The 128,127-nt window shown below is 34.0% G+C and overlaps 1 protein-coding gene and 1 long non-coding RNA gene across 11 annotated transcripts; one reads left to right on the top strand and one right to left on the bottom strand.

Annotated features, from left to right (window-relative positions):
* Positions 1–9,133: 9,133 nt before the first annotated feature.
* Positions 9,134–42,696, bottom strand: LOC145285816 (uncharacterized). Its single transcript, XR_013869076.1, has 2 exons — positions 42,386–42,696; positions 9,134–9,449 (listed from the first exon to the last, which is right to left on the bottom strand). It is a non-coding gene; the product is annotated as an uncharacterized LOC145285816 (long non-coding RNA).
* On the top strand, positions 41,595–120,905 carry LOC145285814 (RNA pseudouridylate synthase domain-containing protein 1-like). 10 transcript variants are annotated; one of them, XM_080134226.1, is made up of 6 exons: positions 41,657–41,977; positions 68,733–68,760; positions 89,038–89,232; positions 94,836–94,959; positions 101,045–101,249; positions 120,437–120,905. In XM_080134226.1, the coding sequence occupies exons 2-6, from the start codon at positions 68,744–68,746 to the stop codon at positions 120,820–120,822; spliced, it is 927 nt and encodes a 308-aa protein (XP_079990352.1). In that variant the 5' UTR covers positions 41,657–41,977; positions 68,733–68,743; the 3' UTR covers positions 120,823–120,905. The 10 variants fall into 10 exon arrangements, with proteins under 10 accessions (XP_079990357.1, XP_079990352.1, XP_079990353.1 ...); XM_080134227.1 differs by lacking the exon at positions 41,657–41,977 and adding an exon at positions 42,034–42,142; XM_080134225.1 differs by lacking the exon at positions 41,657–41,977 and adding an exon at positions 42,785–42,909.
* The last annotated feature ends 7,222 nt before the right edge of the window (positions 120,906–128,127 follow it).

Below are 128,127 nucleotides of genomic sequence, written 5' to 3'. Positions count from 1 at the left end.
TCTGTGGTATTGTGTTCTACAGACAAGCAGCTCTCGGGAAAAAAACTCTGCTCACTGGATTTTTGCTTAGATTTAGGCACAAATAGAAAGTAAAATAAATACATTTCTTTCATTGTAAATTTTTTTTTTATATGATTCTTTTGACAATGAACAGTGTAGATTCCAAATTGGTGAACCTTAAATGAATGTCAAAATTGTTTCATAACGAGGAATTTTTAAATTTTAGCAGATTTTTTTAGTTTTGCTAACATTTTGGATTCAAAATCATATTCAGGTTGAGTGTAGCTATTTTAGGTAAGTCAGAACATAAGTTGTCAGATTCATTATTGGGATTTAACAACTTTAAGTCAGAATACATATTTTCCAAAGTTGCGACTATAGATTTTTAAAGTCTGTTATATCACAGTTTTAAAAGCATGGAAGATCAATCACTTACAATTACTTTGAACCGTGACTGGTGAATTAATAAATAGGAGTATCAAGGGTATTTGAACTTCACAAGCAGTCCTCGTGCTCCACATGCTATCCTAGTTGGGGAGAGAAAATATACTCTTGCTTGCCGCAAAGTTTCCACAGATACAGACACAGAAGCAATCAAGAGTATGCCAGATACCAGTGCAGATTCCGATTGGATTTGAGATACTTTCTGGAGTGGTAAAATGATCCAATCATTCTCCAAGCAATTAATTATGTTCGAACTGTGACTAGCTGTCAATAGAGTCAGCGTTATCAATAGATCACCAGTCTTGATCAGCTTTTGTGCAAGATGCAGTGAGTTCATTAGAAGGAGCTGGCTTAACCGATCTAGGGTAAATGTCACGTCAAGAATTACTGTGAACTGTAAAGATGCCTAATATTAGGATTAGGTTCGATAAGCTCCACAAAAAAAAATTGAATTTTTTTTTTCTGTCAAACAAATCAACATAAAAACCACATTTTACTAACAGTAGTCAGAAACTTCCATAAGTTGAATGCCTTGTGAATGCAAAGAATCTCTCATTACTTGGAGTTGATACTAGAGACCATGTTGCATGCAGAATGTTAGGAAGTATGAATTCCAAGTTTATTTGGACAATCCATGCATCCTTTTGTGTAATATGCACAGCATCTCCTATCACATCATATCTTTTCTCTTTAGTCTTCCTTGTAAGGAATTGTTTTACTCGATGTGATACCTTTCTGAGTTCCATATGCATAAAAGATGCATCTGAAAATCTAAATAAAAATTTGCAGCACTCCTTTTGATGTAATTCGATATACCTCTTAATTTCAAGGTGTTCTCTATACTGCCAAAAACTCGACTCATTGCCCTACACAATTTGGTATTTTTTTAACGTAGCTACCCCTTTCATTAATAACTTTATGTCTTGGAACTCTATCTAAATGTATATGATTTTCTGGATCATTCCAGATTGATGAAAGATTGTAAAACTAACAATTAATACAATTAGCAGTGAACAAGCTAATACCAAGCCATCAATCAGGATAAGATCACAAAGGAATCATTAAAGAAAATTATGGAAAAACACCTGACATGCAGAAGTATGAAAAGGATTTTAATTGCTAAAATGTGGCAAACATAATTGAAAGCATAACATGTGACAGCAATTTTGGTTCTTCTTCATTACTGTAGCGAAATTCGAAAAATGAAACATTGAATACTATCTACTTAATTGTCATGTTGCAGTAATGAACATATCCAAAAAGTATGAAAAACGATAAGGTAGAAAATTAATTATTAATGAAAATATCTTTTGAAAACAATTAAAAAAATTGAGTTTTGCAAAAAAAAAAAAAAAAAAAAAAAAAACCGGAGAGTTCTAATTGTAACAAAACGGAGGTAAATATTTTCTGAAAACTGAAAATCTTTGGCAAATTTAACAAAACTTAATTTTCGCTAATTGTCTTTGAAAACTGTTGGCAGTAATAATTAATTTTGTACCTTATCGTTTTTCGTAATTTTTGGATATGATCATTATTGCGACATGACAATTCAGTAGATACAATTGGTTTTACTTGAAATTCAATATTTCGGTTTTCGAATTTCGCTACAGTAATGAAGAACCAAGTTTTATATCAAGGGAGATAACTTATCTCAACTGAAAAATATATATTAATGTTAACTAATTTCAGTTTTTTAATTTCGCTACTATAATTAAGAAGAACCGCAATTTTTGCTTAAATTACTCTGGGAGCTGGTTTTATACGAAAACTCATTTGTGATGTGATTTTTAGGCATGGCTTGTGTGTTTTTTTTTACCATACCGTTGGTTGATTAATATTATATAATTAAGATACATATCAATCCTATAAGACCCCCTCCTTCCTAAGATTAAAAAAATTGAAAATATTTTTTAATTAGCGAAGTAACAATGAGAAATACAATCAATCATGGCATACATTTCACCATACTGAAATGTCAATTTTCAGGGTTTAATATTTTCTAATGTTTGCATCTGTGAGTGGAGATACTACTCATAAGCGTCTGTGCATCTGTTCAGCTTGCCAGATGACGAAATCAGAGAAAGAGAAAGAAGAAAAACTTTTTTTTTTTTTAAGGGTTCTTTATATACATTAATTTGCATGTGAGGGGAATAGCAGTTATAAAAAAGGACAAATTGGGTCGAGTTTTTGATAGTTGAGAGAGAGTGCATAAATGTTGAAAGTTGTTGTGAATTATGGATCAAGTTAAGAGGAGTTGGTACAGATTGTGGCGTTGGTGAGAAGGAATTCTGTAGAAACAAACATTTTTTTGTATTTTCAACATCATAAAACTTTTTTTCTTTTTTTTTTTTGGTAAAAGATTAACTTTTGATTAAAAATTGTAATTAATTGCTAGGAGAATGATTGGATCATTTTACTATTTTTTCAGTCCTGATGCATTCCTCTGCCTATGATCAAATGATGTGGTGAGGCGCTCTTTTTTTTTCGCCCTGATAGCTATAGCAAAAGATACGTCTTGCTGTTCAACTCCCTACATAGTATCCCTGCAACTTATGTCTTCAATAATAGTTCCCTACATCAAAGTGGCACTGTGCTTTGTTTAGGGTGAAAATGGAATTTAAAAATATTTTTAAAAAACTAGTGCAGAATGATTCCTTTTCTTCTCTGCAGCCTCTTTTTCACAAAAAAGATGTTGCTAGTCTCTCTCTACTCTTTTTGTGTTTCTTTGAATATTATTTGAGTAACATTGTTTTTATCACACAAAACTTTGGAGTTTTTGATGAAAAATAACATCAAAAACAACAAAATAAAATAAAAAAAGCTAAATTTAAAGGATTTTATGCAAACAATTTGAAAATATGTCAGATAATTAAAAGAACTGTAAATAAGATGAAAGTAAAAACGAAAATAAGTTTGTTTTTATTTTGTTGTACTCTATTTTTTTTTCTTCTTACTTGGGAGTCATCACTAATCAAAGCCTAAAGGCCACTCGAGGATAAGGGTTAATGAATGTAAGGTGGTAGTGTAGTAATCGTTAATGGTGTAAATTGAGTAGAATTTGATTTTTTATGGAGATAGCTCAACAAGAATTTGTTTACATTGGAATTGAAGGCGACCATGTTATATTCAACCGAGAATCAGGACAGCGGAACGTTTCACAGGCAGGCAGTTCTGGGAAAGAAGCTTTGTTCATGGAACTGCATTTAGATTTAGTCACAAATAGAGAGTGGGAGAAATCGTTTATAGTGGTTGTAGCTAATTGAGCATTATTTTGTGAAAGTTTGGCAAGGGGAACAATAGATTGGAGTTCAGTCGAGCACTTGACAAGAAAATAACGACAGAGCAGAGGCAGGTTCACAACATCTCTTTTTTACTTTTCTTTTCTCCTTTTTATAAATCTTACTTGTTTTCAGTTTAAGTTTGTTTACTGGAAATGGCTCAGATGAACTTAAAGTTCTTGTGCCTCTCTCCAAACCTAACAGGCAGCAAAATCCCACCCTTACACTGTAGAGATTCCTAGATACTGGAAAACCTACTCAAATAATTTCTTCCCTCAAACTGCTAGACTTTGGAATTCCCTCCCGGGTCCCTGCTTTCCTGACTATGTCACCCCCTTCTGCCGGTCGGTTGAGACGATCGTCGACCTCAGAACTCTTCCACTCCAATTACGGCAGCCTGAAAACGACCCGACTCTGGCGGTTTGCAGCTCATTATTTTCGTCCTTCCAGTGACCACTGCCGGTGATAATTCTTAGCCGTTTTAATGTTGCTGGTATTGGGTAGTGACAGAATTATCAGTTGATCGTCTAAATTTTATACTCCGGACCTGTCGTTGTGTACTCGCTTACCGGCGAACATCGCCGATAAGAGAGCCGTGGATTTTAGTGTGGTGAAAAAGGAAATAAAAACGATTCCACACACGAATAAACAATTAATCTGGGTTTATTCACAATAATAATGGTCTAATAATATTTCAGAGTTTGAAGGAAGTTGGCTGTAGCTATTTTAAAACGGTAGCTTGTGACTCGAGTTCAGATAAGTTTTTCGGCCATTGGAGATACGTGTTTTAAGTCAAAATCCCTCTCTGCCCGACTTTAACACTATCTGAATTCGCCAAAATCGAATTCTCTCTTTTTCTCTCTTCTCCCTCTTTTCTCTTTCTCTTCTCTTTTTGTTTGAGGAATATATACATATCCATCAATGCCCTTTAAACATCACGAGTTTGTATTTGTTTACAACAAGAAAACTTGCCTGTCATCAGCTTTCAAACCTTGTTTTCTAAAATAAACAACCGCCTGTCATTTCATCTCGAATTCTGTGTTTCAAAATAAACAGCCAGCTCACTCCAAACTCTGACCGTTACAACAATAAGTATCTCTTGACATACTTTTTCCTTTGTCTGTTCTAACCACAGAGTCATTTGATCGTCCTATTTTTTTCGTTCTTTTGGCTCTTTCTCTACAACGACATATCAACCCCATAACTTGGTTACAACTATACTGACATGCAGAAATTCAAGTCTTTGATCTCAAATAGTAGCCCTTATGTCAAAGAGGCATTGTGCCTTGTTTGGGGTGAAAATAACAATAAAAAGTAAATAAAATATTTGCCAGGTAGTTTTTGAAATTCTTTTTCATGAGTTCAGTTGCCCCTTTAATTACTAAAATGATGGAGATCTCCCTAAGATTCCAATTTCTTTTCATGTCGTACATAAGACGTTGGTGCTTCATTATTTTATTCCTTATCAACTCTGTTTAATCCCAGCATCATTGGGGACACTAACTTCTAAGGTTACTTCTTTCTCTTCTTGTCCCATAGTACTATGTCAGCTAGTTTTAAAATGGGGTACATTCACTTTTTTTTTTTTTAAATCTATGCTACTATAATACACAACGGGCCGAAATTACAGTGTAGTATCTGTTCTTCAGATGCTGCACTTCAATTTCTTGTTCTCTGTCAGTGGAGGAGAAGTCCTTCACGCCTGAGACAATTTTTAATTTTTGTTCCTTTTCTCCACGTTAAAAAACGACCCTAGTGTCTAATTCTGTCCTGTGGGGAAGTATTGTAAATAGGTACTATAATTGATAACTTTAAACATGACCAAATAAACTACCAAACAAATTTCATCAGATTAAAATATGCTACGTTTGTGGGATTCACAAAATAGTAAAATGTAAAACAATCATAAAACAGTATTTTAAAGTCTTCAGTTTTATTTATCTTACATTTAAAAGTTTAAGTAATTAATAAATTAATCAAAGTATTTTTTTGATTGAGTGAAGAAAACCGATTTTTTAAATTGTTAAATTAAAAATATATTTTATTTAATTTTAAAAGATTACATAATTCTGGGGGTCATTAACAAAATTCGTTTTTAGAGTAAAAAGGAATATAAAAAACAGGAAGAAACAATCAATACACAGAAGGTGCAAATAATGAAATAAACCCATGAATATAATAATTCAATGCAGTTTTTATTAATATTCAAAAATGTGCTTGTACTGCTTTGGTTTTCCAAAGTTAAGTTAATAAAGTCAACCATAAACAATGAAAAAAAAATTTTTTTAAATTAGTAAAATCAAATTGAGCCATAAAAGGCAAAGCCACTAAATCACGGCATGAGTTTTTTTTTCAAGAAAAAAATGGCAAGTGCTCATCTGAGCTCCAATCTATGGTCCCCCCCCTCATCAAAATTTCATGCGAAACACTCATTTAGCTGAAAACACTATCAATTTCTCACACTCGTTATCTGTACCTAAATCTAAATGTAGATTCCATGAACAAAGCTTCTTTTTTAGAATTGCACACCCATGGAACTTTTTTCTGTTTGACTGCTTTCCAGCTGACTACAATATGGTTGTCTTCAAGTCCAACATAAACAAGTTCTTGATGAGCCGTTCCCCTTAAGTAATCCAATTTACCAAATTTACACTTCTAACGATTACTATATTGTCCCATTGACTATTTTACATTCTTTAACCCTTATCCTCGGGTGGTCTCTAGGCCTTGATAAGTAGTATCTCCTTTGTAAAAAAAAAAAAAAAAAAAAGAGTTTATTGCGAGAAAAAAAAAATTGGAAGTTTACTGCGAGAACCCAAAAATTCTGTGTAGACATTAAAAAAATTTTTTTTTTGTTTTTGTCAAATATTATTATATGAGGAATCATTTCAAACAAAAATCTATTGAGAAATACACATTTTGTATTGAGAAATACACATTTTGTATTGAGAAATACACACTTTAATATGTAAACATGAAATAAAGTTATCCAATATTACCCAAATGGACGACCATTTTGGATAACTTCTGATTCTTTAAGTCACTGTGAGAGGCATGTGAAGCGTCCTCCCAGTGCACCATGATCAGTCTCCAATTAGAGCAGGCAATCAATCGATTTGATTGAAAATTGAGATTTCACATATTTCAATGACAAAAACATGGGCGTGTGAAACATTCGCTGATCATCATTCAATCCCGGGTAACGTTAGGTCTCCCTGCTAGTAAGTAATAAGTAAAAAATTAAAACATAACACTGATTTGAGGGTTTATATTATTTCTTATAACTTAGAAGATTATGTTACAGAATCACAACAAACAACCTAAGACCAACACGTGGAAATTTAAATGTAATGTGAACAAACATCTCATTCACAACTCCCCATTTAAAATACCCTATAAATATGGCCCCTAATTTATTGTCTCAATAGCAATGTGCCTTGTTTGAAGATGAATAAAAAATTTTAAAAATCAGGTTTTATATGCTTGCATTTATAAATTAACTAGCGGGAGTACCTAGTGTTGCCTGGGTGTGTCGAAGAAAGAAGGCCGAAAAAAAAAAAAAAAAAAAAAAAAAAAATCAAAACAGTAGGTAATTTGGGTGGAGAGAGGTGTTTAAAAAAAAAAAAAAAATTGTACTGGGCTCATACTCGTAATGCGAAGGAGGGAAAAAAAAAATATCAATCAAAAAGAAAAGATGACTTGCAAAAAAATAGCAACACAAAAACTGATCCCTCCTTGTATAAAACTACCAGTATAGAGTGAAGGAATTAATGTTTTTAGCCAATTTGTCGATGTCAAGCTTTAAAATGATATCGATCTCGTGAAGATCAGTCGTGTGTGTCAAAAGTTTTAGGCACACACACACACACATTTTGCCCTTTATATATATATATATATATACTAGCGGGGGAGGGGGTACCCGGCGTTGCCCGGGTGTTTGGAGGTGTGTGTGGTTTTGGGTAAATCAAAACTCGGGGGGGGGGGGTCAAATAAAAAAAAAAAAAGTTTTGGTAGATGAGTATGAGGATCGATCCCGAATCATTGAGGCAAAGTTGGAAATTAAAGTGTGAAAAAAAAAAAAAAACGAGCGACGTTAACCACTGGGCTACCGCGACATATAACAGAAACATGTTTGAATTTATTTATTTAAGTATTAAAAACAGAATTGACACGTGGCCGCAATAAAAGTTAACTCTGTTGCTTCTATTTGACCTCATTAGCGGACTTAACTTTTGTTAGGTTTGTTTACCCAACTTCGACTGGTTTTTTTCCAAGATGTTGGGGAGGAGGAAACCAGCTCCCCATTGTCCAGATTGAATAGCAACTGTCTGATATAAGGAGTTTGGTCCATATTGATCAAAGCTGATTGCTTCTGGACGTTTACCACGCGATGCCGAGAACACACCGTTGGAATTTAGTTTCAGTTTTTTTATACTAAAAAGCAGGAAAAACAGACGACAGAGCGAAATAGCGCGAATCTCATAAAAGTCGACGTAAATAAATCTAGAGATAACCCGCGTTCCCAAATCCTAGATATTATTATCTAGGGGGTATATAAATACTTCTAAGCGATCGTAACCCTCCCCCTCCCCGGGACCGTGTGCGAAAAAAGCCTTTGGGAGACATACATGAAATGGTCACACACATTTTGCCTTTTATATACAAGTTAGAAAAGCATTTCATCCAAGGCATGAAAATTGTTAAACAAAATGTTTTTACTATAGGCTTTAAAAATAAAGGTACAAGATTCAATTTGAAATTTATTTATCTTCAAGGTGCACTTTTATAAATTTTACAAAGTAAGGTATTAAATTAAATTTCAGTTTGTATTTCTCCTCACACCACAACTCATTTTTGCAACCCCTCTTTGTATTATTACAGGTCTGAATATTTTGTTTCAGTTTGTATTTCTCCTCACACCACAACTCTTTTTTGCAACTCCCTCTTTGTCATACATGTCTGAATAATGAGAAAATCTGAATGTTTTTAACAAAAACTTTAAAATAACTCTTTTAGATTAATTTTTTTTTTAAACTTCTTTCAGAATAGAAAATCTTTACAATTTAATAAGGAACATATTTCATATAGGTTTCATTAACAAATATTCAGTAGATAATGAGAAAAATAGATGAAAATTTCAAAAGGACTGTATAACTGGTTACGCTCAATAGTAGTCCTCATCAGCGAAAGTCTTTGTTATTGTTATTCTATTATTATTTAAAACATTTTGTGTCCTGCTCTTTCGCGCGAGGACTTATATATATATATATAAGAAAGAAAGTTTTTAATAGGTGAGGAGAGAAAACTTAATGAAAACCATAAGTTTGCAAAAACATCCTAATCTGATCCTCCCATCATTTATCTATGGTGTAACTTGTTCTGAAACATCTCAAAAAGGAAAACAAAAAAAATTTGTTATATTTTCTGTAGATTTTATTTTCATTATTTGCATTTAATTTACATTAACAAAAACATTTTTCTTGTGCAAAAGAGGCAAACATTGTCGATAACATTTTTTTTTCTGTGAATTTGTTTTACATAAAATAGATTTTTACGTTGCATTTTTTCATTTTCAGTCCAGTGTAATAGCGGTCAATTGTGCTGAAAAAATTTGAGCCCCAGCCAGTTTAGGAAGAGACAAGCAACGACAACTGTCAGCGAGGCGGGGAATAAAAGAAGGTAGTAGGAAAGGGAATCCACTGCAAAGTCGGTACTTTCTGGATGAATCTATAAAGAGAAAAAAACATTGATAATTAACACGTTACCATGGGATTGTTTCACTGTGGGCTACAAGATGGTCATCTTCAAATCCAATGTCAACAAATACTTGTTATAAACCGTTCTCATAAGTCATCAAATTCTGTTCATTCCATTCATCATTTTCAATCTTTTCATATTATTCTTCATCATTCAACTGATAATCTACCCTAAAACTAAAAGATGTAATTTCAAAATAATTTCTACATACAATTAAAAAGAAACAAGTAAAAATGACTAAGTTCAACATTTGCTCCACCCCCACCCCAACCCCATTTAGCCCCAAAAGTCCCCAGGGGACGTCAAATCCTGGTGAAAATGAACAAATGGTGCAGTTTTAGGCCTTAACACATGTAAATTTGAATTCTGCACCATACAAAAAAAGAAATGACTAAGTCTATCATTTGCTCCCCTCCCCCCATTTAGCCCCAAAAGTCCCCAAAGCCTTAACATATTTAAATTTGAGTTCAGCATCATGCAAAACTGCTAAATAGACATACGCAGAAAATTTTGGACATATATGGTAAAATAGTTCCAAAAATGGAGTGTTTTTATTAGCCCTAAAAGAGCCCCTGGGGCACACGCAAGAGTTATCGCAAAGTATATACAAACAAAATTATATAGAAATCAGTTAGTTACAACTTTTCAGAAAGTTTTATAAAAATCCAAGACATCAATTTTTTTTAAAAAGCAAAGCGTTAATTTTAGCTATTTTAACCTGAAAGGCACCCAAGGCGGACCACCAGAGTTTTCCCGGAAAATCTGTTCTGTTACTTTTTTACTCGAATCATGTTTGATGTTTGTGCAAAAATGTTTTTAAATTCCAAGGCGTAGTTATTGAGAAAAGTGCGGACAAACAACCAGACGAGGGTGAATTTACAGGTCCACCATCCTTTTGTTGGAGGGCCAATAATCTATTTTAATATTATCTGCAATAATTCTAAAATATACATTTTTTATTACATTTTTTGATATATGTAAGAAAAAAAAGGGGGGGGACAAATCCTTTGATGTTTGTTTCCCCACAATCATTTTTATTGTTTTATATCCCAGTTATCAAGTCACTGATGGTAGAGATTCATTGATGACCTTTGTTCAGTCTTGAAAGATAAGGGATATCTCCTATACGTGTTGATACATGTGTAACTGTGAAGCAAGGGTTGCACAATCCTCAACCACACTTCTCCTGGGTCAGCACCGTTTGATTCCAGTGGTAAGAAATTCATGACAACTGGAAACAATGCTGAGATAAGCAGAGAGCACATATCTGCTGTTATGAAATCATCACCCATTTAGTACTGACCAGGATCAACATCACGTAACTTTGTCGATCGAAAGGGAACCTGTGTGTGTGTGTGTGCGCGCACGTATAAGCTTCATGGCTTACTTTTTTTTTTTTTTTTTTTTTTTTTTACAAAGGCATCACCACATTATCAAGGCCCAGAGGCCACTCAAGGATAAGGGTTAAAGAGTGTACAGTAGAAGTTGGTCAATATAGTAATCATTAGTAATGAAAATTTGGTAAATTTAATAACTTATATGGAACGGCTCATCAAGAACTTATTTACTTTAGACTTGAACAAAACCATATTGTAGTCAGCCGGAAAGCAGGAAAACGGAAGACAATTCCACAGGCGTGCAGTTCTAAGAAAGAAGCTTTGTTCATGGAATCTACGTTTAGGTTTAGGCACAGATAAAGAGTGGGGGAAATTATTGATAGTGTTTACAGCTAGACGAGTGTTTCTTGTGAAAGTTTGGCGAGGGGGGACCATAGATTGAAGCTCAGTTGAACACTTTCCATGAAAATAACGATACATCAGAGACAAACTCGCAACATCTCTTCTGTGAGATAGAGGTTGCAAGGAGGAGAAAAGGACATCTCCTACGAGGCTACGAAGTCTATTTTGAACTCTATCAAGGCAGGACAAGTTCTTTCTAGCAGCTCCTGCCCAGATGTGGCAACAGTATTCCATCCTTGGACGTACCTGGCTCTTATATAGATAGAGAATAGCATCAGCAGTGAGATATCTACTGGATCGATAGAAAGATCCCACCATTTTTCCAGCGGCCTTGGCAACAGATTTGATATACGTGTTCCATTTAAGATCAGGAGTAATGGTCAAGCCCAGAAGCTTGTCAAAACTTGAGGCCTCCTGAAGACGAGAGCCATTCATTTCAATTGATGACAAATGTGGATTAGAATGTTGATGATGTAAAGAGAGAAGCTTGGTTTTAGATGCATTAAAAGTAACCAGCCACTCCTTTCCCCATTGTACTACGTGCTCAAGATCAGAGGAAAGAGAATTGGAGAGAACTTGCTCGTTTACTGTCTTAGATGTGGTACCATAAATGGTAGTGTCGTCAGCATAAATGTCTACAAATGATGTAAGGATATGATTTGGAAGATCATTAATGTAGATCAGGAAAAGAGTTGGGCCCAGGATGGATCCCTGAGGGACACCGGCATTAATATTGTGAGCTTCTGATTTTTGCCCCTCAACTACTACTCTTATGAATCTATCAGAAAGAAATGATTTAATAATTGAGAAGACTTTTCCAGCTATACCATAGCTAGCGATCTTATGAAGTAAACCTTTATGCCATACCCTATCAAAGGCTTTAGATATGTCAAGAGCAATTGCCCTAGAAAGATTGCCACCGTCGAGAGATTTGCTAATCCTATGCGATATAACTGTAAGGACATCTGCTGTAGATCTAGCAGAACGGAAACCATATTGAGTGTCACTAAGAAGGTTACACAGTCAAATCATTTCAAAATGTAGGAGATTTTCATTTCAGACATCTACTGCTTTTTAAAATTAAAATTTATTAATTCAAACTTTCACAAGAAATATGGTTTGGTTTATTAAAACAACATAATTAGTAAACAAAACAATAACAATCATACAGATGACAATGATTTTTTAAAGTGAATTTTTTTTTTTTTTTTTTGTATTAGAAATTTTGACCAGAATTCCTGGTCAAAATCAGGAATATATTTAATTAATATTTCACTTGTACATTAAAAAGTAAACATGCAAACATTTAATTAAAAAAAAAAAAAAAAAAAAAACATTTTATTTAAACATAAATTCGAATACTTTGGTTCTCTGAGAAACTATTAATATTTTGTTGTGAAATGTTGTACGCAGTTTGAAATCAACCGCAATTTGTGTCTCAATCGAAATATGCACCAGTGAAGAAAAACATTTCGGTGTCATTTGTGGATCTTAAAACTGACCAAATCTTATCTATAGTTGAGAAACTTCTTTCATTTGCAACAGACGTGGTTTGGATGGTTAAAAAAAATGTTGAACAAATTCTAAGGTGTCTGGAATTAAAGATAAGAAATCTAGTTTCTGTAATAATCTCAAAATCACATAACTTCGTATTATTTAGATTATTTGGACTACTGTTCTCATTTTCAATATTATGGGGTGGAACAATAAATTTGTTGTCCTAAAGAAAAAAAAACTACAGCTTTATTTTTAAACTTTTACTGAAAAAAGTCAATTCAGATAACTTAGTTATGTAGTAGAGCTAACATCTATTCAATGTAGCCATCTTCAGCCTCAATCACCACCTTGATAGGAGTCCGGAGCTGGGAGCATACCTTTTCCACAAGTGCCGGCGGGAGCTTGGCGAATACTCGGCAGATGGCAGCGATGAGGCTGGCTTTGGGGTTGTTGGAGGTCATGTTGGCGATGTTCTTGACATATGACCAAACAAAGTAGTTCAGCGGATTCCAGTAGAGGGAGTAGAGGTCCAGTTAGAGAAGGGTACAAAGTTGTAGCACTCTTTCAGAAGCTAAACCTGGGTTTCTTTGGACTTGTGGGCTGGTGCCAAATCCTGCTGAAACATCCAGGGTTTGCCAGCAGATACCTGATTGCACCAGGAGATCACCACACTCTTCAGCACATCTAGGTACACTTTGGTGCTGACTTTCAAGCAGACTTCGAAGATGTGAGGTGGCATGATGTGGCCCTCACTTAAAACCACACCAAAGACCATAATTGTGGTCAATCTTTGTTTTCATCACCCTGGGCACGTCCCTGTTATTCATGGCAATGAAGCAATGCATTTTGAGGGTGCTGGCAATGATCCTGTTGTCATAACTTTGATCAGTAGAAAGCACGAGTTGTACAGCGGCGCATCTCTGATCTCGCTCGTTGAACATTGTGTCACTTTCAAACATGATAGGCTCCCATCGCTCTTGAGATTTGTACACAACTGGCAAATTAGTAGATGGTCTGTAAAAAAAAAAAAAAAACGGTTTTTCATCAAATGGAAATGGAATCCTGTCGTTTCTAGGGCAACAATTTTATCGTTCCACTCAGTATAAAAAAAGAGACAAGAAATGTCTTATTCATTTCTTATCAAGCTACTCCATTATTTTCAGCTGCAGGCTCAATGATTCCGAATCTCAACATTTTCTTTAACGCACGAGAAACTTGTGATTGGCTTACATCCTTCATTTGGACTGGTGATGCTAAATGAAGAAATCTTGTGGATCTGAATGGTTCAACATGGGTTCAAGAATGTAAACAAAGAACTGATGAGAATGAATGTAACTTTAATTTAAGACCCCTATAATGTTAAATACAGTAGAACCCTAGGATACGGTATTAAAAATTAGTAACAAAATACAATACAGTATATAATACACATGTATATAATCAAATAACATTATAAATAACATCGTAAGGCAGGGCAAATACTGTAACCAGGGGTTGGAAAAACATCATAATCCACATCGTAACCTAAAAAAACACACACACACACACACACACACACTAGAGCCACTGTATCCCGGAGTTCTATTGCAGTTCAATCATTGTTGGCATTAATTTAAAAAAAAAAAAAAAAAAAAAAAGATGCTTGATATGTTAGAAACTATAATTTACTTGAAAACCTTTTTTTTTTGCTTTTGTTGATTAGCTATGGCAACAATACTCCATGCAAGGTGAATGATGGCTTTTTAGGGGTACAAGATGCTTTCAGGTGTGAGTAATCTTCCAACACATTAGAGGGAACAGACCTTCTTTGCAACAGCCTTGGCAATGTCTTCGTTCCTGTTAATGTTGTCTGTTAATGTTAAGCTGAGGAGTTTGAAGAAACAACTCAAGTATGGTGTTATTAGTCATGGCTATCAGTGGTTGAGAAAGCTTCTTGTAATTGTTAAAAGAAAGCAGCTTAATCTTAGTAGCATTAAATGTTACCATCCATTTACAGCCCCATTCCACTACAAACTGGAGGTCATTTGCTAAGGATTCTGCCATTGCCTTAGATATGTATACATTGGTTTTTCTTTCATGCCTATTATATTATGTTATGATATTATGTATCATTGGCAAATATACCCATCTCGAGCACAATATTATCAGGGAGGTCATTTATGAAGATCAGAAATAACAGAGGTCCAAGTATTGATCTCTGAAGCACTCACATGCTGTCTGACTGTACGTCTATCAAGGACAACTCAAAATTGTCCTCTTGTCCAAAAAGAGGATCTAATATATTCAGTATTCGTCCAGTAATACCATATGATTTAACTTTCATTAGAAGCCCTTCATGCCAGACTTTGTCAAAGGTTTTGGATATATCAAGAGCTATAGCCCCGGCTTCCGCCACCTAATCCAGTGCATGGTGTATGCGCTCATAGATGACCGTTAAAATATCTGCAATAGCACGGTGTTAGCTAAATCTATAATGCCGGTCAGAGAAAAGATTAGCTTTATGAAGCGGTGGACTAGTGCTTAATTCATTAATAACTCAAAGATTTTAACGAACAGAGGGAGGAGACTGATAGGGTGATAATTGAGCGGGTTAGTCATTTCACCAAAATTCTTGTACACTGGTACCACAGAGGCTATCTTTCAGATATTTTGGAAGTAAGATTCAGCAAAGCATTTGTTGTAGAGGTTGGAAAGTACGGGGTTTAGCTCATCTAAGCATTTTTTAATTAGTATAGTTGAGATGAGACCAGGTCCACGCCTTGGAGTTGTCCAAGTTTATTTTTATATATCGTTGATATGAGAAGGGGTGATTTTCAGATCTTCAGGAGTAGTGGTAGTTCGCATAGGGAAATTTGGGAGGGAGTTTGTTGGCTCTAAGGTGGAGTTAGTCGTGAATTGTGGGCGAGTAGTTCCGCCTTCTCAGTTGCTGTGCATGCAGCCTTCTGGTTGTTGGTTAGTGGAGGAATTACTGATTGCCTTTTATTCACTACACTATTATAGATTTTCCAATTATCACAAGTTCCTATCTTCTGCAACTCTACACATTTCCTGGTTCGGCATGTCTTTTTTTTTTTTTTTTTGGCTGTGGCTATTTCACTTTTACAATGATTTCTAGCATCTATAAATTTTTGCATATTTGCATTTGACTTATGTACAAACCGGCAAAATGCATGCTGCCTTTGTGTAATGGCCGTTGTACAATTTGAAGCTGAACATTGGGGAGAGTGGAGCTTGCTATAATACATCCGTATGGGAACATATGCTTCAATGCCTGTTTTGCATTATTCGATTGTCTTATTGGCATGCTGTTCAGCAGGAAAAGCAAATATATTATTCCATGGTGTATCTCTGATATGTTTTCTGATGGCTTCAAAGTCAGCCTTTTTACAATAGCTTGTCATTTTGAGGAATGTCTCCTTACCTTGGGGTTTGGATTCAAGGATGAGGTTTACTGATATGAGATGGTTTCTGTTTTCTTGAATATTGTGATCAGGAACAGGTCTAAAAGTTTTACTTTTAGACCTGTTCACAAACTGAGTTTTTTTGTAATGAAATGAATTAATGTTATTTATTTTGCTAAAATATGATTTGTCGAATAAAAATATGAGGTGCCTTCAACAAGTTTCCAGACTTATTTGTGCAGGCATTTAAAATTGTTGTAGACTTTTGAAAATTCAGTATTTTATTGCTATACATCTTATGGGATGACTTATGAAGTTTTATGATTTCAGGCTCAAATGAACAGCTACTGCAAGAATTGGAATACGCCCTGCTAAAGCTTAATTATGACAGCTGGGTAATTTCAAAAATCCAATCTGAACATAAGGACACTTTAAAAGAACGATATGCAATAAAATACTGTCTTAAATTTGGAAAAAAATGCCAGTTCTTGAGTGTCATAAGAGATTGAAGAAAGGCAGGAAGTCTTTGAGGGATGATGAGAGGTGTGGGAGGAGTAAGGAAGTCAGAACACCCAGAGTTGATTGGCTAAATAAAGAATTTCATGGATAAGGACCGTCATGTGTCTATAGAGACAATAAATGCAGTTTGATGTCAGTGTGGCAACTGTACATAAAATTATTTGCGAGGAACTGAAGATGCGGAAGATTTGCGCAAATGCAACTCCATCCTTGTCACAGACTACTTGACCAAGATGGGCATCAAGACAGTTCCTCACCCTCCCTATAGTCCAGACCTTGCTCCCTGTGACTTTTGGTTATTCACTAAGTTCAAGGAAAACTTGTCATTATGAGACAATTGAGAAGATGAAAGAGGCTGTGAAGAGTTATTGACACGCTCACACATGAGGATTTCCATGGGGCCTTCCAAAAGTTGTTGGAACGGTACAACAAGCACATTGCAGCCAGAGGAGATTACTTCGAAGGGGACTAGAGTTTCATATACGTACTATCAATAAAAGTGCCCATACAAAAAATGTCTGGAAACTTATTGAAGGCATCTCATAAGTTGTTCGGGATAAATGAAGAAAAAGAATGCCAAGATCTAGTATAAATAATTTACCTGACTAAAATAGAAATTAACATTTGCTTATATTCAGACAAGTTTTATTTCCTATATAATAAAATGACTGCAGAAATTCCCCTCTAGACCAAAGTATCGTAGGTTTGCAACAACAGATGCCACATACAAATTCAATATGTCTAGGCTATTAGCCAATATCTCATGTAACTTTTGAACACCATTTCAGACACATTAGGTTGTTATAATAAAATGCAACACTGCATCCTAGGAGCAACATCATCACAATCGCAACATCTACAGAGGAAGGAGTTCCTATTTTTCCCTGTAAGTATTAAGTCTTCCCACCACCATCACTCAACACTGGAGGGAAATCTACACTTTCTGCAGATATTCACCAATTATAACTGGCTCATAGACACAGACATAACATAATTGTTTCGATTTCCGATTCATAAATAATAATGGCTCCCTTGGCATATTCCACCCATTCTCATTGGCTGAGATCTGACAATTCTAATATTCTGGAATGAAAATATTTCTTACATAAACACTTCAAAAAGTTTAAAATATGGCATCTCTACAGAAGACAATAGTGTTAAAAAAAATTTTTTTTTAAATACACACATATTAACCATTCATAAACAGATAATTAAAAAAATATATGCATAATATCTTTTTCGTCTTTGCTTACACGTTTTGAACACTAAAAAAAAATGTAAACACAGCAATGGTTTGGAAATGTAAACTTGCACAAAATATCTACATGGCACTATTTCACTCCCCCGCAAAAAAAAAAAATAAATAAAAATAGCCCTGAAAAACATTTACGGGTAGCAATATTTATTTTTCGATTTTGGAGCAATTATTGACCCTTACATTTGGTTTTTCTTTGCATGTGGATGATTTGATTTACTTTTATATTTTTAATTTATTCCCTAGGCTTCAGTTTTAATGCAAATTTGATTGACTACAGAAACACTCATTTCTTATATACTTGTTTTTACCAATTTTACTTTCTGTGGAGAATTTTATTTAATTTTCTTTTTCGGGACTGATTATCAAGACTGCACACACGTTAACTGTTTTTTGTTGGTCAATTTTTACATTAGGTCCACAATTTTCTTTAAAATGAGGACTTCTATAGGTTTTCGACTATGCTGATTAAGAAAATCTCATTTTAATTTTTCCGGAAAAAATTATTTTTCAAGATATAAAGACCTAGATTATGCACTGTAATTAACTGGCCACCAGGTTTGTACTCACATGCGATAAACAAATCTACTTCCCTCTTCCTGACACTGCCACCCCTAATTTCTTTCTTTGTATAGCATTTTCTGATAACGAATATCATGGTTAAATTTGGGGCAAATATTTCCCCCCCCCCAAAATCAGGTGTCTCCTCCAAAAGCCGTTCTTAACATGGGGAGGTTGGAGGGGAGGGGCGTTTATTCCAAAAGTCATTCTTAACATGATATTACTCAAAGAAGTGAAAAAAAGCCGTAATCATTTTGTTTTACACATTAAAAAAAAAACGACAAAACTGGAATTTAATTTGATACTATTAGTGGAAGATTTAAAAAGAAAAACAAATGGGAACAGCTAGGATTGCTACCACTGATTTTGATCACTCTAAACAGTTAATATTCAGTGAGAATCCCTAACTTCAAAAACCTGTTTTTACTTTCTATTATTATTCTAATGGACCATTTTTCGGAATTTTATTAATTCATACTGATTTATGCATTCCCTTAATTGCTTTTTTTAGAATCAAACAGTACCTGCAGGCTATCATCCCAAACCAGCACTAATCACCAGTGGAAGCCAGATTATTTCATTTCGGCCACAGCCACCAGTGTCTGCAATTGTCCAGGGATGGTAGTGTCCACCAACAACAACCGTAGTTTAATTTTTTACGAAGAAAGTGTCATGCTTCCACTGGGTAACGCCGATTAACAGGTCCTGCTAGTTGTAAATAACCGTTTAAATGAAAGAGAGTGGGCAATATAGGTTAATATGATTATTTGGATCATTCAGCCTTGACTTTTCTCATCTTGATGTTATTCTCACAACGTTTCGGCCAATGTAACTGTCGCCATTCTCCAGGCACATCTCATCGAACTTGGGGAAACTATACGGAAATTCAGATTGAACGTTTTAGTTAAAAATTCCGTAAGTATGTGCAATTTAATGGTAAAAACTTATAAGTTCCTAATGACTTCTCATTATGTTTGAAAGAGTAGATCTCTAAACAAAAAAACGCATTTTTACATATGAAAACAAAAAGTTATAATCAAAAATGTTTTCACAGTGGCTCCGAAAACTCAGAAATTCATCTAAAAGTAGTACTTATATCTATAAGTTCAACAAGATGTATTTGAAGAAGGTCGGAGATTACATCGACTGAAAGATTAAAATAACATCCAAAATAAAAACGGTGCTTGTTTAGATAGAGTCGACAGATTAATTTTTTTTTTAATGTGGTCTTAAGCAAAAACAGTACTTACTTGTCATGTAAAAAATAGTAATATATCCAAAAATTATGAAAATTAATCAAGTAGAAAATTATTTATAGTTAAAAGTAATTTTTTTGGGAAAATGGAGATAGGATCCATAGATGTGAACACCTTAAAGATTGTGAATACAAGGGACATACTTATCTCCCTTTTTGCCACTTTAATGGCTGACGTTTTGTTTTACCTTTTTTTACTAAAAATAATAGCAGTTGTTGTACTTGAATTTTCATAATTTTTTAAAATATCAGACACGAACGAGACTCACCCTCCTGATACATATTAGTGCCTAATCAATAATAATCCACTGAAAAAATTGCAAAAACCGGAAGCCATTCTTATTAACATGGGGAGGTTGGGGGTGTTTATTTTGGAAACCGTTTGTAGCAGATGGATTTGCAACAAACACAAGCAGGAGCAAATTCTTGCAGCTGGAGATTTGGAATCTAGTTTCTTCATGGCTTATCCAATCAGAAGTCAGCTCTCAGTCACATGGCCAAGCATATAAAATGTGAAACCAGCAACAGACTCTCTCTTTCGTCCCACATCTAAAGACAGACAACAACTTCACATGGAAAGGATCGGTCGCCCCCAACTTCCCTCTTGAGACTCAACCGAACTCACCCGGCCTTTGGGCCTGGTGTTTGATTATGAAAAACGAGCCAACATGGCTACCCCTAAATGCAGACTTACATATGGTACGTACACATTCTCTTTTTTTACCACGGGACTCTTTAATCCTTTGCCCTTATTCATACATGGATGCACGTTCCTACTACGACTTCAACATGTATCCAATGAACTCTTTTCTCTTTCAACAAACCTGTCTAATATTTAATCTATGTTTCCATACAGGAACACTTTCAATGACTAACCTGTTTTTTTTTTTATACAACTCGTTTCTCTCCTATATTCTTACTAACAAAGATAATCAATAAAGTTGCTTTTAAATGTTAAAATGAGAATTCTTTTCAGATCTTTATTTTTAACTGAATGTTCCTGGAGGGGGGGGGGTCTCATTTAGGTCTGACGAATATATTACTATTTTTGACATGACAAGTAAGTACAGCTGCTTTTGCTTAAAACCACATATTTATTTAAAAAAAAAAAAAAATCGATCTGTTGACTAACTTAACAAGCACTTAAACAAAATTTAAATGCAATATTCGTTTTCAGCACCCCCCATAAACAAGTTTTTTTACTCCCATAGAAAGATGGCCACAAAGTGGGTACTCATTTTACGTTAAAAATTATAGAAAAGTGATCCCCCACTTTTTGAAACTATAATTTCTTCTAATTAATCCAGATAACACGTACAAAAGCATCAATCTAATATGTTTAGAAAGAATGGTGGAAGGATGCAGAGAAATAAAGATAAATTAAACCAATGAAAAGATGGCGTGATGACGTATATTTGTGGATTTCTGGGTCAGCTAATACACGAATGCCGTATTCTGCAAAATGCAAAGAAAGCGATATAATACGAATAAAGAATATTCACAAAAACGTAAGTGCTTGTCAAGATTAGTCTAAACCAACGCATTTAATGCAAATAATGCAAAATGATCCAGTAGAAAATGTGCTAAATGTATTTTTTAATAAAAATTATTCACGATTGTGACATTTTGTGTTTAAAAACAACAGACCGTTACTTCAGTGTTAATAAATTTGTTGTTTCGTTAAGACCTACGTCTCTTTGTTCTCTTGATGTTATCACTAATACGTTACTAATATTATTCTTCAACGACATACACCTATATCAGCATAATATAAAAGTACTGACTTAATTGTCATGTCAAAAATAGTAATATAGGTACTTCTGGGACATTGAATTCCATGGTAGCAAGCATATTTATTTAATAGCCGCTCCCCTACAAATAGGGTTGCCAGGTTGGCTTTTTGAGTATTTAACAGATTACCCGACAAACGACTATACGAAAAAAATAAATATATACAACAACTGAATGGCACCATAGCCAATAAAAGTTAATTTTACACCTACCGACTCATTTGTTTTGCTTTTCAAGTAGTTAGTTTTTATTACTTTTTATTAAATCTCGAAAATTCAGTTTTTCCATGCAGATTTGAAGAAAAAAAAAAATGGCGGCATCTTTTTTGGAAAGCAAGCCTCGTTTTGAATTCAAGGTTTACAGGTGTTTTGAACTTTTTGGGTATTTTTTTTTTTACAAGACTACTCAGCATTGTGTAAACACCCCAACCTCCCCATCTTAAGAACAGCCTTAAGAATAAACATCCCCAACCTCCCCATGTAAAGAACGGCTTTCAGAATAAACACCTCCAACCATGAAAGCTGTTCTCAACATGGGGAGGTTGGGATGTTTATAGTACACTGGGTACTCTCGTAAAAAAAAAAAAAAAAATACCAAAAAAATTCAAACCGAAGCTTGCTTTACAAAAAAAAAGATACCGCCATTTTTTTTTTACGGAAAAACTGAATTTTTGAGATTAAATGAAGAGCAATAAAAACTACTTAAAAACACGAACAAATGAGCCAGGTAGATATAAAATTAATTTTTATTGGCTATGATGCCATTTTTTGTTGTATATTTATTTGTTTTGCATAGTTGCTTGTTGGTTAATCTGCTAAATTACCGGCTTTTTTAAGGCCAAATTTACCCAATTTGGCCTTTTTTTTTTTTTTTTTTAAGTTTGGCCTTCGAATTTTCTGTTTAGCTTTTTTTCAAATTTGGCTTCAAATTTGACTTTTTTCTGACCATTTTATATATTTATTTAATAGTAATTATTAAAGAAAAAGTTATAATTAAGTAATTTAAAAAGTAGTTTGGATGTCAAAACTTGTAGATTTTTTTTAATTTTGGCTTTTTTTTTCTGCATGAGAAAAACAGCCCCGTAATCAACATCTGCTAATGTTTGTCATATAAGGAAAAAAATCTTTTTCTAAAGACTTAAAGGGCCACACAGAGAGAAACTCACACCTAAATGTTTAAATTTGATTTTACACTTACTTACTAAACGTTTATATTGAATCTCTCAGAGTTCACAGTTGAGTATGAAACCGTTCTGAAGACATTATTTTTAGTGCTGGTACCTTAGCTATGTCCAGTAAGGTCACTGAGTATATCTCCTTTGAAATAATTAATGTTTGTATTTTTCATTTGGAATTCTTTAAATCTAGCGCTATGAAATTAACTGAATCAATTTATGAAAATATGAAAACTTATAACTGTTAAACTATCTCTGAAATAGCTATTTAAAGTTGTATTTAAAAAGAAATATTTAAAAATAAATATTTAAAAATAATCATATACTTCCCCCCCCCCCGAGTAAGTCCCAAAAGTTTCATTAAAAATCAATAATTATAGTGATGTGTGAAAAAGAAGAAAAAACAGGAATGCCTTTGATAAATGTTTTATCAACTTAAAATTAATGCACATGCTTTGACTTCTAATTGTTGCATAAATGCGTCGATAGTTTGTGCCGGTTGTTGTTTGTTCGTAAGTAACTGGTCTCTATTGTATACAACATTTGCTAGCTTAATGTGGCCAGTGTTGAGAGCTTTTATCACGCTGTTATAAGCCATAACATCACTTATTATTTTATAGATTGACGCTGAAATAGAGTTGATTAAGGCAAAGAAGTTTTGGGAGTTATTTTCAATTTTGCTATTTGTGGTACTACAGTTTTCGAAGGATAGTTTCCAGTGTTTGTACACTTTCTGAATTCGGAGTAGTGGGTTCCACGTCAAATATGTCAGTGTAGTAGTCTATCCATTTTATTGTTTCTCTTTTATTTTAAGGTGATAAATTTGTAGTGATGTGTAAAGAATGAAGTACGAGAAAACAGGAACGCCTTTGGTAAACGTTTTATCAACTTAAAATTAATACACATCCTCTCACTATAACCGAGTTAATACGGTGTAAGAGCTACTTTCGGCCAAGGGGGATAACGACAGTATTTATCATAGCTAAGGAACCAAAGGTAATTTAAATTATAACAATAATTATAGATTTTCTAACTATCTTGGATTAATAGACACATTTGTCTTAATAATGATGCATAGATTGTTCTTGGAAACAAAGTCTAATTTTACAGTTATGACTAAAATTAAATTTATCAATATTTTAGAAATATTTTAAGTTGATACCCCAACCCACCCACCCCCTGAGTAAATTTGGTATTGTGGCAGCTGAAATAATTCTTCTCTAAGAATATGGCAGACAAATAGAAACTTATATACAAATTGTAACAATAAAAATGGTATGGAAAAATTGGCACTAGTAAAAATGGTAAAATTGGTTAAATATGAAAAAAATAGCAGGAGTGAAAGATATAGGTAAAAATCTCATGAGTTTATGAAAATCTTGGATGCAATGCATAAAGAGAAAACATTAAGAACTTTGGTAAAATAAAAATAATTCATATCTACATTTAAAAGTAGATTTGGAGTTTCAGCTAATAACCAACTACCTTTCAATCATGCTGCCATCTTAGAAATCTATTGATTATACTAGCATACTTACTCATTTTAAGTGTTTTCTTCAGATTTCATGTGTAATACTAAATAGATGCTAACTCAAAAGGGTTACTAATGTCATAATCTTTAAAAAAACAAAAAAAACAAAAAAAAACATATCGCCCATAAACATTTTTTATCATAATCTGTCTCCATTGTGAATCAATGCTTATGTTAAAGTGTAGTAACTGTTCTGATACTATATTTTATCTAGTCTGTCCTTGGTCAGTGAAAGAAAAATTCTTCTAAACTGGGACATTTTTTTTTTTTTTTTTTTTGCTATGGGAGATAAATTCTGTGCTTTTTACTTTTTAAGGTGATTTCATCTGATTTTACAATTTTTCCAGTCAGACTTAGTGATAGAAAAAAAGTTAACTACTCTAAAAAGTTATGATGGCCTGAAAATGGAGGATCATTTTATGTTTAATTTATATCTAAAACGAATTACTTAATTTAAATTATAAAATACTAACATGGGTACCCGGCGTTGCCCGGGTCGACATAAAGTTCCATTTTGAACACACTTACTATACTAAGGATATTAATCATTTTCATCGTGGGTAACGTCGAAAACCCCACCCACACACACACACAAATACACAACAATTTCAAAAATAAAAGAACAGATAAAAACATGTAAATGTAATTGCCACAAAAAAAAGAAGTGATACAATCTCCACCAGGTGAGATTCTAAGAATAGTAAAAATCATTTATGGGCGTCCGAAATGGACCCTTAAAAATATGCGAAGGGAATGTGGTATTATATCTGAGCACACTTATACATTTCATTTATCCTATCTCCTCCCTATTTGCCGTCAATGGGCGTTCAACAGTCGACTGAAGTAAGGATATTTCCTTAAGAATCTTATCTCGAAAAAGTTCTTCCACTGGCAATGAACAGCTGGAAAAAAGAAATGTAATAAAATAAAGATAAGTTTTCTTGGAAACAGAACTAAATTTTTTCCTGTACTTTCATCTAACAATTTACACTTTTCATAAAAATATTTTTACGCATTTTCTCCCCCCTCCCCCCACTAAAAAAAAAAAAAGAAAATTTGTACTTACACCTAAGAATTTACGTTGAGAAAAAGTAAAAATTTTATCTTTGCCTGTAGAAAAAAAAAAAAAAACTTATTGTTGACAAATATTTTGCAAAAAAAAAAAAATATATATATATATATAAAATAAAATAAATAAAAATATTTTCAGTCCTTTTTATTTACATTTGTATTTTTTCCGGTTTGTTTGTTTTTAAAGCGTCTGTTACAACAATTGGCTTAAACCAATGATTGCCGGTCTAGCCCGATCCATGCTGGACGGGAATCCGGGTCAAATTATGCAAGAGTATCGAATATTTAAACGGTTTTCAGATACGTGTTTAGCACACCGAAATCTACAAAAAAAATATATTGTCTTATACGAACGTGAGACGGGCCTTAATGTATAATTTTACCAAACAATTTTTGTTTTTTTAAATAGGAAGCAGACGTGTGTAGAATTTTTTTTTTTTTTTTTAAGAATTTGTTATTGCTTGCAGTTCTACGGTAATTGTTTAATGAAAAAAGTCAGTTTAAAAAAAATACAAAAATGTAAAAAAATATTAAATACAAGAGAAGTTCAAAATTAAAAATAATATTTCTTGTGTGCGTGTGTACGAGTTGCCATAGCAACATGGCGGTTTCATGCATGCCCGTATATGTGCGTGTGGGTGTGTTGCTAGAGAAACCAGACGTAAGATTTGTATGTAATGGCAATTTTCGTATATACAATGTCATTTTGGGGTAGTTTCGTAAAATTTTTATTTTTGTAAATGTTCACTTAGAAAAAAATTACCCCCCCTTCAAGATTAACAATAAATTATTGTCTTTCATTTGATGCTGAAATTAAGACGATTTGAATCATCGTTTATGAGGAGTTTTGATTATTAGATCAGCCAATCAAAACTGTTTCTAGTGTCCCCACATTTTTGCTTTTATAGATGGATAGATAGATTTCTTTTCGGGATGTTCACACGTAATCATTTGAAAAAAGTAGAATGACATTTTTAGGAGGGGTAGCTGAGGGTCCTCATCTACTTTAAAATATAGATATTTCATTTTAATTTGACAAACTTCTTAATGTTATCCTGGTGCTTGTTCATAAAAATACAATTTTCTAAGTCCATACTTCTAAAAAAAGTCAAATTTAGTCAAATGTGACTTGATAAAAAGGTTGTATGAGCTATTGCTACCCTCTTTCTTTTCCCACACTTAAGCTTACTCTCCCCCCCCCCCTTTTTTTTAAGTAGACCATCCTAGGGACACACAAATACATAGTTTTCAATCTTTCAATCAGATCAGATCATAGAATGGTGTATCCACTTCATGATTTCACATTGTGAAATCATGAATACTTAACCAATGAAAATGGCTTATCTATTATTCTCTTGAATTCAATGGATTCCAATATGAACAACTGCAAGCTGACCAAATATGACAGAGTTCAGTATTGACTCACTGAAGTTGCCACTACTTAAAGTCGACAACCACAAGGAACAAAAGTTGCCAACATCAACCCCAAAAGAAACAAATTACTACTATCAGCAACAAAGGTTAGTGCCCCCCCCCACACACACACACCAAGTCTAGCTTTTGAATTGGACAAATATTAATTTTTTTCTTAGTTATCCCTTCAAAATACTCAAGTGGAAAATTAGTTATGAAATTGGGTGTAAATATAATAAAGCCTGGGAAAAATCATATCTATGGCTCAAAAGTGCCGATGATTGTCAGCAAACATACTGTGTGTTATGCAAAGTGACAGTTTTACCTAAACAAAGCAATATTTCAGCACACGAAAAAACAAAAAAGAATCAAGATAAAACACCAAACAGGATTATTTCTCAAAGTTTTCTTGATAATTTTATATGTGCAAAATTAAAGGATCAAGAAAAGGAAGCAGAAATAAAACTTAGTTTAAGTATAGCTTGCCATTCTTCAATTCGTTCAATTGACCATATTGGTGAGATTGAACAAATATGGTGAAAAAGTGTTCTAGAGAATATAAACATGCATAGAACTAAGTGCACTGCAATAATTAAAAACGTGATTTCAGCTGCACTAAAAGGGCTAAAAAATGATTTTATAGATAAAAAATGCTTTACTTGTGAATGAATCTACTGATATAGCGACTCAGAAACATCTATGCATTCTTGTTAGATTTTACTGTAATAAGAATGAAAAAATCCAAACAGCTTTTCTGTCTATTGTAGAATCGAAATGTAAGAGTATCTTGTGTAGGAGACGGTGAGACTCGTCGTGGGCGACGAAGCGTTTCACTGAAGAACCACGGCAACACACAGCAAACCAACAAACAATGACAGCCACGGCGCGAAGGCAACTAACAAAGCTCAGCTGACTGCACGAATAGAAACGGAACCCAACGGTCACTGTACTGATCGCCACGAACGTCAGAACCCGACTGCCTCGCACCTCCAATGGACCGATTTTTATTACTCAAGATGGCCTAGCTAATTTGCATCCCCGCGAGATCTCGCACGATCCTGCGAGATTCCGTCTCTAATAAAAGCAGGCAGGCGCCATCTTGAAACTCTTTCTTCCGCTGCCCCGACCACAGGATCAGCCACCACCCCACACGCCAGGCACACACGGACCCTCTTGCGCCGAGGGCTACGGTTAGTCTCACACTCCCCCCTGGTCTCCAGATCACATACGTGACACGGCGGACGTGGCCGTTTGATTCGAGCACTCCTGCGGAGGGGTATTGCCGGGACTTCCTCATCGGAGCTCTCAGAAGTGGCATCGGAAGCATCAGCATCAGCATTAGAGCTCGCAGTTGAGTCATCAGGTCCATGGGGCACAGGTTGGATCCATCGCTCATCGTCGGATGACTCGCTCCTTCCACTGCTCGCAGTTGAGTCACCAGGTTCGTGGGGCACGGGTTGGATCCATCGCTCATCGTCGGATGACTCGCTACTTCCACTGCTTGCCGATTGGTCAGCGCTTAGAGCGGGCCGGACATCCCTTACGTGGCGCGGAGTATCATCGACTAGTATGGCCTGTTCACTGATGACGCCGGTAACCCGCCCCCTCCAAAAGCTGCTGGTGCACCGGCCGCCGGGTGGCTTCACCCAGACGGTGTCTCCCACTTGGTACGTCCCCTGGGGTTCTCGTTGGTCGGGTAGACACACTTCAACGTCCTTGACGCGCACGTGGTAGTGATGAATCGCATCAGCGGGCGCACTGCCGCCAGTCACGGTGTCCTTAGGCGTTGTGTTGTATCTGTAAACCGCCTCCGCGATCGTACACTTCTTCCTGGCCGCGATCCTCTTCACGGTTCGGTGGCATCGCTCCGCTATGCCGTTGCCGCTCGGCACATACGCGCATCGGTGTCGAAGGCGGATCCCCCAGTTGTCCATAAAATGCCTAAATTCCCTGCTGCAGAACGCCGTGTCGTTATCCGTGAGGATCTCCTCAGGCGGCCCCCTTTCGTAGAATATGGATTCCAATTCGTGGATGACACTGGTGGAATCCTGCCTTGCCAATTGGCGCCAAATCGCGAACCTCGTTGGCCCGCAGTCTATCAGCGTGAGGAAGTGTTGGCTGCCGTAGTGGGTTATATCCATACCCAACTGACTCCAAGTCGCGTCCACTCCCAGCTGTCCTTTCCGCCATCTGGCTGGGGCGGGGTCGATGGACTGGCACGTTTGGCACTCCCTGACCACTGCTCTTACTGCGCTTTTTGGTATTGATGGTCTAGCCAACTTCACAAAGTAGTAGGTCCGTTGCACTCCGGGGTGTCCACTGTCGTGATGTATCTTCCTGATTTCGTCCTCCTCGACGGAGGCAGCACACAGAGGCAATGGCTTAGCTTCTTTCTTCATAGCCTCATACCATCTCCGTGGTACCCGAGTGAGCCTGTCGGCGAGGTTGTAGTCCGAGGTGACGAGCACTACGTCTACGGACAGGTTGTACTCCGTCACCAGTTTTTTCACAGTCTCGAGCCTCCGTCTTATCAGCATTTCGCTGGCTGCCTTGGTGCGTGCCCTGGCCTTGCTCGTGAGTGTGTCCGACACCCAGTGGTGCACGCAAAGTGAGTCAGTGTGCACACGCAGTTTCTTCACTTCCCATTGAAGTGCCAGGTTTATGCCCTTTATTACAGCGTCGAGTTCTGCCAGGTTGATATGGGCAGCATCATTCGCCGGTCGCAGCCAGCAGGCATCCTCAACTACGGCCCCATCTTTCTCCAAAACTACACCGATCGCTAGAGAACTTGCGTCCACCCACACGCTCAGTTCGTCTCCCTGCACGCACCAGTCCCCTGTGGCGGGGTCATTCTTTTTCACACTAGCGACGGTCTCCTTTAACATTCGAACCAATAGTTCGTCGGTTATCTCATCGTCCCAGCCTTTGCTGACCGCATTTGCCCTCCTTTTTATGACGCCTGTCGCTGCACGAACCCATCCGCATACTGGAAGGTGCCCCACAAGTTTCCCACACAGGGAGAACACGGCACGTCTTGTGTAAACGTCGGGAACTGCGGTTCCACGCCTCCACTTCAGGATCCCTCGCTCCTCTTGAACGCTCAAGCCCAATACGCGGGCACCATCCTCAAGCCGCTCAGAGTCCTTGCAGTTTAGACCAAACTCGGCAAGTTTGGATCTTACGCGCGAAGAGGACACGATATCTTCGTTCACGTATATATCGTCAATATACGCCGATGTTCCCTTTCTGATCCATTCTTCTTGTGACAACACGGCATTGACGATAGCCTTCATTATCTGGGGTGCTACGTTTAGCCCAAATCCGAGTCGCGTAAGACAGTATCTCTTCCCGGAAAACATCACTGTCTGGAAAGGCCACATCGCCTCGCCGATCCGGACCTGCAAGTATGCTTTTCTCAAGTCCAGTAGGGACACATTGGACCCCTGCCGGCGCCACTCTCGCAGCTTGCTGGCACAGACGTCGGCGTCCGCTGTGAACGCATCAACGTGCGCATTCAACTCACGGTAGTCCATTACCGGCCTCACCTTTGACTTGTTAGGTTGGGCAACTGCCATCAGTGGTATCAGGCCCTTGGGGGGTCCAAGTTTGTCGTAGGGGTATGGAATCAGCCAACCGTTCTTAATCCATTCACGGAGCTCGCTTTCGTATGCAGGCCTTATCTGGTCGGGCATACGGTACTCTGCCACTTTGTTTTGTAGTTTGGCCGGTTCCTTGTCTTCTGACCACCTCCAAGTGGCGGTCCACGCCTTCTTTTGGTCGTCGAATTCCGCACTGAAGTCCGGCTGGTCGACTCTTAGTGCTGCGCACACCGGGGGCCTATCCTGAAACTCTACAACGCCAGCGCGCGTTATGCGCACGCCGCCCAGGGCTTTGATGGCATCGTAGCCTAGCAACAGGTCGAAACTCAGCGGCTTTTCGCGTGTCACCAGCGCTTCGACGTTGGCCGAGTTCCCAGTTCTTGTGCGAATGTGTACCACACCCACGCCGCAACACATTCGTATTTTTCCAGTGATGGTAGTTATCCTGACGTTCTTCTTTTTCCACGCCCGACAGAAGTCCGCACACACTATGGTGCGGGAGCAACCGGAATCAAGGAGGGCTGAACATAACGTGTCATTAACTCGGACCTGAATGACAGGGAGCGCCTTGTTTATTTTCTGTTCGGGGAAGAGGTCGGCACTGGCACCTTGTCCCCGTCTCCGTTTCCCGCACAGTCTCGGGCCATGTGCCCAGTCTTGTTACAGCGGTAGCAGCGAACAGCCGTCGACCACCTTCTACAATTTCTTGCCATGTGGCCCCGCCCGTTGCATCTGTAGCAGATGACATCACCTTGCGGGCTGGGTCCCTGAGACGGTCCTTCGCCACTTGGTGGGGCCTGTGCAACGGCGACTACCGGTTCCTGCACCGTCGAGTCATCCTTCATTATTGTCCTGGCTCTGTCCACTAGGTCACTCAGCGGTAGTGAGGACATGGTAGAGGTTGCTCGCAGGAGCTGCTTTGCTCCAGCGGGGAGTCCTGACAGGAATTTGTAGGCTAGGGCCCTCTCGGGAAGACCGCCGAACAACACCGTCAGCTTCTTAAGTTCGGCGAGATACACGTCCACAGTTTCGCCCAAGCGTATAGACCTCGTCTCAAACTGCTCCCATGCAGTGGCGGGGTCAGTGGCGAACGCCCTGTACAACGCCGCCTTGATACTCGAGTAGTCACACTTCTCCTCAGCGCTGAGTTGCTGATATACAGCGAAGGCCCCGCCGGTCAGCCGCAGAGGAATCACGCGCTCGACATTTTTCACGCCGGACAACTGACAATGTAACTCGACCTTCTCGACCCAGCTGAGTACCTGGTCGGATCCGTCGAATTCCGGTATCAACTTTAGATCGAACCTATCCGCCATTGAAGAAAAGAAAACCAAGTTCGGAGTGGGGAGGCCGAAATAGCTTGTAAGAGTATCTTGTGTAGGAGACGGTGAGACTCGTCGTGGGCGACGAAGCGTTTCACTGAAGAACCACGGCAACACACAGCAAACCAACAAACAATGACAGCCACGGCGCGAAGGCAACTAACAAAGCTCAGCTGACTGCACGAATAGAAACGGAACCCAACGGTCACTGTACTGATCGCCACGAACGTCAGAACCCGACTGCCTCGCACCTCCAATGGACCGATTTTTATTACTCAAGATGGCCTAGCTAATTTGCATCCCCGCGAGATCTCGCACGATCCTGCGAGATTCCGTCTCTAATAAAAGCAGGCAGGCGCCATCTTGAAACTCTTTCTTCCGCTGCCCCGACCACAGGATCAGCCACCACCCCACACGCCAGGCACACACGGACCCTCTTGCGCCGAGGGCTACGGTTAGTCTCACACGAAACTATTGCACATATTTTGTTTGACAAAATAGTTAAAGAAATAATTGATTTTGGCCAAACTCTTAAAGTCTGTATAGAATTTGCTAGTGATGCCACAGCTTCTATAGTTAGCAGTAAAAATTCAGTGTCACGAATTAAGACTGAATCACCAGGTTGTATTCAGATGAAATGCATCTGTCATTTTTTGAGGCTTTGCATTGAACATGCATTCTCAAAGTTGCCTGCTAATGTTGGTTTTCTTTTAAGTGTTATTATGGTTCAGTAATAGTGCCCTTAGACAAGAATTCAAAAATTTATTTCAGATAATGAACCCTGCAGATGAAAACAACCAAGGGAAAAATGTTCCTCTTTCATTTCAAAATTTATCTAAAACAAGATGGCTAGTAAGAGGAAAAAAATGTTACATAATATTTTGATGAACTGGGAGGGATTATTAGGTTATTTTAGCACTTGTGAAGCAAAATTAAATATTAGTGCAAAATACAAAAGTCGTATGCTAAAAGAAATGCTGTCAGACAGGATTGATAATTTTTATTTTTGATTTGCACCTCCTGTTGTTCAGGAATTTGAAATGATAAATTCAACATTTCAACAAGAAAACAGAGTCACACAAACTGTCAAAACAATTGATAATGCATCACCAGTTTGTACAAAAGGCTTTCCAACAAAGATGGAGCATGTAAAACATTAGAAAATGTTGACTTTGGTGCAAGTTTCAGTCAGGAAATCCAAAGGTTCACATTAACTGCTGGTGCACAATTGGACAAAAACTACAAAATAAAAAGTGAAATTGAGGTGTTAAGCTATGTTGCAAGAAGCCTTTCATAAAATAGAAAAAAAAAAAGAAGACTTCCCAAAGCTGCCAACCTGTTTAAAGGGCTTTCATTTCTAAACCCTGATACAGTTATTAGTCAAAGATTAAGAGCAAAGTTTGAAGATTTGCCATTTCCACGTATCATGGAAAATAACTGTAATTGAGGCACAACACAGAAAAGTTTGTTTAATAGAATGGCGTGAAGAACCTTGTTTTGCAGAGAATAGCATTCCTCCAGATTCTCTTAAATTCTAGCAAGGCCAAACATGGTAATTTTAAGGAACTTGCAGCATATGCTTTACATCCCTAATAACTCTCGCAAATAATGCAACTGTTGAAATAATGTTTTCTTTAGTTACTGCTATCAGAACAAAGCCTCATAACAGAATTCAAAGTAAATTACTGGATGCTATTGTAAGAGTTCGTTCTTACCGTTTATATAACGGTATTTGTTGCAAAGACTTTATATGTACTACTAAAATGATAAAGCTACACAACAGTGACAATTTTTTATAGTAAAGAAGAAAGCAATACAAATGATGAAATTAAGTATTTAGAAGACGTTCTCCACCATTTGCCATGAACTTTCAGCTTATTACCTTTTATTTTTTCGCCATGTGATAGACATTTTCAGGGAGAATTATGTTTCTCTTTGCTACTATCGACCAACTTTAAATACTGTCTTTTGCACCGTTATAAATAATATATGTTCATATGTGTCTTTCATACAATGTCATTTTCCTCCATTTGAAAATGTTCCATTAATTTCTGTACATACATTCAATTCTACAGACTTGCAGCTCTATATCTTTCATGTGTATACAGAAAAAAAAAAAAAAAATCAGAACTTTCTGAACAAGTTATATTTCTGTTATCTTTCTACCATATTTTTTTACCTCTGTTCTGACATATTATTCTGGTGGACTATCAAATGTACATAGCTGTGTTTCAATTTGATATTTTTTTTATTTTATTTTCATATTTTGCATATCTTCTAAAATAAACTGAATGAGATGAGTTAAAAATATACTTGGAGGGGGAGGGAGTAGCGCATATTTTTCAGTTTCAATTTCTAGGTAATATCGTTGCCAAGAAAACATTACAAAACTAATACAAAAAAAAAAAAAAACTGCAGACATAAGGGTTATAAACTTCAATATAGTCAATTTTTCTTTAATTTTCAATTTGGCTTTACTTTGGAGGGTGGGGGACTTTTTGTACCTAAAAAATGTGGTTTCGCCTTTGGATTTGTTTTTGTTTGGCCTTTTTTGCTGAAAAATTTGGCTTCAAACATTTATTATAGTCTGGCAACCCTGCCTAAAGTTTGCCTTTTTTCTTTCTTGGCCTTCGGGCAAAGATCAAAGGGTCCTACTAACCACTGTTTGTATTTTTTCTTCCCCCACCCTCGACACAAATGAATTATTGTATTACCTTTATCATTATCTTTTTTGTTTTTACACACTAATAAAAAATGTTTTAAACAATTGGGTTCTAAGTACGACGTTCCCCAGTATGAAAGGGTGGATGCGGTATTATGGTGGAAGAAGATACTAGCTAAGAGAAACTTTTGTTTAGTTCTGCGTGACAAGGATGACCAACGACCCCAACTTTCCCCACTTTTGCGTTGGCCTTGTGCATAAGTTTTTTTGTTCATGTAAATTTTGGGTTTGTATTACTATAAAGATTAAAAAAAGTGGTTAAAAATATATAACAAATAAATGTTACCAAAGGCAAGATACCGATCTGGAAAAGTTTTTAGTGGTGTTACTCGCTTTAAAATGTGTAATCAGTTCGAAAATCATACAATGTTTATTGATATATTTTAAAAAGACAAATGGCGGCATGCTCGCTGTTGAGCACGGTAAGTTTGGGAAAATGAGTTCAAACAAACAAATTATACAAAATACTGTTAGAAACCCACTGAATATATGTCCGCCTATGTCACGGTAACATATTGAATGAGTTTCTAACAGCATTTTGTATAATGTTTTTGCTTAAAATCATTTTCCCAAACTTACCGTGTTCAACAGCGAGCATGCCTCCATTTGCATTTTTAAAATGCATCGGTAAACACTGTTTTTCGAGCCAAATAAACATGTTACATTAAATAAAGACACTAAAAAATTATTCAGTTAAGTAGAAAAGTAACTTATCTTGCCTTTGATGACATTTATTTGTTATATATTTGTTTTTTTAACAACTTTTTCGAATCTATGTGACTATCACAGTAACACAAACCCTAAATTTTTGCCTGAATAAAGGATTTAACAAGAAAATTTTGATGACGTGCCCAAGCGTATTATAAACACCCCCATAACCTCATGTTAAGCACGGCTTTCGGAATAAACACTCTCCCAACCTCCCCATGTTAAGAATGGTTTTCGAGATTTGAGGTGTTTATTCCGAAAGTCGGTCTTAACATGAGGAGGTTGGGATGTTTATAATCTGCTGGGACACGTCGTAAAAATTTACCTTTAATATCTCAAAGTGTATCACCTGTTCTGATGCTGCACTTCATTTTTTGGTCTCAGTTAATAGAGGAGAAATCCTTCATGACCGATACATTTACTAACCAGAGTGCCCCTTTTTGGGGAGCTGGTTCCCCTCCTTAAAAACCGACCTTGTGTCTAACTCTGTCCTCGTGGGGAGGCAAGTAAAAAAAAAAAAAAAAAAAAATTTAAATTGGTAAGTGATGCGCATGCCCGGCAGATTTAAATTGGTAAAAGATCACGGAAGGAATTGGTTCCTTTTCTTTTTTTTTTTTTTTCATATTTTCCGAAATGCTTACAGAACTCTACTCATGGAGCAAGGATTTTGAATCCGCATATCAGTTTCTTCAGGGACGAAAAATACTATTCAACGATGCAGTGCTGTGTGTGTCAGGAAGAAATAACACGGTAAATTTTCAGATTAAGTCCACCTCCACAATTTTCTTTTAAATGATGACTTGAGTAGGTTTTTCGACTATGCTGAATACGAAAATCGCATTAAAATTTTGCAGAAATAATTAGTTATCGAGATATAAAAAGTATTATGCATTGTATTCTTTGGTGGCCATCTTTTTTATGTGCGTACCATAAACAAATCTACTCATCTATGACTGACATTGCATGCGCGTAAAAAAGATGGCTGCCAAAGCATACAATGCATAATACAACTTTTTTTTTATATATTTCTGCAAAATTTCTATGCGATTTTCGTATTCAGCATAGTCGAAAACCTTTAAAAGGTGTCATTTAAAAGAAAATTGTGGAGGTGGACCTAATCTAAAAAATACCAATAACACTTATGAAATGCCGAGGAACGAAAAGTTTCCGCTTCAAAAAGCACAGAAACCAAACTGCAAGTCTAACGAAAGGGTCTTATTTGGAGAAGTCGCAATTGACTTTATCAGATTTCATCCGAGCAGGTATATGCATGGTCCAGACAAATGCCTGTTGTTATAGCTTCTGACACGTGTAATTTAAACGAGAGTACCATTATTCAATGGTATCAATACCTAAGAGATATATGGGAACACGATGAGAATCGGCAGCCAACCGGATGTTAACGCATTCACCATGAGAGACAAAATGAAAAATCGTCGTTTGCACATGGCTCCACGCATCGCTTCTGCTTGGGAAGAAAAAAAATAAGATAGCCACAATATAATTATCAACCAATGGCAGAGCTCCGCGCCTAAAATAAACACCTCAAATATCACAGTCGCTGAGAGCCAGTTTGCCACTATAAAAACGAGGTATTTGAGGGAACCGAGAGAAGGGAGCAGGAGATTTTCGCCCAGCTGCGTCAGTGATCGCACGGACATTCTCCCACCCGACCTAAAGAGATGAAGAAGAAAAAGAAATAAGGCACTAGTGAACTGAAGCCGTCTACACTCTCATGTTATGGGCCAAACACCTTCAATTCTAAATGATGCCTAATTACACAAACCAAAGAAGAGAGAGGAGGAGAAAGATGACGAAGACGCCGGGCTGCTAGAGCTGATGAAAGAAGACCCTCGCTTTCCAGTTACAAGTCAGGGCACGCATCACCGACAGCAGAATACTGGCCTACCCTGCCCCTCTCCATCGTCTAAAAGATAAGTTACATTTTACGAACATTCATTTCTTGTCAATTCATACATACCTACAAACGTTTTACGAACATTCATTCCTTGTCAATTCATACATACCTACAAACGTTTTACGAACATTCATTTCTTGTCAATTCATACATACCTACAAACGTTTTACGAACATTCATCGCCTTTGTTAAATCACATTCCATCCTACGAACACTTTGCCTCTCCTAATACAAATTGTTGGTAGTAAATAAAATAGGTTCTCAACCTTCTACACACTTCCAATGTTATTCATTTCAGGTATTCTTGGTTGTGGCCTCTATGGCATCCTTTCCCACCCTAAATCCCTTTTTTATAAATACCCAGGCCATAGATATTGCAAGTCGCCATTTTTTTTTTTTTAATTACTTTTTCACCCCAAACAAGGCACATTGCCACTTTGGTGTAGGGGGCTACTATCAGGGGCAGCAACTACTGGGGCGCTATGTTGGGATTTGGGCAGCAAGATGTCGGTTCACGTTGTACTTGAACTTCTGCATGTCAGTACAGTTGGGGAAGCAGGAACTTGGAATGGAATTCCAGAGTCTAATGGTTCTGGGGAAGAAACTACTGGAGTAGTAGAAAAATATTTTGCATTTAGGGATCTCTACTGTGTGGGGGTGGGATTTAGCTGCCTGTCGGGTTTGTCAAGAGTGTCTACGTTGTGGGGGCACAAGTGTCTGCAATTCGTCAGAGCATTCACCATTAAAATACTTGTAGAACAGGCAGAGGGATGCAACGTTTCGTCGATGGGACAGAGGCTGAAGCTTAGATGCCAGTTCAGGGCCTATCAGATTGGCGACTCTTTTTTGAACCTTGTCTAGGAGCGAGAGACTAGTAGTAGACGCACCAACCCAGATGTGACAACAATACTTCATACATGGGCGAATGGTGGCCTTGTAGAGGTACAGGATGCTTTCAGGTGTCAGTAGTTTTCTAGCACGGTAGAGAGAGCCTACCTTTTTCGCAGCAGCCCTGGCAATGTTTTCAATATAATTGTTCCAACTCATGTTTCCTGTGAACGTTAGGCCAAGCAGTTTGAAAGATGTACTCTCGGACAGGGAGTCACTGGCCATTGCTATTGGTGGCAGAGAAGGTTTCTTGTAATTATTGAAGGAAACCAGTTTAGTCTTGGCAGCATTGAATGTGACCATCCATTTTTGTCCCCATTCCACTACAGTTGGACCCATACCAAATTGGTGGACCAGGACATATTGTTGAAATAGATGAGTCGTTAGACTTCCACAAAAACGATTGGTTTTCGGCGGCTGGGATAGAAATAAGATTGGTTTCTTAGTTTTTGTGAATGACCATTCATCCGAAATTTTAATTTATTTTATAATTTAAAATTTTGGTAAATGTTTACTTTAACTAGAACAGAACACCGACCAATGGGAAGCCATCAGGGAGCTCATCAGAGATGCCCCATGGCAAAATATCTTTACTCTTCCAGCGGAACAGTGTGCAAATGAGACAACTGAATGGTTCAAAACTGCTATTGAAGCACATGTTCCCGCACGGAAATACTATAGCAAGCCCCACTCTCCCCAATGGTTTACTTCTGCTTGTGCAACTGCCATTTGTCAAAGGCAGCATGCGTTCCGCAGATTCAACCGACATAAGTCCAGCTCAAATAAACAGAAGTTTATAGAAGCTAGAAATAATTGTAAGACAGTGATAGACACAGCTAAGACAGATTACTCTGAAACCACCAGAAAGCGCATCGAAGCACAGAAATTAGGAACCCGGGATTTTTGGAAAATCTACAACAGCGTAGTTAATAATGGACAGTCAATTATTCCCCCACTAACAAACAATCATGAGGTTGCTTGCACGGCTACTGACAAGGCTAATCTGCTTGCCAGTCGATTTGCCTCAAACTCCACACTGAACTCGGTACACCACTCACTCCCTGATTTTCCTCTGCGAACAGACGCCACACTTGACGATTTGAAAATCACCCCTTCTCAGGTACATGCTATTATAAAAAACCTAGACACCTCAAAAGCATGTGGACCAGATCTCATCCCGGCTGTGCTATTAAAAAAATGCTCTGCCAAGGTTGCTCCAGTTCTGTCCAAACTTTACAATAAATGCCTTAACGAATCTTGTTTTCCCGACTGCTGGAAAACCGCCTCTGTTGTACCAGTCTTCAAGAATTCTGGTGAAAAAACTGACCCACTAAATTATCGCCCCATTAGCCTCCTCCCGCTTTTCGCCAAAATATTTGAGACCTTAGTTAATCAAGCCCTAGTCCAGCACCTAACAGCTGCTAAACTCCTGACTGACAAACAATATGGATTCAGGCAAGCCCGTTCAACAGCAGATATCTTAACTGTAGTTTCTGAACGTATATACCGTTCATTGGATAAAACAGGGGAGGGTAGAGCGGTAGCCCTTGATATATCTAAGGCTTTTGACAGGGTATGGCACGATGGTCTTCTAAGGAAAATTAGATCATATGGAATCACTGGAAGAATTCATAATGTAATTAAATCCTTCTTAAGTAATAGAAAAATCAAAGTTGTCCTTGACGGACATACATCCAAACAATATGACATAAATGCGGGAGTACCTCAGGGGTCTATCCTTGGACCTCTATTATTCCTGATATTCATAAACGACCTCCCTGATAATATTGTTTCGGAGATGGGTATATTTGCCGATGACACCGCTCTCTTTAACAGATATGAGGGGAAAACAAATGAACACATATCCAAGGCAATGGCAGAAACACTAGAGGACGACCTCCAATCCGTAGTGGAATGGGGACAAAAATGGTTGGTCACATTCAATGCTGCTAAGACTAAGCTTGTTTCCTTCAATAACTACAAGAAACCTTCTCTACCACCAATAGCAATGGCCAAGAACACATTGCCTGAAAGTACTTCTTTTAAACTCCTCGGCCTAACGTTTATAGGGAATATGAACTGGAATAGATACATTGAGAGCATTGCCAAGGCTGCTGCAAGGAAGGTTGGCTCCCTCTACCGTGCTAGAAAACTACTTACGCCTGCCAGTATCCTATACATCTATAAGGCAACCATTCGCCCATGTATGGAGTACTGTTGTCACATCTGGGCTGGCGCATCTACTGCTTGTCTCTCGCTCCTGGACAGGGTTCAAAAAAGAGTCGCCAACCTGATAGGTCCTGAACTGTCATCTAGGCTTCAACCTCTGTCCCATCGACGAGATGTTGCATCCCTCTGCCTGTTCTACAAATACTTTAATGGTGAATGCTCTGACGAACTGCAAACACTTGTACCTCCCCGACGTAACTACCCCCGACAAACCCGACAAGCTACTAAGTCTCATCCTTTTACAGTAGAGATCCCTAGGTGCAAGAAAGCCTTTTACTCCAATAGTTTCTTCCCCAGAACTGCGGGTCTTTGGAACTCCCTTCCGGGATTCTGCTTTCCCAACTGCAATGATATGCAGAAGTTTAAGTGTAATGTTAACAAACATCTTTCTACTCTTCTCCCCTCATAATGACCCCGCTAATTAATTCCCTAATAGTAGCCCCCTGCTTCAAAGTGGCACTGTGCCTTGTTTGGGGTGATAATTGAATAAAAAAAAATAAAAAATAAAATTTGGCTTTTTACATAGGTTTTCGGGGTCGCTGACAACGAATCTGATATTCAAACCCATTACAAATTTACCGTTTGCATGGTATTAACCCCTGAATCCTCGCACTATTTTGTGCCAACTCATCGCCATCGTTTATGCTATTCTTACATGATGTATTCGCGCATAGTCGCGCGTAGTAAGGTAGGGCGATGATGGAGGGGCAGGGGGTGTATGTCGGCGCGTTACTTACGGAAAAACGGTAAATTAAACTTCAGAAGCATCTGTTAAATATTGTACACGTTTTATAATTTAACCCCTCCCCCCCAAAAACAATAAAAAAACGAAAAATAAAAATGCTTTTGTAGACCGCTCGTGAAAACTTAATTTTTTAGATCAATTAAAAAAGCATGAAAAACTACGTAATACAGAAAAGTGAACCACATTTTGTTTTTGAAAACTTGTTATTTTAAATGTCTGCTAAAAAATTCTTCCGCGATGTGACAAGTCACCTTACTACGCGCGTCCATGCGCGAACGCATCATGTAATAGTATAAACGATGGCGGTGAGTGTTGGCACAAAATAGTGCGAGGGTTCAAGGGTTAATATCATGCAAACGGTAAATTTGCGACGGGTTTGAATATCAGATTCATTGTCAGCGACCCCGAAAACCTATTATAAAACCAAATTTTATTGGTCGGTGTTTTGTTGTAGTTAAAGTTTACCAAAATTTTTGAAGGGTGCAAAAAATGTGTAATAATAAATAATTTAATGTAATTAAATAAACCGATGTAAGTTTGTAAAAGTGGGGGCAAAAATTACAAAAAAAAACGTTTTATTTTTGCACCATTCAACAATTTGTTGTTCATCTGCGCATAAAAGTGAGAAATTATCAATTTATAATTTTAAAATTTTGAATAGGTACGAAAAAAAAAAAGTGATTTAATAAACATAAATAGCCTTTGTAGGGGAGCGACTATTAAATAAGTATACTTGCCGCCATGGAACTCAACGCCCCGGGAATACCATAATATATTCAAAAATTACGAAAATTCATCCAGTAGAAAATTATTTGGTATTTGTGCACTTTTACCACCGCACTATTTTTAAATAGTTTTTGGATAATTATGGTATTTTTTTACGACCTACCGTACGGCCCAGCGTAGTATAAACACCCCCAACCAACCACCCCTAGTAAGAACGGCTGTCGGAATAAACACACCTCAACCTCCCCATCTTAAGAACGGCTTTCTATGTTGTGGGGGTGTTTATTCCGAAAGCTGTTCTTAACTTGGGGAGGTTGAGGTGTTTATAATACGCTGGGGCATGTAAAAATTTACCGTAATTATTACTGAAAATTGGAGGGAAATGGCATTTTCTCTACATCTGAACACAACACCTTAGAGATTGCGAATACAGGGTACGTACTTATCTCCCTTTTCGTCACCTTAATGGCGTCGTTTTGTTTTAGATAGCGATAAAAGTTTGTTTTTTTTCTAAAAATACACTAGCAGTTGTTCTAATGTTCTACTCTATGAATTTTCGTAATTTTTGGATATATTACTATTTTCGACATGACGAATAAGTAAGTAATGTTGTTTTGGCTTAAAACCACATGAATAAAGTCGATCTGTCGACTATCTTAACCAGCACACAAAAAAAAACTAAATATTCCCAGATATTCGCAAAAAATATGTAAATTTAATTTTTATGAAATAAAAAAATAAATTAAAAAAAAAAAAAAAAAATGGACGTGGCCTATAAGGGAATTTCATAATTTGGACATAGTTGTCGCAGTGACTAATATTTGGATGAATCTTTTCCTTACCATGTTCCCTAATGGTGAATTCTTTTCTCTACCCACAACTTCCACGACATTCAATGATTCACGTCGACATAATTGTTTCTTGTTTAATTCTCAGTCGGAAAAGTTGTGTGCTTTTATACATCAGCCCCCATGGCTTCCGATATTGACTCGGTAAAATCCGGCAACGAATTACGAAAATAACCGAAAAGCAAAATTAAACTCAAATATGCATTAGATTTTATTTCATTTATTTATTTATAAATCTTAACAACAATCTATAAAAAGAAAATGGAGATGATATTTTATTTAAAATAAAAAATAATAAAATATTCATGAAAATGTTGCCTTTAATTTACGAACCGAATAGAGGAATAAAATAATTATAAATATCAGTTATTTAAATAATAGGGACTAATTAAACATTTTCAATGAACGAAATTGAATGTCTGAATTTGTTTCGCCGGAAATAACCAACCATCTTTGGTTTCTTTTGAATAAAGAGCGAACAAACCACGAACGGAAAAGCCGGCAAATTTAGCAGACATGTTAGTTTTGTTTTATTATTTTTCGTTTTTCTCTTTTACATAAGTTTGATTTTTATTTAACTTCGCTTTTTAATTAATAATTTTCAAGCTAAAATGTCTTCTTACGAAAGAAGATACAAAAAATTATCCACTTGTTTGTACTTTGAAATTAAAAAGAATCCATGCACATTTGTAACTATATATATATATTACTGTATGGATCATGGTACAGAAAAGTTAACAACCCCCCTCCTCCCTGTTACCAATGGATAGGAGCCTTGTTAACGATTCTAAATGACTCGTGGCCCGTTGGGTCAGTATTTGTTATATATTATAAATTCTGAACATGATATTGTTTCCTAGTCATGTTACTTAAAAGCCAGAATGCACTGTGGTGTCATAATAGACGCTCCCCTTTTAATTATTTACATCATTCCACTTCTCTTACTATTTTCTTGTCATTAACCCTTCCTTTATGCTGTCTGCCCTTCTATAATTTAAAACATTTATGGGTAGTGTGTACACGGTGACAGGCAACATAACAGCTTCAGTTTTACTGCTAAACAGATTAATCAATTGTGATATAGTTAACCAAAGCGATTTGTTCATTCTTTTAAAGATTAAAACAAACAAACAAAATAGCTTCCTAAGCCCACGTGGTTATTTGTTTTTATATATCGTCCATTTTTCTTCTTGTTATATATATATATATATATATATATATATATATATATATATATATATATATGTATATATATAACTAAACATGTTTACGTTCTATAAAAGACGAATAAATATAACTAACCAAAATGTGACATTTCATTCTTTTGAAGTGTTTATTTTAAATTTATTTAGAATTTAAATTTCGACTTGTTACATTTCGAAATGCGTCAAGACAATTCTGCGGTTAGCTCCCTTATTACATCTATGTTACTTAGCTGATTTCGCTAAAAAAAATGAAAATAAATTGATTTTAGTTTTATTATTTATTGCAAACAAGTGAAAACTTTGGTGTTTTCTTTAAATATGTTGCAAGGGTACTTGTTTAGTTTAATTAAGACATTAAAAAAAAATGAAAATTGAGAAAAAATATATATATTATACGTACCTGTTATGGAATTAAGTTTTCATTAAAAAATTTTCACTTAATTTCATCTAGTAGATTTTTTAATTATACTGAGGAAAATCAAATTTTAATGAGATCGATCGTTTCGCGACTATCTTGCCTATTTCACGGCCGTGGAGGGGTGGCCTTTAAACGAAAAAGGGATTAACAAAGCTTAAAAAAGAACAAACTGTAAAATAAGTGAAAAAAATTAAAATATTTATCTAGGTATTTTTTCTGCTCATGTTTCAAAATAATCTCGTCAAACTTTAAGCTGTGATGGAGTTATCTCCCTTGACGCCCCCACCTCGTCAGCGAAATGGGCATGGTTGGGATACAATTGATCTCATTAAAATTTAATTTTCCTCTGTAAAAAAAAACAAAAAAAAAAAACAACTATTTGATCAAATTAAGTGAAATTTTTTAAAAGAACTTTGTTCCAGAACGGAGACTACAATATAATTTTTTTTTTCAATATTTTAATTTTTTAAATATCTTGATTAAACTAAACAAGTACCGTTTGCAAGTATAAATATATTTTTCGGTACTAGTGCAGAGAGTGATCCGGACGTAAATAATAACGTTATTATTTAAAAAAAAAAAAAAAAAAAAGCTAATCTTAATATGGGGAGGGAAGGGTGTTTTGTACATATTCTATATTTCAACCTTACAATTGAATAAAAAAATATACCATAAAACTTTAATTAAACTTGGAAATATGATTTAAAAAATAACACGGATCACTCTCTGCACTAGCACCTATTTTTCTTAAGTTCTCTTACTGATAAAATTCAACTGAAATAAATGTGATATTTTCTTGGAAAATTATGTTCAATTTCAACCCATCACCCTGTTACTTTGAAAACTTTCAATTAAATACAGTTTAGAACCAGCTATTTAGTAATGGTGTAATGCAAGTCCTGTACGGCACAATCACGTTGACACACCGGTTCTCATCAGATCACCGAAGTTAAGCAACGTTGAGCCTGGCCATTTGGGAAGGCTATGGAGCTGTATATGCTTTCTGCTTATCTCAACATTGTTTCCAGTCGTCCTGAACCTCCACTTGCCACTGGTATTCAACAATGTCGACTCAGGAGAGGTGTGGTTGGAGATGGCGCAAGTCTTGCCACAGAAATATTTTCACGCATAGGCACCCTTTACAGTGGGTATCCATAGTCTTTCAAGACTGAAGGAAGCCTATAATGCGAGTCCTACAGACAAGCTTAGATCTAATGAGCTCAGAGGACGATTGAATTATAAATAATAAAGGTAAATGTGTGCAGAACAAGAGATTCAGTAATTTTGAATGAATGAAAGAGTTTTGGGATTAGCGGATATACAACAGTTGAGGTATCAAGGTCAGCTGGTAGAGGAAGGCCAAGGAAAAGATGAGAAGAAATGATAAGGATAGATTTGACAGAAAGAGGGATAAATAAAGACTTGGGCAGAGATAAAACAGTTTGGAGGTTAATTTGATGCTTCTTAAGATACGGTCGACAAATCGATTTTTTTTTACATATGTCGTTTTAAGCAAAAACAATATTACGTACTCAATTGTCATGTCGAAAATAGTAATATATCCAAAAATTACGAAAAATCGAATAGAAAGTTATTTATAGTTAAAGTAATTTTTATGGAAAATTATGTAAAATCGCATTTTTCTGAAACGTTATGAAGTAGATGGTAGGAGGCTAAAAACTGGACATAACTCCGAAACGAATATTTTAGATTACTTGTGTCATGGCTGCTATATTTGTTATCTATAGCAATAGACTTTTCTTTTTCTTTTTTTTAACTAAAAACACAATAGCAGTTGTTGCACTCAATGAATTTTTGTAATTTTTGGATATATTACTATTTTCGATATGACACTTAAGTACGTAATATTGTTTTTGAATATCTTACAAGGAGGAAACATAGATTGGATCTCAGTCGAGCAGCTTCTGTGAAAATAATGATTAGAGAAACATTATCAATGTTGCTTCTATAAGAAAAAAATGTTGTAGACAACAGAAGTGATCATCTCTCACGAGATTGCCAAGTCGATTTTGTACTCTTATCATATCGTATTGGGCGGGTTGCTTGGATCAAATTGACTTCTTCCTCCACAGAGCCCTATCTTCAATGGTCTTAGGAAGATCTTCAAGTTATAAGCCAATGTCTTCTGTCAATAATTTTGTGTACGTCTTGACAGGTTTTCCTACTTTAGCGGTTCCGTGTTTAGGGTCCCACAGGACCACTCCACTAACAACTTCATCTTTTCTCCTGTAGCAATATCCGGCATATAGTGTTCTACTTTCACTTATTACTGAAGAGATCCTGGGTAACTGATCATACAGACGGCAAATGGTTGGGTGTGTTTTCCAATTGAAGTTTAAAACTGCCCAAAGCATTCTAGTGTACTTCTCAAAGAAAGGAGATCTCAGTCAGACAAAGAATTATAGAGACATCTCACTGACACCAATAACCGCAAAAGTATACGAGATGCTCATCAATAGAATACAATTACAACCTGAAATGAAAGACATGCTTAGAAGAAATCAAAATGGGTTCAGAAAAAAATCACTGAACAATCAGTCAAATTTGTACTTTATCAAGACAAAAACGATGTCCTAAGTAGAATCTCCTCAGATGTGTCAGTAGCACTATTAGAATACGTATGTGAATCGTATATTGAGAGAGGATTGCGTCAGCAGTCAAGTATTCTCTGGGGCGATAGAATGATGCAAGCATTTTTCCAGCAGCTTTTGTTGGATTCTTCCATTTTAGACCTGAAGTGAAAGTCAGTCCTAAAAGTTTATTAAAGTAAGAAGTTTCTGTTGTTAGATGAGGGAGAGAGAGCGCCAGAGAAAAAAAATATATATGTTTTGGATGTTGGACCGTGTTTACACCGTCCAACATCCAAAACATATGTAACCAAACAGAAAAAACAGTAATAAAAAAATAAAACACATATTTGCTCTGCAATAGTATTGAGCACTCTCTTCAAGTTTTTACTAATTACCAGTTTTACCAAATATATATATTAGTGTTGTGCCAATGAATCGGAATCGGGAATCGGTTAAATCGGTAATTTTCGGGGAATCGGCATCGGAATCGGAAAAATCGGTAATTTTCGGGGAATCGGAATCGGAAAAATTTGTGTATAATTTCCGATTCCAAAATCGATTCTTTGAATATTTTTCAAAAGTTAATTTTCAATTGCTTGTACCGATTATAAATATTTATTTCTTTTAAACTATTAGTAAAACTAAACTCTATAGATCTACGTACTCGTTATAGAATGAAGTTCTCATAACAAAATCACGTAATTTCATTAAATAGTTTTTGTTTTACGCTCCCTTTACTAATTATCGCAGTTTTTTTAGGAAGATTCCGAATTTCCCAAATCGTTTTTACGGCATAAAATAAAAACTATTTGATGAAATTACGTGATTTTTTTTATGAGAACTTCATTCCATAACGAGTACGTAGAATATATATATTTTTTTATTTTTCGTTTTTTAACATAGTGTAAACTGCACAAGCACCCTTTTTTAATACGTGAAGACAGTTTAGAGCTTCATCCTAGATCTAAAAATAATTTGGTTTTTAGTGGGTTTACAAATATCATCCAAAAGTAGAATTTCAATGAGGGGGGACTTTTAAATGTAAATATAATTTCTTTTTCAATCTGAAAAATTTCTAAATGTTTTCTCTTTATCTATTTTATCCAGACTTTGATAAATTCATTGTGAGATATTCATGTATATTTTTAACTTTTCCGGAAACCCCGAGAAAAATGCGACAGTGTCAGACAATGTGGCTCCAGGAAAATAAAATAAAACTCTATTCATTTGAAATCTTTTCATATTAAACTCCTTGAGAAATTTGGCAAGTGGGTGTGAAAAAGTATTGTTGTTGAAACCAATGGCATTGAAGGTGTTAATTACCCCATAATACTTTCAACTCAACTTTTGAGTGAGATTGGCAGGCTTCAGCGAGGCCTCCGTGATATATATATATATATATATATATATATATATATATATATATATATATATATATATATATATATATACACACACGGACGCCTCGGCTTCAGACGGCATTGGCGCCGTCGTAGCAATCCTTAAGTATAAACATAAACAATACCGGCAGAATCAAAGAAAATCACACTGGAAGCATATTTCAAATTAAATCAAAGGCCAAGCCTTTTCACAATTTTGCCCATTCCTTGTTGGTCCCCCCCCCCCCGATTTGATTTATCAATCGGAGAGGGACTATAGTTTTCAGTGGCGTTCGTCCGGATGATTCCCGGATAACCGTCCATTACTTTTTTCTGAAATTTTGCCACAAGTTGTACTCCAATACGTAGATGTGCACAACATCGAGTTTTTTTTTAAGAAAACTCTCGTTGCTCCCCCAGGGGCTGAAAAGGGGTCAAAAATGCCCAAAATGGCAAAAATGACACTTTTGGCCCCATAACTTTTTTCCAGTCCATTAGATTTTACTGAAACTTGTCCAAAATGTGAAGGCAATTGTTGCAAATGTAAATTCAGTATCGCTGACCCTGGCAAAACTCTGGTTTGCGCCCCCCCCCCGGAACTTTTAGGGCTAAAAACCACCCCTTTTTTAGGTTTTTTTTTTATAGTTGTCTAAACACTCATGATTATAAAATATATATATATATATATATAAAATGATTAGGAATTTAAAATAGACGGTCAGTTTCACAAATAAATATAACGTAACATGAGCTGTAGTGTGTTACCAATTTTAAATTATGTGCGCTTATTGGGGATAGGGTGTCTACTTTTTAAGCGATTACACATGGTTTTACAACGTTGCAAACCGAACTTAATTTAGTGGGAAACACTTTAGTTAATATCCATAAAGAATTAGGATGGCCAGAAATGATGATCATTTTACGTTAAATTTATATTCGAAACTGATCTTACACTCTAAATTCTAAATGATCGCTTTTCTTTCCGCCAATTAAAAAAATGTTCTAACATGTAATCTATAAAAGTAATATTTCATTTTGGAATAGGGATTTAGCTGCGAGAGAAAGCACAGAAAGCTCACGCAATCTCACGTTAAAAATGGTTTTCATAATAGTAATATTATTATTTAGAAATTCGTTCGTAACAATGAGATGTGGCTTTGCTAAGTGGCGTTGTTAAATATATTGTTCTTACATCGTTTTCTTATTTTGCCTACCAATCTTCGAATATTTTCCACTATTCATGTAAGTAGCATGTTATACAGTAAATACGAACTGGTACAATATAGCTTTGTTTTAAAATCAAAATAAATGTTTTGTTGTGTTACAATTTTTAATCAATTACAAGGCAAACATTTGAGATAAAATATACGCGGACATTAACCAGGGGTTTATGTAATAATTTGAAAATTTACGAAAAAACAAACAAAAAAAATCTCTAATTAAATATGTATAAATTTTACAAGAATCGGAATCGGATCGGAATCGGAAATTTTGAACGGAATCGGGAAAAATTTTGGCATCGTCCCATCACTAATATATATATATATATATATATATATATATATATATATATATATATATATATTTTTGTTTTCACAAGTGACGGCACAGTCTTTCTTTAAATTCGTCCACGCAATTCCGAACACCACTGCCGAATTGACATGCTACACCACGAACAAACACACACGTTCCCAAGCAGGACCAAATAATCTTGCCGAATCGACAAACCACGATACGAAAATGCAATAAGGCGAGACACGTTATCAAAGCAATATATTTTTAAAAAATATGTGAATCACTTATCAGCTTGTTCTTTTCATAGCTGTTGGGTGAAACTAAATCGTCACTTTGGGGTAAGATGGGTGTTGTTCATTAGCAGATTTGATTTGTAATCAAAAGGTCCCGGATTCGCTTTTCACCGCAGGAGGTGGGCCCGGCTCATACACTTGTGCACTTTCGGCACAGTTTTCTCAACTTAAAAGACATTCATTTTAACTGGGGTAAAATAAGAATCTGAGCATTTGTGGTGAAAGAAGACTAGCTCGGTTTAAGAGTTGTTAAAAAGTAACAAACCACTTTTCACAGTGTAGATTCCTGAAAGCACTTCATCTGAGGTGGGTTGAACCAGCTTCCCTTGGAGAAGAAAGTGTCTAGGGAATATCAAATTCACAAGCGGTCCTCAGTTGCATGCATATATCGATTAAGGGAGATGACGACATTAAGTTTTTGCAGTTCTTGCAGGGGTGTGCTGATGTCCTCCTACATACAGCACCTGGTATTCTAGATGGTTACCTGTCTGGTACTGACCAGGCTCAGTTATGATCTAACGGGAACCAGTGTGTTAACATGATTATGTCATGTATGTGCATGTGAAGTGGGCATATTGAGAAGTATGTGAGGAGTATTCCAAAAGTAATGCCTCCTATTTTTTATTCTGCCTGAATGGATCAAAGGAGATTGCAAATTGCATTGTTATGATGATTGAACTTATGCATTCATGACCTGAAAGTTTCATCTCTCTGTTGTAGATATTGACAGTGTGAAACTCTTAAAAAAGCAACTCCTATCATGGATCTGCATCAGAAGCAGAGATGTGTCACTAAATTCCTGACAAAAGTGCATTGAGAATGGTGCAGACTATGTAGAAAAATAAATTCTGAAGCACAAAATGTTGTCCATTTTAATAGCATTACAAGTTGATTTTTTTTTCTTTGTAGATAATTGTTATTTTATCAACTTGCATGAAAAGGGCTATGTAAAAGATGCTTAAAACCGTTTGAATTATGTAAATACCATCAGTAGTTCAAAACTTATGAGAATTTTAAGTGCCAAAATTTATGCTTTTCTGTGGACATTTTTCTTTAGAAAAAGTGGGCTAAATTACAGACCTCAACATTTCAAGAAATTTGGTAATTTCGCCACCATTTATTTATTTTTCAAGCTATTCTCATGAAACTTGGTACTCTTATGTAAAATTGTGTGCTCTTTCTGATTATGCAGTCAAATCTGATGTATCTCTCTACCTTAAGCCATGAATTATAAATTCAGATGTACAAATTTAAATTTTTTTTAAACTGGTGCATGGTATCATACAGTGGGTGTCTATTCATGAACAAAGCTAAGTATTATAGTGGTATTTAAATATAGTTTTATTGAGAATAGGCATTTTCCTGCCTCCTCACCAAAGGAGAGTTTAATATTGGGTGTAGCCATTGAATGCCTGAAGAGCATTCATGGTCGGTATTTACTACTCCCCTCAAAGAAAAAAAAATTGAGTAGATATGAATTAATCTCAGAAATAAATCAAAGAAGATTTTTCATATAGATTTTGGATTTTTGTAAAAGATGGAAATTCCCATAGTTGACCAGAACTTATGCATTTTGGGACCAGTCCAATTTTCAATTTTGTAAATCCTCTCTATCTGGCCCAAAATATACTCCTATTTTCTGAGATGCAACCATAAATTGAACTCTACATGAATCCTCGATGTAACTTTCACAGTACCAGGATACCAGGAATCCTGATAAGCAACATCTATATATTCACCAGTTGATGGTAATTTTTGTCATTTCTATTCTGTTGTTTTACTAAAAATTCAACGATGTAAACAAAGAAATAAAATGGTAATTTTTACCTTGTTTCCACCTTAATATTTAAAATGATTACTTTTATAGGTTTTAGGGTATGCTGAAAACGAATAACGAATTTAAATTTTCTGCAAATAAGTAGTTTTCTGGATATCAAGCAATGTCATTTCTTATGTTATCACTAGTGGCTATCTTGGTACGCGTGAGTGCAACCCCAAGAAATAAGAGAATACAAACAAAATTTATTAATGCGCTGACCAGCGTCAGCGCATAGTGAGCCGTTTTCTCCATTAAGCGGATTTGAATTTCTATAAAAGGTAACATTTTAAAGAAATTTCCACACAATAATTATCAAATATTTACATATTATACATGAAAATAATTCTGAAACTATTATCTATATGAAAATGGATGATATATGCCAATTTATCTCATCAATTTTGAAATATTCTTCATCAAATTTGCTCGGTTGTAACTTTGCTTCCTGTGGTCGTAAAAATATAAATCAAAGTCCAGTAGAAATTAACTTCTATCCTCATATAGCCTGTAAAATTTCAGCCATATCCAATCAAATTTGACCCCGCGCATATGTATCCAAACGTAACGTGTGAAATGTAAACATTGAAAAAACAGTTTCCCTTTTTGTTGTCATTTGTTACCGTTTTTTTTTCATTTTTAACTTGGAGCATAAAAACATTGAACGCATAAAAGCAAAATAAATTAACATCATTGGAATGCTTATTCTATTCTCTTTCCATTAATGTTATTCTTTTAAAAATTGACCCACAAATAAAAAAGATATGACTTGTTGAAGCACATTAGGTATGTAATATTGCCGATGTCCACAAAAATACAGCATATGCTTGTAATTCTAATTTTAATGGTACTACCCCCCAGCTTTGTAGCTTTTAAACTTTTTGAGTTTAAAAAAAAAGTGAATAATAGAGCTTTAGGTATAAGAGTACAAAGATTTAAATAATGTTTAAAATCGGTTTCAAAAATAAAAAGTTCCAACAAATTGTAACGATTTTTATAAATGTTTTGATAAAAGTTTTATTAAAACTTTTATTAAATCGGTTGGCAAAAGAAATGAGAAAACATGTTCTCAAGAAGCTAGGTAAAATAAAGTTGTACAATTCCCTTTTTATCAGAAAAGCAGATTTAAAATACATTTACGACAAACTCAATGCAGACATAAATTTGCTGGAATTTAACAGAAGGCATAAAATAAAAGCCACCCGCATATTTAAGGAGAATCCGAAATCATATGGTACAAAACTATTCGGTTAATAAAATCGTCATATATTTTCCAAATTGTTGCATTGTTTGGAGAGTTAAAAAAAAAAGCATTGGTATATAAAGGTTAAATAATTTGCATATTCCTTTGAAAAACGGCCATTAATTAATTAAAGTTTTGGATTTTTTAGATGAGGGCTGGTTGTTTATATCACTTGTATTGATCGGACTATTGTTCTCATCCACAGCCATAAAACAGACTTACTTCAAAAATACAAAAATATCTATGGAGCCAGTAACTTTCCTCCTTTCTTTTCCAAACAACAACCAACATGTCTGAAGACGGTTGAACCAAACTGACCGAAACCGTGCACAATTAACATACAAGATGAGAACACTAGTCTGATCAATACAACTAATATTAATTATTTATTCATTTTTTATGATTTCTTATTAGCTTATTGGTTTTATTTCACTATTATGTTGAATTCTATTTATGCATAGTTTCTACATTCTGCATAATTACATAGAATTTAAGATGAAAACGTTGGACAGCATGATTGTTCACTGATACTTTTATACAATTTTTGGATGGCTTGTTTCTTATGAAACAATTATGAAACATAAAAATATCAGTGAACGATCATGCTGTCAGATATATGCATGACCTTATGCCAGACAAGGCTGATATTAATGTCAGCGTTTTAGACGAAATCAAATGTAATGCGTGCGAGTTGAAGAACAAACAGATGATTCTAAGGATGTTCAGCCTATTAGGATAGACCTGAATCACACGAGTATTTTTTCTTATTTTTTTCAGCCTGTGACATTAACTCACTTCTCTCCCTATCTAACTTGGCCTTTTGGGCAAGATCAAAGTGTAGTATCTGTCCGACAGATACTGCAAGCTATGACTAGCTATGACTAGCTATGACTAGCAAAGACCAGATGTGGGGGCAGCCCCACATGCCTGACCATTAACCAGCTCCCATTTCCCACCTCTCGGGAGCTGGTCCCCTTTTCCCCTTCCCCCTCCCTTCACTCCTCACATTAAAAATCGGCCTTGTGCCTAATTTGCTCGGTGGGGGAGCAAATAAATACCATCTGTTCTTCAGATGCTGCACTTCAATTTCTTGTTCTCTGTCAGTGGAGGAGAAATCCTTCACGACTGAGACAATTTTTATTTTTGTTCCTTTTCTCTACGTTAAAAAACGACCCTGGTGTCTAACTCTGTCCCATGGGGAAGCATTGTAAATAGGAACTCACTTCTCTCCCTTTTTTTACCTACCAAACCAAACACTAGCGATTGAAGATACAAAGAGTTTGCAGAATAAAAACCTACAAAATAACTGGATACAATATAAATACTATTTCCAAAATAACTGGGTTCGGCATTAAATAACCTGAAAAAGGTTGATATGCCATAAAATAACCAAACCAAACTCTACAAATAAATATTTAAAAATATAAAGAACTTGAAGCATAAAAACTGTTTCTAAAATAACTGGATTCAACATTAAATAACCCGAAAAGCGTTGATAGGCCGTAAACCAACCAAAGTAAACCCTTTATACCTAGCCTTAACTTGAAGACAGTTGCTGGCAAAGCCAATAATTATACAATTAATAAATAAATATAATTAAACTAGCACACCATATGCTTAAATATGATATTTTCATTATTAATGCCGATTTCATATTGATTATTGTAAAGCCAATTCTCTATTAATTAGGTACTTGTACAGTTTAGTCAAGACATTAAAAAATGAAAATATCAAAAAGAGGTTATATTGCACACATCTGTTATGGAACAAAGTTCTCCGAAAAAAAATTTCACTTAATTTCATCAAGTAGTTTGTTTTTTTTACAGCGAAAAAACAATTTATGATACCGAGCAAAAGGTTTGATTTTTAGGAAGAAAAGCTAGAAATAAAGATGGGGAGGGAGCATCGACGCTTTACATAGAGTTATCTCCCCGTGGCGTGTTCAGCAAATTTCATAATGGGCGACTTCGACGCGCTCTCATAAGAACGTGTTTTTCCGCTGTAAAAAAAAACTACTCGATCAAATTAAATGAAATTTTTTTCGGAGATCTTCAGTCCAAAACGGATACGTACAATATAACCTTTTTTCGATATTTTCATTTTTGAATGTCTTAACTAAACTGTACAAGTACCATTATTATATTGTACCCAATATATAGTAGTGATTCCCCCCCCAAAAAAAACAGTGACTTGGATGCCATCAATTAGAATCGAAACGAAAGCATTTAGATCTCCAATGCTACCATATGACCTAACAACACATGGATGTCAAAACTTTATAAAAACTAATGTGCTTTAATGTATTAATGTATATTTGCGCATGTGTAGGGGATGCACATTAAGTCAACTTATGCCTGCCAAATTCCAATTTTTCAATTTTGACTTCTTAGCAGCTATTTTTCTCAGCTAAAAACCAAATCGAATTTGTTCTACAATCCGAATCCTCTATATATCAAGTTTCAGGTATGTAGACCAAAAATTCACAAAGTAGTTTGGTAGAGACCGTTCCACACACATCCATAAGGTCACTTATATATATATATATATATATATATATATATATATATATATATATATATATATATATATATGTTGTTTTTTTTTACATGGAAGTCACCACTTATCTAGGCCCGGAGGCCACTCGAGGATAAGCATTATTGTGTGGACAGTAATCAATGGGACAATATCATAGTAATCGTTAGTAATGGAGATCTGATAAAGTGTTTTACTTAAGGGAGCGGTTCATCAGGAACTTGTTTATGTTGGACTTGAAGACACCCAAATTGTAACCAGGTGGGAAAGAGGCAAACGGAATACTAGCAGGCCGCTGGGCGTTGCCTAGTCATAAAATACGATGATGTTTTAATTCATGCAGATTTCATATTTATTATTATAAAACAAATTCTCTATTGATTATTATATTGTACCAATATATATATATATATATATATATATATATATATATATAGTAATTTATAAAATATATATGGCGATTAAGCTACACTGAATATTCTGCGTTTCATCCAACTATAGGATTCGTCAGGCTTATGCGCGAATTCTGTCGTTGCTTCTTGTTTTTATATATGTTGAGGATTTCTAGTCGGCCAATCAGCTTTCTCGTATCCACCGCGCCCCTTCCTACCAGCCAATGGGCATGCATTTTATCAAACAAAGGATCTGTTTTAGAACTAGGTTAGTGGGTTTAGGTGGTCGTTCTCCTTTTTTTTTTTTTTTTTTTTATACATATAAATATACCTATGTGCACACAACAATGCACATACATATACATATATACATATATATATGCATATATATATATATATATATATACATATACATATATGTATGTGATCGTTTATGTATATTCATGTTTATTTAATTTATTTATTTGTTTTATTTTATTTTATTTTTTTTTTCCTATTGTTATTGTTAGTTTTAAAGCTATTTTGTATCGCTATCCTAGAGTAAGTTTTATTTTGTGAACACAGTTGTTTGCTATTTCCCGCCTACAGTTTAATAGATTTTGAGGTTCTTTAAAGTACAGGATAGAAAATTTTTCATGGAGGCATAGTTTACATGGGTCGTCTAAATGTCTGCATGTGGTAGCTTGTCTCATTATTTTCCATTCGACTACCGGCGAATGTCCACTTTCTTTGAGTTCCCAGTATTTATTCGCTAGTGTTGTTTTTATACGGTGTTTTTTATTTTTGAATGTGCTTTTGTGGTCATAGTATCGGGTTTTGAAATCTAAGGAAGTCATGCCTATGTAATATTTCTTGTTATTCGGGTTTTCTTTCGAAAATATTGTTGCTTGATAAACTACGCTTTTTGTTAGACATTTATTTTGGACTGGGCAAAGTGTACGGTGTCTACAATTGCATTTATTTTGTTCATTATTAGTATTTTTATTTATGGTATGGTTATTCTTGTCCGGGGTTGGTTTGTTATTATTATTATTATTATTATTATTTCTGCTAGTGTTGGTTTTATTTCTGTCATGGTGTCTACTTTTTTTATTGTTTATTTTGTTGTTGTTTACATTGTTTTCATTTAGTATTTTGTTATTATGTGCCTTAATTATCATCTCTAAATTTTCGCAACAACTGTAAGATAACTTCAAGGTATTTTTATTGAAGATTTTGTGTAAGGGGTTGGTTGCGGGAAAGTGTTTTTCAATAAGATCTAGAAATTTCTTGCCAAGTTTTGTTTTTAACATTTGATTGTATGGGGCCGTATACCAAATTATAGTTCTTTTTCTTCTGTTTTTAATTTTATTATAGTTGTTGGTGTTTTGTTGCTTATATTTGATATCAATATTTTTGTATCCACTATTTTTTAGGGCTGTTTTTTAAATATTGGATGACCTGTTAAATGCATTTTCGTCGCTTGAGTTATTACTGAGTCTACTTACGATCGAGTTAGGAATATGTTTTATAATTGATGGTGGGTGGTTGGACTTAGGGTTTACGTAAATTGGAGTAGCGTTATCTTTTAAGTATGGTTCATATGTGTTTTTATCTAAGTTTAACGTGACGTCCAGGAAGTTTGTTATTTTTATGTTAGCTGATATGTCCGCTTTTAGGCCTAATTTTTTCATTTCTTTGTGTATGATTTTCTTAAAGTTTTCTCCCTTGACTTTGTTGGAGTTTTTTATTATTATTATCACAATTGTGAACAGTTACAACGATAAAGGAGGAGCTCTAGATAGAGGTAACTATGGAGACTTTGTTGGTGTGGTTACACTGAAAGAATGGATGAGAGTTCTTGGATTGATGTAAAAAAGTTAAGGTAGTAGAGTCAATTAGGAAAGTTAAGGTAGTAGAGTCAATTAGAAAAGTTAAGGTAGTAGAGTCAATTAAAAAAGTTAAGGTAGTAGAGTCAATTAGGAAAGTTAAGGTAGTAGAGTCAATTAGAAAAGTTAAGGTAGTAGAGTCAATTAGAAAAGTTAAGGTAGTAGAGTCAATTAAAAAAGTTAAGGTAGTAGAGTCAATTAGAAAAGTTAAGGTAGTAGAGTCAATTAAAAAAGTTAAGGTAGTAGAGTCAATTAGAAAAGTTAAGGTAGTAGAGTCAATTAAAAAAGTTAAGGTAGTAGAGTCAATTAGGAAAGTTAAGGTAGTAGAGTCAATTAGAAAAGTTAAGGTAGTAGAGTCAATTAAAAAAGTTAAGGTAGTAGAGTCAATTAGAAAAGTTAAGGTAGTAGAGTCAATTAGAAAAGTTCAGGTAGTAGAGTCAATTAGGAAAGTTCAGGTAGTAGAGTCAATTAAAAAAGTTAAGGTAGTAGAGTCAATTAGGAAAGTTAAGGTAGTAGAGTCAATTAAAAAAGTTAAGGTAGTAGAGTCAATTAAAAAAGTTAAGGTAGTAGAGTCAATTAGAAAAGTTCAGGTAGTAGAGTCAATTAGGAAAGTTAAGGTAGTAGAGTCAATTAGGAAAGTTCAGGTAGTAGAGTCAATTAAAAAAGCTAAGGTAGTAGAGTCAATTAGGAAAGTTAAGGTAGTAGAGTCAATTAGAAAAGTTCAGGTAGTAGAGTCAATTAGGAAAGTTAAGGTAGTAGAGTCAATTAAAAAAGTTAAGGTAGTAGAGTCAATTAGAAAAGTTAAGGTAGTAGAGTCAATTAGAAAAGTTAAGGTAGTAGAGTCAATTAAAAAAGTTAAGGTAGTAGAGTCAATTAGGAAAGTTAAGGTAGTAGAGTCAATTAGAAAAGTTAAGGTAGTAGAGTCAATTAGAAAAGTTAAGGTAGTAGAGTCAATTAGAAAAGTTAAGGTAGTAGAGTCAATTAGAAAAGTTAAGGTAGTAGAGTCAATTAGAAAAGTTAAGGTAGTAGAGTCAATTAGAAAAGTTAAGGTAGTAGAGTCAATTAGAAAAGTTAAGGTAGTAGAGTCAATTAGAAAAGTTAAGGTAGTAGAGTCAATTAGAAAAGTTAAGGTAGTAGAGTCAATTAGAAAAGTTAAGGTAGTAGAGTCAATTAGAAAAGTTAAGGTAGTAGAGTCAATTAGAAAAGTTCAGGTAGTAGAGTCAATTAGAAAAGTTCAGGTAGTAGAGTCAATTAGGAAAGTTAAGGTAGTAGAGTCAATTAGCAAGTTAGGTTCAGGATAACCTGAAAGGAAGTGATAAGGATGAACTTGAAAAAAAAAAGGAGGATAAATAAAGTCCTGATCAGAGATAGGTTAGTTTGGAAGCTAATTTCTTAAAGCCATCCAACATATGCCAACATGCAAAACAGAAGTTAAGCCAAATATTTGTTTTTAATGAAAATTGCTCCAAACAAAGCATGAAGCCACTTAATTTAAGGAACTAACAAGAACGAACAATGATTATCACAAAGACAGGAGATGCTTATTTACCTTAATCTTGAAAAGACCAAGATTATAAGCAGAAGTAAAACAGTACTACAACTTCCTATTCTAGTAGTTTCTTTCCAAGAACTGCAGGTTTATAAAACTCTTTTCCTGTTAACTGCTTTCCCTCCTACTTATAGCATCGTTTTAAAAACATTCTCCACAGAGTTTTGTAATGAAAAGATGATTTAGTTTTTGCCTGTGAAACAACAGAAGGCCAACTGTAACATAGTACATATGAGTTTGTGGGAAAATATCAGCAGCAACGAAGGATGGCTGGCTTGCGAAGAGATTAGCAGAAGCAGCAGCAGTAGTCGAAAAACCGCATATGCAAATTATGAAGTATATGTGAGAAGAGAAAGGAAAAAAAAGGAGAGCAAAATGCATCAGATGCTTGGGAAAAAAAGAAAGTCGACGTCAAAGAAGACGGACGTGAAAAGAGAAGATGAGAATGGGCCAGTTGTTCCTAGCATGTGGTTGGAAGAAAGAGAAACACATGTCAGACTAAAATGGGTGGGTGGCAGTCAGAGATATTTTAAGCTGTGTTGATACGGGAAAATAACATCTAATAAAAACTTCTGTTAAAAAAGAAAAATATGCCGACCTGGATTTTATTTATTTCCATTTGTATTTTCATGAATTACCAAAGTTTTATTTTTATGAATTACAAAAGTAAAGTTTTATTTTTATGAAATACCAAAGTAAAGTTTTATTTTTATGAATTACTAAAGTAAAGTTTTATTTTTATGAATTACCAAAGTTTTATTTTTATGAATTACTAAAGTAAAGTTTTATTTTTATGAAATACCAAAGTTTTATTTTTATGAATTACGAAAGTAAAGTTTTATTTTTATGAAATACCAAAGTTTTATTTTTATGAAATTCCAAAGTAAAGTTTTATTTTTATGAAATACTAAAGTAAAGTTTTATTTTTATGAAATAAGAAAGTTTTGTTTTTATGAATTACTAAAGTAAAGTTTTATTTTTATAAATTACCAAAGTTTTATTTTTATGAATTATGAAAGTAAAGTTTTATTTTTATGCATTACTAAAGTAAAGTTTTATTTTTATGAATTACCAAAGTTTTTTTCTGGTACTTGTAAGCATTGGATATACAAGAAATGTATTGGAATTGCAGGTAGGTTGAGAAATGATAACCAGTTTTTGTAGAAAAAGTGTAAGACAATGAAGATGGATGAGAAGGCAGATGTGGAGAAATTATATTTGTGTGGTAAAGTTATTGAGGTTGTTTAGAAAGTTTTGTTACTTTGATGATAACATTGGAGCAGATGGTATTGTGATTAAAAAGTCAAAAGTGGATGTTGTAAGTTTGGGGAACTTCTGCCATTACTAACGCGGAGAGCATTACCAGTGTTGGCCAAGGGAAGAGTCTATTGAGCATATGTATGCAGTGTGATGAAGTATGGAAATGAAAACTGGTCAGTGAAAGTTGAGGATATGCATTGCATGGAGAGAAGTCATATGTAAATAATACAGTGGCGTTCTTGGGTTAGTAGATGTAGGACAGTTGATATAGCAAGGTTCATTAGCTGGTAAAAACTAAGCAAAACATGGGAGGAAACAATAAGGATAATCTTGGGAGTTAGAGCAATATATAACAACCTGAACAAAGATAAGCTAGTTTAGAAGTCAATTTCTAATTTCTAAAAGTATCCAACATATGCCAGCATATAAAATGGATGTTAGGCTACTACTACTGAGGATGATTATTATTTTTTTCACTCACTAGGATTTCTTATACAGGTCATCATCAGAAATTGCTCACTGATAAAAACCGGTGGGGTTCCCTAGATTCCACTACTCTTCACCTCTTTCGATAACCTTTGCAAATAAATTTGTGTTATCACAACAGTCACCTACCATTAATTTCTTGCTGGCAGTGACCATTGGTCTTCACTGGAATTTGGGTGGCAATAAGCCTTCCTAAAGTCCCAGTCCCCTCTGCACCTATCCAGTGGTAAGTGCTTTCACTCTTCAGTTTTGCCATTCTCCTTGACCCTTCAATGTTTGGTGTAGTACCAGCCACCACTACAATTTTGTGTGTGTGTGGAGAGGGTGGGTACAGGAAGGGAAGGTGTAGTTAGCCTATAACTTCGCAGTTTCATTTTTTTTTTTTTTTTTTTAAATTTTTGTTTTACATTTTGGGATTTTCTATATGACTGGTTAGTGATTGTCATTCTTGTAGATTAAGTTCTGAATTCAAGGGTTTTCCTTTAGATTTTTATTTTTTTTTATTATTATCATTGCTGCTGTTGTAGTAGTAGTAGTAGTAGTAGTAGTAGTAGTAGACGATGGTGATGACAAATGCTTACAAAATTCTATTTCTTTATTTGCAATTGTTATAGGGCTATTACAACAAATTATTCTTATCATTGTTTTGACTCTCTAGTATATATCCGACACAGCTAGACACAATTAATCAACCAAGAACCACACCACTCTATATAAAAGCATATAAGATATCAACAGATACACACTCGAAAGTCAAAACAATGAAAAGAATATGCTGTTGTTCTAGCCCTAGTTATAAAATAAAATTTACAATTTATCTATTTTTGTTAAAATTTTTTCAGTTTGTTTGAATTTTCAGAATACTTTAGACTCAGTATTTTAAGATTATAAACGTTTGTTTTTTTTGTTTTTTTTTAACTGATATGTTCAACTTTTAACAAGAAGGTTAATTTTCTTTAAGTTTAGAGGCTAAGAATTTGAAAGTGAATTTGCCTAAAACCAAAGTGATGGTGTGTGGCTCTGGTCAGTATCATTGTTCTGTGTGTCGCAAGAGTGTTAGAAGCAATGCAATACAAATACAATGTAATCTATCTAATATATGTGGGTTCATAAAAAGTGCAGCAATCTGAAGGTTAAGTCAGCTTTGAACCTCAATTTCAACAACTTCCAGTGTTAGAGATTCATGAGGCAGACACATCCTATTGATGGCAAAAGATGACAATACTCAGGAGGTGTTATTAAGACTTCTACCTGATCTTGGCTGATGTAATGAGAACAATCTACCACTGTTTATTAAATAAAGGGTTCAGTCCAAAATCCTGCAGAGATCCTTGAATTCAACAAGATACACCTGAAGAAGGTTGGAGATTACTTCAGCCGAAACATGAGAATAATATCCAAGATGAGAACAATAATTCAAATAATATAAATTAATACCATATCACCTTGCCCAGGTGTTTGGAGGTGTGTGTGTTAAAAAAAAAAATGTTGGCCGAGTAAAAGAAAAAAAAGTTTTAGTAGAAAGGTAGGATTGAACCCCGAAGGTGGAAATGAAAGGGAAAAAAAGCCAGATACCTAACCATCTCGACCACAAGGGGAGAGGAACTGATAAGCGCGTTAAGTGAAGGTTTATAAAGCGAAATAAACAGGTGCAAGGAAGTGGCGTGATGTCTGACCTAGTTTTGCGCTGCAAGCCAGATCATTCGCTTTTCGAAGACGCGGCGAGCTGGTAAAAGTCGAGCAAATTAAATACACACGCGACCCCCATTCGTAACTCTTAGATATTATCATATTATATATCACGTGATATAAAAAGTTTTAAGAAGGAATGAGCCGACCGAGAAGTCCAGCGAAAAAAGCCTTTTACAGACATACACAAAAAGCGAACATACACACATTTTTGCTTTTATATTTATAGACTAGCGGGGGTACACGGCGTGGCCCGGGTGTTTGTAGGTGTCTCTGTGTGTGTTGGGGGGGGGTGATCAAAACAAACCCCTGTTTAAAAAAAAAAAAAACGTTGGCCGGGTGTTTGGACGTGTAAAAGAAAAAAAAAGTTTTAGTACGAAAGTAGGCTTGAACTCCGAACCTTTGACATGGAGGTGGAAATGAAATGGAAAAAAAACCCTGGAACCTAACCATCTCGACCATGAGAGAAGAGGAATGAAAAGCATCTTAATTTAACGTTTATAAAATGAAATTGATATATGTGAGGAACTTAAGTCGCGTGATGTTTGACCTTAAAACATGATGCAGTTGCAAGCCAGTTTTCACTTGTTTTATACTGAAAAGTGAAAGAAACACGCGGCGATCAAAATATCTGGAAAAAATTAGCGCGTGAAAGTCGGGCAAATTAAATGCACATGTGACCCCTTTTCTTAAGTCATAGATATTATCATTTAGACGTGATATAAAAAGTTTTAAGAAGAAGAAGCAAGCCGAGCGAGAAGGCCGACGAAAAAAACCCTTTTGCAGACATACATAAAAAGCGAACATACATACATACATACCTAAACACATTTTCGCTTTTATATATATAGACTAGCGGGGATACTCGGCGTTGCCCGGGTGTTTGGAGGTGTGTGTGGTCATCCAAGTGTTTGTGTCAGGGGTGGGTAAAATAAAAAAAAGTTTTGGTAGGTAAGTATGAATGATCGAAACCGAACCCTTTAGGCAAAGTTGGAAATTAAAGTGTGAAAATAAAACGTGCAACGTTAACCACTGAGCCACCACGAAATACTAACGGAAACACGTTTGAATTTAAGTGTTTAGATTTGGCAGGTGCCCGTTTTAATGACTTAATGCAGTCAACTTTGATTGCGGGGTAGTATTTTATTTACTGCGGGAATGCTTTTTTCATTTTTTTTTTTTTTTTTTTTTGTTTCCCCAAGATGTTGGGGGGGAAACCAGCTCCCCATAACAAGGGGATTGTCCAAATTGAATAGCAATTGTTTGATATAAGGAGAAACTCCACATTGATCAAAGCTGATTGCTTTTGGACATTTACGGCAATCGCACTGGGAACGATGTCTTAAGCTCCGTTTCACTTTTATTATTATACGAAAAAGCTTAATGCACATGCGGCGATCGAAAATTGCTAAATATTTATCTTTTTAAAGTTGGGCAAATTAAATAGACAGGCGACCTCGGTTGTTAACTCGTAGATATTATCATTTAGGTGCGATATAAAAAGTTTTAAGAAGTTGTGAGGCGATCGATCGGTTCTCAGAAAGAAGCCTTTCTTGGACGTACACGAAAACGCACACACACACACACACACAAACATTTTCACTTTTATATTTATAGATTAGATGTATATATGTGAACATACGTTTAGGTGCATTCACTATGCACGTGATTATGCACTTGTCTTTGTATGACGACGATGCTCGATTCTGACACCAGTCACAGACCTATATCATTACTGTCACAAAAGAACTCTCCAATTCCAGTTTAAAACAAGTAACGATGAATTATTTTAAGAGAAGTTATGATATTTTTCTTTTACCAAACCATAGTCTTGTAATCAGAACTCAAAGCCTGACCGAATGAAAACATTAATCCAACTGAATACGGTCCATCAGCAAAGGACCTTATATGAAAGAGATATATATCGTTGAAATAGCTGAGTGGTTTTACGTCAGTCCAAGTAATAAATCTGATATGTCGCAGTATGGACAACTAGGTAGACACAGTTCAGTTCATAGTGTGGGGCAGTGTGCCTTTTGACATCTTTCCCAGAATGCCTCTCCAAGCTGGTATTTATGGCTTAATCAGCCAATCACAATATTGCAGGAAAAAAGACCTGGATTCATTACATCACATTACATCAGGGTCCAAAAAGCCTCTAAAAAATGTAAAAACTCAACTGACCCCCTTTACCCATCTACTTGAAAATCATGGGCTAGTGTATGCATGGACATATAAAAAAAAAACTTACTGCTCATTAGGTCTTTTATTTGAAGAAGCGTTCATTTTTCCCAGACTCAAGTCGTTCATAAACACAGCATGAATCCTTGTATCAAAAAGATATAACTATTTCAAAGATCAGATTATTTATTGGGTCGTCTACCTTCTCTCAGCTAAATATTTCTCCCATTGCCGGCCTCTTGTCTGCGTACATTGCAAACATGCATCACACTAAACATGCAACATTATGCATTTTTACAGATATTTCAGTAAATTTTTACCTGATTTTCATCTTAACATTTTCCTTCAAAATGACGACTTGTAAAGGTTTTTGGATATGCTGAATACGAGTATCGCATTAAAAATTTCCACAAATAAGTAGTTTCCTAGATATTAAGCAATGTCATTCCTTATGTTATTGCTGGTGGCTATCTTGGTATGCGCACTTGCAAATAGTTTTCCGGGGTTGCGTTTACACACATCAGCACACCAAAATGGCCACCAGCAATAACATAAGAAATGGCATCGCTTAATTTCCAGAAAACTACTTATCTGCGGAAAATTTAAATGTGATATTCGTTTTCAGCATATCTGAAAACCTTTAAAGATTGTCATTTTAAAATAAAATGTTAAGGTAGAGACCAGGTAAAAATTTACCGACATTTGTATATTTCTTCTTCTTTTTTTGTTTTATTCAAAAGTGAAATAATATTTTTGATCGAAATATTAGATGATGCATGAATATATTTTAACATTCTAAAAAAAATAAAGAACAGACTCCCTCAAAGGAATTGTTCTTGACTGACAATTTTCGTATGTCTCATCCAGAATAACCCTATTTAGAGGAGTGATATATTCCCCACATTAAAAACTGTACATCTACATCTAAATTTCATGTTGAATACAGACTTTAAGATTAACAATGACAAAAACAATCATATAGTAACACATATGGTATTAAAAATTTTTTCATAAGTTTAAAATGTTAGTTTAAACCACATGATATTGGTTAAACCTGCTTTTTTATAGACAATTCATACATCCATTACGTAATATTATATTAATATACATTCATTACTTAATATTATATTAATATGCATTCATTACTTAATATTATATTAATATACATCCATTACTTAATATTATATTAATATACATTCATTACTTAATATTATATTAATATGCATTCATTACTTAATATTATATTAATATACATCCATTACTTAATATTATATTAATATGCATTCATTACTTAATATTATATTAATATGCATTCATTACTTAATATTATATTAATATACATTCATTACTTAATATTATATTAATATACATCCATTACTTAATATTATATTAATATACATCCATTACTTAATATTATATTAATATACATCCATTACTTAATATTATATTAATATACATCCATTACTTAATATTATATTAATATGCATTCATTACTTAATATCATATTAATATACATCCATTACTTAATATTATATTAATATACATTCATTACTTAATATATTAATATACATTCATTACTTAATATTATATTAATATACATTCATTACTTAATATTATATTAATATGCATCCATTACTTAATATTATATTAATATGCATTCATTACTTAATATCATATTAATATACATCCATTACTTAATATTATATTAATATACATTCATTACTTAATATATTAATATACATTCATTACTTAATATATTAATATACATTCATTACTTAATATTATATTAATATACATTCATTACTTAATATTATATTAATATACATTCATTACTTAATATATTAATATACATTCATTACTTAATATTATATTAATATACATTCATTACTTAATATTATATTAATATACATTCATTACTTAATATTATATTAATATACATTCATTACTTAATATTATATTAATATACATCCATTACTTAATATTATATTAATATACATCCATTACTTAATATCATATTAATATGCATTCATTACTTAATATTATATTAATATACATTCATTACTTAATATTATATTAATATACATTCATTACTTAATATTATATTAATATACATTCATTACTTAATATTATATTAATATACATTCATTACTTAATATTATATTAATATACATCCATTACTTAATATTATATTAATATACATCCATTACTTAATATTATATTAATATGCATTCATTACTTAATATCATATTAATATACATCCATTACTTAATATTATATTAATATACATTCATTACTTAATATATTAATATACATTCATTACTTAATATTATATTAATATACATTCATTACTTAATATTATATTAATATGCATCCATTACGTAATATTATATTAATATACATCCATTACTTAATATTATATTAATATGCATTCATTACTTAATATCATATTAATATACATCCATTACTTAATATTATATTAATATACATTCATTACTTAATATATTAATATACATTCATTACTTAATATTATATTAATATACATCCATTACTTAATATTATATTAATATACATTCATTACTTAATATTATATTAATATGCATTCATTACTTAATATTATATTAATATACATCCATTACTTAATATTATATTAATATGCATTCATTACTTAATATTATATTAATATGCATTCATTACTTAATATTATATTAATATACATTCATTACTTAATATTATATTAATATACATCCATTACTTAATATTATATTAATATACATCCATTACTTAATATTATATTAATATGCATTCATTACTTAATATTATATTAATATACATCCATTACTTAATATTATATTAATATACATCCATTACTTAATATTATATTAATATGCATTCATTACTTAATATCATATTAATATACATCCATTACTTAATATTATATTAATATACATTCATTACTTAACATATTAATATACATTCATTACTTAATATTATATTAATATACATTCATTACTTAATATTATATTAATATGCATCCATTACTTAATATTATATTAATATGCATTCATTACTTAATATCATATTAATATACATCCATTACTTAATATTATATTAATATACATTCATTACTTAATATCATATTAATATACATCCATTACTTAATATTATATTAATATACATTCATTACTTAATATATTAATATACATTCATTACTTAATATATTAATATACATTCATTACTTAATATTATATTAATATACATTCATTACTTAATATCATATTAATATACATCCATTACTTAATATTATATTAATATACATTCATTACTTAATATATTAATATACATTCATTACTTAATATTATATTAATATACATTCATTACTTAATATTATATTAATTTACATCCATTACTTAATATTATATTAATATACATCCATTACTTAATATTATATTAATATACATCCATTACTTAATATTATATTAATATGCATCCATTACTTAATATCATATTAATATACATCCATTACTTAATATTATATTAATATACATTCATTACTTAATATATTAATATACATTCATTACTTAATATTATATTAATATACATTCATTACTTAATATTATATTAATATGCATCCATTACTTAATATTATATTAATATACATCCATTACTTAATATTATATTAATATGCATTCATTACTTAATATCATATTAATATACATCCATTACTTAATATTATATTAATATACATTCATTACTTAATATATTAATATACATTCATTACTTAATATTATATTAATATACATTCATTACTTAATATTATATTAATATACATTCATTACTTAATATTATATTAATATATATTAATTTATATTATATCAATATATATATTAATTAAATATCAAATCATTTATATTTTTATATTTTCAGTTACAAAAGATATGGAGAACAATAAAAAGTAAGTTTTGATGTTTTAAATAATTGTGTTGATTCTCGAATACAGTATTCAGGCCACATCCCTCTATTACGTGAAAGACGTCCAGCTTCTCAAACGGGTTCAGCGCCTGGTGATGAGAATGGTGGCTGCCTTCAGAAGTCTATCCTATGAACAACATTTAAGGGCTCTAAAACTTTTTCCCCTTAAGTGCAGGAGGCATCGAGGTGACCTCATCCTCGCTTACCACATCTTTCATGGATGATGCAGCCTGGACCGGGTCCTGTTCTTCACCCTTGGCCCGAATTGCGGGCTCCGTGGGCAAGTGAAAAAGTCTACCTTCAATGGTTATGGAGGCTTCGACGTTTGAGTAGCATCTTTTTGGAACTAGTTACCTGATGAGGTCATAAACCAGCCCACCAGGGCTTCAAGGTGGCGTTGGATAGACGCTGGTCGGGCCTCCATGGTTTTCGTCCTGTATAGTTTCTCTTTGTACATAGCCCCCTAAATTCTTACTGATATTTTTCCCCCTTATAAATGGCAATTGGTTGTGCGTTTATTTTTTGCCAATTAAATGAATGAATGAGTGTGACGTTTTGCGTGTATATTTATTATATATATATAAAAGTGAACGTGTGTGTGTTTGTGTACATTTTCCTACGCAATAACTCTGTCAATTTTCAGTCTACAAACTCGAAATTTGATATACAGGATACTGAGATTAGGAAAAATCTTTGTAATCCTTTTCCGGCTAGAAATTTGGCTGTTAAGGGATCAAAGTTCAACGATTTGACCTTTGAGAACTCTACCAAACTCCTCCGACAATTTTGGGTCTAAACACTTGAAATTTTAGATATAGGTTCCTTGGACATGGATCTAACTTAATAACTTGATTTGAGCCCAAAACAATAAATGTTAAGGGGTCATAATAGGGGTCAAATTTTAAAAAATTGTCCGCTTTTTTTTTTTTTTTTTGCTCAACATACACCTCCAAACACCCGGGTAACGCCGGGCTGAAATGCTAGTTTAAGGAAAAAAAAAGACACTGCAGTCAAATTTTTATGCAATTTTATTTATATTTTTTTGAATGTTTCAAGTCAATTCTCATAGAGTTGGATGATATCATTCCTGCTTTTAATTTTTTACACAATTTATTGGCCATTACTGGTGGAATACTTGAAGCTGAGGCCCTGAAACATCATAAAGATTTATTATGTTTCTATTTACGGTACTAGTGCACTTATTGATTCATGCTGAAATAATGACATTATTATTTAAAAGGCCATTCTTAACATGGGGAGGGGAGAGTGTTTTGTACCTATTCTATACTTTAACCTTTGAATAAAAAAACATATCATAAAACTTTAAGTAAACTTGGAAATACGATTTAAAAAATAGCGCGGATCAGTAAGTGCACTAGCACCTATTTACTTACCTCCCCACGAGGGCAGAGTTAGACACAAGGTCAGTTTTTATTATGTTTCTGATGATTGCGGTCAGCAGTGTAAATATTTCGAGAACTTCCTTAATTTATGTTCCCATAAAAAGAACTTTTCCATCCAAGCAAAATGGATTTTCTGGAAATAATTGTGTGATAGAATAGATAATGAGATCGAATGTTATGCTGAAAAATGGAATTTGCAGGCACTGCTAAGCAACCAAATTCTGGACTATTATGAAGCGCTGAAATTATACTGAAAGGAAATTAAATAAATCAGTCAAGATGAGACGGAAGATGGAGAAGAGGTTTAAAAAGAAAAAAAGGTAAAATGATACCCAGTACAAGAAGCAGTCATCAATTCATTCCCCAGTCAGCATCACAAATTGAACACAAACTGTTTTTTGTTTTTTTCCTAGTTGGAGTCATCACTTATCAAGTCCCGAAAGCCACTTGAGGATAAGGGTAATGAATGTAAGGAACGTAGTAACTGTTAATGGTGTAAATTGAGTAGAATTTGATTATTTATGGAGATGTCTCTGTAACACCTTTTCTGATGAAGCTTGGCTAGGACCTCTGATTATCTGGAAATCTTGGCTCGTATCGTCTAGTCCTTCTTTGAGGGTTGTTACATTAAATCCTGTATGCTGAAAGCGAATATCGAAGCCGCAGTGTGTACAATTCGTTGTAGTGAATCAGTTTGGTGACGAACAAGGTCATGTAGATGTCCAGTTCATGCACCTCCATAAACCATAGAAAACATTCAAGTAGCCAGAAAGTGGGAATAGCTGTTATATCCCTTTAAAAAAAAAACATCTGCTATATAGACATCTACAACTACTGGAAGAATTTACAGAATCTATGATGAAGATTATGATAAAACGATTGCTGCGTTCATCCACAGCTGTTGATTTGATGTTCTGAAAACAATGTATGATGTACTTTATAAATAAGTTTTTTTTTTTTGGCTATGCACTCAGTTAGCTATATCAAAATGAAATTTTGTGATAAATTTGGGTTTGGGTTTACTTATCCTCCATTGGAAAAAATGAGACTGTATGGTTGCAATACATCTCAATGCAAAAAAAAAAATGTCTGTTTTTCTAGTTAAAGTGTGAACTAATGGAAAAAAAAAAAATTAATTTTGAGTGAATGAAAGTTTAAACTATGTAGACCATACTGATAAAAGAAAATCTGGATTTTTCCAATAAAAATGTCACATACCTTTTGAGGCTTGATAGTGTCAACACTCAAATTTAGAAAAACATGTACAATAGTTAAAAAAAACACTTTTTTTTTTTTGTTTTAAGTATGATTTTTGGATTGTGCAAACAAAAAAATAACCTGTCTGTACCAAATTTTTTGAACATTATAGATAGTTTACAATTTATTTTATGAACAAAAACTTAATTTTCTAATGTCATGATTTTGCAACATTTGTTGGGATTAATTTTACCCTGAAAAAAAGTCCAATTCTCACACGTGAGAATGCAGTGATAATTCTGTGGATAAGTACTGAAACAGAAATATGGTGACAGCTTTTGCGAAAACGAACACGACAAATGTATATAATGTTTAGAGAAATTTTACTGGGTGAGCAAAAAAAGGCATATATTGCAAAAAGAAAACGATGAATGTTCAGGAACGGAGAAAATTGTTAGGTTTGCGAAAACATGCCTCACGGGAAATTATCTGGGTGAAGAGTTCAACATCAGGTTGCACGTGTGCGTCCATCAATTCTGGCTATTTTTATGTGGACGTAAATATATTCTGCTTCTTGACCTTAGTCACAATGAAAGCAAGAATTGTATGATTAATAATGGCTATCTTCTTGCTGCTGTCAGAGGCTGCGCTAAGAAGTGGTCACTGTTCAATGTGATAATGGCAAAGAAGACTGCTGTCGAGGGCTTTGTCACCAAAGTCCAACCGCTGGATTCAAAAAAGAGGCCATAATGCAACCTGCAGGGGATTTTATAGGCTGGCTCATTTGACCCCTAATGGAGTAGGAGTTGGAGTTCCTGCTAGCCAATTCACGAGCCTTGAAGGAGCAAGGCAACAACTAATTAGTGAGGGGAAGGGGAGACATAAATAAATTCCAATACCTTATGCGACATAACTGAAATTTTTAAATGCAGTATTTTAAAAACTGCTTGACGTTAGAAGCTCAAATTTTCAAGATTGTCTAATTTTTATGATACTAACAAATGGGGAGAGTTTGAAGAAAATCTAAGAACTATGAGTGACTTGGTCTGGATGAATTGACAAGGAATTACACTTCCTCTCTACAAATAGATCGATTTCACACATAATTTTAATTTCCAGGCCATTCTAGTATTTTTAGGCTGTTAGCCAGATGCTTTTTTTTTTTAGGGGGGGGGTACTTATTTACGGTGATTATACATAGTTTTATAACCTTGCCAGTCGGAGTTAGGGTTAGTGGTAAAAATGTACTTAATAATCTTAAAAAATAGAATATCTGAGAAATTTTGGATTAAAGTTATACACGAAACTGATCCCCACTGAATTCTAAAATAATTGTTTGTTTTTTTCTTTTCGTTCAGCTGTTTAAAGTGTTGTTGCTCACTCGTAATCGCCTAAAAAGTAGAATCTTTTTTTTTTTATTTTTTTTTTTTAGACGTGAATTTGTAAAAAAAGTAAAAAGTATGTTGGAATTTTTACTTTTTTTTACTTGGAAGGTCACCATTTAAAAAAAAAATTCAAAATATTGGGGTTTTTTTGGCGGGGGGGGGGTTGTTTTTTGTTTTTTTTTCTTACAAATTCATGGTTTTAATTTTTTATTATTAGATCACGACACCAATCTTTTAGTTATATGAAATAATTTTTACTTTTAACTGGCTGAAGATTATTTTCAAAAATGAAAAATAAAAATAAACAAGCATCTTAGTTTTGCGCATGCATGTGCATGTGTGTGTGCGTGCGTAGTTTCAATTGAATGTAATCCGCGGTTGATATTTAGCAGGTGCGTGTGAGGTTAACCTCAAATTATCTGCCTTTGTCAGGGGCGAGGGAAAAAGAAATGTAAACACTCACTTCTGAAAGAAAGAAAGAAAGAAAGACGACCATGATGGTGTATCGGCTTTCTGGCTAAAAATACATCAGCGTGGTGGTGGTGGGGGGAGTCAATTTATATCAAATTTTACACTTGTGCAGTTTAACACTACCACCAAGCAAATTTAGGATGCCATTCTTAACATGGGGAGGGAGAACTTTGTTCACTCTACGGAACTCTTCTAAAAAGAAAGCAATTTATTTGATGGTGCTAAACTTCACTAATGCCCCAAATTTAAGCAAGAAACTATCCCCTCTTAAAAAAATTAGATCTTTAATTCTTTTCATTATTTTAAAAATATTTTCCGGTTCAACTTGGTCATTTCATTTGGTTTATTCGCCCAAATGTTGAATAAAATCTGTTCTTTGTATAAACTAGAAATTTTTATTCTAAAATTAAATTCTAATTTACTTTGACGGATTTGTACGAGGGTGCCCACGCCCCGCCCCACCTCCTAAAAATAAGTGTTTTTTTTTTTTTGTTTGTTTGGGTTTTTTTTTCACTTTTTTTTCTTTTAATTTTTTTCCAACGATTATCATAGATTACAAACTTAAGTATCATATTAACAGAAAAAATTTGGAAAAAAAAAAATTCATGTGTACCTATTCTGTACTTTCACCTAACAATTTAATAAAAACAGGTATCGTAAAACTTTAATTAAACTTGAAAATACTATTTTAAAATAGCACGGATCAATCAGTGCACTAGCATCAAATAACAGTTCACTATGTTTCGATCTACGACATTCCATGAGATGTACGACGTACGTACAGTACACGTTAAAGCTTTTTGTTTATTTTTGTTTATCGCCACAAGTGCTAATTTTGACTTTCACCAATTTTCCTTTAAAAAAACAATTAAGACATTGGAGGGGGCACTTAAACCATTAAAAAAAATAACGGTAACATAAATGCATAAGCACCAAATTTATGTTTTGTTTTACTTTGCTTTCAATTTTGTTTCTTTGTTAAATCCGGCAAAAAAAAAAAGGTAAAGTTCAAGCGAACTTTAAAAAAAATAAATAAATAAAAATAACGCAGGTATTGTAAAACTTTAATTAAACTTGAAAATAATATTTAAAAATAGCGCGGATTCCATTTTGACTTTCACCAATTTTCCTGTTAATAATTACATAAACTCCGACAAAAAAAATATCCATCCAAAAAAACACACACACGCCAAAATTCTTTCCTTGTAAAAATAATGATTTCTCCCTCAATCGAACAACGTTCAACATCGGATCCGATACGTATTTCGCTAGTGGGGTAGCACTCGTGTACGTCAACCCAAACATCACCTAAATTGATTAAGTAGTGTGTTTTTGTTTTGTTTTTTAAGAAAATCAAATTTTATGAATAAACGAGGAGGGGTGGAGACGCCATATTGTTTTAGAATGCGTTAAAATTCAAAGGCCGACAACTCAATTCGACTACTAAGATTTATGGAACGTACTAATGTATTATTATTTTATTATTAATTGCTAAAAATCGTAAAATTTGATTTTCTTAATAAAAATAAAAATACTTGATCAATTTGTGATTTTTGGAATATGATGTCCTCATTCCGTGATAAAAACGTACATCATAAAAAAAATTGTTTTGTGTGTGTGTGTGTGTGTGTGTGTGTGTGTGTGTTTAATTAAGTTCAATTGTAAATAACCAAACTTATTTCTTCTCTGTAAAAAGAAATTTCGGTTAATTTTTACTTTCTTTCCACCTTAACACCCACCTTTAAAATGACTTTTCTGGTATGCTGAAAACAAATATCACATTCAAATTTGGGGCAGATAAATAGCTTTCTGAATATTAAGACATTTTTTCAATGTATTACTTAATAAATCTCAGTGGCTTTCGCCTACATGAAGCAGTGAAGCACGCATAGTACTTGTTTAGTTGGGAAAAACATGGCCGCCAGTAAAAACATAATGGATTACATTGGATAATAAAGATCTTGGTACTAGTGCAGAGAGTGATCCGGACGTAAATAATAACGTTATTATTTAAAAAGCCATTCTTAACATGGGGAGGGGAGGGTGTTTTGTGCCTATTCTATACTTCAACCTTACAATTGAATAAAAAAACATATCATAAAACTTTAATTAAACTTGGAAATACGATTTAAAAAATAGCGCGGAACGATCACTCTCTGCACTAGAACCAAGATCTTAATATCCAGAAAACTACTTATCTGACCCTAATTTAAATACGATATTCGTTTTCAGCATACTCGAAAATCTGTAAAAGTCTGAGGTAGAAAGAAAATAATTTTAAAAATATAGTTTGGGTCAAAAGTAGTAATACCTGCTCCCGATTAAAACATCAAATTAAAGTGATATTCTCGACAATTTAAAAAGTAACTCAGAATTTTATTTAAGGACAAAAAATACGATTTAAGATTACCAATTAATTTTATCGACAGTCTGGATGAAAAGCCAGTAAAATAGGTGAGATATTGTTACAACTGGGTCTAATTTTCGGTAAAAGTAGCTCAAATAAAAACAAAAAGAAAAACATCAATTTCTCTAACGAAACTGATGAAATTTTCGTAAACTATCGAATTTTTTATAATAGAAATATAATAGTATTATTGTAGATTAACACCGTAGCTACCTTCCTCCAAAAACGAGATTCTACTTTTTTAGGCAGCTACATATGAGCATCCTAACAAGCTTGACAGAAAAGAATTCTGGGCGGATCTGAAGAATCTTGCCCCCACCCCACTCTGTGTTTTTTTTTTATTTTCGTCTTTTTATTTAATTTTTTTCAGCAGATCATTATCGAGTGGATACTAAGTCTACCAGATTATAAAAATAAAATGAAAAAGTCGATATTTAAATATTTGTAGGGGGTGGTCAGTTTCTAATGCAACGTTTTAGTAAAGCGATCACCCATTTTAGAACCACATGATGTTTTTAAACCAATTTCGCGAATTTAGCCCTTTTAAAGGTAGTTTAGTCTTTTTCTTATTTCCACTAAGGCTAAACTGTTTTTTAAAAAAGGTTAAATTCGCGAAATTTTGCCTAAAAACACAAAGTGGTTCTAAAATGGGTGATCGATTTACTAGAACGTTGTATTAGAAACTAAGCACCTCTACAAATATTTATTATTTTATTTATTTATTTTTATAATCTGGTAGGCCAGGTCTATTCGATAATAATCGGTTGCAAAAATTGAAAAAAAAGGAGATGAAAATTAAAAAAAAAATAGAGAGGGAGGGGCAAGATTCTTCAGGTCTGACAAATTCGGTATACTTTCGGAGGGAGGGTCAATTTGTTGGTGATTACGTGTGGGTTTACGGTCTTACTAGTCGAACTTAGGGTTAGCGGTAAAAAAAACAAAAAAAAACTTGGCAGTTAGAATAACCTGAAAAAGAGGGGATCATTTTGCGTTAAATTAATTTAGGAACCTACTCTAAATGCTAGTTTTTTTTGTTTTTTTTTTATATCAACTAAAAAAGTGGAATCTAATTTTAGATGGGGGGGTAGTTAAAGGTGTTAATTTACAAATTTACTAACATAATTAACGTCTCATATTCTAAAATATTATGGAATCTTATTTTTCATAAACTATATATATATATATATATATATATATATATATATATATTAGGCACCGCCAAAAATGGCCGCAAAATCAAGTTGTTGTTGTTTTTTAAAACTAAATTACATTTATTAAAATCCATTATTTCTGAGTAACTTTTTTTTTTCCAGAAAGATAAAACCCTGAATTTTATCATATAGAAAACAGAATAATGTAAAACTTTTTCTACTATTTTTAATTCAATTTTAAATGTTAAATTTTCCCAAAAAGTTAACAATTGACATTTTTTGTCTTGCACAAAAAACGTATTTAAATATTAAAAAAAAAGGGTTTTTGAAATAATTAATTTATTTATTTATTGTCTAACTAAGATTTAGGATGATTTTCTAAGAGAATATGCAAAAATATTATAATATAAGTACCGGAATTTCAAATAATTCCACTTATTCATATAGGTAACCAGATATTTCGCATCTACGTAGAGTTCAGATCGACTCTGTTGACGTTTTCGTTTTGATAATAAGAAAACTATGGAAGACCAAACAGGCCAAAAAAAACTTATTTTTCAGTGACGAAAATTTCAATGTATTATTAAGCTGAGGCTGGCCAGTACCAGATGGGTGACCATTTGTATGAGTTTGGTTTTTAATGTGTATGTGTGTGGGGGCTAGGCTCCCCAAAATGGGGGGGGGGGGCAATTTAAAGCAGAATAAAAAAAAATTATTTCAGCGCGTTTGGTCCACCGTAGTCGAAAGGCGGCAAACGTTTTCAAACGGGATCGAAAAAAATGATGCTATTTTTAACACAAAGGGCACAATATTTATCGAATGTTTTTTTTCTGTATCGATTATTCAAAGCATGCCCTGTTTAATAATGGTCATGCATTATTCGGCTCGCTAAAAAAAAATTGTTAATTTATTTATCAAAAATTTTAGAATGGCTTTTTTCGTATAAATATTAAAAAATTTTTTTTTTTGTTTTGCTTAACTTAAATTAATTATTTTACTTAACATATTCACCGAATTTCACACTTCAAAACTCAAAAGCGGGATAATTAAACACAATCGAAGTTCTGATATTCAGACGTCAAAATAAGGTATGCAAACAATTTTTTTTTTTTTTTTTTTTTTTTAATCTATAATTCTGTCCGTTACAACAACACAATATGTTTTGTTCAGTTTCAGATGATTATTTTAAGCATATTTGTTCCCACTTCAAAACAAGGGGGGGGGTTTGTAAGCAAAAAAATATATATATATAAATATCGTTTATGAAAAATAAGTACACTGTTATAAAGTTTATTCTTCTCCTAACAATCGCTGAAAATTTCGTATTGATCGGATAATTACCTGATTTTTGGTAGATTTTTAAAAAGACGGTCCGTCAAAAAGTACTGACCTGCCCCCCCAGTTTTGGCGGTGCCTAAACACGAAAGTTTGATTTGTGACCCGACTCCCCCCCTCCCGTTTTAAACATAAGTTTAACCTAGCAACGTAAACGGAAATATAAGCAAAATATATTGCGAATTAATTATATTTTTGTATGTTATTGTTAAATTGGGACAACGATACTTTTTTAAATCTCCGACACACATATGTAGTTTCCTCAGATTTACTTATAGCTAAGATGGCAGAACTTCGTTTATTTTTATTTACTTCATTTTAAACAGTAAACACACATTTAATTTTCTCTTGTTCTTAAAACATGTAAATTTGTGTAAATCTCGATTTATGTTCTGTTATATCAAATATTGCACACGTTTACATTTTCCACTATAAAATCTGTTGTGATTTTTATCGTTGAATGTGGTAAGAAGAAATGCTACATGGACGTTAGTTTTTTGGTTTTTGCATGCGCAATGCTGTGAGTCGTTTGATATTGTTACGTTTATGACTCATATATTCTGTTTAAAATCTATTTTCCTTTTTTAAAATAAAAGTTCATATTACTCGAATTATTATCTTTACAAATTTCCTAGATGCTAGAAACCGAATAGTATAATTAAAAAAAAAATAAAATTGTAATGTCCGTTTGTACTGTGGTAAGAGTTTAACGCATGGTGAAGCATGTGCGCCGCCATTTTCCTTTTTGTGGTCTATGACGTCACTTCCGGCAATGCAGCTGCGATTATTTATTTATTTTATTTTATTTATTTATTTTTTTATTCCCAAATGTGTTAACTTCTAAATACCTTACCTAATGCTGTGTCTAACCTCTTGGCAAGGAGGTAAACAGTAGATTCCTTTCCAAACCCACTTTTGAAAATGTTTTCAAATTTATTTTAGAAGGGAGAAAAACGTACAGTTTATGAATTATTTTCATTTTATTTTTCTGTTTTTATTTAGAATTCAACCTAATTAAAAAAAAAATGCAGAAATGTGTATACACGGAACGAAGATGCCATGTTCCAAAAAATCACGTAAATTGATCAAGTAGTTTTATTTCTAATTAAGAAAATCAAATTTTCTGAGTAAGCAAGGGACTATCTTGCGTCGCCATCTTGAAAATAAAAAAACAAAAGTAGATAAGTCCACAATAATTCAAACTTGCTAGATTTCACAGTGATCGCTTTAAATCGTTTCAAAATGATTTTCTTTATAAAAATAAAATTACTTAATCTATGTGATTTTTGGAATATAACATTTCCGTTTCGTGGCGGGTACGTACATCATAAAGATTTTTTATTTTTTGAATAGGTTGAATTCTAGATATAGAATCTTTAACTATTTGTGTAATAAAAAAACTAATTTTTATAAGATAAAAAAAAAAAAGTATTTTTATGTTCTGGTAATATTTATTCACAGAGTGTGACTCCGAGGTCAATTTAATTTGGGAAAAGTCAGCTTGTCTAAAAAAGTTGTAATATCGTAATGTCGATCTCGTTGGCATTTTTCGGTGGGAACGCCTCAAACAACCTATAATAAACGAATCCTTTTTTTTTTTTTTTTTTTAAGACCGAGGTTTTTCCCTTGGCATCAAAGCTAACAAGTCATCGAAGCCACTGTTTCCTGTTGTATGTTTCTTGTCTTGTGTGAGATTTTAAGCGTTAACTTCTCCCTTTGAGGTTTATTGCTAATTGGTTGGGGCTTCCCTATTGGGTAATACTGACGGGATTGTCCAGGCATTTTTGGCAGACGAGTACTCTTCCTCTAGGGCACTGACTCTTCAGATGCCACTTTCCGACTCTTGTGTCACATCATCCCAGTGTGGGATAAAGATAAACTGCTCTTAAAGGAGATAATGCCTAAGAGGATTGCTTCCTGCCACCAAATATAACATGGCGCAAGGGTCTGTACCATGTTCATTTTTCTGGTTTCGTCCTCCAATCCACTAAGGCCAGATTAATCATGACATCAGTTTATAGTGAAGCCCCTAATTCTTCCAAAAGCAAAGGACTCTGAATGGATGAAAAATTTGTCATTATCTAATCTGTTGGGACCTCAGGTGACTGGCAATAAATCAATTTCACCTCCTGAAGGAGATGATGCCTGGGATGATGGCCTTTTGGAATCAAACACAACCATTACTACTGTTCATTATTCATTATTATAAGAACGCCACAATCGTTCACATCTATAAGCGAAAAGGAAATTGCCAATCCTGCGATACCAAGGTATCTCTCTCCTGTCTACAGCAGGAAAGATCTTGGCTTGCATCCTCCTCAACCGCTTACTTGGTCACTTGGAACAGGGACTCGTTATACAAGATGCGGTGAATTTGTTGGATGGAGCCGACCCAACCAATCCAGGGTGAATACCAGAACAACCAACCAACTGCTTATACAACAACTTTTGTTTTTATTGCCTATTTTGTTATCTTTTTGTCAAGTGTCAAATTCGGCTGAAGTGCCCTGTATCATTATGTAAATTATTATCATTAAAGCCAGAAGGGTTTTCTTCAAATAAAAAATTATAAATGAGAGAAATTTTATTTTGTATATCTATATGGCAGTCATATAGTACATAGTTAACAGTCGAGAAATCAAAAACAAACAAAATATATAATAAATAATTTTTACCTAAGACAAGAAAATTTAATTACCTACTGACCTGAATAGATTTATAGTTCTAAGTTTTTGTTGATTTCAATGTAAGATTTCAACACCTTTTAACGAATAACAATTCAACATGGCTGCCATACGTTCTTGTTTTTAGCTTCTATGTGTTATAGTTAACAATGAAGAAATAAAAAAAAAATTTAAATTACAATTAATAACTGCTACGAAATGCATTAAAATTTAATTCTTGACCGATCTGTATATCTCTAACTTACTGAAACTGTTTTAAGTTTTTTTTTTTTAAATAAGTTGTATTATCTTGAACTTTATGGCTGCATGTATTCAGCCATTTTTTTTTTCAAGTCATACGAGGTTCCAAACTAAATCCTGAAATAAAAATAAACACAAAAAAAATTCAGAACTGTAAAATTCTGTGTTTGACAAGAGTTATTTGTTGCATATTTTGTTGTAACTTTCACAACTGTTAAGTATAGTTCATGACTGCCATCTATATAATGTATTTATTTGCTTCCCCACCAAAGCAAATTAGGCACAATGCACTATATAAATCGAATTATGTTTGTACTTTTCATGGCGTCTGTTTCTTGCCTCTTTGTGATTTACATAGTAAAATAAAAAAAAATAAAATAGCATAAAAAATAAAGAAGGTCGTCCCAAAAGTAAGGCCTCCTATTTTTTAACTCAAAAACTAAAAAAATTGAAGAGCTACGAAAACAGGAGTGCTATCAATTAAATGAGTGACCTTTTATGTTCTAGAATTTATTTTTCTACATAGTCACCACCGTTCTTAATGCACTTTTACCAACCTCTTTTGATGCCTCGGTTGTAGAAGTCCAGAGCACACGTTGTCACTCACATCTGTTTCCACTCTGAAATCAACAAACCCATCTCCTAACTGTTGACACCAACTGCATCGGCTTTATAAACGTTCAACAAACACCAGTGAATATTGATTAGTTCAATGTTTTCTGCTTGAAGGAATTCAATGATGCATCTCTGCTGCTGATGCACATCTATGACAGAGATTTCTTTCTTAGAGTCTCACACTGTCAATATCTGAAACAGATAGATGAACCTTTCAGATCATGAATGCATAATTTCAGTTATCATAACAATGCAATTTGCAATCTTCTCTGATCCATTCAGACAGAATGAAAAATAGGAGGCATTAGTTTTGGAACATCCCTCATAATTACAAAATTTAATCCACTAGAATGCATTTTCATTTCTTCTTAAACAAGTGAGCCATTATAATCTTTTGTTGATAGTAGAAACAAAAAGAATGAGTTATTTCATGACTTTTTGAAATTTTGAAAAAATTTGTAAGTATTTAAACAGTTGAATAGAAAATTATTTCTTGCTTTGGAATGCTTGGCAAATCCTCTGGTCTTTATTTGTCCCTCTTTCCTCAGCGTTTTATAACTTCCTCCTATGTTTCTCCTGGCCTTCTCTTGTGAACTGATACTGCTACCTCAACTGTCTTATATCTAACCCAAGAACTTTCATCCATCTTTTCAACACGGCCATAATATCAAAGTTTACTCTTCTGCACACATCTCTGTATACTTTCCAGATTTAATCTTTCTTTGGGGTTATCTCTCTCTATATATATAAAAGGCAAATGCGGTGTGAGCATTTTTATATGTCCAAGAAAGGCTTGCCGGGGTTCTCGGGGGGGGGGGGTGTACTCTGTCATAGAACTGTTTATATACCCCCTAGATAATAATGTCTAAGATTTGCGAACGTACGTCTAGATTTATTTATTTATTTTATTTTTTTTTTACATGGAAGTCACCACTTATCAAGGCTCGGAAGCCTCTCGGGGATAAGGGTTATTGCGTGGGATAGTACCATAGTAATCGTTAGTATTGGAGATTTGATAAAGTGTCTTACTTAAGGGGGCGGTTCATCAGGAATTTGTTTATGTTGGACTTGAAGACATCCAAGTTGTAGTCAGGAGGGAAACAGGCAAACGTAAGAGAGTTCCACTGGCATGCACTTCTAAGAAAGAAGCTTTGTTCATGGAATCTACGTTTTGATTTTGGCACAGTTAAAGAGTGGGGAAAATTTTTGACAGTGGTTTCAGCTAGACAAGTGTTTATCATGAAATATTGGCATGGAGGGACCAGGGATTGGAGTTCAGATGAGCACTTGCCATGGAAGTAACGATAAAACAGAGATAGGCTCGCAACGTCTCTTCTGTGGGAGAGAGGTTGCATGGAAGAGAAAAGAGCATCCCCCACTAAGCCACAAAGTCTATTTTGTACTCTGTCAAGGCAGAATAGGCTGTTTTTAGCAGCTCCTGCCCAGATGTGGTAGCAATACTCCATCCTTGGACATACTTGGCTTTTATATAGATAGAGAATTGCATCAGTAGTGAGATATCTTCTAGAGCAGTACAAGGATCCTACCATTTTTCCAGCAACCTTGGCAACAGACTTGATGTACGTGTTTCATTTCAGGTCAGAAGTAAAGGTCAATCCCAGAAGCTTGTCAAAACATGGAGCCTCCCCAAGGTGAATGCAATCCATTTCAATTGATGCCAGATGGGGATCAGAACATTGATGATGTAAAGATAGAAGCTTGGTTTACGTTGACTTTTACACAATTCTTGCTATTTCAGCCCCTCTCATGTTGATTCAGCTTTTTCGTATAAAAGAGAAACTGATGTGAAACTAAGGTGCAGTGCTCAACCTATGGGGCCAGGAGCATCCAGAAAGCAATGAACGTTTGGTCAATGTCGGTGAAAACCGTCATATCAGACAATTGCTTTTATTCGGACACTCCCCTAATTAAGGGGAGCTGGTTTTCTCCAACACGTTGGGGAAACAAAACCAGACAAAGTTGGGTAAAAAAACAAACCCAAAAAAACTACCCCGCAATTAAGTGCAGAATTTAATTTCTTTTGACCTAATTAAATTCGCTGCGCACCTGCCACTTGTGCGTTTAAAACGTTAAATTGAAATTTGTTTCAGCTACTTTCCTTTTGTGGGCGAGCAATAACTTATCAAGTTTTTCGCCTCAACGTTCCAGGTTTGATCCTATCTATCTACCAAAACTTTTTTTTCATTTTATTTTTTCTTCTTTTTACATCATGTTCGCTGTTTTTTGTTTTTCCGATTTTTAGGGTTTGGCTCTAACCCCTCCCCCCCTAACACACACACACCTACAAACACCCGGGCAACGCCGGGTACTCCCGCTAGTCTATAATATAAATCTCACCTGTCTGTTTAAATGTATGTATGTATGTATATCTGTATGTCTGCCTAAAACTTTCAACAGAGGCGACGGATTTTCACATTTTAAAGCTCCACTCTGAATTTTTGTAATCACACTAGTACCTGCTTCACTCTGTGCTCCAATCATATCACTAAGGTAACAAAATTCTTGATAACCTCAATAGCTTAGCCATTTAAATATATTTTCTCCACACCTGAGTTCTTGTGCATCTCCATTGTCTTACACTTTTTACACATGAACTGGTTATTCTTTCTCAATCTACCAGTAATTCAACTCTGCTATGCAAGTCATACAGGTATTACAAAAAATTGAGTTGCATCCGACTTCCTTTCTATAAACTGAGCAGAAGGACTTTTTTTCTTTTTAGAGTTTTCCAACAGTACAATTAATGATTATCAGTAAAAGAAAATCATTGAAAATTCTTTTTTTTTTTTCAAATTATGAATAAGAAAATATTCATCTTCAGGAAACTAGACAGTTTTTTTGTTTTTTTTTGCTTTTTGTTTTTTTTATTCTGTTTTTTGTTTTTTGTTCTTTTTTTTTGCCAGGACTTATCACCACCTGGCATATAAAAGAAAGAAAAAAATAAAAAAGAACAACTGTCCAATTTCCTGAAGATGAATAATGTATTATTTGAAAATTAAAAAAAAAAGGTATATATTACCTTACGCTAGAACAGAACACCGACCACTCTAATTTGTTTTTTTAGGGGTATTCTTCAAGGTCGCTGACAACGAATTTGATAATCGAACCCATTTACTGTTTGCATGGTATGAACCCTTGGGAATATTTTGTACTGTTTCACTGCCTTCGGTAGTGGTTTTCTTTCCGCCCTAGCACCACCCCTGCCCAATGTAAACAAAATTTTTGTGAAATGTTAAATGGTATTCTACTCGGTAAATATTGGCACATTACTTATGGAAAAACGATTAATTAAACTGCAGAAGCACCTAGTGAACTACACAAGTTCTACCACCTTCCCAAAAAAAGAACAAAAGACATAAAAATGTTTTTGTAAACTACTCATGAAAACTTTATTTCTTAGATCAATTAAAAAGCATTAAAAACTACGTAAGACCAAACAAAAAAAAAAATGAACCACATTTTTTTTAAAAAACTTTCTTATTTCAAATGGCCGCTTAAAGATTCCTCTGCGATGTGATAAGACACTTTGCTACGCTCGTTCGCACGCGAACTTATCATGTAAGAAAAACACTACCGAAGGCGGTGAAATGGCGCAAAATAGTCCCAAGGTCCAGGGGTTCATATCATGCAAACAGTAAATTTGTGATTAATTTGATTATTAGATTCGTTGTCAGCGACCTCGAATACCCCTAAAAAAACAAATTAAAGTGGTTAGGGTTCTATTGTAGCGTAAGGTAACATTTACAAAAAAAAATGTTCAATTTTATTTTTAATAAATAGCAATATTTATTAAAAACAATTTCACACTCGTCTGGTCTTTCTAACTGTTAAATCACTGATTATCATTTTGGTCTTGGTAGCAATCACTCTCAAACCTTTAATTTCAAAAACATTACTCCAACTCTTTAACCTAACAAGTATGTCATCCATTGTGTAAGTACCAAATCATCAGCATACAGCACCCCTTCCAGACGGTGACCGGTCATTAGTGTCCTGGTTATTAGTGCCCTGGGCATAAATATCCCAGTCATTAGTGTGCCGATCATAAGTGTCCTAGGTTTTTAATGTACCTTTTCATTTGTGTACCAGTAATGTCTGTTTTGTTGAGGTTTTGACCCCACCCTAGGACAGAACAGTGACACCCCAGCCTGAAATAAAAAGTTCATACCAACCACCACTGTTTTGCTAAGGGTAAAAAATATGAAAGGAATTTCATTCATTACAAGTAAAATTTACAATACATGTTATATCGTTATCAAAAAGTACATGCAATTATAATTTTAAACGATTTCAAACCAAGCTTTGAACAAATAAAATTTATATTTTTGTCAAAATAAAACAAAGTACATACCAATACAATTTAAAACGATTCCAAACCAAGCTTTCAAGCAATAAAATTTATATCTTCGTCAAAATAAAAACCAGCTAGAGTTACATATAAGATTACATTACTAAATAATAACAGATATTTAATATTTCAAATTACGAGCAATGCATTGCAAAAAGTCTAATTTGCTTTCGAGGTTATAATTGAGAAACTATTCTTTTAAATCTTTCGTTTATGGACTTATATTTTTTCCATGTTTTCAAAAGGTGTGCAAATAAATTCTTGTGGGTATTCTCTCTTTATATGTTACTGGTACATACTCATGTTCTAATACTAGAGAAGATACACATATGAGCAAATTTTGTGTGCCCTCTCTAATGCACGTTTACTGAAAATTGAACGTCTCCAAAACTAAATTTCTTGGATTTGTGATTTACAATTCAATTGAGTTCTTGGTAATCATTATCAACCATCTACACAAACTTCTCTTAAACGCTCTAGCCATACAACAATTTTACTAACAAAATTTTGCTTCTGCTATTTTGAATATGTTTTGTTTATGTTTTGGTGATTTTATTTTATTAATATATTAAGTAAATTACTGTTGTTTGTTCATGTGGGTATCCACCAGAAAAGTCATGAAATATCTAAGACACATACATATATTCTTTTCAGCATTATCTTGGGTAAAATATAGACATTTTTTGTAATATTCATTCTTTTAGATGTTAATATAAACAATTAGTTGGGTGATGGGGGGGGCATTTAGAGCAATTTTTTTTTTTCCATCAGACTTGGTATGAAATGATATTTGTTATAGAGAGATCGGATGGTGAAGATAGATAGAAAAGGCAAAGGGAGGATAAAATTTTAAAAGAAAGATATTATTCTTCTGTTTTTGTTGTCCATACTCCCGGGCAATGTCGGGTATTTGATTAAATAAATGTTATTTTAGTATTAGATCAAATAAATGTTAGTCATAATATTTTCCATGTTTATTTATTTATTTATGAACTGTTATGCTCATCTTCATAGTTGTCGTTTCAAAACGTTTCGGCCAACTATTCCTCTGGCTTTCATCAGATGGTTAACCGTGACGGGATAGGAATGCTGAGTCTCTTAACTGTATCCTCAGTAATTACTGCTTTCCATAGTTGTTGTCGTCTCACCACGTTTTAGCCAACTAATTCTCTGGCCGGCTTTGGGTAGAATTGAAATCGCTATCTTCAGACAATGCTCACCTGGAACTGCAGAGATTCAACGCCTCTATCCACTGTGACATGACCTCCCAAGGACGATCAAGGTTGGATTTTTTGGTCTTAGAAATCCAAGTTTTCATTCTTATCTGGTCTTCCATCGTCGGGTTCATACTGAATGGGATATTATATTATTGGAATCCTTTGAGAGGAGTAATTTGTATATTTATTTATTGATTGTTATTCTCATCTTAATAGTTGTTGTTGTTTCACAACGTTTCGGCCAACTATTCCTCTGACCTTCATCAGGTGGTTAACTGCAACGAGATAGGAATGCTGAGACTTGTAATTGTATCCCCCAGTAATTACTGCCTTCCATAGCTGTTGTTTTTTCACCAACTAATCCTTTGGTTTGTTTTGGGTAGGATTGAAACCACTATCTTTTGACAATGCTCGTGAAACAACAGCTATAAAGATGAGGATAACAGTCTGCAAATCTATATATATATAAAAGCGAAAATGTGTGTATGTATGTATGTGCGTGCATTTTTTCTGTATGTCCACAAAATGCTTTTTTTGCTGGGCTTCTCGGTCGGCTCGCTCTTTCTTAAAACTTTTTATATACTGTCTAAATGATAATATGTACGAGTTACGAACGGAGGGTCGCGTGTGTATTTAATTTGCCCGACTTTCACGCGCTATTTTTTCCAGATCTTTTGATTGACACGTGTTTCTTTCGCTTTTCAGTATAAAAAAGCGAATGATGGGGGCAGGTGAAACAGAAACTGGCTTGCAGCGCAAATCGCGTTAAGGTCAAACATCACGCGACTTAACTTTCGAGCACCTGTTAATTTCACTTTATAAACGATAAATGGATAACCTTTACGGAGATGGTCCCAACGTCCGCCTCATTCTAAGCTCAGGGAGAGGCCGTCTGACGTAGGTGGTGTCGAGGCAGAAAATTACCCCTTCAATAAAGTGCCCAGTTGTTAACTTAAGGAGAAAAAAACCCGTTCCAATAATTAGAATTTTTATTTTTTTTATTTTAAACAGTTCAAATAATTAGAATTTAAAAAAATAAACAGTTCAAATAATTAGAATTTTACAAAATAAAAACTTCAAATAATTAGAATTTTACAAAATAAACAGTTCAAATTTTTGATAATTCAACAGTTCAAATAATTGGAATTTTACAAAATAAACAGTTCAAATAATTAGAATTTAAAAACAAAAAAGCAGTCCACATGATTAGAATAGTTCCACGTGGTTAGTTAACCCTGTAAAATTCTGTGATTTGTTTCACAATATTTGTAAAAGCATCTGTCTGTGACATATCGCATATTTTAGGGTTAGGGTAATTTTCTGCCTCGACACCGCCTACGTCAGACAGCCTCTCCCCAAACTCAGAACGAGGCGGACGTCGGGACCATCTCCGTAAATGATAACCCGATAAATTAACACAGCTTTCACTTCCTCTCCCCTCGTGGCTGAGATGGTTAGGTGTCTGGGTTTTTTTCCTTTTCATTTCCACCTTTGCGTCAAGGCTTCAGGTTCGAGCCTACTTTTTTTCTTTTACACCACCAAACGCCAGGCCAACGTTTTTTTTTAAACAGGGTTGTTTTGATCTACCCCCCCCCCCCCAACACACAACACACATACCTCCAAACATTCGGGCAACGCCGGATACCCCCCCCCCAGTAAATAAATAAATATACAAATTACTCATTTCAAAGGATTCCAATAATAAAATAATATTCTCCACGTTTGTTATTTTTTGCTTAATCAATTTTTGAACACTGAAATTATTTCGATATTCTTCTTTTCAAAGGGATTCTGACTGTGATAAACCATCTGAAAAAGAAAACCTTCTTGTTTTATACAAAAGCGATAATTACATCATTGTAAACAAGCACTATGACATGAAAATTAATGCCAATCATCCTGATGACAAAATCACAGTCGAAACACTCCTGTGTCGAGATTATCCTCATCTTCGAGATTCAAAAGTCTCTCATAGTTTCAGGTAATATTTTTTCAATTAATTTTTCTTTCTTTCAATTAACTTTGCCTATAAATAAAATACGCATCAAGTGTGCTTGAAAGCCAAATACAACGTAATATTAAGAAAATAAACAAATATTTTACTTGTTTGAAATTTATCACAAATATATTTCGGAGGTATACTCCATCTTCAGTATGTTGTTTTGTTTCTTTTTTTTCCTTTTTCTTCTTCCTTGCCATGCTGTAAATTTGGAGAAAGAAGTCTGTTTGTAAAGAGCCGCGTGTTGTTTCTAGCGGTTGTATTTTGAAATGTTTGAACTGTGCGTAGGCAACGCGAGAATAACGTCAAGGATGATTTGGCTTTCAAACGCACTTGATGCGAATTTTATATGAACTCTCATCTCATCAGTAGAAGACATGCTATAGTTAATTTTTTTGAAAAAAAAAAGGGGGGGGCGTGTAGTGTTATTGAGAATAAGCAAGATGGCTGACTTGAAAACAGTTATCTCCCCCTGCTTTCAAGCATCCAGGGTTAATTTACAGTGAAATTGCAATTTTAAAAAATTCTGTTTTTACTTATAATTATTTTTCTACTGGACCATTTTTCGTAATTTTTAGAATTTATACTAATTTCAGCATGACACATAAGTACATTATAATGTTTTCTCTGAAATGCATTTTTTTCAAACACACACTATAGTAAAGTTGCACCATAGTAACTTGTGTTTAATGAATGTATACAATGCTATTGGTTATATTTTTTTTTGAAGTTGCATAGAGAACCGACCTGCAAAATTATCGCTTCATCAATCTCCTCTTGTTATTTCTAAAATTTTTGAATCATTAATCAATCTAACAATAGTCCACCTCAAAAATGCAAAACTTCTTTCTGAATAAATTGTCCTATTGCGGATATCATAACCATGATCTCTGAGCACATATGCCATATACTGGATAGGCAGGTGAACGTAGGGTGGTAGCACTTGATATATTTATTCAAAGCCTTTTGCAAGGTCTGAAGCTTTGTCCATGAAAATTAATTTGTATGGTATTATTATATCATTGACATATCGGTTCCTGTCAGATCACCAAAGTTAAGCAACATTGAGCCTGGTCAGTACTAAAATGGGTGACCATTTGGGAATTCGAGGTACTGTATGTGTTCTCCGCTTATCTCAACATTGTTTCCAGTCGTCTAGCACTTCTTCTTGGCACTGGACTCAAGCAGTGCCGATTCAGAAGAGGTGTGGGTAGTGATTGTGCAACCTTTGTTTCACAATTGCACACGCAGTTACCCTTACAGGGGCATCTATTGTCTCTTCAGACTGAACGGAAGTATCAGTATTATTATATATTGTACTGGACGAATATCTAATATAATCAGATACTTCTCAGACAAAAGAAACATCCAGCTTATTCTATATGGCAATACATCTAAACAACTCCACATCAACACGGATGTACCCCGGGGAGGGGGGGGGGGTGATCTTTGGACCTTTATTATTCCCAACTTTCATAAACGACCTCCCCGATGCAGTCTCATCCAAGATAGATATATTTGCTGATGACAGCATGCTCTATTTTCAATAAATTAGACACACATATATCCAAGCTAAATCTTTAGAAATAATAAGTCTGTGGAATGGAGCCATAAATGGATGATTATAGTTAATGCCATTAAGACAAAGTTCCTTTCCTTTAACAATTATAAGAAATCTTTTCCAACCACTAATTACCATAGCTGACAGCATCTTATCCAAGAGTCCAATATAATAACTGTTTAGCTTAACATTCACTGGTAACATGAACTGGAACAAATCCAAAAAAGATACTGCAAAGTCTGCTGCAAACTAGAAGGCTTTTCACACCTGTCCATATCCTATATCTCTACAAAGCTGTCTTTTGTCTATGCACAGAGTATTGTTGCCATATCTGGGCTATTGAGAATAAAATATTGACCGTGTAGAAAAAAATGTATTGAAGACAAAAATCTAAACTCTGACTGACTTAATTATATAGATTACGAAAATTCCAAAAGCTACTTTTTTTTTTTGTAGATTGACTTTAGTGTTTGTCAATTAATTAGTTCTATAATGGTAATGAAATTTTTTTTTTACAAAGGAGTCACCACTTATCAAGGCCCAAAGGCCACTCGAGGATAAGTAGTCAATGGGGAAAATATCATAGTAATCGTTAGTAGTGGAAATTTGGTAAATTGGATTACTTAAGGGGATGGCTCATCAGGAACTTGTTCATGTTGGATTTGAACACGATCATATTGTAGTCAGTTGGAAAGCAGGAAAACAGAACAGTTCCACAGGTGTGCAGTTCTAAGAAAGAAGCTTTGTTCATGGAATATCTGTTTAGGTTTAGACACAGATAAAGAGTGGGAGAAATTATTGATAGTGGTTTTAGGTAGATGAGTATTTTTGTGAAAGTCAGACTGGGGATGGGGGGGGGACCATAGATTGGAGCTCAGTCGAGCACGTACTATTATCCTATTTATTGTAACCATGTTTTCTCTACCATGTCTTTTTGCACTTTAACACTGGAACATTGACGTGATTAGTAAACATATTAGTTTGATCTTTTATGAAAGAGATTGGGCGGAATAAAAATAGGAGGCATTACTTTTGGAATACCCCTTATGTTTTTTTTTGGAAGGATATACAGGCTGTGGACAGTGTTTGTTTAGAAAAAAAATAGGGTTTTTTTGTTTTTGTTTTTTAATAGTTTGTCTTCATGGCTAGTTTTGATTTCACCCAATAAACCTTTAGCTGTGATAACAGGCTGGAGACAGCTTTGGAACCAGTCATAGGCCTCCATTACTCTCTCCCAATTCTGATGTTCATGGTGCAGATGTCATGTAAAGTGTGGGCAAAGAAGTTCTCTGATGATAAGCTTGGTTCTTCTGGCTGGTATGGCAATGTAGGAAACAGATTTTCAAAATTCTGGTAACAGCAGAAGCTCACACACACACAGGCACAACCTGTTAGCAACTTCCAGTTAATAATAACCATATGGCGGGTTGTCATCCTTACTTAGTTACATAGTTCTTATAATCGTTGCTAATGCTTATGTGGTTCCACTAACTTCCTTTTGTTGAACTCATTCAAAAAAGGAAACCACAAGTTCACTCCTCTCTGCAAACATAGGTTTTTTAAGCTCAGGCTATTCCAATTGATAGCTTGAGTATCTCTCATAATAATTGTAATCAAAACGCAGTGATTTTTACTTCTGAATCTCATTTATCCTCTCATCTTGTTCTACCACAGCAGGATGCCGAATTTGGCTGCCACATGTACAGCCTATCTGCAGCTACATGGTTGATTCAAGGTTTCAATACCTCCCTCAGAACATGGATCCAGCAATTTGTATTCAACCTAAGGAAGAAATTGGGTCGATCATGCATTTTTTTTTTCTCTAATATTTTTATCTTGTAGTCAAATCTTTTGATTCCTTTCTGATTTTTCTACGATGCTCCTGCTGATGCTGAAAAAGTTTGAAATCTGAATTCATTTATCTTTTCGGCTAAGATTCAAGGGAATTCTGTCTCTTCTAGAAATGTGGCAGTTGATAATTGTTCAAAATCAATTCTTCTCCAAAGAAAGAATGAAAATGTAATCACTTTTCTCATGAAGACAAAACTTAACAATAAAAGCAAAGCAAAAAGGTATAAAATTAATAGATGACTTAAATAAAACCATAAAAAGCTTCATCATCATCATCATCATAATTATTATTATTATTATTATTATTATTATTATTATTATTATTATTATTATTATTATTTATAATTTATTACTAGACTACCCGTGACCCATTGGGTCAGTATGTTAGCTATGGAATTAATGTATGAGTGGGATACTTGTGACGTAAAGAAAATAATTTTTTGTGACATAACAAACATTTCTATGAAAGTATATTAAAACGAAAAAAGAATATAGATAGATTTCTATGAATCGCTCTGTTTATAATTGTTTATTTTTGAAAAATAAAACTTACAGCCATTGAATTATAAGTAGTTTGCCATACTTATAGGTAAATGTGCACTGAACAGATACTATAATACTTAAAGTTAAATTCAAATTTTGATATATCTTTTAATTTAAACGCAAAAAAAAACAATTGGGATGCTGAAAATGTACACTGTAAAACAATACATTTTATTGTCGCATTGATTATTTATTTGTAACGCAAATTAAAAAAAAACATATTTTCAGTGTTATTTATTTATGTTGGTAGTGTAGAAGAAAATTTATGAATGCTTTTTAAGAAAGTTGTATTATAAAATGGAGAATAAATTTAAAAAAATGAAGGTGGTGGGTAAATCACCGTTGTAAAATGCTTTTATGGTTGTCAACGGGTTAAAGTAGATTCATTTGTAATAAAATTGCGTTAAAATAACTTAAACATAATACGGAAATAAACGATGTAAAAAAATGCAGAAAGTATTAACAATTGTTTATTTGGATAATTTAAATGCGAAAAAAAAACAATTGGGATGCTGAAAACGTACACAGTAAAACAATACATTTTATTGTCGCGTTGATTAATTGTTTATGCACGCATGCGCAACCGGAAGTCGTAACCGGATGTTGCATTACAACATCCATTACAAGGTCATTTGAGTTTTATGTAATACATTGGCGGCTATTTTTTTTATTATTAGACTTATAAAAAACTATAAAAAGCTTCTTTTTGTTTTTGGTAAAACACATTAAATAAAACCATAAAAAGCTTCACTACCACCACCACCACCATTATTATTATTATTATTATGATGATGATCATCATCATCATCATTATTAAAAAAAAATACTATTAAAAATAGCTTTACATCTACTAACCTAAGAACTTTCATCCAGTCTTTCAATATATACCCTCAAACTCTCTTGTTCTGCACACATCTCTCTATACTGGCCAGACTCTGAAGGTGATCAGAACTAAACCTGACTTTAAAACTCACATTACACATCTAGTGTATCATTTTCATGACGATAACACTTGACAACAAAAGCAAAAAAGTATAAAAATTGCAAACAAATATCATAGGCAACTTATACATGCCCAAAAGAAAATGCCTAAGAAAAATGATTTCAAATCGATCCATAGATAAATAAGTCTTTCAATCTTTGATAGGTTTTATGCTAGACGATTTCTAAATACAACTTCCTTTTTATTTAGAATTCAACTTAATTAAAAAAAACAAAAATACAGACAAATCTTTATGATGTATGTACCCATCATGAAACGAAAATGTCATATTCCATGAATCACATAAATTGATCATGTAGGGTTTTTTTTAACTAAGAAAATAAAATTTTATGACAAATGAGACGAGAGCCGCTGTGTTGTTTTAGAATATGTTAAAATTCAAGGGCAATAACTTAATTTGACTACTAAGATTTTGTTTGTATTCAAAATAATTAAACATTAAAAATTGTGAATTTTGATTTTCTTAGGTAAAAAAAACTACTTTTATCAATTTATATGATTTTTGGAATATGATATTTTCGTTCTGTGACGAGTATGTACATTATAAAGATTTTTCTGTATTTTTTTTTGTTTTAATTAAGTCGAATTGTAAATAAGAACCTTTCTTTCTTTTTTGATTTTGTTAAGGTTTACTCATCGTTTGGATTATGCAACCAGTGGCGCACTTTGTTTAGCTCTTAACAAGAAAGCAGCACGAAAAATGCAGTCGGCATTTGTGAAACATGAAGTAACAAAACATTATATTGCTTTGGTAAGATTTATATGGTTTTTGCGTTGTTAGTACTTTTACAGTTTAGTCGAGACATTAAAAAATGAAAATATCGAAAAAAAAAGGGGGTTTTTTTTTGGTTTTTTTTTTACATAGGCATCACCACATTATCAAGGCCAAGAGGCCACTCAAGGATAAGGGTTAAAGAGTGTACAGTAGAAATTGGACAATATAGTAATCATTAGTAATGAAAATTTGGTACATTTGATAACTTATATGGAACGGCTCATCAAGAACTTATTTACGTTAGACTTGAAGACAACCATATTATAGACAGCCGGAAAGCAGGAAAACGGAAGACAATTCCACAGGCGTGCAGTTCTAAGAAAGAAGCTTTGTTCATGGAATCTACGTTTAGGTTTAGGCACAGATAAAGAGTGGGGGGAATTATTGATAGTGTTTACAGCTAGACGAGTGTTTCTTGTGAAAGTTTGGCGAGGGGGGACCATAGATTGAAGCTCAGTTGAACACTTTCCATGAAAATAACGATACATCAGAGACAAACTCGCAACATCTCTTCTGTGAGATAGAGGTTGCAAGGAAGAGAAAAGGACATCTCCTATGAGGCTACGAAGTCTATTTTGAACTCTATCAAGGCAGGACAAGTCCTTTCTAGCAGCTCCTGCCCAGATGTGGCAACAGTATTCCATCCTTGGACGTACCTGGCTCTTATATAGATAGAGAATAGCATCAGCAGTGAGATATCTACCGGATCGATAGAAAGATCCCACCATTTTTCCAGCGGCCTTGGCAACAGATTTGGTGTACGTGTTCCATTTAAGATCAGGAGTAATGGTCAAGCCCAGAAGCTTGTCAAAACTTGAGGCCTCCTGAAGACGAGAGCCATTCATTTCAATTGATGCCAGATGTGGATCAGAATGTTGATGATGTAAAGAGAGAAGCTTGGTTTTAGATGCATTAAAAGTAACCAGCCACTCCTTACCCCATTGTACTACGTGCTCAAGATCAGAGGAGAGAGAATTGGAGAGAACTTGGTCGTTTACTGTCTTAGATGTGCTACCATAAATGGTAGTGTCATCAGCATAAATGTCTACAAATGATGTAAGGATGTGATTTGGAAGATCATTAATGTAGATCAGGAAAAGAGTTGGGCCCAGGATGGACCCCTGAGGGACACTGGCATTAATACTGTGAGCTTCTGATTTTTGCCCCTCAACTACTACTCTTATGAACCTATCAAAAAGAAATCATTTAATAATTGAGAAGACATTTCCAGCTATACCATAGCTAGAGATCTTATGAAGTAAACCTTTATGCCATACCCTATCAAAGGCCTTAGATATGTCAAGAGCAATTGCCCTAGAAAGGTTGCCTCCATCGAGAGATTTGCTAATCCTATGAGATATAACTGTTAGCACATCTGCTGTAGATCTAGTAGAACGGAAACCATATTGAGTGTCACTAAGAAGGTTATTTTTGTTGAGATGGTTGATTACTTCTGTATTTAACACAGATTCCAGCAACTTACTCATGACGCACAGGAGACTTATTGGCCTGTACTGAGAGGGGGATGAGCGATCACCTGAATTCTTAAATACAAGGCATACTGATGAAATTTTCCAGGGAGATGGTTATATTGCATGTTATGGAACAAAGTTTTCTGAAAAAAAATTTCACTTAATTTCATCAAGTAGTTTTTTTTTTTTTTTTTTTTATAGCGAAAAAACAATTTGTTATGATACCGAGCAAAAGGTTCAATTTTTAGGAAGAAAAGCTAGAATTAAAGATGGGGAGGGAGTATCGGCGCTTTACATGGAGTTATCTCCTCGTGGCGTGTTCAGCAAATTTCACAATGGCTGACTTCAACGCGCTCTCATAAGAACATGTTTTTCCGCTGTAAAAAGAAAACTACTCGATCAAATTAAATGAAAATTTTTTCGGAGATCTTCAGTCCAAAACGGATACGTACAATATAAACTTTTTTCGATATTTTCATTTTTGAATGTCTGTACAATACCGAATTATAACATTTTGATTTGTGAAATAATTTTTTTTTAATTTTAGGATCATTAATGTTTGGAGAATTATTACATTGTAAAAATCATTAAATTCTAGAATCATTACTATTACATAGTTTTGAGGGTCACTAACTCGTAAATATTCTTAATTTTTAATGAATCACTAATTTGTTTGAACAAATTGTTTAAAAATAAAGAAAAACAATGCAAAAACAATGGAAATTCTTTTCTTACAACATATGTTAAACAATTTCTTTTAATTAAGAATTATTTTCTAGCTATGTATAATAACTTCTCCGAAATAAGGACATAAGATAAATGGGTAAATGTGCGTTTCCGGTGCATAAATTATTAGACTTAACTGAAACCATCGAAAGCAATTGGAGGGGTGGGGGGTAAAACATATTATTAGACATAAAAACTAAAATAAAACCATAAAAAGCTTAATTTTTTATTATTATTTATAATTTATTATTAGACCCAATGTACAACACATTATGTTACACATTGGTGGCCATGTTTTTTAATTATCAGACATATAAAACTATAAAGGCTTCTTTTTTCCTTTAGGTACAACATTATTAGACTTAAATAAAACCATGAAAAGCTTCATTATTATTATTATTATTATTATTATTAAAAATACTACTAAAAATAGCTTTTTTAAGACTAAAAGTTTACGCACCTAAAATGCACATTTACCGGCAAATGTAGTTTCTTTATCTTTCATCCATCATGGTTAAAGAAACAATACAAATAAGACACGTATTAATCATTCATACACACATACATGTTACAACTGAGTACAATCATCACCATCATCATCATATGAACTCAAAGATTCTATTGTTGGCATTGGTTTCCCCGATATTTTTCTAGTCAGAATTATTTCTTGAAAGAAATGGGATACTTACAGGAGGGACCACAAGAAGGTTGCCAACATCTGAAGTGAAGGTGATTTTTGGTGGAATGAACTGGATTTGCACTTGGAACATCTAGGTTGTCAGCCCGTGCCGTTATCCACTTGATCTCCGTCACCTCCCAATAGATTACAATGTTTGTACCTAACATATATCAGGAGTCATATTGATACCTGTTTTTTAAATTAAAAGTAAAACTATTCATGACTTATTTTTTAATCATCATCATTCAGTTTTACATCCATTTTATATATTGCCATTTAGAAATTGACTTCCGAACTAACTTATCTCTGACCAGGTCTTTTTTTATTTATCCCTCTTTTTCTCAACTCTGTTGGAGACTTGCATAAATCCCTGGAAATAAATTAATAAAAAGAAATACATTACCAAATAATGTAAAATAAACTTTTGTTTATTTTCGTTAAAAGAAAAGAAAGTTCTTTTTAGTGTGCACCAAGGTGGCAGTCAATATGAAAGAAAGAAGGGAGGAAGAAGGTGAAGACTTGAGAGCATGAGAGAAAGAGTCCGACTACGTGTTGTGACGAAGTGAGAGAAGGAGAGAGTCAAGTAATGTTCTTCGACGTGCAAGAAAAGCTGTCATTTCAGTTACTGAATTTCACTTGGTGAACGTGGCTGTTGGTGTCGGTTATCTCTCTCTCTCTCTGACGAGAGAAGTTCTCAATGCCTTTTATATTTCTTTAGCGGCTCCCAGACGCTTGCAAAAATAAGGTTTTTAAATCAAGCCCTGATTGGTCAAAAATTCATATTTTTGACAAAAAAATGTGCTTTCAGCTACGTCAGCCATTTCTCAAGCATCCTGCTTTTTTACCCAAGAGGTTTGGTGTGGGTGAATGCTGTAATTCCCACGCAAATTAATTTATAAATTTTAATGTGTGTGTGTCTTAGAAAAATAAAATAAGAAACAGCACAAGTCCATTCCTTCCATGTTTTCCTGCCAATTTACCCTGCTACCTCAACTGTTTTACATCTACTAACCTAAGAAATCTCATCCAGTCTTTCAGCATGATCATACCCTCAAACTCTCGTTCTGCACACATCTCTCTATACTGGCCAGACTCCAAAGGTGATCAGAACTAAGCCTGACTTTAAAACTCACATTACACAGCTATCGTATCATTCCCATATCACTTCTCTCCATGCAACGCATGTCCTCAATTTTCAATGGACAGATGGTACTTTTATACATCATTACACTGTGTACAAATGTCTGATAGACTCTTCTCTTAGTCAACAATGGTAACGCTCTGCTGGTCAATAATGGCACAAGTTCTCTGAACTTATTTCATCCATTCTTAATTCTTGTAATCACACTAGAACCTTCTCTACCCTGTACTCTAATGATATCACCAAGGTAACAAAATCTTCTGACAGTCTTAATAGTTTCGCTATCCAGATCCGCATCTGGGTTTTCATCCATCTCCATTGTCTTGTGCTTCTTGCACTGGTTTTGATATAAGTGCAAGGTGAGAAAATTATTGGCATCACTTACATATTGAAATTATTTTAAATAAAGTTTAATAATATTTTTAAATAAAGTTTATTACTGATTTAAAACAAACTGTATTATCAATTTATTGATTATCTATTGCCCCTTTCTTTTAGCATTCTGATATGTTGTTGTTTTTGTTCATCATCATCACCATCATTATCATCATCATCCAGTTTAACATCCATTCCAACTAACCTATCTCTGGTCAGGTCCTTATTTATCCTTCATTTTCTCAAGTCTATTCTAATCTTCTATTGCTATGTTTTCCTTGGTCTTCCCTGTGAACTGAACCTTCTATTTTGATTGTTCTACATCTAACCAATCATCATCCCCTAAGTATCCTCATCATATTATTCTACATCTACTAACCAATCATCATTCCCTAAGTATCCTCATCATATTATTCTACATCTACTAACCAATCATCATCCCCTAAGTATCCTCATCATATTATTCTACATCTACTAACCAATCATCATCCCCTAAGTATCGTCATCATATTCAGTTTAACGTTTGTTTTACATGCTGGCATGTGTTGGACAACTTTTAGAAATTGATTTTAAAACTAACCTATTTCTTTTGTGCATATGAAAACCCTACATACTGAAATTATTTTGAATAAAGTTTAACAATATTTTTAAAATATAAAATCTATTAATAACTTAAAGCAAACTCTATTAACAATTTATTGATTAACTATTGCCTTTCTTTTAACATTTTGATATGTTGTTGTTGCTGTCCATCATACTCGCACTGTCAGCCAAACTCCAACCTCTGTCCCATCATCGAAATGTGGCATTTCTGTGCCTGTTTTACAAATATTTTAATGGTAAGTGCTCAGACAAACTCAAAGCACTAGTACCTCCTCAACATAAATACCCCCCCCCGAGAAACCTGACAAGCAAAATCCCACCCCTTCTGTAGAGATCCCTAGATACCGTAAAGCCTTCTGTTCAAACAGCTTCTTCTTTTAAACTGATAGATTTTGGAATTCTCTCTCAGGCTCCTACTTCCCTGACCGTACTCACATAAAGAAGTTCAAGTGTAATGTGAACAAATGTCGCACTGTCTAACTCCGTACATAGTATCCCTGCAAATCTGGTTTCAAATAGTAGCCCTTTATGACTTAATGGCACTGTGCATTGTTTGGGGGGGGGGACAAAACAGTAAAAGAAAATCATCATCGTTCGATTTAATATTCATATATGTATATGCTGGTGTGTGTTCGACGACTTTAAGAAAGTTACTTCCAAACTAACCTATCTCTCACCTTGCTTTTATTTATCTTCCTTTTTCTCAAGTTCATTTTTATCACTTAAGTTTTTCTTTGGCCTTTCCTTGCCAACTCCCCCCTGCTACCTCAACTGTACTACCCGTATTAGGTCAAGAATCCTCATCCATTTTTTTTTTTTTTTCAATTTTATCATACCTGCAAAGTCTACTTTTCTGCACACATCTCCCTATACTGTCCAGATTTAATCTTCCTCTGAGACCATCAGATCTAAGCCTCTCTTTGGAATCTGGATTATAGCTTTTATTATGCAAAAACATAGCAGATTAAGCAAATCTACACACTTTACATGTTTTGCTTTGAAATTTTAGCCATTCTTTACACGATTCTAATGATTTATACTTTATTTATGCTGATCAACATTCAGGTTCGCGGTCATGTCTCGTTCGATGAACGTTATACTGATGTCAGCATTGGGAAAGACAGTTTCGTAACCGATTTCAACAAGATGTGCGTGTCAGGCACGAAAGGTTGTTTGAATGCGCGTCCATGTTTAACTCACATGATTCGACTTGAACATGGAACTTTTGATTCGGAACCGGCATCAAAATTGTTACTTATTCCAAAAACAGGTAAAATTGTTTCTCATCTTTTTTCTTTCTAAACATTCACTTTATCTTTATGCAGTAATCGACTAAAATAAAAAATTTTGTGCACAAATAAATTCACATTTTTCTTAAGACTGCACAAAAGACATGTTCAAGTTCTGCGATGTAAAATCAACCAATCTCTATGCTATGATTTTTGATATGCCAATCTGAAAAAGTCACTGTGCTATGGCAACAAATTCAAATACAAGCTACATTTTGAAGATTGAAAGACTGAAAAACCTGCCAAAAGGTATCAGCTGGAAGTGTGTCAATATCTCAGCAAATTTGCGGCTTACATATTGGTCTCTGCAGTCACATGTAATGGTGTGTAGAAGCAGCTATCCAAATACCTAACAACTTGAAATATGACTGTCACATTTTAACCGTGTCGTTACATTTCAACCACTTGGACCCGCATGTTGTCTGGTACTGTCGTAGAAACAAACAAACAAGGAAAGATATAAAAGAATACAGTTCAGCATTTTTTCTAAGTGAATACAAAAAGCATTTATTCCAGTAATTTCCAACAACGCACTTCACTGTTTTTCAAAATATCACTCACACATCGAATACGCTCTTTCAAGCATAAGTCTTTATCATCACTTGCCTTTCCGCTTTTTCGACCACGCGTCACATTTTCTCTCTTCTCGCATGCCAGTCAAAACATGTCCGATCGCTTCCTTTGCTCAACCACATGCTGTATTTTTATTTTTATTTTCTCTACTTCTTGTTCCCGTGACATCAGTGTGCGCACACTTGTTTAATTTGAATATGTGCTAAGATGGCTGCTGCTGCTAATATTTTTGCTAGTCAGCTATCCTACAGTAGCTGCTGATTTTCTCACATGTGCACCATATGCGCTATGTTACACACTGCTGATTCAATAAAAAGAGAAAGATTTGCACTACTCATTCACTACATCACATTAGCAACTTCCAGTCTGTGACATATGAGGTGCCTTCAATAAGTTTCCAGACTTTTGTACAGACATTTGAAATTGTCTTAGAAAATTTAGTATGTTATTGTTATACATCTTATGAAATGACTAACCAATTTTTATGATTTAAGATTCAAATGAACTGCTACAGCAGGAATTGGAATACACCCTACTAAAGCCTAATTGTCACAGCTGGTGAATTTAAAAAATGCAATCTGGATGTGAGGACACTTTAGAAGAACTATATGCCATAAAATTCTGTTTTAAACTTGGAAAAAATGCCACAAAAACGTATGAAATACTTCAGATTACTCTTGCATGAATTGCGCATCAGTTTTTGAGTGGCATAAGAGATTCAAGGAAGGCAGGGAGTCTGTGAGAGATGATGAGAGGTGTAGGAGTAAGGAAGTCAGAACACCAGAGTTGATTGACCAAATAAAGAATTTCATGGATAAGGACGGTTGTGTGCCTATAGAGACAATAAGTGCCCAGTTTGATGTTAATATGGGGACTGTACACACAATTATTCACAAGGAACTGAGGATACTGAAGATTTGCGTGAATGCACCAGTCCACAACTCCATCCTTGTCACAGACTATTTAATCAAGATGGACATCAAGACAGTTCCTCACCCTTCCTATAGTCCAGATCTTGCTCCCTCTGACTTTTAATGGAAAATTCTACTCCACTAAATTCTAACCTTACATGGAAATTTCAAGTTGTAATCTTATTTTTATACACCTACATTTAAATTGATTGAGATTGTCGGACTGACTTCCTCATCTTGGTTGTTATTGTCACAAAAATACAGACAATTACTACCTACATTTAAATATTAATAAAAAATATTTAGACTCAATACACGATCATTTTGATTAATAGCTTTTCTCTAAAAAAATTCATAATCAAATTCATATTTGGTTAATAAAAAATAACAGTGTAAATTTTCATAGAAAATCATTTGGATTTTATTAAAAAATTTTAAATGTTTATTCTATTATTTATTAAAACAAAAAGATTTAAATTAACTTTTAGATTAATTTAATTCATAATGCAAGAAATTGACTATAAAAAAATCAACATAGTATAGTTGCATTCTGGTAAAAAAAAAATGGAAGATGGTAAAAAGAGAAAGTTGTTCTGTTTTTTTGTCTTTCTTTCCATTTTTTTTTTTTGTTTTGTTAAAATTTGTTTTCTTGGTTTTCAAAAATCCTCTTTTGTTTGATTATTCACTTGTATTTTTTTACTACTACTACAAGACACTAAAGCATTTCATGTTTGTACATACGTTATCACCTTTCACACACATTAAAAATAAATGAGATCCTCCATTCAGCAAAGATGATGATTGGTGATTAATCGGATGTCGCTAAGGTAAACCATCATGACTTTACCCATCTATATATATATATATATATATATATATATATATATATATATAAATATATATATATATATATATATAAATATATATATATATATATATATAAAAGCAAAAAGTGTGTGTTAGTGTGTGTGTGTGCACTTTTTGTGTATGTCCGCAAAAGGCTTTTTTCCACGGGACGCTCGGTCGGCTCAGTCCTTAAAACTTTTTATATACTGTCTAAATCATAATACCTACGAGTTAAGAATGGGGGTCGTATCTATCTTTAATTTGCTCGACTTTTCCATGCTATTTTCGAGATTTTTTTCGATCGTCAACTGTTCATTTCGCTTTTCAGTATAAAAAAGCGAAACTAAACCTGAATCAGCGGTTGTCCAGAAAGCAAATTGACGTTTGATCAATGTCGGTTTACAACGTCATATCAGACAATTGCTTTTATTTGGACATTCCCTTAATAAAGGGGGTGCTGGTTATCCCAAACACGTTGGGGAAGCAAAACCAGACAAAGTTGGGTAAAAAACAAATTCAATTTTAACTGCGAGATAGTTCTTTTAAGTGCAGAATTTAATTTCCTTTGACCTAATTAGATTTGCCATGCACCTGACATTTATAAATGTTAAATTGAAATTGGTTTCAGTTACTTTCCTTTCGTGGGCGAGTGGGTAATTTAACTTACCAAGTTTTTCACCTCAACATTCCGGGTTCGATCCTACCTACCTAACAAAACTTTTTTTTTTATTTTACTTTTTCTTCTTTTTACATGTTCGTTGTTTTTTTTTTTGTTTTTCTGATTTTTCAAAAGAAGTTTAATATAGGATTTGGATCTAAGCCCCCCCCTCCAACACACACACCTACAAGAAACTTTTTTCAATGCTTTTTTTTTGCTTTTGTTTGTTTTTTTTTTAATATTTGTTTTCGAGCCTACCTTCCTACCGAAACTTTTTTTTTTCTTTTTTGATCTACCCATCCTCCCAAAACACACACCTACAAACACCCGGGCAATGCCAGGTACCCCCGCTAGTCTATAAATATAAAAGCGAAAATGTATGTATGTGTGTTCGCTTTTTCTGTATGTCTACAAAAGGCTTTTTTCAGAGAAGCGGTCAGTCGATTCACAACTTCTTAAAACTTTTTATATCATATATAAATCATAATATCTCTGAGTTAACAACGGAGCTTGCCTGTCTATTTAATTTGCTCGACTTCGGAAAGATAAATATTCAACATTTGTCGCTCGCCGCATGTGGATAGGCTTTTTTCTATAATAAAACAACACTAATTCTGGCTGTATTTTTCCGGTCTCGATCGCCGGAAATGTCCGAAAGCAATCAGCTTTGATCAATGTGGAAATATTATTTCCTTATATCAGAAGACAATTGCTATTCAATTTGGACAAGTGGAGCTCTTTCCCCCTACCCCCAACATCTTGGGAAAAAAAAAAAGAAAAAGCGTTCTGCACTAACCCGCAGTCAAAAGTTGACCTCATTAAGTCATTTAAATGTGCACCTGCCAAATCCAAGTAATTAAATAAATTCAAACGTGTTTCCATTAGCATCTTGCGGTGGCCCAATGGTTAACGTTGCACTCGTTTTTTTTCACACTTTAATTTCCAACTTTGTCTCAAGGGTTCGGGTTCGATCCTCATACTTACCTACCAAAACTTTTTTTTTATTTTAACCCCCCCCCCCCCGAAAGTTTTGATTTACCCAAAACCACACACATCTCCAAACACCCGGGCAACGCTGGGTACCCCTCACTAGTCTATTATATAAATCTCACCTGTCTGTTTAAATGTATGTATGTCTCCCTAAAACTTTCGACAGAAGCAACGGATTTTCACAAGATCGGTATCATTTTAAAGCTCAACATCTCTGACAATAAATATTGAAATATTGGCCCAAAAAATTAATTCCTTCACCCTCAACTGGGCAATTTTCTACAAGGAGCAGTCGATTTTTTGCAAGCCATTTTTGCAAGTCATCATATCGGTTGGATTGACTTTGCCTAATTTTAACGTTCCAAACTTCCGATCGCGTCAGGTTTTCTTTTACTTCCTTTTCCGCTTTTGCGTTATGGGTTCGAGCCTGCTTGCCTACTATCACATTTTTTTTTTTTTTTGCTCAACACACACCTCCAAACACCTGAGCAGTGCAGGGCACCCAGGCTAGTCTATAAATTATTAGTTCCAAAATCAAATTATGTCATCCTGTTGCCTAAAAATAGTACAGTTTTAAATAAAAACATTTTAGAAAGTAACTTTCGTTTTATTGATATGAAGAACAGTTAGCCAACAATTATTTTTACCGTGAGAAGATGGATATTTATTGTTTTTAAAAAGAATTAAATTGTTACAATTTTAAATAAATAAAAATAGACATATTAGTTTTATTTATTTTAAGACTATTTAGCTGACGATGACAATTGTTTTTATGGTAAAAAGACAGAGAATATTTAGTTTTTAAAAAAATATTAAATTGTTACAATTTTAAATAAATAAGAGGCATATTCGTTTCAAGAACATTTAGCTGACAATGGAAATTATTTTCATGGAAGAAGAAAACGTGGCACTTCTGCATGTCAGTGACATGAGGCGAATGTATGTATTTTAGCTTCAAGAACCGCCAGCAGATGTCACTTGTCAGCCAAAGAACAGGGGTCGATAACTCTTCCTTTTCTAAAAGTGCATGCGAACTAAAATTATATTTTGTTACATTTGATACAATATTTCTGTACAAAAAAAAATTATTCTTAAATCTCTATAAATGTTTTTAAAATTAAATTTTGTTACATTTTCATACAACCTAACCGTAAAAAAAAAAAATTCTAAAAACAATCTATAAATGTTTTGTCTTTTTTTCATATTTATTATTTTATTTTCAATTATGAATCACTCATTCAAAAGAAATTATATTAATACATTAAAATTATATTTTGATACATTTTTTTATACAATAAATGTTTCGATTCTAATATTTTTGTGTTATTTATTTTGTTATTATATATTTCTGCGTTATCGTAAACACTTGTTTATATTTGAGGTTCACATAGTGGCCGTTAGACATCAGTTCTCTTTCGAAGAACAGGTGTCGATAACTTGTCTCTATTGCTAATATGTCACTGACATGCAGAAGTGCCGAAAACGTATTTTTTTCTTTCTGAATAATAGTATTGATTCTAACAGATATTTATTTCAAAACATTATTTTGATTATTATTATTTACTGCAAATCATACAGATTGATTAAAAAAGCTGATGATGATAACAACCATGTGGAAATTCCAGTACTTTTTTTTTAGCTACCATATATTTTGGTGTATAAGGCAACCGTCAGATAAGACAAGGTACAAAATTGAAGCAAATTTTAATAAATTTATCATATATCGGTTGTATAAGACGACTGCTAGATCACAAAACCATGTTTGTTTAATGTAGGCTAGAGATTGCAACACCTGGTATCTTATGAAATATTGGTTTTTAAAGATGATTTTTTAACTTTAAGGATCGTCTTATACGCTGAAATATACACTAATTGTTATCATCATCATCATTAGCAGCAGCAGCATTAGCTAAAGTACTTAGGGCTCATCTAATGCACATCAGCATGAAAAACAGACACTAAAGATGGTGGTGGTGGTGGTGGTGGTGGGGAGAGAGCTTCAATTCATATTCATTTTTATTAATGCATACAATTAATTTCACAAACCAATTTTTTTATTAATGCAATATACAAATTTTTCTTTTCTTTAATTCCTGCATATATTCTATGTGTATTTTGTATGTATTTTTTATGCATGCATATATTAGTGAAACTTGAATTTTTAAATATTTGAAGTTGTATGATAATTATACAATTTTTAACCAAGTTTCTTTGATGTTTAATGGCGCCCTTCTCTTGTTAGCTATTCTTTCTAGAGAGCTCCATATCTCATACTTAATTTCATTGATGCATTATATTCATGTAATATATTTCCACAGATGTAATAGGTGGAGTATTGGTCCTGTGTATGACCTTAAAAGACATTCATTAGTGAGGCCCCATTTGGGGGCTGTGGGGAATATGGAGTTGCCCCTTAGTTACTAGGTTCACTTTGGCTCAGTGGTAATACCTGTTAGTGCATCTGGTGCTACCAGATCAGGCTGTCTGAAGATATTGGCTCCCTGACCAAAAATGCACCAAATATTACAGGCGACTGGGGATTGTGAATTTAATATTCACTTGTCACTTTCTCCTTTGGTGGAAGTCGGTTCACCCGCTTATAATGAATGCTGTACTACAACTATTAATAGATGGAGTATATATATTTTCTTTTGTTTCTCCTTTTTTGTTTTTTGTCTTTTGAATTTGCTTTTGTTTGTTTTGTTTCTTTGTTTTAATTATATATTATACTAGCAGGGTGCCCGGCATTGCCCAGTTATAAAATATGCTTAAATATGGTATTTTAATTCATGCAGAGTTATTCGTATTTATTATTATTTAGCCAATTTTCTATTTATTATCATATTGTACCCCATATATAGTAGTGATCTCAAAAGAAAAAAATTGACTTGGGTGGCAGCAGCTATAATCGAAACCAAAACATCTTGTGCTCCAGCCTTAGTTTTTACTGTTTGAGCTATCGTCAAATGGATAAGAAATAGTTAAAAATGAACCGAATTTAATGTATAAACGCATAATTGCACATGCATACAAGAGCACTTTAAGTCGATTTACACCTACCAAGTTTCCATTTTTTTTCAATTTTGACCCTTAATAGTTAAAACCCATAAAACAATGGTTCACAAAAAAATGCAATCATTTAAACCACCTTGCACCGCTCTGTGACCTTGCATCTCGGAAGAGATGCGCTTTGAAAAAATGGAGGCAGACATACAGGCATAGTGAATTTTATAAATTAAATTGTATCATATTTTACTTTATTTTTATCTTTCATCCTTTTATTTTATTTTTATATTTTATTTTATTTTTATTTTTCCGTCATTAGAGAGACCATGTGACTTTTTCAAATTGTAATTTTTGTAAAATTCGTTTTTTCTCCATTTCATTGAGGACTTGTCTTTCTTAAAAGCAACATCGCCTGATGAAATCTTTATTTATTCATAAACATTATAAGAATTGCGTAGCAATATTAAAATGCTTTATTTAAATATAAATGAAAAATATATCTTGCTCTTTTTACTATTGAGCACTCTTATATAAATCTTGTTAAATTCATTGGTTTTTATCTTTGAATATTCTTAACCTTAAATTATATATATAATAATTATATATATAGTGCTGCCCACTCTTCTCTATGGATCGGAGACCTGGACCACATACAGGAGGCACGTAAAAACCCTGGAGACGTACCACCAAAGATGCCTCCGAAAAATCCTCAGAATTAGTTGGAAGGACCGACGCACCAACACCAGCATCCTGAGTGAGGCTGACATTCCCACTATCACCGCTACTGTTGTTCAACGCCAGCTCAGATGGACTGGTCATGTTGTCCGAATGCCGGATGTCCGCCTCTTTAAACAGATTTTCTACTCTCAGCTTGTTGAGGGAAAGCGTGCCCAGGGTGGCCAAAAGATGAGGTATAAGGACAGCATCAAAGCAAATCTAAAGCGGTTTCACATGGACCTTGAGACATGGGAGGACGTGGCTGGGAGCAGGTTGGCATGGAGGAGCGCTGTCCACAAAGGTGCTGCGCTTTATAATAGTGACCTAAATCAAGCTGCTGAGGATAAACGCAAGCACAGAAAGGACAGATTATTAACCAGACACACCCAACCCCACCCCACCACCACTACCTTTATCTGCCCAAATTGCACAAGACAAATTGGGTCTAGGATTGGACTCTATGCTCACCTGAGGACCCACAGAAGCCACAACGGAGGACAGTCTTACTCGGACACGAGTGACCGCCGATGATGATATATATATATATATATATATATATATATATATATATATACTGGCAGGAAGACCTGACATTGCTAAGGATTTAATGAGTAACACTATATCGTTTTCCACTATATCCATAACACTATTTTACATTAATTTTGACTGCTTTCTATTATGTGGATGAGAAAGTTCTTATGATTTTAAACTTTTAAATTCAGATGAACATATCTCAGCTCAAACAAAAATTTATTGATCAAAATAAGCACCATCAGATTCAACGCAAAACAAGTATATTTATGCCAGTAAGGTAAAAAATCTTGCGTTCTGGTGGCGATGAAGTCGCTGAAGGCGTTTTTAATATCGTTTAGGCTTTTGAAGCATTTTTCGTACAGAAAGTTGATTGTACTTCATAATATCATTTCTTTTCGATGTCATTCAATTTGTGAGGCACCCATTTATCAAGTTTTTTTTTTTTTCTTTCCAATCTCTGTCAAGAGGTTGAAAATCGTTGTATATGTTACGTCTAATTTAGAAGCAAGTTCTTGTGTGTGGATTGGCTTCGACTAAGGCTCTTTATTGATCGTTGTTAACATTTGATGACCGACCACTATGCTCATCATCTTCATGAAATTTTTTAAACCGCCATTATGCATTGCATTTAGTAGTGGTGCCTGGGCTAAATGCTTTGTTGATATCATGAGCTATTTCAGCAGGTTTTCGGCCTCGCTTGAATTGAAATAAGAAAATTGTGCAAATTTGCTTTTTTTCCATCTTCTATTCAATGTTCTGAAAAGAAGACATAATTATTTTAAAATTGAAACAATTAGATAAAACGAAAAACGCTCTTTAAAATGATATATAAAGTAAATGTATTATAACGAAAACTTATTTGAAATCAAAAATAAAAATCCCGTATGAACTTTCTTCTTGCCCCTTTAACATAGTCGTAAGAACTGAAATTTTGGAAAACTCTTTGAATTAATGTCTTTAAGCATGGGTATCCAAACTACGGCTCTAAGGCCAGATCTGGCCTGCCAAAGTCTTTAATCCGGCCTACAGAGTTATTATTGAAAGTGTAAAAATATTTAGGAAATATTTTTAAAATGGAAATGTATGAAAATAGTGTGGTGGTTTTTCTTTTTTGTTTTTTTTCAGGAAATGATTAAAAGAATGAGGTTTGGGAGAACCATTTTCACTAAAAAGCAAAGTTAATAATAAGCAAAACAGTAAAAAACATGTCCAAATCTTTTTTTTTTATTTTGACCAAGTCTTTTTTTTTTATTTTGACCAAGTCTTTTTTTTTTATTTTGACCAAGTCTTTTTTTTTTTTTTTGACCAAGTCTTTTTTTTTTTTTGTTGACCAAGTCTTTTTTTTATTTTGACCAAGTCTTTTTTTTTTATTATTTTGACCAAGTCTTTTTTTATTTTTTATTTTGACCAAGTCTTTTTTATTTTTTATTTTGACCTGCATAATCCTAAAAAAAAGTCAATGTATCCCGCCTCCCATTCAAAAACTTTAAAGACTCCTTTCTTAAAGTAGAAGACATGGTTTAAGTTTCATTAAAATTGGACATACATATTTAGGAGTTTTAAAGAGGTTCTACCCCCATGGGTCACTTAAAGCGGGAATGTACAGATTTGGCACATTAAGGGTCACATAGCAATTTGGGATTACTGTCATTGTTTTCCCTGGAGAAATTTTATACATATGATATACATTTCATCAAAAATAGGATATATTTGAAGTTTTAGTAGGTTTCTTTCTGTCTCTATAGCTCTCTTAGGGAAGGAGGGACACTAAGAAATTTGAGACCATTTTCGTTGTCATCCTCAGAATATTCTACACAAAAATATTAGTTTTTATGTAGCATCTCTAACCTTTTTTTCTATAGGAAACACACACAGACATTAACACACACACACACATATATATACTCCACTATGTTTATCTATTCCCTGCATATACCAAAATCATTACAATATATATATATATATATATATATATTCAAAAAACAGCCTATCCTGCCTTGACAAAGTACAAAATACTTCGTGGCTTGGTGGAGGATGCTCTCTTCTCTTCCCTGCAACCTCTCTCCCACAGAAGAGACGTTGCGAGTCTGTCTTTGTTTTATCGTTATTTCCATGGCAAGTGCTCGTCCGAGCTCCAATCTCTGGTCCCCCTCGCCAATCCTTCATGATAAACACCCATCTAGCTAAAACCACTGTCAGTAATTTCCCTCACTCTTTATCTGTACCTAAATCAAAATGTAGATTCCATGAACATAGCTTTTTTCTGAGAAGTGCATGCCTGTGGAATTCTCTTCCGTTTGCATGTTTCCCACCTGGCTACAACTTGGATGTCTTCAAGTCCAACATAAGCAAATTCCTGATTAATCGCCCCTTAAGTAAGACACTTTATCAAATCTCCAATACCAACTATTACTACGATATTATCCCATTGATTATTGTACACAAAATAACCCTTATCCCTGAGTGGCTTCCGGACCTTGATAAGTGGTGATCCCCATGTAAAAAAAAAAAAAAAAATATATATATATATATATATATATATATATATATATATACCATAAAGATAGCAAAACATGTGCCTACATATTATAGCTATTTATATATCTATAAAAGTGAAATTGTCTGTGTGTCTACATTTCCCTACCAAATTACTCTATAATTTTCAGTCTAGAGACTCGAGATTTGACATAAGGGGTATTGAGATTTGGGGAAATCTTTTTAATCACCTTTCAGCCAGAAATTTGGCTGTCAAGGGGTCAAAGTTCAATAATTTAATCTTTGAAAAGTTTACCAAACTCTTCTGCCAATTTTGGGTCTAAACACTTGAAATTTTAGATGTAGGTTCCTTGGATATGGATCAAATTTTTTAACTTGATTTGAGCCAAAACAATAAATGTTAAGGGGTCAAAATTGGGATCAAAGTTTAAAAAAATTTGACCTCTCAGCGAATTTTTAGTCTAAACATTTGAAATTTTACATAAAGTGTATTCAGACATAGGGCAAGCTTTTTAATCAGTTTTTGGCCGAAAATTTGATTATCAAAGGGTCAAAGTTCAAAAGATTTTACCTTCGCGGTCTCTAGTAAACTATTCAGCCAATTTTTGGTCTAAACATTTGAAATTTTATATCAAGGGTATTCAGACATGCAGCAAGCTTTTTAATTAGTTTTGGGGTGAAAATTTGGCTACCAAGAGGTCAAAGTTGAAAGAGTTGACCTTTGCAGACTCTACCAAACTCCTTGGCCAATTTTGTGTCTAAACACTTAAAATTTTAGATGTAGATTACCTGGACATAAGTCAAACTTTTTAATATATATATATATATGCACATAAAGTTATGAACAGTACATAGAGCCCGAGCAAAGCTGGGCTGAACTGCTTGTATATATATAAAAATGCAATTGTCTCTGTGTGTACATTTCCCTGCCAAACCATTCTGTCAATTTTTAGTCTACAGACTCGAGATTTGACATTAGGGGTATTGAGATTTGGGAAAATCTTTTTAATCGGTTTTTTGGCCAGAAATTTAGCTGTCAAGGAATCAAAGTTCATCGATTTGGTCTTTAAAAACTCTACCAAACTCCTCTACCAATTCTGAGTCTAAACATTTGAAATTTTAGATGTAGGTTACTGGGATATGGATCAAACTTTTTAATTTGATTTGAGCTCAAAACAATAAATGTTAAGGGGTCAAAATTGGGGTTAAAGTTTAAAAAAATTTGACCTCTGCAGTCTCTACCAAATTACTCAGCCAAGTTTTAGTCTAAACATTTAAAATTTTACATAAAGGGTATTCAGACATGCAGCAAGCTTTTTAATCAGTTTTGGGGTGAAAATTTGGCTGCCAAGATGGTCAAAGTTGAAAGAGTTGACCTTTGCAGACTCTACCAAACTCCTCAGCCAATTTTGTGTCTAAACACTTGAAATTTTAGATGTAGATTACCTGGACATGAGTCAAACTTTTTAATATATATATATATATATATATATACATATGTACATAAAGTTTTGAACAGTACATAGGACCGGGCTGAACTGCTAGTATATATATATATATATATATATATATATATATATATATATATATATATATATATATATATTCCATTATGGAATTATTATTGGGTAAGGAAGTGATGGTTTCCACTTAGTGTAAAAACAATACTTTTGTTTAAAAGAACCGAGTACTTTTGATTATCACTATTGCAAAACATGTAAATAAATGAATAATTTAATTTAAATTCAATATAATTTCTCCCACTATTTCCAGTAATAGATTTAATTTGCTCATTTGCTGGAGCACCGAACACCAACCATTGTGGTCCCAGTTTCAAATCTTGCTACATAGATACAACAATATATCTATTAAAATAAAATATGCATCAAGTGCACTTGTAACCAAGTCACAACGTAATATTAGGAAAATAAACAAATATTTTACTTGTTTTAAATTTGTCACAAATATATTTCAGAGATATACTCCATCTTCAGTGTGTTTTGTTTTTTTTTCCTCTTCTTCTTCCTTGCCATGTTGTAAATTTGGAGAAAGAAGTCTGTTTGTAAAGAGCCGCACGTTGTATCTAGCAGTTGTATTTTGAAATGTTTGAACTGTGCGTAGGCAACGCAAAAATAACGTCAAGGATGGGAGTTCCTATAGAAACGTCGTTTTAATTTGAATAAAATAAAATTCTCACGTTGCCTACGCACAGTTCAAACATTTAAAAATACAACCGCTAAATACAACGCACAGCTCTTTGCAAACAGACTTCTTTCTCCAACTTTACAACATGGAAAGGAAGAAGAAGAGGAAAAAAGAAACAAAACAACGCACTGAAGATGGAGTATACCTCTGAAATATATTTATGATAAATTTCAAATAAGTAAAATATTTGTTTATTTTCGTAATATTACGTTGTGATTTGGCTTTCAATCGCACTTGATATGTATTTTATTTTATTCAAATTAAAACAAAGTTTCTATATGAACTCTCATCCTTGACAATATATCTATTATTTCATTCAATTTAGATAAGCAAAATTACCATAAGTCACTACAATAAACTTACTATTTCGGTCTTAAAAGACATGATCAGGTGACAAGAAACCTCTGGTCTTACTCGAAGCCAGTCATTTAATGAAAATGAAACTAAAAAGCAAAAAAAAGTAGAAAAAATAGAAAAAAGAAAAGTATTGGAGACCTTATCTTAAAACTTTTTTCTTTTCATTCTTTCTCTTTCTATTTTTTTCTACTTTGTTTTCATTTTCATTAACTGACTGGCCTCGAGTAAAAGTAGAGGTTTATTGTCACCTGATGATGTCTTTTAAGACTGAAACAGTAAATTTATTACAGCGACTTATGGTAATTTTATTTTCCTAAATTGAATAAAATAATATCTTGCGCTTTTAATTGAACACTATCAACAACCTCATTGAAATTCAATGTTTTTTTTTATTGTGGATATTTTTAACCTGGAATCAATGTCTATATAATCCTCAAAACAGTTTTTCATAGTAAATAACTGATAATCCCTATAATACTATTAAAATTATTGTAAATTCTTGGGAGTGATTGCAAGAGATTAATTAACTTAAAAGCAAAGGAGCTTTCCAATAAAGGACTTGGGATTAAAAGTTTTGTTTTATTTTTTATTTTTAAATAATTAAAAACTTCAGAGAAACATATATGAGAGAGATAGATATTATTTCATGTACCTACATAAGATTATTTGTATCTATTTTCAATATTTACTTCAACAGTTCTCAATGTGTGAGTAGAGCTAGCCTTTAAGTTATGAAAATATTTATTTATAAATATGTAAATATTTATATATTTACGCAGAGTTTTCTGCGTTTTATCTTAATGAGAATTTGTCAGGCTGACTATATATAATCATTCACAGACAGGCTATTTTCCTATATATCACATGTTCTTTTCTCTTCCCTGCAACCTCTATCTCACAGAAGAGATGTTGCGAGTTTGTCTCTGATGTATCATTATTTTCATGGAAAGTGTTCGACTGAGTTTCAGTCTATGATCCCCTTCGCCAAGCTTTCACAAGAAACACTCGTTTAGCTGAAAACACTATCAATAATTCCCCCCACTCTTTAGCTGTGTCTAAATGTAGATTCCATGAACAAAGCTTCTTTCTTAGAATTGCACGCCTTTCCTGCTTTTCGGCTGACTACAATATGGTTGTGTTCAAGTCTAACATAAATAAGTTCTTGATGAGCCGTTCCATATAAGTTATCAAATTTACTGAATTTTCATTACTAATGATTACTATATTGTCCAATTTCTTCTGTACACCCTTTAACCCTTATCCGCGAGTGGTCTCTTGGCCTTGATAATGTGATGCCTGTGTAAAAAAAAAAAAAGAAAAAAAGCTCCTTATTGTGGCTAGATAGGTTCAAGTCACTATTGAACTTACCACTATCTAGTTAACAGTTGGCGATTCTAACCATTCTAGCTATTGTGACTAATCCTTAAATTGGATTATGTATTTAAATGGAAATTTAAATATTTAATTTTAGGCTGACAAGAAATGTATCATTTTTTTGTCATTTTAATATTTTATCACCGAGGCAAAATGAACATGATTTCCGAGAGAGTGAAAGAGACAGTAAAGAAGACAGAGGGAGAGGTGAGAAAGACATTTAGCACACAGGCTAGCAGGTTGGCAAATGACCCGGTCAACGAAACACACTTTATGACCCCTGCTAGTTGCTAAGCAACAAAGAAAGAAAAGAGAGGGATAAAAAATGTATAGAGAAGAGAGAGAGAGAGGAAAAGAGACTTTTTGGTACACAACAGATCCCGCCGAGGCGTCGCGTCAAGCGGAGGTGGAAAATTTTCCACTACTCCACCAAACGACAGAGAATGAAGCGATGTCGAGACCCCCCCACTCAACAACGAAAGAAAAGAGATAATGCTTGGGAGAACAAGCTGGCGTCATCGAAATACAGAATGCTAATTCCATGAACACAAGAGACATGATATTCCAAGAATAACCAAAACATTGGATGGATACTATATAAGAATATCGCATGTTACAAACTGTCGTCCGAAGCGAACAAAACGGTGGTTAAATTCCCCATAAAAGCAGAGGAGGAAATAAAAATAAAAACTGTAAGTGTATTTATAAACATCTCTCATGTATTAAGTAAATGGGTTCATTTTGCAATCATTTTGTTTGGACTGATATATTTTTTGTATTGATATGTTTCTCGTTGGCATTTTCAGATAGTAGATAAAGATACCCCTTCCCCATCTTTATAACTCTTTTTTTTTTTTTTTTATCTTATCCACTCCTCCCTATCACAGTTTATTGTTTTGTAATAAAATTTAACTTTGAAAGTTACCATTGTGTGTCGTGTCTTTGTTATTTTTATATGCTGTTCGTTCGTCTGTATATTTCCGGGTTTGAAAGAGTCTCACCATACTTTCTACTTCAGCAAGATGTACGGAATTCAGGGCATATGTGTTTTAATGTGCAGTTGTAACTCATAAATGTGTTGTTATTATTTCTGTTTGCATTCGTAATAAGAATTCGTAATACCATTCAGTCAGGCAGGCACCATTAACAAGTGAAATTTATAAACTTATATAAACATTGACAATTACCAGAGAATGTTCCATTTGTTTTTACAAAGAGCTTTATATTATCACTGCAATGCTTAACCCGACAGTCATTCACAGACAGTTTTGCTATATTACAGCTAGTTACTAGTGCAGATTTCGAACCGTACATATCTAAGCGTCCACTCAGTTTTACCCGGAATATGTTGTCAACCACAGGATTATGCCGAACATTGCCAATGATTAAATCTTAACAACAGTACGAAACAGTAAAATAAATGGAAATCATAGAAAGAAAAAAGAAAGAAAAAAACATCTACCGTAATTTCATTTAATAATGTTTTATGGCAAACATTTTTTTATGCAGGGTCAAAGAGGAATTTGCTATAACCATTTTTATTTTTGTATTTTTTGTTTTAACTCTTGATAGATAATAAAAGTTTTCTTTTTGTTTTTTCAAAACAACTTATGTATTTTTTTGTTTGTCTTTTAAAGGTTTTTAAAAGGTTTAAAGAAACAAAAAAAATTTTCACTTTCAATTTTGTTTGGTTTAAAATTGTGTTTTTTTTTGTGAAAGAAAATTGCAAAATAAGGTTTTAAAAAAGGCTCAATTATTACAATAATTTTTTTTCTTTTTTTTCAAAGAGAATTGTAAGAAAAGGTGTTTGCACCTCCAGCCACATGTGTCGCTTAAAGAGCGTCTCTTTGCAATGATGCATCTAACACCACTTGTAATGCAATTATTTTTGGGATCTGATTAATTTCTTATTTTGACAAAAAAAAAAAAAAAAAAAAACAACTACTTCTTTGAGTGTCTGCAGTTGTTTGTCTATCATTGATAAATTTATAGTGTTATTAATCTTCATACTTTTCATGTAGCATCTAGTTTCTTTTTATTTTTCTCTTCCAATATTTATCTAAAAGTCATCTGCTCATTGTCACACATTGTGATTGGCTGATTGGCATCTTGCGTCAGATTACAGGCAAACCCAAGCAGTTAACATCATGTTCCAGGCAAAGCCGAACAGATGCTTAAATATGTCCGGTTCAAAATCTGCACAAGTACCCAGAACTCTCCGGTATGGTTAGACAGATTAAACCTCCAACTATCTATTTGACAGCAACTCTAACCAATGTGTATATGTGTGTGCAATAATTTGTATGTATATGTGTGTGTGCAATAATTTGTATGTATATGTGTGTGTGTAATAATTTGTATGTATATGTGTGTGTGCAATAATTTGTATGTATATGTGTGTGTGCAATAATTTGTATGTATATGTGTGTGTGCAATAATTTGTATGTATATGTGTGTGTGCAATAATTTGTATGTATATGTGTGTGTGCAATAATTTGTATGTATATGTGTGTGTGCAATAATTTGTATGTATATGTGTGTGTGTAATAATTTGTATGTATATGTGTGTGTGCAATAATTTGTATGTATATGTGTGTGTGCAATAATTTGTATGTATATGTGTGTGTGCAATAATTTGTATGTATATGTGTGTGTGCAATAATTTGTATGTATATGTTTGTGTGCAATAATTTGTATGTTATATGTGTGTGTGCAATAATTTGTATGTATATGTGTGTGTGCAATAATTTGTATGTATATGTGTGTGTGCAATAATTTGTATGTATATGTTTGTGTGCAATAATTTGTATGTATATGTGTGTGTGTAATAATTTGTATGTATATGTGTGTGTGCAATAATTTGTATGTATATGTTTGTGTGTAATAATTTGTATGTATATGTGTGTGTGCAATAATTTGTATGTATATGTTTGTGTGCAATAATTTGTATGTATATGTGTGTGTGCAATAATTTGTATGTATATGTTTGTGTGCAATAATTTGTATGTATATGTGTGTGTGCAATAATTTGTATGTATATGTGTGTGTGCAATAATTTGTATGTATATGTGTGTGTGCAATAATTTTTATGTATATGTGTGTGTGCAATAATTTGTATGTATATGTGTGTGTGCAATAATTTGTATGTATATGTGTGTGTGCAATAATTTGTATGTATATGTGTGTGTGCAATAATTTGTATGTATATGTTTGTGTGCAATAATTTGTATGTTATATGTGTGTGTGCAATAATTTGTATGTATATGTGTGTGTGCAATAATTTGTATGTATATGTGTGTGTGCAATAATTTGTATGTATATGTGTGTGTGCAATAATTTGTATGTATATGTTTGTGTGCAATAATTTGTATGTATATGTGTGTGTGTAATAATTTGTATGTATATGTGTGTGTGCAATAATTTGTATGTATATGTTTGTGTGTAATAATTTGTATGTATATGTGTGTGTGCAATAATTTGTATGTATATGTTTGTGTGCAATAATTTGTATGTTATATGTGTGTGTGCAATAATTTGTATGTATATGTGTGTGTGCAATAATTTGTATGTATATGTTTGTGTGCAATAATTTGTATGTTATATGTGTGTGTGCAATAATTTGTATGTATATGTGTGTGTGTAATAATTTGTATGTATATGTGTGTGTGTAATAATTTGTATGTATATGTTTGTGTGTAATAATTTGTATGTATATGTGTGTGTGCAATAATTTGTATGTATATGTTTGTGTGCAATAATTTGTATGTTATATGTGTGTGTGCAATAATTTGTATGTATATGTGTGTGTGCAATAATTTGTATGTATATGTTTGTGTGCAATAATTTGTATGTTATATGTGTGTGTGCAATAATTTGTATGTATATGTGTGTGTGTAATAATTTGTATGTATATGTGTGTGTGTAATAATTTGTATGTATATGTGTGTGTGTAATAATTTGTATGTTATATGTGTGTGTGCAATAATTTGTATGTTATATGTGTGTGTGCAATAATTTGTATGTATATGTGTGTGTGCAATAATTTGTATGTATATGTGTGTGTGTAATAATTTGTATGTATATGTGTGTGTAATAATTTGTATGTATATGTGTGTGTGTAATAATTTGTATGTATATGTGTGTGTGCAATAATTTGTATGTTATATGTGTGTGTGCAATAATTTGTATGTATATGTGTGTGTGCAATAATTTGTATGTATATGTGTGTGTGTAATAATTTGTATGTATATGTGTGTGTGTAATAATTTGTATGTATATGTGTGTGTGTAATAATTTGTATGTTATATGTGTGTGTGCAATAATTTGTATGTTATATGTGTGTGTGTAATAATTTGTATGTATATGTGTGTGTGCAATAATTTGTATGTATATGTGTGTGTGTAATAATTTGTATGTATATGTGTGTGTGTAATAATTTGTATGTATATGTTTGTGTGCAATAAAATTATTTGTTTACTTTTATCATCTTTACTTTCAACAGGTCGAACTCATCAGCTCCGTGTTCATTGTGCTTCTATCGGACATTGTATTGTCGGAGATTACACATATAGCAATCGTCAAGACACAAAGCCGATACGGATGATGTTACACGCCCTTAGGCTGAAAGCTCCAACTGCCCTTGAGAATTTTGATGTTCAGTCCGATGATCCTTTTACATCAGAAAATTGTCGGCTTTGGAACCCTACCATTATCTTTAAAACATACGAAGATGCCGTCTATTCATGTTTAAATCCAGAATCCAAATGTAAAGAAAATATTGAAACTACAATGGCAGACGAGGAAACGATAGTTTGCCTGGAAGATGTCGAAATTAGTAAAAGTCAACCAAAAACTAAAAAAAATGAAACACTGAAGACAAACAGATAACAAATAATTTAATGTCAATAGAAATCATGCGATTATTTACTGATCGTTATTTATGACGCGTATAAAGTTGATAACTGTTTCTATATTTTTGTTGTTGTTTGTTTATGTCAATTTTAAAAAGGAAGAATCTATCTGGTGGGTGGGTTGAGGATATACGTTGCATGTGGATAAATGATATGATAATGGTATAATGAGGCTGAAGAGTTAGTAGTGGGTGGAGGAAGTTCAGATAACTTCCACTATTGCTAATCAATGGTGCATTATCGCTGTTGACCGCCGAAACAGTCTACCAGGTATGTATATACAGTGTGATGACATATGGAAGTGAAACCTGGCCAGTGAGCGTTGACGACATGTGTTGCATGAAGTGAAATAATATGAGAATGCTGCAACTGGGTTAGTGTGATAGCAACAATTAGAATTGGATAGGTCAAGTTTAGCTAATATGTGCCATTGGTCAACAGTGTTGCCACTGTTGACCAATGGAAGAGTATATCATGTATGTGCAGCATTGCATAGAGTAAAATAATCTGAGACTTATATGATGAATGTTTAATATGAGTCTTAAAGACAGGCTTAGATCTGATGACCTCAGAGGAAGATTAAATGTGAACACTATATGCAGAGTGTTTAATACACAATACATTCCTTCAGACAATACAATTTCGTTTTCCAATTACTAACGTTTTGTTTTTCTTCACAAGGCCAAATAACAAAGCTTTTTAAATTTCTGAATTTTTGAGATGAGGATTGGTTATTCATATTATTTGAATTCATCGAACTCATGTTCTCATCTTGAGAGTCATTTTCACAATGTTTCGGTCGATGTAACCTCCAATCTTCTTCAGGTGTATCTTGTTGAACTCTGGAAAGTTTCTGTCAAACTCGGAAATTTTGACGGAATTTCGAATGAAATCCTTTATTTACTTCATGGGGGTAGCATGCTCTTGTTCTGTCAGCCACGACTGGGTAGAAGTCCTAAGTAATTTACAATTGTATTTTTCGGTTGCTCATACTGAGAATTGAACCTTCAACCTTCAGGAGAATATCACTTTCATAATTGATTTTTCCAAGTACTCTAACCACTGCACCATGGGTCTGTTTCAGAGATTACATTGACCAAAATGTTGCCTGCTTCGGAGGTTACATCGACCAAAATGTTGCCTGCTTCGGAGGTTATATCGACCAAAATGTTGCCTGCTTCGGAGGTTACAGCGACCAAAACGTTGCCTGCTTCGGAGGTTACATCAACCGAAATGTTGCCTGCTTCGGAGGTTACATCAACCGAAATGTTGCCTGCTTCGGAGGTTACATCAACCGAAATGTTGCCTGCTTCGGAGGTTACATCAACCGAAATGTTGCCTGCTTCGGAGGTTACAGCGACCAAAACGTTACCTGCTTCGGAGGTTACATCAACCGAAATGTTGCCTGCTTTGGAGGTTACATTGACCGAAATGTTGCCTGCTTCAGAGATTACATTGACCGAAATGTTGTCTGCTTCAGAGATTACATTGACCGAAATGTTGCCTGCTTCAGAGATTGCATTGACCAAAATGTTGCCTGCTTCGGAGGTTACATCGAGCGAAATGTTGCCTGCTTCGGAGGTTACAGCGACCGAAATGTTGTCAGCATTGGAGTTACATCGACCGAAACATTGTGAAAATGACGCTCAAGATAAGAACAGTAATACAATAAATTCAAATAATACGATAAAAGTTTCTTGTTTAGATCATCCATTCATAATTATATCATATGAATCTGAAAATTCTGTTGATGGCATTGGTTTCCCTGATATTTTTCTCGTCAGAATTCTTTCTAAAACGACATCGGGTACTTATGGAACGGACCATAAGAATCTTGCTAACATCCTAAGTGAAAGTAATTTTTTGTGGAACGAACTGGATTCAAACTTAGAACACCTAGGTCATTGGACGACGTCATTAACCACTTGACCACTGTCATCTCCTAGATCATTCATTGACAATTATCAGTTTCTTTTTTAATAACATGTTTTTCTATCTAAATTTTATCTAAATTATTGCGAGTGATATTGGTTTTAGCAGTACTCCCAAACAAGTTTTTTTACTTAAAGCAGATTGTAACCATGAAATGTTGACTAAGCCTAATGGGAATATATATTCATATACTAACAGGCTTCCCGGCGTTGCTCAGTCATAAAATATGCATAAATATTATAATTAATGCAGAATTCTTATTTATTATAAACAGAAATATCATAGGTATTGAACGTAACATTAAATTCCTTTAAAAAATATGAAGTAAAAAAGAAAACCGAAAGAAACTGAGACGTGTGCATGCTAGTATTATGTTTTTTCTAAGCAGTTCACTTCTTGTAAGTAAAAAAAAAAAAAAAATACTCGAGCTGAGATCAAAACCTAAAGACAGTGAGTCAAGTATGATAACCATTAGGCTAGCTTGATACATTCTTTAAAAAGTGTTTTCAAATCTTCTTATTTTTAACATTTGAACGATTCACGCATGTGCATTCATGAAACAGTTGACAGATAAAAATCCAGTCGCTTCCATGTACCAAATTTTCAATTTTGACCCCTTAGCAGTCCTTTTTTTCAGATGAAAACTGATCAAAATGTTTTTCACATATTTGAATACCATATATACCAAATTTCAAGTCTGTATATCAAAAATTTGTTGAGTATATAGGTTGAGAAGTGTCCTCATACACACACATTCTCACTTTTAAATATATATAGATTTACAAAATCAAAAAATTTCTTATTTTTAGGACATGAACCATGATAATGAATGACTAAGATTTTTCTAAGTGGTTTTTGTTTTGTAGGGTAAAATATAACATTGTTTTTGTACGTTTATGCATATCTGCTGCAAACACAAACCCATGACAACCTTGTAAAATGTCCTAATTTGAAACTAATCTCACCATTGGATTACTCTGAAAAAGTTGTGCTTGATCTTGTTATAGGGCTTTTTTTTTAATTACATTGTTAAGCAAATAGATAAACATAACATTTAGTAAATTTCAAAAACATCTATTAGTGTATACATTACATAGTTAATAATTATATATATATATTTAATTATTATAGTAAAAAAATAATTATGACAACCCCTTTAAGAAATTCGTTTCTTATCGTTGAGCACTTACAGTTGAATTAAAAGTCGGTCAATTTAGCTCTTATGCGTAGATCATCGTATAACGATTTGATCACTGTCTGTCTGACGTAATGAACATTTAAATTAAAATGTTTAAAATTCAACGCTATTTCACACGGTTAATGGTAGCCGAATGGATACGGCCTCCGCTAATCGAGCCAGAGATGTCTTGTGCCGCGGGGTTCGAATCGTTCGACTGGTAGTAATCGTGACACCCTGCACTGAAGAATCCCGAAAGGATGAAACACTAGTGTCTGTAGGTATTTAATTATTATAGTAAAAAAATAATTATATATATATATATGTATATATATATATCTTTTCCCTTTTTTATTTAGATCATCTTTTTACTCTCTTGCTGCTATTACTCTTACTCTCTCCGGTCTCCTCCTTCCACTACTTCTCTTTATTTCACTTTTCCGCCAGTTTTCGTCTCATTCACACCATCTAAAACATCCACCATGAAAACAAGCAAGACAGATTATCAGTTTTAGTAATACATAATCATCTACCGTGGTTTTTATACATCAACAAATAATTGGAATTAAGAATCTCTATCTGTACTATCATATAAAAGGAACTTTACCTCCATGTGTGTGTGTGTGTGTGTGTGTGTTCCCTATGGACTTGGAAACGATTGGGTCGATTTTTAAAAAATTTCACACAAAGGTACTTGATGTATCTGGGAGTGTTCTTACGTAGGTCTTGTATGGGAATGCTTCCGATAAGTATCGAAAATCAATAATCGAAAAAATCTGATTAAATAAATATATATATAAAAAGAACTTTGTGTGTGTTTGCGCATGTGTGAGTTCGTTTCCTAGGAACTTTGAAATGGCTGGGTCGATTTTTTTTTTAAATTTCACATAATGGTACTTGATGTGTCTGGGAGTGTTCTTACGTAGGTTTCGTATGGGGATGCATCTGATAAGTATTGAAAATCGATAATTGAAAAAATGCAATTAAATAAGGAACAGTCTGATTTTGACTAAAGCTAACACTTTTATACAACCTAACATCGCAATTGAATTTGAGTAGTTTTATCAGTGCAAAAGCAGAAAGCCCAGCCTATAAAATCAATAGTAGATTCTTTTATAAGACGGGCGCATTTGAAATGAACCATGATACCTGACTTTTGTACGTTTAACTTTAATTCAAGGGATTATGTAAAAATAATCTCATAAAATAAACAGAAGGTTCTTTGATAAGACAGGGGCTCGTTTAAAATGAATGTCTCTGTTTAGAGTACAACTGAACCATAATACTTGACTTTTGTGTTTTAAAATTTAATTCAAGCTGTTATATAAAAATAATTTTATAAAATCAACAGTAGATTCTCTACAGTGCAATGTAGACTACGATGTATTGTGGACTAAGTCATTGTGCGGAAGCATGTGAAGCTTCTTCCCGGCATACTGCAGTGGGGAGAATGGTGCTTAACTAGAGTAGGCAATCACTCGATTTGATTAAAAAATGAGTAATTTCACTGATTTCGATGACAATAAAAAGTATGGGAGGGTGGAACATTTGTTGATCTTTATTAAATCCTGGACAACGTCGAGTCTCCCGTTTAGTGCACTATTAAATAGACGTTGGTTTGGGAAATTATATAATGATCTGAGGTTAAAGACTTACTCAGCTGGCGAGAAAGAGAGATAAACAGAGGGAAAAACATGGAGTTGCGGCAAAATTCACCACTTACCAAAAAAAAAAAAAAAACAATAGTGAGAGTGACACTACATTATTTTTCAATCTAACCACCATCTGAATGCAGGAAGGAAATGACTTTTACGCTTTGTGATAATGTCCTTATTTGTAGCGATGAACACCTCCACGATGGCAGACTTTGTAGAGTCAATTGTGTTGTGGGTCTGCTTGTTGGTCTTGACTTCAATCATGCCCCAGATGAAATAATCAAAGGGATTGCGTTATAGTAAGGAAGAAGGCCACAAGTTCAGTAAGCAGTGGTGAAGAATATTGTTGAGCAATCATGTCTGGGTCATGTTGCCTGGGTGTTTGGAGGTGTGTGTGGTTTTGTATAAATCAAAACTGCGGGTGGTGGTTAAAATAATAAAAAAAACGTTTTGGTAGGTAAGTATGAGGATCGAACCTGAACCCTTGAGGCGAAGTTGGAAATTAAAGTGTGAAAAAAAAAGTGCAACATTAATCATTGGGCCACCACGAAATACTAACGGAAATACGTTTGAATTTATTTAACTGTTTAGAATTGGCAGGTGCACGTTTTAATGACTTAATGAGGTCAACTTTGACTGCGGGAACACTTGGGGGGGGGGAGAAACCAGCTCCCCATAACAAGGGGATTGTCCAAAGTGAATAGCAATTGTTTGATATTAAGAAAATATTTCCACATTGATCAAATGTGATTGCCTTCAGATATTTCTGGTGATTGCGACTGGAAAAATACCGCCAGAATTAGTGTCGCTTTTATCATACAAAAAAGCCTAATCCACATGTGGTGAGCGAAAAATGGTGAATATTTATCTTCCCAAAGTCGAGCAAATTAAATAGACAGGCGACCTCCGTTGTTAACTCGTAGATATTATGATTTATATATGATATAAAAAGTTTTAAGAAGTTGTGAGCCGACCGACCGCTTCTTGGAAAAAAACCTTTCTTGGGCATACACAAAAAGCGAACCTACATACATACATACATACACACATTTTTGCTTTTTATATATATAGACTAGCAAGCTGCACAGCATTGCCTGATCATAAAATACACATAAGTATGATATTTTAATTTGTGGCAGATTTCATATCTATTATTATAGAGCCAATTCTCTATTGATTGTTATCCAATATATAGCAATGATTTCAAAAGTTAGAGAAAAAAATGACTTGGGTGCCATCAGCTAGAATCAAAACCAGAATGTTTAGTGCTCTAGCCTTAGTCGTTATTTATCTCTCCAGTGTCGTTATCATCTGAACTACTGATAGATGGATACGAAAGGTTAAACATTAAGTGACTTTAAGCTATGAATGTTTAATTTTGCGCATGTGCAAAAGTAACAGCAAGAGTAATATTTTATTTGACTTACCCTGCCAAGGTCAACTGTTTTGTTGTTATTATTGACCCCTTAGCAGCAATTTTTATTGACCACAAACCAAATCAAAAGTGTGCTACAGGTCTAAATACCACATATATCAAATTTCAACTCTGTAGAGCAAATATTCAGAAAGGAGTTTAGCAGAGACACATATATATATATTCCCCAAAACGTCTAGCCTTGATGGAGGGGAGAATAAAACTTGTTGCTATGTTTTCAAATGATCTATAATAACTGCAAGGGGAGACTTGATTTCCAAATATTTCTCATATGTTAGATCTCCCCTCTTTGGTTTTCAGACATAAAGTAAATTTCACAGTGTATAAGGATTATTTGATACCAGGGATATTCATATTTCCAAAAGAGGGGAGAATATAACATATGAGAAATATTTGGAATCCAGTCTCCCCTTTCTGTTATTTCAGCAGTCTTATATATAAAAGGTAAAAATGGGCGTGAGTGTTTGTGTATGTCCGCGAAAGGCTTTTGCATCGGGGTTATCATGTCGGTTAGATTTCGCGAGAAGTTTTTGCATATTCCCAGATCGTAATATCTCACATTCGCAAACGGACATCCTTTTTTTTTGATCGAGTTAAACAAAATTCCCACTGTGGCGTCATCTCGGGTGTTTGTTTCGCTTTTTCATATAAAGCGAAACTGTTCGAAAATGCGGCAAAGCATTTCTTGGCCTTCGAGCCGGGAGGGTCCTACGCTCTTCAATTGCCTGCCATGTAACATCGGAGAGATCACGAACTGCAAAACAGAATCGTTCAAGTCGGCGCTGGATACCTGGCTGAAGTCTGTACCAGACGAACCTCAGATCCCCGGTTATACCGCTATGAGACGCAGTGAATCCAATAGCTTACGCCACATGCTTGTCTGTGTAAAGAGGGACAGCGAAACGGTGCAGCGGTCTATTGATTCGACGCCGCCTATACCGTCCCAACTGGAGGCCGCTTGCCGCAGTGACTTTGGAGGGCTCTGACCGCCGAAAGACATCACACAAATCACACACAAAAAATTCACCCTTGGTCAATGTAGGAGAAACCCTTCATACTGAGACAATTACTATTTATTTGGAT

Source organism: Euprymna scolopes, chromosome 10 (genome assembly GCF_053919585.1).
Source record: "Euprymna scolopes isolate OS-2025 chromosome 10, ASM5391958v1, whole genome shotgun sequence".
In the NCBI taxonomy this organism is placed as follows: Eukaryota; Metazoa; Mollusca; class Cephalopoda; order Sepiida; family Sepiolidae; genus Euprymna; species Euprymna scolopes.
The sequence above is the reverse complement of the archived record's forward strand: the minus strand, read 5'-3'. Positions and strand labels throughout refer to the sequence as shown.

What these genes read in the sequence shown, in the direction of transcription:
- LOC145285814 (XM_080134224.1), top strand. Translation starts at nt 87,294, where the DNA reads ATGACCTCCCAAGGACGATCAAG. An exon ending in AAAGTCTCTCATAGTTTCAG is followed by an intron (nt 89,233 to 94,835) that starts GTAATATTTTTT and finishes GATTTTGTTAAG; the next exon opens with GTTTACTCATCGTTTGGATT. An exon ending in CAAAACATTATATTGCTTTG is followed by an intron (nt 94,960 to 101,044) that starts GTAAGATTTATA and finishes ATCAACATTCAG; the next exon opens with GTTCGCGGTCATGTCTCGTT.